General features: G+C 39.7%; 2 protein-coding genes across 2 annotated transcripts in view; both read right to left on the reverse strand.

The window, feature by feature from the left end:
* LOC113835879 (odorant-binding protein-like) overlaps positions 1-15,837 on the reverse strand; it is a 16,822-nt gene extending 985 nt beyond the window's left edge. The window contains exons 1-5 of the mRNA XM_027417043.1: positions 15,781-15,837; positions 15,355-15,494; positions 14,394-14,464; positions 13,059-13,169; positions 1,575-1,750 (exon numbers count right to left, since the gene is read on the reverse strand). Coding sequence (XP_027272844.1) covers positions 1,575-1,750; positions 13,059-13,169; positions 14,394-14,464; positions 15,355-15,494; positions 15,781-15,837 — 555 coding nt within the window. The remainder of the gene's footprint in view (positions 1-1,574; positions 1,751-13,058; positions 13,170-14,393; positions 14,465-15,354; positions 15,495-15,780) is intronic.
* A 1,917-nt stretch (positions 15,838-17,754) lies between these two features.
* On the reverse strand, positions 17,755-100,579 carry LOC118237700 (ribosomal RNA-processing protein 7 homolog A-like). The gene is given in 3 exon segments (XM_035453759.1): positions 17,755-17,790; positions 17,846-18,898; positions 100,232-100,579. Coding segments are annotated over 3 exon segments (1,437 nt in total).
* Between the last annotated feature and the right edge of the window lie 43,600 nt (positions 100,580-144,179).

Consider the following 144,179-nt stretch of genomic DNA (forward strand, 5'->3'; position numbering starts at 1 on the left):
CTATTACCTAAAGAGCCTTAAAGACATGATTGTCAGTATACAAATTAGATGAATTATTTATCAGGATGTGAAAGACCATTGCAACCGCTTGCAATTTGACTATTTGAGCTGAAGCCAGAGCTGTCTGCTCCATCTATTTCTTTTTACCAATAACATATGTAAGCGATTCTCTCATTAGAGCCATAAGTAAAAACTAACATAGCATTTTTATAGTACTATTTATTTTTTTACAATTTTTGGAAATATAAAAGGATGAATTAGTATAAATTGCAACAGTCCATGAGCTAGAAACTGATTAGCAATCAGCTTCCTGAAAACCGAACAAAGGCAATCGCCCATGAATCATTGTTCTGAAGCAACCAATTAAACTGTTGCTTGTTGTAAGGACATGTAACATACTTGGTTCTCTCCTAAAAAACATCCTAGACTTCATATGGCATTTCTCTGCCATGCAGCCTACTGTTTTAAAATAAGGGTTTAGTACTTAGGCTGGCGAGACAGGTAGGTGTTACCACCATAATGTTTCCTTCTGCTATAGAACAGAAGTTGGACTATGCTTTATGGGGAGCACATAAGCTTCCCATTGTTTTGCATAGTCAATATATCTGATGATGCTGCATTGCCTCCTCTAATAATAGAACTTGTCTACCTTCTTAGTTAGGTGTCTGGATAAATTGGGATCACTACCTCCATATGGAAACTTATTTGAAGTATTTAAATCATCATTAGATGCTACCCCAAAAAGGTATTCAACCATTGAATATTTTTAACAACTTCTAACAATAATTGTAAACTATCCTTTCTAATAGTTATCTATTAAGTCTTAATTCCTTTAGAATACAACATATATCCCAAACAATTTTTGACATTTATTCAAAGTTTCTGAGTAGCCTTTTCTAATTTAACCTTCAAAGCTGACAAGCTGATAAGACCTCATTTGCATCTTAGCTGATCTGGTCTAATTTGTATTACAAAGACACATTAAAGCTGTGAATCTAACAGGTTGGCTGTCTCCTGAGGCTTCTTTTTACAAACCCTTTTTAAAATCATATATCAACTTTTACTTTCTAAATTTTCCTTTTTTAACCATAAAAATTAAGGAAGATCTGTATCATTTCCTCTGCCAAATATTTTTGACTATATTAAAGTGATTTTGATAGTATTTTAAAAAATATATTCGAGGCAATGTAAATATCTCTGTAATCTTATCCAAGGCAATTTAGGCATTTCCATTCATCCGCATTCATAAATTCACAATCATGTCACACATCCAGGTGTGGCCACACCGTTCATTCATATCTCGCATACATCTCCAATTTCTCCTTATGTGTAGGTTATGATCAGTTTGTAGAAAAGATAAATCCCTAATTAAAATTTCTCCTGACACAATAGCTATAGTCAATCCTTGAAATATGAGCATCCAAAATTTGAACAGATCTAAGCTTAAATACGTTGATATGTTGCCCTTTCTTTTCTATAAGTCTCAAAACAGTTTCTTTCTGGCTTTATCAATAGCATTATATACATTTGACTAGGCATCAGCCATGAAGGCAGTTCCCAAGACTATAAGTTACCCCAAGGAGCCTCAGGATGTCTGCCACCCTTTCAGCCATTTTGTCCAGCCTGCCGCAGATGCCAACACAAGGTGGCATCGAGCCACTGGATGTGGGCCAGGAGACTGCAGCCACTGCCTGGATTGACATTGGCCTTAGCTCGACCATTGCCCTCCGAGCTGCTGGAAAATCTGTGGCTGTATTTTGGGCACAAGCCTGATACCCTATTTTCTCTTTTGTTGGGACTCTGTCTGACATTGTGCCGTTCCTGAACATGTCTAAAGCAACCTTTAGAAGGCTCTGTGCATTTCTTTCTCCCTTTGCCTTCCTTTTTCTGTAGGAATAACATATTATTAAATGAAGTTCCTGTAAGGCAGCCACCATCACTAATCCCTGAGTGTAAGCTAAGTCCATATCTGAAAAATTCTTAATGAACTTGCCTACATCTGTCCTCCTCCTGTGAGGCCTTAGCTTGGCCTGGCATGCAGTACCAGCATTCTGTTAAGCTAGCTGTTTCACAATCAAAGTTTTAACATCTGTGTCTCTAACCTTTTTGTATAATGTCTACACAGGCTTAGAAACCAATTCTGAACTAACTCCCTAGTTCCTTGCCTGCTCTCTATAACAAATTTCCTTCTCCTGACCTCGGTTACCCACTTTCAATTTCCTTGGGGTGAGGCTTCTACAGCGATATTCCCTATTAGACTCTGTGTAAAAATTACCATTGGTCCATACTGGACATAAGCCAATTTTAGTTCCTTGAGCTGTTTGAATGGTATTGGTGCATGCACCTTTTTTGTATTCCTCTGAGCCTCTCTCTCTCCCTGATCCGAGGAAACCTGTATATTCCTTATCTCCTGTAAGATATCTTGCTAAAACTTTCAAGTCTCTTAGCTCCTGCTGAATTTTACCATTGAGTATTTGCCTTTCTGTATTTCCAGTTAAAATGGAGGAAGGAGGTGAAGACTTCTGCATCTTAGTACTTATTAACTCTCTCTTCCTGTTCATCCCAATCATTTGTCCTGTATTTTCTTTACCATCCAGCTGCTCCTTAGTAGGTGAAGAGGTTTTTGTTCTCCATTGCATTCTTAATATCTCCCGAGGGCATTGGTGAATGCAAGGCCAAACATTTGTCTTCGCAGGTCCCTGCACAACTCAAAACGCTGCGTCACAGCAGTTGTGGCTTTTGCAAGCAGGAATGGTCCTTTTAAAACTCTTAAAACTCTAAAATCTCCTGTACTTGCTTTCACTTTGTTTTAGCTCTCCTGGCTATTAAACTGTACTCAAGTAATTAAAAATATAAATAAAAATATAATCATCTGTCTAACAATTACCTGCCTGATTTCTCTAGCTATATACATTTTACTTTCAAGGATTACTTACTTCTCTTTACCAACTGGCTAATATTCCTGTTTCATATTTGCAATTAACTGGATTTTTCATTCCGGAGTTTAACACACTACATTTTACCATTTTGTCACCTGACTGACATTTCAGTCTCACATCTACTTTGTTCACCTTCTCTTATTTATTTGTGCACATTCTATTTCTTTAAGGGTTAAATAACCCACTTTATCCTTTTTCGTCAGCTGCTAGCTAACATCTTCCTATTTTATATTACAAATATCTGTTTCCTATTTTTACAATTATATACAGTTTTATTCCTTACTTAATGCTGTTCACTCACCACATTTGACTACTTCTTTCTTCTTTTTTCTGTGCGTGCTTCTTCTCCGACTGGTTTGACACTGATGACCATCTCTTCGAATTATCCATACCTCTGCCTGCCCATTGCTTCCTTGGTGTCCTTTTCTTTGTGGTGTCCATGGCTTCTTCTACCATTCTCAGGCCCCACGTTAGGGCACCATTTTGTTGTGGACCTGGCCATCTCAGCCCTAAGCCACTGCAGCTATGAGGTTCTGCCTGAGTGATGGAGCATGGGCATGGAACATCCTAGCAACCCAGTGGCGATAAAGAGACAACACAGGCATCTTGTCATCCTTAGAGAGCTCTCAGTTCCATGCTGTAAAACTAGAGTCTCTTATTTATTTAGCATGTTCTTGGCTGTTCCTTAAGCATGCATCTATGGCTGCGAGGAGGCCATTTCTGTACTTCTGTTGACTCCTCTCTGCTAGCTTACCCTCACTTTCTCTCCTCACTTGTTTCTCACACACCTAGCCCCTCTGCCCAAGTGCAGGCCTATTCAAATGCTTTGTTCTGTAGAGATGCAAACTAGGAGACATTCTTAAACTAAGGCTATGCTGAACAATAGCCGACTTGCTCAAAATTACTAATACAATAGTGGGCTGGAGCTCCGGGTTGCTCCTGTTTAGTGAACCTAGAGGCTGGACCTCAAGACATTCTATCACATAAGTATTTTGGTCCCCCACACTCTCTGACCACATGTAGACTAATTGGTAGCACATGGGCAGCTAATACTTTAAGATAATATTTTACTGAATAAATATGAAGAAATGGCAAGGAAGGAGAAATCCATCAACCCATCAAAAAATTCATAAGACATCCCAAAATCATTCTTGCATATTATAATGTAGGATGCCATATCTAGTATTAGAGCTATCCAAGTTCAAAGAACAAACAATGTGATCACTTGGACAAACTACATACCAACAAAAAATAAGAAGAATTTGATATTAATACAAGTTATATTCCAATAATCAAAAAGTAAAACTACTATTCTCTGGACAGATAACTTTTTTTATGAGAACAGCTAAGACTCAAAATGTAGAGAGAAGTAATCTTTTCAGACATTTGAAATGAAAAAATGTCCTGTGGAGACCTTCAAGCTTGTCCACATGAATCATGGACATTGTTAACACTAGTGGTTTCATACACTGAGTTTTATATAGAAAGAATATATAATGTCTCCTTCCACAGAGGGGGTAGTCTTTCTAGAGATCTCACCAAAAATTTTAAAATGGATCAAGTTGCCTCTGTAGGCTCATGGCATAGGAAATGGAACCTTGTTCTTGAGTTATAAAATGTATTCCCCAAACAAATCTACTAGGAATCTAGAGAAAAGTATCACTGTTGGTGCTTTTACATTGGAATATATGCAAGCATGGGTATCAATTTTGTTATCTATATTTGCTTTTACCTAGTCTGCCTGTTTACCAAGGCATATGTCACTGTACAAACATTGTGAAATTCTTTGAACCTCTATAATGGGTCCATGAAGCCACATGAAGGTGTAATACAGTATTACCATTAGATATTTTACTCTCCCAAAAGATATTTTACTCTCCATTGTATATGCTCAGACACCAGCATGTATTGAGGGTAGTTTTCTGTGATTGAAACCTATGGTGGTTAAAAAACTATGGACCAAAGTGAAGAGTGCAGATTCCAGGGCAGGTGTGACAAAATCCAAAATAGTTTCACAAGAGAAAGCAAAAACACAGCGCCCAGTTCCTTTGGTGGGCAGATTTGGGAGTAAATCAAATTATAACAAGCAAGGATTCTAATGACAAAATATACAAGGGAGGAACTTCTCTCTGTCCCCTTCATACATTCTCCACAGAGTCACATCTAGAGTCCCCTGATGTTTCTGGCCTCTCTATAATCACTCCTACTTGGGATCTACAATGGTCTGGATTATTGTGGCCTATACTCGAAATTGAGGCCACATATTTCTGGTGTGAAAAGTTAGTTTTGTAAAGCCTGGTTGGAGGCAGACTGAGCCATCCAACAACTGCCACCATTCCTATCTTGGACTTGCACCAACTGGAAGAGGTGAGTGTCTGGCCTTTTCTTACCCAACTTTCCCTGTCTAAGTCACCTGTTCTGCAACCCTCAGTCATATCTAACCAAGGAGTCACACAGAGAGCAATCTAGTATTGGAGCCTTGGACCGAACTGCACGCACAAAGATAGAGCTTTAGACCTATAACCTCCAAGAGAGGGAGAGAACCCATCTGTAACTGCTGGAATAAGTGATGGGAAGATGACAGTATAAGCACACATTCAACCATAGAAAGACTATTATGACACCACCAGAGTCTTGGGAATGTACACCAGCAATTTTCTGTCTTGTATTCCTGTCCAGTGGTGATAGTGGGTTGTTCAAGTCTCCCACTATAAGTGTTTGAGGTTTTATGTGAGATTTGAGTTTTAGTAATGCTTCTTTTACAAATGTGGATGCCTCTGTATTTGGTACATAGGGGTTCAAAATAGAGACTTCACCTTGATTGATTTTTCCTGTGATGTATATGAAATGATATTCTTAATCTCTTTTGATTACTTTTAATTAAGACTATTTTTTAGATATTAGGATGGCTACACCAGATTATTTCTTAGGTCCGTTTGGTTGGAAAAAATGTTTTCCAACCATTTACTATGAGGCAATGTCTGTATTTGGAGTTGAGGTGTGTTTCTTGTATGAAGAGGAAGGATGGATTCTGTCTTTGTATCCACTCTGATAGCCTGTCACTTTTTATAGTTGAGTTAAGACCATTGATATTGAAAGATATTAGTGATCATTGATTGCTGATTCTTGTTTGTTTTTTATTTGTGTTTGTTGGTGGAATTGTGTGTGGATTTCCATTTTTTGGCTTTTGGTAATGTGCTATTACATATTGCCTTTGTATTTGGGAGTGTAGCTAACTTCCTTGGGTTGGACTTTTCCTTCCAGTACTTTCTGTTGGGTTGGATATGTTGATGTCTACTGTTTAAATCTAGTTTTGTTATGGAATATCTTGTTTTCCATCAGTAGTGATTGAAGGCTTTGATGGGTATACTAGTCTCAGGTGGCATCAAGGGTCTCTTAATATTTGTGAAATATCTATCCAGGACCTTCTGGCATTCAAAGCATCCATTAACTTGTCAGGTGTAATTCTGATAGGTCTGCCTTACATGTTACTTGGGATTTTACTTTGCTGCTCTTTGTAATCTTTCTGTATTTTAGATGTTTGTTGTTTTGATTTTTACATGGAAGTCAGACTGCTTTTGTACATAATATTTGGTGTTCTATAGGCTTCTTGCACTTTCACAGGCATGCCCTTCTTTTGGTTGGGAAAGTTTCTTTTATGATTTTGTTGAATATGTTTTCTGTACCTATGATCTCGGCTTCTTTACCTTCTTCTATTCCTACTATTATTCTGTTTGGTGTTTTTGTAGTGTCCCATATTTCCTGTATATTTTTAAAGGATATTTTGGACATAGGATTCTCTTTGGTTGATGAACTATTTCCTCTAGTTTATCTTCAGAACCCAAGATCTCTCCTCCTTCTCTTTTATTTCGTTTATTATGCTTGCATCTGTAGTTCCTGTTCATTTACCCAGATTTTTTTTTTATTTCTGGCATTCCTCAGTTTGTGTTTTCTGTATTGTGTCTTTTTCTCTTTTCATGTTTTCAAGTGGTTGAATTCTCCCTAAACTCTTTGTTTATTTATTTGCTTTAGTTGCTTCCTTTAATTGATTTCTTATATTTTTGTTTCATATTTTCTTTGATTTCTTAAATATTTTTCTTTCCTTTCTTTTAGGGATTTTTCTCATTTTCTCTTTTAGTGCCTCTACCTTCTTCATTAAGTTGTTTTTAAGGCCCTTCTATTCTTCTTTATCTAGGTTGGGATGTTCAGGTCTTGCTGGTGTAGAATCTCTAGCCTCTGTTAGTGTTATGCTAGTCTTTTGTGTCTTAAAGTGATCTTACACTGTCATCTTTCCATCCCTTCTTCCAGTGTGTGCATGTGGGGTCTCTCCCTCTCTTGTTGGTCCAAGGCTCTAATGGCAGCAGATGCTAAGTGATTTGATGTGCCTCCAGGTATCACTGTAGTCTCATAAATTCTATGTATTAATATGTGGTATATATACTTATTAATATTTTTTAACAGGGTATTCTCTTAACTCAAGGGCCACTATACTGCTGTATTTTAATGCTGAATGCCTGTCAGATGAGATTTGTCTGACAAAAGCTTTTATATGTCATCTGATTCGGGGTCATCAGTTTGTCCCCACCTAAACTAGAGATACCAGTCATTCCATTTACCACAGTTGACATCCTGACCACTCTACCTTTTTAATGTACCGGGGCTCAGGATTATCAAGTAGAGCACAGAGCTGAATTTCTTTGCATTATGGTGGAAACTGTTGTGGACCTCGTTCTTCAGACATCTGTCTAAACATCTGAATAAACTTAAGGAAGTGATCCATCTTACACTGGAATCTGTGAGATTTTTCTATATTCTATCCAGGCATGAACCATTATTGAATTCTCTAGGAATTCTCATGATATTTCTCTGTGACTTTTGGTTCCCAAGACCTCCCTCACTGAGGGTGAGATATATTGAACCACTACATATGGGAATTCCATTCTGCCTCCTCCAATCAAATAATCATCTTCAGTCTAATTGGCCCCCATATGACAACCTTAGGCCAAGAGTCTTAGACCTTTCTCATAGAATGGTCTCTACCCTCAATCTATATCCAAGTTGACCTCTGTTTTCTTCTCATCAAGGAGATCTCATACCTTTTTCTCAGTCTGCTGTGACCAATGGAGACGGAGACATTCTACTTCTCTTCAATATTAGCATTGTTCTGCTCTGATTTGTGGCACCAGAACCTAATATGACCACCTAGTGTCTGGATCCCAAATCTAAAGCTTTCAATCATGCATGATGACTGACATGCAACTTTGGGCTTTGTTCTCTGCATGTTGCAAACTTCAGGAAAGACTTTTAATATTTGTACAACTTAGGAATATTGGATTGATGATACATTTGTTATGAATAATTTATGTCTTCTCCCAGCAGGACTGCTTCTAAGCTTCCCAAGGAAACTCCAGAGCATGCTACCTCTCCTTCTTTCAGGGAGATATCATTATCTACTTGAAGGTCTTCCTGAAACAATGGAGGTTGTGACACATAAAGATGACAGAGGTTAATTTCTGTCACTCTGTGATATTCTTAAAATATCTGCCCCTGTACTTACCTCAGGAACAAGATAATCATAACAATGTAATCTCAAAAAAGTAAACAATATTTGGTTGGCTAGAAGGGTTGGCCACATGTCAGATTAGAAGTCTCTTCCTCCTATAAACTCAGGAAAATATTTTGCATATGCAGCAACAAAGTTAGATTAGCTGAAGATAAATCTGTCTTATATTGATGGGAAAATAATAGTATGGAAGAATGATAAAAGCAGATGTCAGAATCTCCCTTTCCTAGAAAAGTTAGTGCATACAGAGCCACTGTGGTATCATATGATCAAGGAGCAAAATAATAACAGAAATAGCCATATCAACAAATTCAATAAAGATAAAAATATTATTATCCCAAAATTTAATTAATAATTTCAAAAGCTTTGGTCTGAGGATTTTCTTGGAAACTCTGACCATTAAGAGTTAACAGTACACTGCCTGAGACAGGGTAAACTGCCTTGGCTGTTGAGGAGGGTTTTTTTTTCTGCTTGGCATCATTTAAACACAATAACTGCCAGCCTGAGAGAAAGATGTAATATGCATTTAGAGTATTAAAAAAAATGGATATAGGGTTGATTAGTGAAAATGATTGGAAAAGATTACTCTGTTGACTAAACTTGCATGAAAATGGTTACAAAAGTTAACTTGGTTCTGTCACTATTTATCAATGATGACTAAACTTATGACCCCAGATGTGCAAGAAACATGTCTTTAAGAAACACATGTCGGCAAAAAAATCTTCTATGATTTACGTTTTGGAATGATAGGAATCTATCACTGCTAACTGAATTTTTTATATGTAAAGAAGAATTCTTATTGCTACTTAGTCAATTTGCAGCCAAAACCACGTTCTGGGCCACTCTTTCTCTCACCTGCTCCTTGTCCCCATGTGGAACCTGATAAAAAATCTTCAGTAGCCCTGGGTAGTTAGGTAAGCTTTTATCACTCTAGCTCTATAAGTTATCTTGTACACTAAAATGGCAATAGCTCCACATTTAACTTTAAGCTCAAAATTGCTCTTAGTATCCAGAAATATTGCTGGTAGCACATGAAATTAAGGATTTTTTTCTATTTCGAAAAATAGTATTGTTCTAGATTGCATAGTATCATTAAGTTGCTTATTGTATGGTGTTCATTTCCCAAATATTAATTCTACCAGTATAGGTTTAATGTCTTTCCACTTTGTAGGAATTTTTCTTAAAATTTTCCCCTAAGACTAGAGTTTACTTTCTTCTTGATTATATTTATGCTTAGACATTTTCTCTTTTGTGTTATTCTGATTATATCTTTCTCAGTTGGTTTGTTGTTTGCATATAAAAAGGACGTTGATTTTTATAAGGTGACTTTTGTCATTTTCCTGAAATTGTTGCCTGTACGTCATGTGTTTGGTATAATATGGGGATGTCCTATGTATAATACCATTTCGTCTGAAAATAGGAATTAATTAAATTTGTCTATTCATATTTGCGTGCTTTAAATTTGTTTCACTTCATGTATTAGTGCCATTCCTCTGTTACAACACTGTAAAGGAGTAGGAATAGTGGGTATCTAGGCTTCTTCAAGATTGTCTTAGGTTCTCTTGTAGTTTTTCTACACATAGTATTGCTTCGACCATATTTTTTTGTGAGAGATAGACTTTAGTATTTTGAAGTAATATTCCTCCATTCCTACTTTCTGTGTGAATTTTAACTTGAAGACATGGTGTATTTTTTCACAGGCTTTTTCTTCATCTATTGAGTTTATCATCTGCTTTGTGGGCTTAATTACATGTTATGAATTTTATATTCATATAATAGAGTTTGTTGAACAATTCCTGTACCCCTGACCTAAAGCCACCTTAATCACAATGGTGATTATCTTCAAATGGGCATGCATTCCTTTCATGTTATATTATTAAATATTTGTTGCCTCTAAGATTGTGATGTTCCTTTTGTGAATGCCGTTCTTTAGAACTTCCATGGCATCAGAACACTTAGCAGCTAAGATAGCAAATTTTGATAATAAAATAAGTAGTCCTTTAAGTTTTGCCTCTACAATGGTACCATTTCTAAGTAATTGAAGACTGTGAGCCATCACTAAACATGAATACATGTTAGAAACACTAAAATAATGCAGTTGGGCTTTGTATTTCTCTCTCTATCTCCTCTCACTCAATACACAAAGAAACACATACAGACACAATCACTTACAAATTCCAATAAATCTATGAAGTCATATTTGCAGGGCTTCTTAGATATACAATATCATTTTCATGAATTTATTCTATTCTATTCTTCAAAGTTGAATGACTCTTATGTTTAAAATTTAAAAATATCCTGATTCGTTTGATAATCTCAGATGAACTTTTGCAAACAGATTTCTGCCTGTCTTTTAAATAATATGGAACATGGAGGCAGAATCAAAGAGTTGGTTATTCAGAAGCTATCAGTGTGTTAGAACTATTAACCACAAAAAATGTAAAGAGGAAAGTAAATCTGAAGCACAATCTAAAATTCTTTTCTGTTGTGTACTTATCAATGGATCTCCACTATTCCTAACTTTTTCAGTTATTACATTAAGTTGGTGTTAAAACATAAATCATTTGTTTCAGGAGTGAGTGATATTTCTAATTATCTTAGTGAATATCTGTGTGCTTTTAAATGAGTTCCATTTCAACAGGTCTTTATTGCATCTTGAATCAATTTATTGAATCATTAAAAAGGGAAGTGTGGCTCATAGATAATAAGAAGTGGAAGAAGATGCAAGCCAGAAAATTGAGGTCTAGTACCTTGACATCGCAGGAGTGGGAAAAATTCATTTATACAGAAAGATGGATTACAGGCAATACTGATTCCATGGTCAAGAGGATATGATGCATATTTCTCAAACTGTTGTTAACTGTGCAAACAGGAAAGAGAAAAATTAACACATGTTTGAGCTGACAGGAAAGATTTCACCATTTAGAGTATATGAATAAAAATTAAATCTAGTGATAAATTGTATAGAGAAGTGATTTGCAAAAACTGTTCCTTTCCTAGAAATAACAATTTCTTATACTTTGCATTTTACAAGAAATAATGACATTGTGTGCCCCAACATGAATAATTAGATTGAGATGTCTCAAAGAATACATTGAAAATAACTAAATGCTTATATCGTATTTGTGACAAGCAATGCTCTTCAATCAGAAGAGGTAAAGCAAAAATTTCAAAATATGTGACATATTTTCTTAATAAAATATTTTGCAATATAAAATTAATAGCAATTCTGAGTGACATGAAAGTCCTCCATACTGCATTATAAATGAAAATATTCTATCTTTCATTTTGTCACTGTAAGATTTTCAGCTTTAAAGACAAATAATATTTTTGCTTAAATTTGCCTAATTTTAAGCTCATTAATTCTTTGTCATATAATTGTTTTTATGTAATTTGCACAAATCCAGTCTGATATCAAGATGGAAGGGCATGGCTTCAGTTTGTAGTTACTGACAGTAGTAGGTCATCGGACAAATATCTGTAAAAGAACATGAATGAGATGGCTAAGAAGAGATAGATTTGTTATGAAAATATAAGAACAGGCCTGCAATGTTTATTGCTAGAAATAACTGAAATGTAACATATGAATAGACATAATCTACTCAAGGACCTTATTGTATATCAATTGAGATATAGATATGTAGCTATTATATATATATATATATATATATATTTTTTTTGAGCTATAGCATATATATATATATATATATATATATATATATATATATATATATATATATGCTATAGCTCAAAAATATTGAGGTTACTTGTAGCCACAACTTCTCAAATGTTTTTCTGGAGGAATTTTCTGTTGTTTAGCAAGTTCTTCAAGTTTTATATATTGTTCATTTGTCAATGTGTGACCTTTTCCTACAGTGCATGAATGACAATGGCAGGGACATATTCATTAGAATTTTTCATATTTTATATTGATTCCTTAGTGTCTTACCTTGATACACAATGAAAAATACCAAATTCTCCAAATTCATCTACCCTGGTTGGTCAATACTGTCAATATTTATTTTCCCCAAGATCAATGAACACATTTAATGAAGTCTAAATAGTGGTATGCCATTACTTTCCAGTGTTTCAGGGTGAATCAGAATACAAGAATTCTTTCTAGAGAATTTACTCATCTGGATACTATTCACTTTCATAAACAGAACACTGTATGAATGCTTGTCAATGTAACTTTCCCATTTCTCTTGATTATATGCTCTAGAATTTATGTTTCAGTTTTCTACCTATGTGATCATATGAAATTCAAAATGGTCTGAACATTGAAAAAATTATATTTAATCCTTTATTGCAGTAATGAAACATGACCATGGATATTTTTAATATCCTCTACCATCACTTTCAGTTTTCAAAGTCTGTGCTACTTAATTTACAATGCAATATAAGAGATTCTCTATACAACCAACAACTGGATTGTCAGCGAATGGACAGCAGTGTGTAAATACAATGATACAGTACTTGGAGTTGAATCTAGCCTAATCATCATTTTCAGAGTGATAATTTCATTACTATTTTAGAGAATTCACTATCATACTTACCAAGAGAAAAAAGCAAGTGTGTTTCCATTCCATCTCTATCCACATTCTTAATGCTAAATATGAGGAAATCTTTGGTTATAACCACGGGTTTAAATATATTTTCTCCTTCATCTGTAATAATAAAGGAAATATTTCAAAACTCGGTGTCATTCATATTTCACTTTGTTTAAGAGCTGCTTGCTAAACATTAATATTGTCCCTGCCTTTAGAAGTCTTCTCATTTAAACTATGATATGACATATATGTGCAAAGGTATTCCTGTACACATAAGTTTAACCCTTCAAATATGATTATGAATACTAAGTATAGATATTTTCGCTTTTATCTGAATTCTTTTTGTCAAGACTTGTGGGAGCACTCTGTGGGGCATTCTTCCTCTTTTCAACTAGACCCCAAATTCTAATTGTCATTTCCAAAAAGCCTAAAACTTTCGTATCATACCATGCTGATATTTGGTGTGTAATTGTATACGTGTGCAAAAATATTCCATACTAATTAGTATTATGCATGAACATTATCATCTTGAGATATTCAATATAGAAAAAGAGGTTATGATGAAAATTTCAATTTACAAAACATTCATCATGTGTCTGCGAGTCACTCTTTGTGTATTTCTGTTTATCTCAGTGCGTGTACATATGTGTGTGATTGTGTGTGTGCATTTGTATCATATTTACACTTACTGACATTTATTGAATAATACATTTGGTCACAGCAAATAAACAGATTTTAGGATATGTTCACATTCGATTAGTGGACTTTTTTTAATGTAATGTTAAGCAAGAATAAGAATTACCAGAAGACTGTCCCCACTTCACTTAATATCAAACTAAATGTCAAACTGTATATAATTTAGTTGAATAGTGTGGCAGTTATTCTAGAAATTCTCACAAAATTGAAGTAGTCAATCTCACATTCTTAAACAGATTTTTCCACTTACTGCTTTTCAAAATTGATATTTATCATTCAAAAGTCTAAATATTATGATCTCTAGAAACTATGAGGAAAGGAAACACTGAAATAACACAGCTAATTTGTATTTTCCATGAAACAAGGATGACAGATAATGTCTGTAATATTAGTACTTTATATCCTGAGGCATGAAATTTGCAAATATGATTGAGGCCACTGAGACCTATTAGAAAGTGGCAGTCCTGTCCAGTAACAAACAGACACTATATAAAACATAACTAAATATTAAGTAGAAATAAATTTGCATACAGGAAATTTTTGGAGACTTTTGGTTAGAATTATTCACATCTTTATCTAATAGTGTTCTTTTCTATGTAAACTTCAGAAGACCTGCAATGTACTTTGCCCAGGTCTTGTACTTACATTGGGTCCTGTAGTTGCCATCTTCTTGCTTGTACCCAATAACTGTTGTTTCTGAGCATTGGCCATTTAAACTAAAAATAAGAGACATGATGGTTTATTCTTTATAACACCAAAATTTATATTAAAGATCTCCAAATGTTATAATGAAGTGGAGAGTAATACAGTCAATGAACGGTATAGAGCTAGGGCCTAATTCCTAGGCCTACCTTATTTTTTGTAATTTTTCTTTAGAATATATTATCATGTTCATAATCACAAACAAGACTTTCTTCATTTGTGTTAATTTTTACAAGTGCCATGAATGCTCTAATTCCTTCCTTATTCAAATGCCACTATTAACTGATTATGATTTGCAACATTATAATTCTTATTTTAGTCTAGGGATAATATACACACAGTTTTATATGCATGTGTTTTGTATGCTTTTGTTTGTAAACTTCAGTTTATGATTGTTGCTGTAAGATCAAAATGCTCTAATCACTTTTCTTCATAATGGTGTTATGCCCTATTTCCTTAAACATTTTCATCCCAATGTCAAAGGGAATCTGAGAAAGGAGTTAGCAAACTGCATTTATCTGACCTGTTTGTGGAATCTTTGTGATCACACCACAGATTGAATAATACAACATGTATGGTTTTGACTCAAATGCTCATATATTCCTTCCAGCTTACTAGAAATGATATACGTAGTGTCTCCTGCATCTAATATCAGAGCATAAAATTCAAACATGGGTTTCCAATTACAAAGATTTCTAAGAAACACCCATAGAATTGGAGACAGTGACTAACCTATGTGTGGTGTCTAAAAGTAACCATATCATGAAATAATATAATCACATTCCTAAAGATGAGGCCTTAAAGATTTTGATCAGAAACAGAACATTTTCCTGTAAATTTCTAATGATAAATACTGAGAAATGCAAATATTCTGCTCAGGTTACATGGTTGACAATTTGCTTACTTTACATAAAATGTGATTTCCAATTTATCACATTCCTCATGACAAGTAATTTGACGAGCATAAAGTCTCATAGTTCCCTGCTTCTCTATCTTCTCAACATTGTCAGCAGCTATGGCAATGCTAACCCAGTCTCCTTCAAGCTGTAAAACAACAAAGACAAAGAGAAGATAAGCACAGGCATTGGGATGGGAAATGGTATTTGCTTCTCTGATCCCAGTCCTTGGAAATAAGTAAAATTACTGGAAATATGAATCAATAATATTTTCATTAGTACATGATTATGATTTTAGGTAAGTAGAATAACACAGGGTACTATGATGACTCAATTGACAAAGCATTTTAGACCTGGGACCTTGGGGAATTGCTCATGGTTTGGCCTCATTTGCTATTGAGGAACCTCAGTCATGCTAGACCAAATTTATTTACCTCATTAAGAGCCTGAGCCAGACCAATTGCTAAAGCCAGAAGCAGTATCTTTGCCATGGTGGTGCCTGCCTTGATCTTCTGCAGAAGGTAAAATTAGGTTATTAGTTTTGAAGGAACTGAATTGACACAGTGTTTTATAAAGCTAATTATAGGGAGTGTCATGGAATCAACCAATTGTTTTGCATTACATGAATTGACGTCTTTCCATTATTTTTTATTTGGCCCTGCTGAATGCTGTATGATCTCATACCCTAAACAAATAAGCTTATTCTTAAGGTCAGGTTATTTTGGAACGATGGAATATTCTTTCAGAAGTAAAGGATTTCCCAGAGAGAGATCATTTGTAAGTAATAATTTTGCATCCAGGAGTATACCAGTATGTAAAGGTCACACAATGTATATGCATATGTAATATATGATTCACTAACAAATGTGACATGCATGTTGAAACCAGTTTCAAGTCTCAGCATAATATAAGTGCAGTTAAAGGAATTTAAAACTGTGCAATGAATAATCAGATTCTTGGAAGCTAAGATGTTAAAACTTAAGATTTCCTATAAGGATGTGGATATGTCTTAACATATTTTTAAACCTTTCCTATTATTGACTACATTATTCTTCCAGTACCTTGAATTTACTGTCAGTGTCACAGACATATAAGAGATATCATTAAAAATAACTGTATAAGTAATAGAAAATGATATTAGATGTCCACTGGTAATACATACAGATACCATTGACTAAAAAATCAAATGAAACACCCTATAAAATACTGATGGTCAGAAATACTGTGCACTTGTACAAATGAGATCTATATTCAAGCTGTAAGTAAGCCTTTACTTTTCCTAGAACAAGGACTATCCTTGCCTTGATGACTTCTTCACAAGTAAAACCCAGGTATATGTTGTTTGTAGACATAGGAACTTGTCATAGAATTTTGGGAAGAAACAAGATTCATATCAGGGCTCTGCAGTACTTGTTTATTCTATGGTTCTTTCTTCTTTAACATGTGGAATAACCTACACTTAGCACTGTTGTATTTTTTTTTTGGTTGGCTTATCCTCAGTTTTATTGTCCTCACCTGACTCCTTGCCAGGATTACTTGGGGGTCACCTCTTAGAAGCAGACCTGCACTCGCCTCCACTGATCCTGGAAACAGCAAATTGGCAAGTGTAATGGCTACTGCGCAGGGGGAGCCTGTGCTGGAACGAGGAGCCAGTGTAGGCCCTGGCTCTCTATGGTCATCATCCACCTAAGTCTCCTAGGCCTGTATCCTTTGCACACAACCCAGGCACACTACCAGGAAGGGGGTTCTCCTATTTGGGGTGCTCTGCAGTGGGAGCTGTCCTGAACCATGCCTTTCATGGAGATGACAGTGCTTCATGTCCATCAAAACTGGCAAGGACCCTGACTGTACCTGCCCCAATTTAGCACTGTAGTCTCACAGCTCAAATGCCTATATTCCTGGAACAGCCTCCAAGTCCCCAGGCTGCTGGGAAGAGGGTTGTCTCTGACCCACTTGGAGGCAGTCAGCTCTTGGAGTCTCCTGATTGGAAAGACAATATTTCACCACCTGCACCTTTCTCCAGCGGTTCCAGTATGTGGAAATCCCAGGCAATCACTATGTCTACATGAACATCCACCACTTTGTGGCTGGAATTGTCAGCCCCTTCCTCAAGAGCTAACCCAGGACTTCTTCGAGGCTGTAGCTCTGTCCTTCGAGCTTGTTCACACTTCCTATCCAGCACCCTCAGCCCACTAAATGTGGGGTGGGTCTCACTGGTATCGAACACCAAGAGGGGCAGCAGAGACTTCTGTGGCAGAGCTAGGGGCATGGGGATATGTTTCTGACCTTTAATATCTGACTTCAAGAAGGGGACAGGGGAGCTCATGGAGATGGGGGAGCAGGACTGGGAAAGGGTCTGGAGCTGGTCCTGGTAGCAGGGTGTGGGGCAATAAAATCCTCTACCATCTTCACTGCATTGCAAATGACTCTGTTGAGGGCAGGGGCTTCATAGAGGGCAAAGGGTGGGAGCAGACAGTCAGGTTTCCCAGCTGTCTTTACAGGCTGGAGAAGGAAAAGCCAGCTCTCTGAAGGCCACATCCTCCTGTGGTCTTGCACTTCCAGCCAGTGGGTACAGAGATGGAGCTGGAGACACAGCAGCAGCTTCTTGGCCTGGTGTCTGCTTCCCAAATCACAGTCCCTGAGGGAGCAGTCCTGTTGGTCCTCTGTTTTCAAAGCCTGCTCTCCAGGGACCAGAACAGCTGAGTATGGTCGGAATTTGCGTTGGACACGCATCAGTTCAATCCTCTGCTTGTCCTCCTCAAACTGCTTGTGCAGCTGTGCCAGATGTTCCGTCTTGGTCTCTCGGTGCTGCCAGTCATAGAAGTTGAGCAGCTCCTTGCGTGCACGTTTCCTTTTCTCCCTCCTGAGAACATGCAGGCTGGCTGCTTCTGTTTGAGGGAGCACAGGCCTGTGGCCCCTGCGGGTCACCTTCACCCAGCCCTCATCATCAGGAACAAATTCCTCCTCCTTGTCCTTGGTCTCCTCCTCAGCTATCTTCTTGTCGTAAGCCTCCATGAATGTGTCTACTTCGACCCTCAGGGCCTCTGGGTCAAATACCGACTCTTCATACTCACTGATACACTTATGAATCCTGCTCCTCACAGAGTGGTTCTCTGTAGAAACCAGCAATCGACCCTTCAGATTCAAGGCAGCTGACACTCCACTTGGCTTGTGGAATACCACATAAGCTACCTGAAAGCCCGGAATGAGCTTCGGGTGAAAAAACTCTGGCTTTGCCTCTTTAGCGCTCATAGCATGGTCAGGCTTCTCTTTCATGTCGACTGTCCTGATGGTGCCACAGGAGGACAGGAGTCGGGACAGGCACTCCTTTGTGCAGTACGGGGGCACATTGAGGACAAAAAGGGTCTTATTGGGAGGCCACGTGGACTGAGTGCCTCCTCAATCTCTGTGCTGTCTCACATACAGGTAATGGGAAGCCTGCTGCTGTTTGGTGAACTTGACAGGAATAGCTGAATAACTCTGTAGGCTGGGTGTGCTCCCCTCATAGCCGCAAGCTCCAGCTTTCCTCTTGCGTGTCACCAACTTGTGGACCTAAGGGCAGGCTGTTGTATGTTTTTAAAACCCATGGTTAATAACTGCACCATTATAAAGCATTAGTCTGTCCTTCATGACAATTTTTACAAGTTTTATCTAATTATTGTGTCTACTTTCATATATAACATAATTGCATGATTCCCCACATCTATTTCTTCCCTCTTAACCCTCCAATATGCACCCCCTTCATTTTGTTGAATTTTGTATGTTCATTATGTTTACTGTTGTTAAGTGCATATGAGTTATAAGCTCTCAAGTGAGTCCTAAACTTTCATCTGAATATTCAGAGCTAGGAATAACAGAAGAGATATAACATGTCACATTTGTCTTTTTGATCCTTAAGGGCTTGGTTATAATACTCAGTTGCATCTTCTAATAGTGCCTTTCATTTACCTGCAAATATCATGACTTCATTTTTCTTTGCCATATAATAACATTTTATAGATTTCCTACTATCTTAGTATTCATTAAACAGGCATAGAATATTAATATTGTGCCTTTCCCAGCTTTTGTGAATAGAGTATCAAGGAACATAGAAGACAAACTATGAAATAGTATATTAAATCATTAAGGCATATTCCAAGGAGCTGTTTAGAGTCACAATATACATATATAATTTTCAAAATTAAGAAATCTCAACGGGCTTTTCCAGAATTGCAATAAAATTCAGTGATCCCAGATAAAGATGTCTCTGCATTTCTTGTTCAATCTTCATGTGTCTTTCTCTGTCTCTGGTTTTGTGTCTGCTGCATTCCCTATGTCTCTTTCTCTGCCTCTTTCTCAGTGTGTGTGTGTGTGTGTGTGTGTGTGTGTGTGTGTGTGTGTGTGTTATTTTCAATTGACTCAATTCAGGTACCAGGGCAATTTTGAATCGACTGTGTTTTTCCAATACATTGTGTTTTAAAATCTTAAGTTTTTTTGGATAGTTATTCACAAGTAGCATATATTCTTATGAAGGGACCAGCTTCCCTTTTGGCAGCCATAATGGCCGAACATGTGCTTCTATGGCCTTGTCCTAGAAACGAGAAAGTCAGATGCCTGTCTCGTGACAATGAACCAATCAGAAGTTAGCTGGTGGCGCTATGCTTTATGGCTCTGGGTGTGCTTTATGGACAAGCGCACAGCAATGATGTAGAGAGCATAGCAACCACCCTGGGAGGGCCTATGAGCCATAACAACCAGTTGACCAATCAACACAGGGCAAGCCCTCCAAGCCTGGAGGCACACCAATCATGAGCCTGTGCGAACCCCTAGACACTTCCCTTACGCTGACCTTTAAGATCTTTTGGGAGACCATAGGAGCCGTCTTTTGCTAGCCATCTGCCATGGCGGGTGGGTGAAAGACCCGAGTTAACATGGGGTTAGCTCGTTAAATTACAATAAAGCCTCGTGCAGTTTGCAGCAAACTCTCGAATCTGCCTGGTGATTGGGGTGACTGCGATCGTGGCCTGGGACCCCGGATACTTGAGTTTTCGGGGGTCTAACACTTATACTGGCATAAAGTAACAACTTTGTTTCTGCTGGATGTTACTGAAGAGCATGTGTCTCATGGGATTGTACACTTTATTTATGAACTGGAGGCTACTGATGGGTTAGGGGTAGGAATAAAATAGGTCAGCCCTATTCTTTCTACAGGTGGGTTCAACAGGGCCTAATAATAAGTTGAAAAGCTAAAGGCACATAAATAGGGCCACAAGTAAAAATTAAAATAAATGATGCATGAAAGGAACTTGTTTGTGTGGATGGAGGTTGACAACATTGTGATGAAGAATTTAGTCATCACAGAAGAATTACCCAAATATTTTCTCTATGTGGGAAATTGAATGCTAACATTTTTTTTTTTAAAAGGCATGTTACTGGACCCAATAGTGACAAACTACCTTTTTGAAAAATGAAAAATAAAATTGCAAAGGGCCATGAGCCCAAAAGTATACGGATTAAAGCACACCTTTTGTAAGACTTTTTATGACGTTTAAGTTTGCAGCTTAAAGCCAGCTCTGTGAGCCTCCTGTAACATGTAATTAGATGGTTTGGCCACCCCAATAAACGGAGACCTTGACACTGCACAGATGGACTTTGGTCCTTTTCTTGTGCTGCTTAGTCTTCTTCCCTTCTCTCACCCATGACTCTTTCAGGAACCCTGAAAAACTGGACCCACGGGACGGGTAATAAAATATTTGTGGAGTCTGGAATAAAATTTTAAATACTGAAGCATGCTGTGCATTCAGGGTGACAGAGCTGAGTCCACAAGATACATATATTCTTTCTTCCATGAAATCCCTTCACCCTGTCCCAAGACCCAATCTAGTTCTTTGTGATGTCTGTGTGCTATTACAAATTGTATGATTTTTAAAATAACAGTCTAAGCTACACAAGTTTTTATTCTTCTTTCATGTGATTTTGCTTTCTGTTAACTGTAAGTAACAATGAGTGTAGAATCAACTTTATAATCCAATTACAGATTGATGTTATGCCTCTTTGTTCATTGACCTTTTGGAACAAAGTGGAGTATGCACTGACTTCTGTTTATCAAGAATTAAACTGCTGTATTTTTGGCTTTATGCTCAGGACTAGTATGAACAGAGGCAGGCTTCAGAATCATTTTACAGTTCCCTAACACCTGTGTGAGAATTTAATTGCCTCCACCATTTTGTGAATACTCAGTCATTGAACACAGACAAATTGTAATATATTTGTTATGCTTTTCACTGAGAGTTTTATTTGTATTTTCCAAAGGGATAAAGTGACATGTTACTTCATTAATCCATTACATTATTTTCTATAGACCATTCTTCAAGATTGCCTCTTAAATATAGGGATGTCACATTTTCCTGGATATATCTAACTGTACTGTGGAAAATGATTCAGGGTGTTTTAATTGAACATGTTCATTTTTCTGAAGTGTAAATCATGTAAGTTATGAGTAAATATACTCAAATAATAACAAGAATCCTTCATCATGTAATATCTACCAGAAATATACGGCTTGAGACACGCACAGGCAGGGAGGAGCTCCCTGCGCACCAATCTGCTAGCACCCCATTCTTCCATTCCACCACTGCTGACTGACCTGGAACTAGGTGAGTGAGTTTGTGCCCGCTCCCGACCCCAGGCCAGAAAAACCCGACCACCCCCATCCCCCCACCCCCGCCTGTGCCTGCCGGCATGAGCCAGACACGACCAGGCAGAGAGGAGCTCCCTGCGCCCCAATCTGCTAGCACCCCACTCTTCCATTCCGCCACTGCCGACTGACCTGGAACTAGGTGAGTGAGTTTCTGCCCGCCCACGACCCCAAGCCAGAAAAACCCGACCACATCCATCCCCCCACGCCCACCTGTGCCTGCAGGCTTGGGACAGACAAGACCAGGCAGGAAGGAGCTCCCTGCGCCCCAATCTGCTTGCACCCCATTCTTCCATTCCGCTGAACGACCAAGGAACTAGGAACTAGTGAGGAGACTACCAGGAGAGTCAAGATCATCTAGAGTTGTGGACATTGAATTCCTAGCCCCCACACACCACTGGGCCACAAGAGGAGATAGATAGAACCCACCTGCACCCACTAAAAGAAGATATGGGGAGAAGACAGAATAAGATTTCACCCAACAACAGAAAGCCCAATATGACACCACCAGAATCTAGGGACTCCACTCCAGCAAGAGCTGAAAAGCCCAACACAGAACATGAAGATGAGATGGACCTTAGAAATTATCTCAGCATGTTGATAGAGACCTTTAAAGAGGAAACAAGAAAATCCCTTAAAGAAATAGAAGAAAAAACAAACAAAAAATTAAACGATTTGGAGGAAAAGACAAACCAAAAAATTCAAGAAATAAATAAATCTCTTAAAGAATCTAAAGAAAGCCAAGAAAAAACATCCAAACAAGTGAAGGAAGCTCTTGAAATAGTTCAAGGCATGAAAGCTGAAATACACACAATAAAGAAAACACAGAATGAGACCATGTTGGAAATGGAAAGGTTGGGTAAATCATCAGGAACTAAAGATGTAAGTGTATCCAACAGGATTCAAGAGATGGAAGAGAGAAGCTCAGCTACTGAAGACTCGCTAGAGGATATACATTCATCAACCAAAGAGAACCTCAAGTCCAACAAAACAATAACACAAAATATCCAGGAAATATGGGACACCGTAAAAAGGCCAAACCTAAGAATAATAGGGGTAGAAGAAGGTGAAGAAACAATGCTCAAAGGTACAGAAAACATATTCAACAAAATCATAGAAGAATACTTCCCCAACCTACAGAAGGATATGCCTATGAAAGTACAAGAAGCTTACAGGACACAAAGCAGACTGGACCACAAAAAGAAGTCGCCCCGACACATAATAATCAAAACACCAAATCTACAGTGTAAAGAGAAAATATTAAGAGCAGCAAAGGAAAAAGGCCAAGTAACATATAAAGGCAAACCAATCAGAATCACACCCGACTTCTCAATGGAAACTCTGAAAGCCAGAAGGTCTTGGATAGATACCCTACAAGCACTAAGGGAGCATGGATGTCAACCCAGACTACTGTACCCAGCAAAACTTTCAATCACTATAGATGGAGAAAACAAGATATTCCATGAAAAAAAAACAGATTTAAACAATACATATCAACAAATCCAGCACTACAGAAGTCTCTGGAAGGAAAATTCCAACCCAACGAACATAACTACACTCACAAAAACACTGGCAGTAGTTAATCTAATTTCACCAAACACAAAAAGAAACAGGAGGGCAAAATCCACACGCAATGATACCACCAACAATAAATCCAAAACAAAGAAGAACCAATGAACAATGGACATTAATATCCCTAAATGTCAATGGTCTTAACTTACCCATAAAAAGATATAGGCTAACAGAATGGATACGAAGACAGAATCCATCCTTCTGCTGTTTACAAGAAACATACCTCAACTTAAAAGACAGCCGATACCTCAGAGTAAAAGGATGGGAAAACATTTTCCAATCAAATGGGCTCAAGAAACAAGAGGGGTAGCAATCCTAATATCTAACAAATTAGACTTTAAACTGAAAGCAATCAAAAGAGATAAAGAAGGGCATTTTTTACTCATCACAGGAAAAGTCCATCAGGATGAAGTCTCAATCCTGAACATCTCTGCCCCTAATACGAAAGCACCCACTTTTGTAAAAGAAACATTATTAAAGCTCAAACCACACATAAAACCACACACACTTATAGTAGGAGACTTCAACACCCCCCTTACACCATTGGACAGAACTACTAGACAGAAACTTAACAAAGAAACAAAGGATCTGAAAGAAGTTATGACACAACTGGGTTTAACAGATATCTACAGAACATTCCATCCAAACACAAAAGAATATACATTCTTCTCAGCACCACATGGAACCTTCTCAAAAATTGACCACATATTTGGCAGCAAAGCAAACCTCCACAGGTACAAAAGTATTGAAAATAACCCCCTGTATCTTATCAGACCACCATGCATTAAAGCTAGAATTCAACAGCAATACGAATTGCAGAAAACCTACATTTGCGTGGAAAATGAATAACTCCCAATTCCACCATTCCTGGGATGAGGAAGAAATAAAAAAAATTAAAGACTTCCTAGAATTTAATGAGAATGTAGACACAACATACCCGAACTTATGGGACACCCTGAAGGCAGTGCTAAGAGGGAAGCTCATAGCACTAAGTGTTCACATGAAGAAACTGGAGGAAACTCACATTAGAGAATTGACAGAACAACTGAAAGCTTTAGAGCAAAAAGAAGCAAACACACCAAGGAGGAGTAGACGCCAGGAAATAATCAAGCTGAGAGCCGAAATCAACAAAGTAGAAACTAGGAAAACAGTACAAATAATCAATGAAACTAAGAATTGGTTCTTTGAGAAGATCAATACGATAGACAAACCTCTAGCCAAACTAACCAAAAGGCAGAGAGAGAGCATGCTAATTAACAAAATCAGAAATGAAAAGGGAGATATAACAGCAGACACTGATTAAATCCAGAGAATCTTTACATCATATTTTGAAAACCTGTATTCCACAAAATTGGAAAACCTAAAGGAAATGGACAGCTTTCTGGATAAATATCACTTACCAAAATTAAATCAAGATCAGATAAACAGTTTAAATCGAACTATAACCCCTAATGAGATAGAAGCAGTAATCAAAAGCCTCCCAACCAAAAAAAGCCCAGGGCCAGATGGCTTCACTGCAGAATTCTACCAGAAATTCAAACAAGAGCTAATTCCAGTACTCCTCAAACTGTTCCACACAATAGAAGCAGATGGGATATTGCCAAACTCTTTCTACGAGGCTACAATCAATTTGATACCCAAGCCACACAAAGATATGACTAAGAAAGAGAACAACAGACCGATATCCCTCATGAACATTGATGCTAAAATACTCAATAAAATATTGGCCAACCGAATCCAAGAACATATCAGAAAAATCATCCACCATGATCAAGTAGGCTTCATCCCAGGGAAGCAAGGATGGTTCAACATAAGAAAATCCATCAATGTAATCCACTATATAAACAAACTGAAAAAGAAAAACCACATGATCATCTCACTAGATGCTGAAAAAGCCTTTGACAAAATCCAACATCCCTTCATGATAAAGATCTTGGAGAGAACAGGAATAACAGGAACATATCTAAAAATGATCAAGGCAATATACACCAAACCAATAGCCAACATCAAAGTAAATGGAGAGAAACTCAAAACGTTTCCTCTAAAATCAGGAACAAGACTAGGCTGACCACTCTCTCCATATCTCTTCAATATTGTACTTGAAGTTCTGGCTATAGCAATAAGACAAGAAAAGGGGATCAAAGGGATACAAATTGGAAAGGATGAAGTAAAACTTTCACTATTTGCAGACGACATGATAGTCTACATTAGTGACCCGAAAAACTCTACCAGGGAACTCCTACGGCTGATAAACACCTTCAGCAAGGTAGCAGGATACAAAATTAACTCAAAAAAATCAGTAGCCCTACTATATACAGATGATAAATCCAATGAGAAAGAAATCAGGGAAACATCACCTTTCACAATATCCACAAGCAACATAAAATATCTTGGGGTAACACTAACCAAAAAAGTGAAAGATCTGTACAATAAGAATTTTGAGACTTTAAAGAAAGAAATTAAAGAAGATACCAGAAAATGGAAAGATCTCCCATGCTCTTGGATAGGTAGAATTAACATAGTAAAAATGGCAATCCTGCCAAAAGCAATCTACAGATTCAATGCAATCCCCATCAAAATCCCAACACAGTTTTTCACAGACATTGAAAGAACAATACTCAACTTTATATGGAAAAATAAAAAGCCCAGGACAGCCAAAACAACTCTTTACAATAAAGGATCTTCTGGAGGCATCACCATCCCTGACTTCAAGCTCTACTATAGAGCCATAGTTCTGAAAACAGCTTGGTATTGGCACAAAAATAGACTTATAGACCAATGGAATCGAATTGAAAACCCTGATATCAACTCACACACCTATGGATACCTTATTTTTGACAAAGGTGCTAAATCTATACAATGGAAAAAAGATAGCATCTTCAACAAATGGTGCTGGTACAATTGGATTCGGACATGCAGAAAATTGCAGATAGATCCATACCTGTCACCATGCACAAAACTTAACTGCAAATGGATCAAAGATCTCAGCATAAATCCAGCCACACTGAATCTTCTAGAAGAGAAAGTGGGAACTACCCTTGAATAAATTGGCACAGGAGACCACTTCCTGAACATCACGCCAGAAGCACAGACACTGAGGTCTGAAATTAATAAATGGGACCTCCTGAAACTGAGAAGCTTCTGCAAGGCAAAGGAAACAGTCAGTAGGATAAAACGACCACCCACAGAATGGGAAAAGATCTTCACCGATCCCACATCTGACAAAGGACTGATTTCCAAAATATATAAGGAGCTCAAGAAGCTAGCCACCAAAACACCAAACAATGAAATTAAAAAGTGGGGTGCAGAACTAAATAGGGAATTCTCAACAGAGGAATCTGAAATGGCTGAAAGACACTTAACAAAGTGCTCAAAATCATTGGCCATCAGAGAAATGCAACTCAAAACAACTCTGAGATACCATCTCATGCCTGTCAGAATGGCTAAAATAAAAAATACCAATGACAATCTTTGCTGGAGAGGATGTGGAGAAAAAGGAACACTCCTTCATTGCTGGTGGGAGTGCGAACTTGTAAGACCACTCTGGAAATCAGTATGGCTGTTGCTCAGAAAAATGGTAATCAGTCTACCTCAAGATCCAGCCATTCCCCTCTTGGGTATATACCCAAATAGGGCATGTACTTACAACAAGGACATATGTTCAACCATGTTCATAGCAGCATTGTTTGTAATAGCCAGAACCTGGAGGCAACCTAGATGCCCCTCTACTGAAGAATGGAGAAAATGTGGCACATCTATACAATGGAGTACTACTCAGCAGAAAAAAGCAATGGAATCTTGAAATTCGAAGGCAAATGGATGGAACTAGAGGAAAATATCCTGAGTGTGGTAACCCAGTCACAAAAAGTCAAACATGGTATGTACTCACTGATATATGAATTTTAGAAATAGAGCAAAAGATTACCAGTATATAATGCTCTTCACCAAAGAAACTAGGAAACATGAAGGACTCTAAGTGTTAAATGGTCCCCAGGAATGGAAGTGGCATGAACTCTTGAACTAACTGGGGACATGAGGGTGGGGGGAAAAGGAGCTGCTACAATAAGAGCAAGAGAAGAGGAGAAGAGGAGAGGAAATGGAGGGGCAGAAACATTGAGTTGGGGGAAGAATAGAGGAAAGAGAGCAGGATGAGAGATACAATATCAGATGGAGCCACTATAGGCCCGAGAAGGGATCTGGAACCAGGGAGATCTCCAGAGACCTACAAGGATGACACGATCTGACAATCCAGGCAACGGTGGAGAGGATAACCTAAAAACCCTCCCCCTAAAATGAGATTGATGACTTCTCTTTATGACATCCTAGAGCCCTCATCTAGTGGCTGATGGAAACAGAGACAGATATCCACAGATATACAATGAGCCGAAATCGGGAATTTAGTTGAAGAGAGGGAGGAAAGAAGAACAAAGGGGTCTGTACCAGGTTGGAGAAACCCACAGGAACAGTTGACCTGAACAAGGGAGAGCACATCGACCCTAGATGCTGTCCGGGAGGCCCGTACAAGACTGATCCAGACCCCTCAACATGGATGTCAATAAGGAGGCCACTGCACTCCAGGGAGCCTCTGGTGGTGGATTAGTATTTTTCCCTGGTGCAAGAAGGGACTTTGAGAGCCCATCCCATATGAAGGGTTACACTCTGGCCCTGGACACATGGGGAAGGGCCCAGGACCAGCATAGGAAGACTTGGTGGACTTTGCAGAGCCCCAGTTGAGGGCCCTACCCTGCCTGGGGAGTGGTGGGTGGATGGGGTGGGGGGTAGACTGGGGGTGGGGGAGGAGGGTTGGGGGTGAGGGGAGGGAAAGGGAGAAGGGACTTGAAATAAGCTTGTTCCCTAACTAGAACTAAAAAAAAAAAAAGATGGTGATCCGTATTTTTACAAGCTAGATAAAAGTAGTAAATACTATTTCTTTAAGGAGGAATGGGCATTATCCTTCTCCACAAATATAGTACTGGCAGAATATGAAAATTAATTACTCCCATAGATATTGGGCCCCATCTATAATGTTAAAAAGCCATGGATTCCATTTAGTTGCTATAGGGTATATAGAAGTCAAGACAATGTTGCTTTCTATCCAACCTCTGTCACTTAACAGCACTGAGCTAAGAGTTGTATTCTGAGGCAATATATCGAAGTTTTTTTTTTTTAATGAATACAGTAGGAGAAGCACTTTATTTTCTCAACTCTGGGGTGGTTGAGCAGGATGTGATAATCTTGGGAGACAGTTGGCATTAAACTCATATGGTGGAACTACATTTGCATAATAGAACATATAATGCAGCTGCTGTAAAAAAAATACAACTATGCTTAGTTTTAAGACTCTCTTTTGCCAAGACATAACAAAATACAGAAAATGGGTGTATAGATGAACTTTAAATCTCTTTGTATTTACTTAGTGAGGTAATGTAATACTTGACTTTAATTACTTTTAACTTTGTACGAAATTTTTCCTTTGGGAATTTGTTAAGGGAAGACATTAGTAGTCTTCAAATGTAGTATCTTTGTGAAGTTTATTTTAATGGTATAACTTTTTTTCTCATGATCTTATGTACCCTATGGGATAAAGTAGCCAGCAATGGCTGGGAAATGAAACAAAATGTCAAACTTATTTTTAAACTAGGGTATAAAGTGACTTTGGGAATAATTTTTAAAAAATTATTATTTTATTTCTTCCATTATTTTCTTTTATATTTTAGTCTATATAGTAAAAACCATAAATTTAACACATGTAAATAAGGCACCTTGGCTAAGTATAAGTTCCATTTCAATAAGTCAAATATTGTAATAATTGAGTTTTTATGAAATTTGGTTTGAGTTACTCCTATAAAATTAAACTTGAAATACACTTTTCTCTTCAAAAAAAAAAAAGAGAAATATACGGCTTGACATTTTCAATAATAAGATAGTTTTGTTTTGTTTTTTTTTTCTGTTCCCAAATTTATACCTATGTTTGGAACCTGGCACATAATAAAAGTGCTTGCTTTTTGTTTACTACACATTATGATTTAAATATCACATGAAGAAAGTCACCAAGTTGATTTATAAAGTCAATACACTTTAAGAGTTACATGAGTGGCAAGTCATATCCAAATCCCCAACAGTGCTTTTGGCTTAGGATTTATGTAACATCAAATTGAATTTTCACAAGTCATTCCAGATGATGTTATTTGGAAGAGTTTATTTTATTATTTTCTCTTCCCACACTTGCCTTTTCTGTATGGCTGGAAAATGCACTGGTTATTGGTTATTCCCACTGTCCTTTCAGGGCTAAAACCATATACATTCCTCTTTTATGCTACTTCACTACTTGGTCTCATTTTCCCAAATACATAAAGGTTAACAAAGTTTACCTCTCTTCTCCATTTCTTTGTATATCCCACAATAAATTGTTCATCCATTGATGTTTTCCATAAAGGAATTCCTATGTCCAATGTCCAAGCTGTTAGATTTTAACGTAATATAATTAATTAAAAATAAAATTTAAAAATAAATATAAATATAATCCTTGATTCTTAAGTGATTATTTACTTCCTGAACCAGGGTTCCATTATTGTATTAAATTAGCATCCTCAACCCCACTTGGACCCTTAGCTCTATGATTTTGATTACATCTTCATAACAGCATTATCATGCATTAATCTCCCAATCCTCAGCTCCATACTACACATCTTCTGATATATATGTTCACTGAGTATCATCAACTCAGACCTGAGGAGGAAGTAACTACATATAAGAAATAAAATTGATGCTTTATATCATGGTCTGGATTACCTACTTCATATCATTTACTTGAAAACTTCAAGATTTCATTTTTAATTACATCTGTATTGTGTTGCACAGATGACAGGGAACCCATTATTATTATCGATTCCTGAATTGAAGACGTTTTAGGTGGTTACCATTTCCTAGCTATTGTGAATGGAACATCTATAAATATGACTGAGAAAGTATCCATTGGATAGGAAGTCAAGGCCTTTGGACATATGACATATGTTGGTGTAGTTGTTTCACATGGTAGATTTAATATCATCCTCTTGGCAAATTTCCACATAAGCTTCAAAGTTGTAAAATTTTGCAACCCAACCAGAAGTGATTGGGTGCTACATTTTACCTGAACCCCCTCTGAGGATTATTATTTTTTGTTATTTTGATCATTGTCCTTCTGCTTGGGTAAGCAGAAATCTTGACAGTGCTATGATTTACATTTCCCAAAAGACTAGTGCACATTGACATTTTATGAGATGCTTTTAGGCAATTTCTCTCATAAAATAATACTCTACTCATGGAAAAGGACCATTTTGTGTGGAATATTTATTTTCTGATTCTGGTTTTTAGTGTTTGATGTATTCTCAATGTTAATGCTGTCAGAAGTGGAGCTGACAAATATGCCCTTTAATTCTGTGGGTTTACTCTTCAACCTGATTATTGTTCTTTTACCTATACAATTTTCTTTTTTGTGAAGTGCTACTTGTAAATTGTTTTATTTTAATTCATGTCTTAGATGTGTCCCTGCACCGAGCCTGTACCAGATTTTTTCTATATGTTGGGAGTTCTGGATGAGGAGCAGATTTATGTGATTTTAAAATTTGTTCTATAATGAGAGACATTGCCTTCACTATTGAGCCAATTATTGAAAACCATGAAGTTACACCGTTTTTCAAAGCTATTAGTATTCACATTGATGATACACCTAAAGATGGAGGAAAGAAAATTTAAAAGAAAATATGGATCCCTAAATGGGATATATTGGCTGTGGAATCAGTGATAATGTTTGTATTGAGATGTGAGAAGTGTGAGAGCAAACAGAATCAAATTTGTCAGTTTGTGAGTATGTGTGTCTGTGTGTGGAGGAAATTGTCAAAACAATTTTATTTAATTCAATAAATATTAGCTGGGGATAAACCAGACAAAACTCCTATTTTATTAAATAAGAAATAATTGTTGGTTTCTAAGTGAAATATGAAGCATTGAGACATTATATGATTTGAGATTCATGGAAATGGCACATCACCGACACAGAGTCCATGAAATCCCTCCATCCTGCCTGAAAATCATACTTAGGTTTGTGACACTCTTGCTATCTGTGTCTCTCAAATTGTACAGTTCTTATTGAGTGAATAATAATGAGAAATTCAACTACCAGTTTAACATTAGATTTATATTTGATTGAAGTATTTTTATGTTTATTGACCTTTTCAAAGTCACTGGAAGAATGTATCACTCTTTGTTCTCCAGAACTGTGTGAATGTATTTTTTGGCTTGATAATGTCATAAGAGGGCAGCCTTAATGCAGTAAGTCAATACATTAATTCATCAGTATTTTCCTTTTCTACACTGTATAAATTCTTAGAATCTAATGTTACCAGTTCCACTAAAGATTTTCCAGATTTATTTTTAAATATTCAGGTCTATGACATGCCTCTAGTCTGGGAAGTGCCTTTTCTTACAAGTTTTAATTAATCAGAAAAAAACACCCCTAAAAAACCTGCTTTTGTAAATGTAATGTTTTTGAGCATATACATAGCAAAAATCATTTTTCATAGAAGATCCACTACAACATAATTTCTTAGATTTCCACTAAAGCAAAGTACTTTTATTTTTCACAGATATATATCTATACTTTGAGCACTGTAATATTTTGAGAGAGAAATAAAGTCTGTTTTACAAAAATGAGGATTAAACAAGTCAAGAATGTAAGTACACTTTCACTTCATTTGAGTGACATTTATCACTCATCGTCTCCAAATTTTATCTGTGCCTTTGACTTTGCTTTTACACTGTCCAATGCAAATTGTCTAATCCATTTGATTGAAGTTCAATCAGAACAGACTTATTTGGTCATTCCCTTCATCCTCTTCTTATATCTCCTGAATGACAGAAGCCCATCATGTTTGTGGGCTGCACCAAGGAACTGGACCAGGGATATTTTGAGATATATGACACAGAATGCTGTGTTTAAGGAAATGTTGCATGCTCAGAAACTCATTTTACTATGATGACGGATCTTAAATTAAAACTTGGCTAGATGAAGAAAGCCTAGGCTAGCATATTACAAGGGAAATATGAGTTATATAAAAGAAGAAACTATGCTAATTTCCCTAGTTAGCATGGGTTGAGGTTAGATTTGCACTTTCCATACTTTACTCAAGATGCTTCTCAATATCTACTTCTATTTATGCTTGGCTATGTGTTTCTCTTTTATTTTATTTATTTAAATTAGACACAAGCTTGTTTTACATGTCAAGCCTAATTCCCTCTCCCTACCCTCCTCCTCTGCAATCACTATCACCCTTTCCCATTCGTTTCTGCTCCCCAGGGAGGGTGAGGCATTCCATGGGGTATCTTCAAAGTCTGTCATATCATTTGGGCCCTGGCCTAGGCCTTCCCCAGGGTCATGACTGAAAGAATATCCCTCTATGTGAAAGAGGTTACAAAGTCCATTCTTTTTCTAGTGATAAATACTGATCTACTAACAGAGGCCACATAGACATCCTCGTTGACACCCATGTTAAGGGATTCTGGATCAGTACTATGCTTGTTTCCCAGATATCAGTTTGGGGTACATGATCTCCCACTTTTTCAGTTCACCTGTTTCTGTGTGTCTCTCCAGCTTAGTCTTGACCCCTTTGCTCATCACTCCTCCCGCTCTTAAACTGGATTCCAGGTGTTCAGTTCAGTGTTTTGCTGAGGGTGTCTTCGCTTCCATCAGCTACTAGATGAAAGTTCCAGGGAGGCATACAAGGTAGTCATCAGTCCCATTATCGGGGAAGGGCAGTAAAGGTAGCCTCTCGACTATTGCTTAGATTGTTAGTTGGTGTCATGTTTGTAGACGTCTGAAAATTTCCCTAGTTCCAGATTTTTCTGCAAACCTATATTGGCTTCACCTATGATGGTAACTTTTATATTGCTCTCCTCTATTATTCCCCTGACTCAATCTTCTTGCTCACTCCTGTCCTCTCCCTTCCTCTTCTTCCCTTCTCTTTCTCCTAGCTCGTGCTCCCCTCTTCCCATGCTGTCAATGTGCTCAGGAGACCTTTTTCCTTTTCCCTTCTCTGGGAGAACATGTATGACTCTCTTGTTTCCTAGCTTCTAGAGCAGTTTGGATTGTAGGCTGGTAACACTTTGATGTATGTATAAAATCCATATGTGAGTGTTCACATACCATGTTTGTCTGTTTTAGACTGGGGTACCTCACAAAGGATGATTTCTTCTTGTTCAATTCATTGGGTTGCAAATTTCAAGATACCATTTTTTTCTCACGGAGTAGTACACCATTGAGTTAATATACCTTTGGTTCATAGATACTTCCCATTTTCTCTTCTAAGAGGTTCAGTATGGCTGGATTTATGTTGAGGTCTTGATCCATTTGGACGTAAATTTTATGCAGGTTGATAGATATGGATCTATCTGCAATCTTCTACTCACCACCAACCAGTTGTGCCACCAATATTTTGGAATATGCTTTCTTTATTGCATTGTAAAATTGTTGCTTCTTTGTAAAAAATCAGGTGTTCATAGATGTGTGGGTTAATATCAGAGTTTTCAATTCGATTCCATTGGTCTTCCTGTCTATTTTGTGCCAATATGAAGCTGTTATCAGGAATATAGGTCTATAATAGAGCTTGAAGTCAGGTGTGTTGAAGCCTCCAGAAGTTCCTTTATTGTACAGGGTTGTTTTGGCTATCCTGGGTCTATTGTTTATCCATATAAAGTTGAGAATTGTTCTTCTATTCTTTGTGTAGAATTGTGATGGGAATATGATTGCGAATGCATTCAATCTGTAGAGTGCTTTTGGCAAGAATGCCCTTTTTACTATGTTGATCTTACTTTTCCAAGAGTATGGGAGATCTTTCCATTTTCTGGTATTTTCTTTAATTTCTTTCTTAAAAGACTAAAATTTCTTCTATGCAGGATTTCACTTCTTTGTTTAGCATTACTCCAAGTTATTTTGTTGTTTTTGACTATTATAAAGGGCTATGTTTCTCTGATTTCTTTCTCAGCCCATTTATCATATGTATATAATAGAACTATTAATTTTTTTAGTTAATCTTGTATCCTGCCATTTGTTGAAGGTATGCATCAGCTGTGCGAATTCCCTTGGTAGGGTTTTTTTGTGTGACTTATGTAAACTACAATATCATCTGCAAATAATGAAAGTTTCAATGTCTTCATTTAAAAATTTGTATTCCTTTGATCTCCTGTTGTCTTATTGGTCTAGCTAGAAATTCAAGTACAATATTGGAGAGATATGTGGAGAGTGCACAGCCATATCTTTTTCCTGATTTTAGAGAAATCTTGTTTACTTTCTCTCCATTTAGCTTGATGTTGGAGGTTGGTTTTTTTTGTTTTGTTTTGTTTTGTTTTTCTGTTTGTTTTTTTTTTAAATATTTTCCAACTTTTTTATTTGAATTAGAAACAGGATTGTTTTTCATGACAATCCCAGTTCCCTTCTCCCACATGTCCTCCCCTACTACTCCCCCCCAACTAAAACGCTATCTGTCACATATCCTTTCTGCTCCCCGTGGATGGTGAGGCCTTCCATAGGGTGTCATCAGTGTCTATTGTATCCTTTGGGATAAGGCCTAGGCCCTCCTGTGTGTCTTCTCTCAGGGGGTATTCCTCTATATGAAATGGGCATCCAAAGTCCACACATATGCTAAGGATAAGTACTGGACTTCTACAGGAGGTCACGTAGAATTCTGAGGTTTCCTCACAGAAACCCATGTTCCTGGGGTCTGGATAAGTCCCATGCTCGCATTCCAGCTATCAGTCTGGGAAGCAAGAGTTCCCAGATGTTTAGGTCTGCTGTTTCTGTAGGTTTCACCAGAGTGGTCTGGACCTCTGTGCTCTTCACTGGTCCTTCTCTGCATCTGAGTTCCAATTCAGTTCGGTGATTAGTTATGGATGTATGCTTCATCTTCCACCAGCTGCTGGATGAAGGCTATAGGATGGCATATGTCAGTCATCAATCTCATAATCAGGGGAGGGCATTTAAGGTAGCCTCTCCTCCATTGCTTAGATTGTTAGCAGGTGTCATCTTTGTGGATCTCCAGACATTTCCCTAGTGCCTGATTTCTCTGTAAACCAGAAATGTCTGCCTCTATTATGATATCTCCATTCTTCTTATCTATTCTTCTCAAACTTTCTGCTCCCTCATGTCCTCTGCATCCCTCTTCTTCTCCCATTCTCATTCTCCTGGCTCCCTCCCCCCTCTTCCCATGGTCCCAATTAGATAAGCAGATCTTGACCCTCTCTCTTCTCTAGGAGACCATGTATGTTTCTCTTAGTGTACTCCTTGTTTCTTAGCTTCTTGGGCAGTGTGCATTGTAGGATGGTAATTACTACTTGATGTCTAAAATCCACAAATGAGTGAGTACATACCATGTTTGTCTTTTTGCGATTAGGTCACCTCGCTCAGAATGGTTTCTTATAGATTCATCCATTTTCCAGCAAATTTCAAGATTCCATTGTGTAAATGTAGCACATTTTCTCTATCCATTCTTCAGCTGAGCAGCATCTAGGCTGCTTCCACTTTCTGGCTATTAAAAATAGTGCTGCTATGAACATCGTTGAACTGATGTACTTGTTGTATGAATGTGCTTTTTTGGGGGTATATGCCTAAGAGTGGAATCGCTGGATCTTGTGGTAGACTGATTCCCATTTTTTTGAGGAGTCGCCATACTGATTTCCAAAGTGGCTGTACAAGTTGGCACTCCCACCAGCAGTGGAGAAGTGTTCCCCTTTCACCACATCCTCTCCAACATGAACTGTCATTGGTGTTTTTGATTTTGGCCATTCTGACAGGAGTAAGGTGGTATCTCAGAGTTGTTTTGATTTGAATTTCCCTGATGGCGAAGGATATTGAACACTTTCTTATGTGTCTTTTACCCATTTTAGATTCCTCTAATGAGAACTGTCTATTTAGTTCTGTACCCCACTTTTTAATTGGATTGTTTGGTGTTTTGGAGATCAGCTTCTTCAGTTCGTTGTATATTTTGGAGATGAGCTCTCTGTCAGATGTATTGTTGGTTAATATTTTTTCCAGTATGTGGGCTACCGATTTGTATTGCTGACTGTCTACTTTGCTGTACAGAAGCTTCTCAGTTTCAGGAGGTCCCATTTATCAATTGTTAACCTCAGTGTCTTTGCTACTGGTGTAATGTTCAGGAAGCAGTCTCCTGTACCAATTAATTCAAGGGTATTTCCCACTTTGTCTTCTAATAGTTTTAGTGTAGCTAGATTTATGTTGAGTTTTGTGATTCATTTTGACTTAAGTTTTGTGCTAGGCGATAGGCTTGGGTCTAACTGCAGTCTTCTACATGTCTGCAACCAGTTATGCCAGCACCATTTGTTGAAGATGTTCTCTTTGTTCCATTGTATAAATTTGGATTGTTCATCAAAAATCAGGTGTTCATAGGTGTGTGGATTAATATCAGGGTTTTCAACACTATTCCTTTGGTCTACCTGTCTTTTTTGTGCCAATACGAAGCTGTTTTCAAGACTATAGCTCTGTAATAGAGCTTGAACACCTGGATGGTGATGCCTCCAGAAGTTCCTTTGTTGTTCAAGGATGTTTTGGCTATCCTGGGTCTTTTTTTCTCCATATAATGTTGATAATTGTTCTTTCGTGTTCTGTGAAGAATTGTGTTGGGATTTTGATGGGAATTGCATTGAATCTCTAGATTGCTTTTGGCAAGATTTCCATTTTAACTATGTTGATCCTACCTATATAAGAACATGGGAGCTCTTTCCATTTTCTGTTATCTTCTTCAATTTCTTTCTTTAGAGACTCAAAATTCTTATGGTACAGGTCTTTCATGTTTTTGTTTAGTGTTACCCCAAGTTATTTTATGTTGTTTATGGCAATTGTAAAAGGTGATGTGTCTTTGATTTCTTTCTCCACCAATGTGTCATTGGTATATAATAGGGCTATGGATATTTTTGAGTTAATCATGTATCCTGATACTTTTTATCAGCTGTAGGAGTTCCCTGGTGGAGTTTTTCGGGTAACTAATGGAGACTATCATATCGTCTGCAAATAGTGAGAGTTTGACTTCTTCCTTTCCGATTTCTAGTCCCTTAATCTGTTTTTGTTGTCTTATTGCTCTAGCTAGAACTTCAAGGACAATATTGAACAGGTATGGATATAGTGGTCAGCCTTGTCTTGTTCCTGATTTTAGAGGAATTGCACCGAGTTTCTCTCCTTTTAATGTGATGTTGGCTGTTGGCTTGCTGTATATTGCTTTTATTATGTTGAGGTATGTTCCTGTTATCCCTGATTACTCCAAGACCTTTATCATGAAGGGGTGTTGGATTTTTCAAAGGCTTTTTTGGCATCTAGTGAGATGATCATGTGGTGTTTTTCCTCAGTCTGTTTATATGGTGGATTACATTGATGGATTTTTGTATGTTGAACCATTCTTGCATCCCTGGGATGAAGCCTACTTGATCATGGTGGATGATTTCTCTGATGTGTTCCTGTATTCCATTTGCCAGTATTTTATTGAGAATTTTGGCATCAATGTTCATGAGGGATATTGGTCTGTAGTTCGTGTTATTAGTTGTGTCTCTGTGTGGCTTGGGTATAAAGGTATTTGTAGCCTTGTAAAAAGAGTTTGACATTCTTTTATTATGTTCAGGTATGTTCCTGTTTTCCCTGATTCATCTAGAATGTTTATCATGAAGCAGTGCTGTATTTTGTTAAAGGCATACTCAGCATCTACTCAGATGATCATGTGCTTTTTCCTTCTCAGTTTGTATATATGTTGGTTTACATTAACAAATAATACATTATGTTGAACCATCGCTTCATCCGTTGGATTAAGCCTAGTTGATCATGGTGCCTGATTTCTCTGATTTGTTCTTGCATTCGATTTGCCATTCCATTTTTGAGTATTTTTGCAACAGTGATCATGAAGATTATTGGTCTGTGGTTCCCTTGCTTAGTTGTGTCTTTATGTGGCTTGGTACCCAGGTAATTGTAGCCTCAGAAAAAGAGTTTGTCAATGGCACTTCTAATTCTATTTTTGTGGAACATTTTTGGGAGTACTGGTATTAGCTCTTCTTTGAATTTCTGGTAGAATTCTACACTGAAGAAATCTGACCCTAGGCTTCTTTCTGGTTGGGAGATTTTGTATGAATGCTTTTATTTCATTAGTTGCTATAGGTCTATTTTAATTGCTTATCTGTTATTGATTTAATTTTTATAAGTTATATCTATCCCAGAAATTGTTCATTTCCTTCAAATTTTCGATTCTGTGGAGTGCAGCTTTTCCATGTATGACTTATGATTCTCTGTGTTTGATCAGTGTCCATTTTATGTCCCCATTTTCATTTGTGATTATTTTAATTGGCAGATTCTCTCTGTACCTTTTGGTTAGTTTGGATAAAGGTTTGTCCATCTTATTGATTTTCTCAAAGAACCAACTGTTTGTTACACTGATTCTTTGAATTGTTTTCTTTTTTTCTACTTTACTGATTTTAGGACTCAGTTTGATTATTTACTGGAATCCTGTGTGACTTTGATTCCTTTTGTTCCAGAGATTTCTGCTGTGGTGTTAATTCTCTTGGGTACTATTCTCCTCTTTCTTCATGTGAGCACCTAGTGTTGTGAACTTTCCTCTCAGCATTGCTTTCAAAGTGACCCATATGTTTGGTTATGTTGTATATTCTTTCTCGTTGAATTCTAGGAATTCTTTACTTTTTAAAAATTTTTTCCTTGAACGGTTCAACTGCACATTGTTCTATATCCATGTGTTTGTATGGTTTCTGCAATTAGGGTTTTTGAATTATAACTTTATGCCATGGTGATCCGATTGGATACGGAGAGTTATTCCAATTATTTTCTATCTATGGAGGTTTACTTGTTGTCAAGTATGTGGCCAATTTTAGAGAAAGTTCCATGTGGCGCTGAGATGAAAGCATATTTTTTGTGTTTGGATGGAATGTTTGGTAGATGTCTGTTAATACAAATTGGGTCATAACATCTGTTAATTCTTTGTTATTTGTTAAGTTTCGGTCTGGTGGTCATATCTAGTGGTGAGTGGGGGTTGAAGTCTCCTACCACAAGTGTGTGAGTTTTTATGCTTGATTTGAGATTTAAAATATTTGGGGAATAAATGTTCAGAATTGATACTTCATATTGAAGGACTTTCCCTGTGTTGAATATGAAATTACCTTCTTCATCTCTTTTGATTGATTTTAGGTAGAAATCTAATTTGTTAGACATTAGGATTGCAACACCAGCTTGTTTCTTGTTTCTATTGGATTATCAATTCCTTCTCCCAGCACCTACAATATATGTTCATTCTATGTACTCACATATACTACCTAATCTCAAGTGTTTATCCTCTATTTCTTTGAATATTATTGCCACGAGACACAACACATGGTTGTATGTGTTTCTATAAATATATGTGAAAATATAACAACAAACTGAGAGCACTTTTGCTCTTTATGTGTGTATGGATTCAAGCCTTAACTTTCTGTCTTTGACAACAAATCATTTGCTCATATTAGAGAGAGACTATTTCTTTATTTCCTTGCCCTCTTTAGTTGACTGTTTTATACCTAGGAATGGGAAGCTCAACATTTCCCTTTTCCATGTTAATTTGTCCATTTTTATTGTCATTTTTCAAGTCTTTATTATGAAGCTGTTTCTAGGAGACATTGTTTCATAAACATCATCTTTATTTTCTAGCTCTAAGAAACTTTCTGTACCCCTCTTCTGCTGTGTTCTTTGAAACATTGGTACAGGTGTTGTAGCATAGTTGAATCCAATGAAGCTAGGCAAGGACTGCTAAAGTATCCTCAATGATGAAATGGTGACACTTTTAGTAGTTGATTATGAACAACAATCTTTTGAATTTCTATGTCCCAATTGCCGATAGGAAATATTTTCTGATCATTTATATATAGCCGGCTACCAATGGCTTGAAGAGGGTCATCATGGACATTATTATGATGTCTCCTTTTCTTAAAGCAATAAAAACCATCAGTAATTCCTTAATCAATATTTTAAGGGGAGGTTTGGATAATGGGGTAATTTGGCAGAACTCTCTCAATGGCCTGAATGGACCGAGTATCCATAAGATTGTTTTCAAATTTAATTTTGTCAGCAAAAACATAATATATGACATTTTAATTTATCAGACAATGAGTTTTAGAGAAGCAAAGATAATTGAAATTGTTGTCTCTTCTTTTTCCTATGACCTACACGTTGTTTTTCCGTGTCAATTTTGTGTTTGTGTGGCATAAATTTGCAATTCCTCTAAAATCGGGAACAAAACAAGGTTGTCCATTCTCTACATAACTCTTCATATTGTTCTTGAAGTTATAGCTAGAGAAATAAGACAACAAAAGGAGATCAAGAGAATACAAATCAGAAAGGAAGAAGTCAAACACTATTTGCAGATGATATGATAGTCTACATAAGTGACCAAAAATAAAAATTCTACCAGGGAACACCTATAGAAGATAAACAGCTTCAGCAAAGTGGCTGGATACAAGATTAACTCAAAAAATCTGTAGCTCTACTACAAACTGATGACAAATTGGTGGAAAAATAAATGAGAGAAACATCATCCTTTACAATTGCCAAAAACAATATAAAATACCTTGGGGTAACACTAACTGAAAAACTGAAAGATCTGTACTATAAGAATTTTGAGTATCTAAAGAAAGAAATTAAATAAGATACCAGAAAATGGAAAGATCTCCCATGTTCTTGGATACGTAGGCTCAACATAGTTAAAATGTCAATCTTACCAAAAGCAATCTAGAGATTCAATGCAATCCCCATCAAAATCCCAACATAATTCTTCACAAAAACTTGAAAGAACAATTTTCAACTTTATATGGAGAAACAAAAGACCCAGGATACCCAAAACAACCTTGAACAATAAAGGATCTTGTGGAGGCATCAGCATCCCTGATTTCAACCTCTATTCCAGAGCTACAGTCCAGAAAACAGCTTGGTATTGGCACAAAAATAGAAAGGTAGACCAATGGAATCAAATTGAAAACCCTGATATTAACTCACACAAGTACGAACACAAGATTTTTGATAAATAATCCAAATGTATACGATGGAACAAAGAGAACATCTTCAACAAATGGTGCTGGCATAACTGGATGCAGAAATGTAGAAGACTGCAAACAGAGCCAAGCCTATCACCATATACAAAACTTAAGTCAAAATGGATCAAAGACCTCAACATAAACCCAGCCACACTGAACCTATTAGAAGACAAAGTGGGAAATACCCTTGAATTAATTGGTACAGGAGACCTCTTACTGAACATCACAACAGTAGCAAAGACACCGAGGTCAACAATTAATAAATGGGACCTCCTGAAACTGAGAAGCTTCTGTAAGGCAAAGGAGATGGTCAGAAAGACAAAATGGCAGCCCACAGACTGGGAAAAAATACTCACCAACCCCACATCTGACAGAGGGCTTATCTCCAAAATATACAAAGAAGTCAAGAGGCTAGTCTCCATAACACCAAACAATCCAATTAAAATGTGGGGTACAAAACTAAATAGACAATTCTCAATAGAGGAATCTGAAATGGCTGAAAGACACATAAGAAAATCTTCATCATCCTTAGCCATTAGGGAAATGCAAATCAAAACAACTCTGAGATACAAACTTATTCTTTTCAGAATGGCCAAATAGAAAACACCAATGACAGTTTATGCTGGAGAGGATGTGGAGAAAGACGAACACTTCTCCACTGCTGGTGGGAGTGCCAACTCGTACAGCCACTTTGGAAATCAGTATGGCGACTCCTCAAAAAATAGCAATCAGTCTACCACAAGATCCAGCAATTCCACTCTTAGGCATATNCTCGTACAGCCACTTTGGAAATCAGTATGGCGACTCCTCAAAAAATAGCAATCAGTCTACCACAAGATCCAGCAATTCCACTCTTAGGCATATTTCCAAAAGAAGCACATTCATACAAGTACATCTCTTCAACAATGTTCATAGCAGCACTATTTGTAATAGCCAAAACCTGGAAGCAACCTAGATGCCACTCAACTGAAAACTGGATAGAGAAAATGTGGTACATTTGCACACTGGAGAACTATTCAGTGGGACAAACAATGGGATCTTGAAATTTGCCAAAAAATTGTTGGAACTAGAAGAAACATTTCTGAGCAAGGTAACCCAATCGCAAAAAGAGAAACATGGTATGTACTCACTCATATGCAGGTTTTAGACATAGAGTAAAGGACTCCCAGCTTAGAAACCACACTGCCAGAGAAGCTAGTAAACAAGGAGGACTCTAAGAGAGACATACATGCTAGCCCGGAGAAGGGAAAAGCATTACTACCCACTGAGCAAATTGGGAGCATATAAGGAGGAGGAAGGAGCTAGGAGAATGAAAATGGGAGAAGAGGAAGCATGCAGAGGACATGAGGGAGCTGAAAGTTTGTGTCAGGTCAAGAATAGAAGATAACAAGAATGGAGATACCATAATAGAGGGAGACATTTTAGGTTTAAATAGAAACCAGGCATTAAGGAAATGTCTGGAGATCTACAAAGATGACACCAGCTAACAATCTAAGCAACAGAGGAGAGGCTACCTTAAATGTCCTCCCCTGATAATGAGATTCATGACTGAATTTCATGCCACCCAATAGCCCACATACAGCAGCTGGTGGAAGTAGAAGCAGACACCCACAACTAATCACTGAACTGAACTATAATCCTGATGCAGAGAAGGATGAGTGAAGAGCAAATGAGTCCAGAGCAGACTGGTGAAACCCACAGAAATAGCTGACATCAACATTGGGGAACTCTTGCTCCCTAGATTGATAGCTAGGATATCAGCATTCGACTGATCTAGAACCTAGGACTATTAGTGAGGAAACCTCATAAATCTACTACCTCCTGTAGTAGTCCACCCTAGCATAGGTGTGGACTTTGGGAGTCCATTCCACCTACAGGAATGCTCCCTGAGCCAAGATACATGGGGCTGGGCCTAGCCCCTGTCCTTAAAAATATTGTGGACTCTGGTGACACACTGTGGATGGCCTCACCCTCCCTGGGGAGCAGAAAGGATATGTGATATATAGGCTTTTTAGTTGGGGGTGGTAGGGGAGGACTGGAGGGAGAAGGGAACTGGGATTGTCATGTAAAACAAACTTGTTTCTAATTCAAGTTATAAAAAGTCTGAGAAAAAAGAAAGAGGAATAACATTACGTCTGTTGAAAATCCATGGGGTAATATATGGTTTTATAGGCCTACTTTAAGATACATAGAATATGTGTGTTTAAAAATAAACTTAACTCTCTGATGTTGGCCACAAAAGAAAAACACACACAACTTTAGGGTCTCCACATCTTCTTTTCTCATCTCTATTTCTCTTCTTACCTCTGTCCAGAAATATCCCTTCTGTACTTCTCTTGTTGTTTTCCTTCCAGCTTTCATTCTACATTTTCCTAGTGTTTTCCTTCTCCGGTATCTTTATTTTTTCCTAATATTTTATATATACCAGGAAATTATTTCAAGCAATATAAAAATTACAATGTGGTTATATCCTATTTTAAGTCCATACAAGTAAAATAAATGTTTTCTATTTCCCTCACATGATTAAATATTGTACATATTATAGGTGAAAACCCAATCATTCCCATTTTACCGAGAGGGATATTCTTTCAGCCTAGATACGTGGGCGAGGGCCTAGGCCATATCCCAAATGATATGACAGACTTTGAAGATCCCCCATGGAATTCCTCCCCTCCTTGGGGAGCAGAAGGGATGGATAGGGTTTCGGTGTGGGGCACTGGAGGAAGGGAGGGATAGGGAACTAGGATTGACATGCAAAGCAAGCTTCTTTCTAATTTAAATAAACAAAGAAAAAACACGTCATCCGAAGAACCTACATACTTTTATATCACGTCCAAGCAACTTGTTATAAATTAACTGAGTATAAGCAAATAAAGTATTTTTCCCATTTGGGTATTTTTTATCTGGCAGGTTGCATTTTTCGCTTAAAGCAAGGATCACTTTATTTTTTATCTCAAAGGGGTAATCTAAAAATTCTTAAAAGAATCACATTCTAAACATGTATATATGAAAACCAATCAGTCAGCTCTTATTTCAATCTTCAGGGTTCATAGACATACATCGACAGTTTGTTTTTCAGAAAGCTGAAGGCAGACAAGGGTACAAGGAATTAATAATCACCCTTAAGCATCAATCCATCCTAGAAGGAAGGTACATCAGCCAGCAATTAGCCAGGCCATCATTGTTCCTGTTACTTAACCTCAATGGGTCCCTTGATAAACAAATTCTCTACAAATTTTACATGGTTTCCCAATATCTTCTACTTCAAAGGCATTAATAAAAACACTTTAGCTAACATTAAGTTATTATTTAAAGCTATTAACTAGCTACGATGAACACCGACACATATGAAAACAATTTTCAATGTTAGGATTAAAAAACTTGAGACATCTTCGCTCCTAGAACTCAATTATTCTTCTTAATCGTTTTTCTTAATCAAACCTAAGCCACAGTCTACAGGGTTCCTTAATAGAAACTAATATGCACTAACTGTGTGACACTTTCTTATTCTTAATTTCTATCATCTTCAAGCCAGGGTCATAGGCAACACCCTATCCTATTTTTACTCATGTTTATTTTCCCACTAAACTAACCTCTATCATAATCTCATAGTGTAACTATTAATAACCCTCATTTATCAAAATTCTACTAAAGCTAACAATATTTTTGTACAAATTTATTGTTTTGGTTGAACAGTAAACCTAAAGATAATATCATATTCCTAATTATTCACAGGTAAAAATGCCTAGTAGTACAGGTTATTTCCACGAAATAATCAAGTTACATTAAAAGCATTGGGGATCACTCATCCAGTAACACCATGCAAGATACTAGAGAAAAATGGCAAACACAAGCTTTCTTAGTATTCAAGCACCTATACTGACCTGTCTTTGGTGTTGGGACAGAACACGTCATCAGTTGCAGCCCCTAAGAGCATCATCTCCGCATATTCACTGTGGTCCCTTTTAAATGGTCCTGCCAACCTCTCATCCTCCTTTTGCTCTCTGTCTGTTTGTTTCCCGCCTCCCTGTTTCCTTTCTCCTATTGCTCCTGTGTATGGAGGCTCATCTCCCCCCTTTCCTGTCTCATTTTCATGAGACCTTTCCATAACAAAATATTCTCTGCTTGAATTCTATCACCTGTCAATGATTTTCTTAACTTACAATAAACATGCAAAGACATAGCATTATTAAGGGAGCCAATTCCTTTGGTCCTTATTTAACTGAGACTCATCCATCAGTTCCCAGGCTGGTGAGCTGAGTTTTAGAAGTCAATTTTCAACTGATACTCCTCTAATATGGCCACCTGACACAAGCGACCTGCTTAGCAGACCAGTTCGGCCGCGGGTTCCAAACTCTGAACACCCAGAGGCAGCCCAGCCCCCATCTGCTGGTCCAGGTAGTCCAGGAACTGTTACCGGTTCCAGTTTGTTGTCACTACTCACATTCACCTGACGAAAGTGACAAGCATACCTGACAAGTTCGGCGGGTTCCGAACTCCTAACACCCAGGGGCAGCCCAACCCATCTGCCTGCCCAAGACCTTGCACGCCCAAACCCTGCCAACACCCGGGGAACAGTGACAGCTCCATTCATGAGAAGAGGACTGACATCAGAGTATTGGATCTGTTTGCATCTACCAGAAGAGAACCTTGGTCCCACACCCACCAGGAGAACAAGAAACTCTTGCTATACCCACCAGAAGAAAGGATGAGAGGGAAAAATGTAAAAACACATCCAACAAAAGAAAACCGGAGACTAGGAACCATACACCAGTAAGACCTGAAAATCACAATGTAGATGAAACAGAAGAGAATGACCTTAAAAACATCTTCAGGAAAATGATAAATGATCTCAAAGAGGACATGAGAAAATCCCTTAAAGAAATGGAAGAAAAAACTAACCAAAAAATACAAGGTATCAACCTTAAAGTCAATCAATATCAATCTCTCAAGGAAACATTTCAAGACCTAAAATCTGAAATAGAGACAATAAAGAAAGCACAGTCTGAGGGAATGCTGGAAATAGAAAAGCTGGGTAAACAATCAGGAACTACAGATGTAAGCATAACCAAGAGAATACAAGAGATGGAAGAGAGAAACTCAGGGGTTGAAGACACACTAGTGGAAATAGATTCATCAACCAAAGAAAGTCTTAAGTCCAACAAATCCCTATCACAAAATATCCAGGAAATATGGGATACTGTGAAAAGACCAAACCTAAGAATAATAGGTATAGTAGAAGGTGAAGAAATCCAACTCAAAGGCAGAGAAAACATATTCAACAAAATCATACAAGAAAACTTTCACAACCTAAAGAAAGACATACCAATGGAAATGCAAGAAGCCTACAGAACAACAAATAGACTGAACCAAAAAAAAGGTCACCTTGCCACATAATAATCAAAACACCAAACATACACAGCAAAAAGAAAATATTAAGAGCAGCAAAGGGAAAAGGTCAAGTAACATATAAAGGCAAACCTATCAGAATCACACCTGATTTTTCCTTTGAAACTCTGAAAGCCAGAAGATCCTGGATAGATATTCTACCTAAACCAAGAGACCATGGAAGCCAGTCCAGACTACAATATCCAGTAAAGCTTTCAATCATTATAGATGGAGAAAAGAAGATATTCCATGAAAAAATAAGATTCAAAAAATACATATCCACCAATCCAGCCCTACAGAAAATATTTGAAAGAAAACTCCAACCCAGGGAAGTTGACTACAACCAGAAAAACATAGGCAATAGATAATCCCAAGTTACCAACAACAAAAAGGAATAAGGGACAGAATCCCACACATAATCTCACCACCATCACCAAATCAAAACAAACAAGAATGAACAATAATCAGTGGTCATTAGTATCCGTCAACATTACTGGTCTCAATTCCCCTATAAAAAGACACAGATTAGCAGAATGGATAAGAAGACAGAATCCTTCCTTCTGCTGAATACAAGAAACTCACCTCAACCACAAAGACAGATTGGACCTACGAATTAAAGGTTGGGGAAAGATCTTCCAATCAAATGGACCCAAGAAATAAGCAGGAGTAGCAATCCTAATATCCAATAAATTGGACTTTAAATTAAATCAGTCAAAAGAGATGAAGAAGGTCACTTCCTACTCATCACAGGAGAAATCCATCAGGATGAAGTCTCAATTCTGAACATTTATGCCCCAAACACAAAGGCATCCACATTTGTAAAAGAAATATTACTAAAATTCAAATCACACATAAAACCTGCACACAATTTTCGTGGGAAAAACACCACACTCTAGACAGAAACTTATCAACGAAACAAATGATCTAGTAGAAGTAATGCACAATTAGACTTAACAGATATCTATAGAATATTCCACTCAAATACTAAACAATTTACCTTCTTCTCAGCACGACATGGAACCTTTTCTAAAACCCACCACAATCTTGGCAACATACCAAATCTCAATAGGGACAAAAAATTGAAATAAAGCCCTGTGTCTTATCAGACCACCATGATTTAAAATTAGAATTAAAAAAACAACACGAACTACAGAAAACCTACGAACTCATGGAAATTAAGTAACACCCAATTGCACAATTCATGGGTCCAGGAAGAAATAAAAAAAAATAAAGTTTTCCTAGAATTCAATGAGAACGCAGATACAACATACCCAAACGTATTGGATACTTTGAAGGCAGTGCTAAGAGGAAAGTTCAATGTGCTAAATGCCCACATGAAGAAGCAGGAGAATAATCACACTAGAGACTTAACAGCACAGCTGAAATCTTTAGAAAACAAAGAAGACAATCCACCCTGGAGGAGCTGATGCCAGGAAATAATCAAATTGAGGGCTGACATCAATAAAATGGAAACTAGGAGAAGAATACAAAGAATCAACATAACAAAAAGTTGGTTCTTCAAGAAAATCAACAAGATAGACAAACCTTTATCCAAACTTACCAAACAACAAAGAGTGAACATGCAAATTAATAAAATCAGGAATGAAAAGGGGGACATAACAACAGACACAGAGGAAATCCAGAGAAACATCAGTTCATAGTTTAAAATCCTATATTCCTAAAATTTGAAAATCTAAAGGAAATGCACAATTTTCAGTAGAGATTTCACTTACCAAAATTAAATCAAGAACAGATAAGCAACTTAAATAGGCTTATAAACTCTAAAGAAATTGAAGCAGTCATTAGAAGTCTCCCAAACAAAAAAAGCCCAGGGCCAGATGGCTTCAGTGCAGAACTCTACCAGAAATTCAAAGTACAGCTAACACCAATTCCCCTCAAATAATATACACAATAGAAGCAGAAGAGCCATTATCATGAGGCCACAATAATCTTGATGCCCAAGCCACACAAAGTCACAACTAAGAAAGAGAACTACAGACCAATATCCCTCATGAACACTGATGCAAAAATTCTCAGTAAAATATTGGCAAATCGAATCCAAGAACACATCAGAGAAATCATCAATCCCGATCAAGTAGGCTTCGTCCCAGGGATGCAAGGATGGTTCAACATACAAAATCCATCAATGTAAATCACCATATAAACATACTGAGGAAAAAATCACATGATCATCTCACTAGGTGCTGAAAAAGACTTTGACAAAATCCAACACCCCGTCATGATAAAGGTCCTGGAAAAACCAGGGATAGCAAGAACATAACTCAACGTAATAAAAGCAATATAGAGCAAGCCAATAGCCAACATCAAATTAAGTGTTGAGAAACTCAATGCAATTCCTCTAAAATCAGGAACAGGGCAAGGCTGTCCATTCTCTCCATACCTCTTCAATATTGTCCTTGAAGTTCTAGCTAGAGCAACAAGACAACAAAAGGAGATTAAGAGAACACAAATCAGAAAGGAAGAAGTCAAACTCTCACTATTTGCAGATGATATGATAGTCTATATAAGTGACCCTAAAAACTCAACAATGGAACTCCTACAGCTGATAAACACCTTCAGCAAAGTGCCAGGATACAAAATTAACTGAAAAAAATCTGTAGCCCTACTATATACAGATGACACATTGGTGGAGAAAGAAATCAGAGAGACATCACCCTTTACAATTGCCACAAACATAAAATACCTTGTAGTAACACTAACCAAAAAAGTGAAAGACTTGTACCGTAAGAATTTTGAGTCACTAAAGAAAGAAATTAAAGAAAATACCCGAAAATGGAAAGATCTACCATGCTCTTGAATAGGCACAATCAACATAGTAAAATTAGCAATCTTACCAAAAGCAATCTACAGATTCAATACAATCCCCATCAAAATCCCAAGACAATTCTTCGCAAAAAACTTAAAATAACAATTTTCAACTTCATATGGAGAAACAAAAAACCCAGGATAGCCAAAACAACCCTGTACAATAGAGGAACTCCTGGAGGCATCACCATCCCTAACTTTAAGCTCTATTACAGAGCTATAGTCCTGAAAACAGCTTGGTATTGCCACAAAAATAGACAGGTAGACCAATGGAATAGAATTGCAAACCTTGATATTAACCCACACACCTTTGAATACCTGATTTTGACAAACAATCCAAATGTATACGCTGGAACAAAGAGAACATCTTCAACAAATGGTGCTGGCATAACTGGATGCAAACATGTAGAAGACTACAGATAGACCCAAGCTTTTCACCCTGCACAAAACTTAAGTCAAAATGGATCAAAGACCTCAACATAAACCCAGCCACACTAAACCTAGTAGAAGATAAAGTGGGAAATACCCTTGAATTAATCGGTACAGGAGACTGCTTCCTGAACATAACACCAGTAGCACAGACACTGAGATCAACAATTAATAAATGGGACCTCCTGAAACTGTGTAGCTTCTGTAAGTCAAAGGACGTAGTTATCAAGACAAAACAACAGCCCACAGACTGGGAAAATTTATTCACCAACCCCACATCTGACAGAGGGCTGATCTCCAAAATATTCAAAGAAATCATGAAACTATTCTCCAAAACTCCAAACAATCCATTTAAAAAATGGGGTACAGAACTAAATAGACAATTCTCAATAGAGGAATCTAAAATGGCTGAAAGACACATGAGAAAGTGTTAGTCCGCAGGGAAATGGAAATCAAAACAACTTTGAGATACCATCTTATTCCTGTCAGAAGGCTAAAATCAAAAATACCAAAGAGAGTTTATGCTGGATAGGATATGGAGAAAGAGTAACACTCCTCCACAGCTGGTGGGAGTGCCAACTTGTACAGCCACTGTGGAAATCACTATGGTGACTCCTCAAGAAAATGGGAATGAGTCTACCACAAAATCCAGCAATTCCACTACTAGGCATATACCCAAAAGAATCACATTCATATAACAAGGACATATGTTCAATCATGTTCATAGCAGCATTATTTGTAATAACCAGAAACTGGAAGCAGCCTAGATGTCCCTCACCCGAAGAATGGATAGAGAAATTGTGGTACATTTATACAATGGAGTACTCCTCAGCAGAAAAAAGAATGGATTCTTGAAATTTGCAGGAAAATGGATAGAATTCGAAGAAACCATTCTGAGCAAGGTATATATATGCTAATTGAAACTCAAATATGCGATGAATCCAAGGTGTTTCAGTGAGTGCTCACCTGTGCATGCAAATTTGATTTCATCTTTAGTAAGTAGTAAAGTCATAGGCTTGCCAAAAAGAAAATAATAAGTGACACACAGGAAGACAAATGTCACACAATTTCAATTTCATGTGTAACCTAGAAATGATGAACTTATGGAAACAGAGAGCAGAATTGTGGCTAGTAGGCTTCAATGTGGGTCTTTTAACTATGGGGAAATGATTGGTTTAATGTTATAAAACTGCATTTAGACAAGAGGCATGGACTCTGTGATGTCTTGTGGTGTACTGAGAGCATGATAATATGGTTGATAAAATTACGCTATATTTTAAATGTTGTGAGATAGTATATTTTAAGTGTTCCCAAAAAAAACATGATGAATGTGTGATATAACATGTTAATTGGTTTAATTTAGCCATGCCATTGTGAACATACTGTATTATGTATCATAATTGTGCGTGACTTTATTTATGAGCTAAAAATGAACGGAGAAATAAAAAAAAGATTACTTTATTTTTGTAAATTTTATTTTAAATACAATCAATCTTATTTTACATATCCATCCCTGTTCCCATGCCCTACTATACTCCCATGCATCCCACTGAACCCCCTATCCCAGCACCCATTCACTCCCTAGGGAGGTTGTGTCCTTCCATGAGGGGTCATCAAATCTCTCAAGTCGTTTGGGCCTAGGCCTAGGTACTCCCGGGTATATCTAAGCTAAGAGAGTATCCCTGTTTGGGAAATGGGCTTCTGAAGTCTGTTTGAGTGCTCCGGATACTTCCTGGTACCACTACAAGAGGCCTGACAGACTCCCTAGTCCTCCTAACTAACACCCACATTCAGGGATCTTTGTTTGGACCTATGCTGGTTCCCCAGATGTCTGACTGGGATTCATGTGCTTTCACTTGCTCAGGTCAGCTGTTTCTGTGGGGTTGCCCATCATGGACTTGACCGCTTTGCTCATCACTCCTCCCTCTCTACAACTGGATACTAGGAGTCTGGCTCAGTGTTTAGCTGTGGTTCTCAAGAGGACTCAAGAGGACGTTTCCCTTTCTTCTTCTCTTTGGGAACCATATATGTCTCTCTTAGCATCCTCCTTGTTTTCTAGGTTTTCTGGTGGTGTGGACTGTAGTCTGGTTAACATTTGCTCTATGTCTAACAGCCGTTTATGAGAGAGTACATACCATTTTTGTCTTTCAGTGTCTTGGTTATCACACTAGATGACATCTTTAGTTCCATCCACTTGGCTGCAGATTTCATGATGTCTTCTTTTGATGGAGTTTATCCTTCTATATATTATTTATCTTAGGGTTAATGCATAAAACACTCTATGGTCAATGAGGCAGGAAGATAGGAAGTTCTAGAAGACATGGAAAATTCTGAGAAAGGTAGGCAGATGGAGCCCATTATACAACTGACATGTAAAGACCTGGAAGAAAGGACAAATCAGTCATTCTCTGGTAAGATAAGACCATGTTGAAATGCTTAGATTAGTAGAAATAGATTAATAATTGAGACAGAGGTAACAGTTTTGACATAATTATAGCATCTGAGTGTGTGTTTGGGGGGCTGAGAAGGGCAACAGGACCTAGGTGGTACAAGAAAATTCAGTAACAATCATTTTTCCCCACAGAGTAGTACTACATTGTGAAAATGTGACACATTTTCTTTATTCTTTAATCAGTTGGGTGGCATCTGTGTTGGTTCCAAGTTCTGGTAATTACAAATAATGTTGCTATGACCATAGCTGAACCAATAGCTTTGTGGTAGAAATGTGTATATTTTGGATATATGCCTAAGAGTGGAATTGATGGATATTGAGAGTTAATGATTCCCATTTTTTTGAGAAAATGCCATACTGGTTTCCAAAGTGTCTGTACAAGTTTGCACTGCCACCATCAATGGAGGGATGCTCCCTGTTTACACATCCTCTGCAGCATAAACTTCCATTGGTGTATTTGATTTTAGTCATTCTGACATGTGCAAGATGATATCTCAGAGTTGTTTTGACCACATTTCCCTGATGGCTAAGGTCGTTGAACACTTTCTTAACTGTCTTTTAACCATTTTTAGATTCCTGTATTGAGAATTCTCTATTTAGTTCTGTACCCCACTTGGTTATTTTGTGTTTTGATGACTAGCTTCTTGAGTACTTTGTTTATTTTGGAAATCAGCCCTCTGTAAGACGTGGGGTCGTTGAATATATTTTCCTGTTCTGTGGTCTGCCATTTTGTCATGTTGACTATGTCTTTTGCCTTATAGAAGCTTCTCATTTTCAGGAGGTACCATTTATTAATTGTCAATTTCAGTGTCTGTGATCCTGGTGTTATGTTTATGAATCACTCTCCCGTATCAATTTATTCAAGGGTACCTACCACTTTATTTTGTAATAGAGTGGTTGATTTTATGCTGATGTTTTTGATACATTCAGACTTAAGTCCAATATTCTACATGTCCATATCCAGTTATAACAGCACCATTTGTTGAAGACGTTTTCGTTTTTCCATTGAAAACTTTAGCTTCTTTGTCTAAAATGTTCATGGGTATGTGGGCTAATATCAGGGCTTCAATTCAATTCCATTGGTCTACCTGTCTATTTCCGTTCCAATAACAACCATTTTCTTTACCATAGCTCTATAATTAAGCTTGAAGTCAGGGATGGTGATGCCGCCAGAAGTTCCTTTATTGTAAAGGGTTGTTTTGCCTATCCTGGGTCTTTTGTTTTTCCATATAAATTTGATTATTTTCTTTCAAAGTTTGTGAAGAATTGTACTGTGATATTGTTGAGCAGTGCGTGGAATATGTAGACTGCTTTTGTCAAGGTTAGCCATGGGCTATTTTTTAGATGGGAAATTTTTGATGAGTGCTTCCTTTCCGTTAAAGTTTATAGGTCTATTAATATTGCTTCTCTGTTGCTGATTTAAATTTTCTAGGTGATACCTATCAAGAAAATTGTCCATTTCCCATAATTTTCCAATTTTGTGGATTACAGACTTTTAAACTATGACCTCATAATTCTCTGGGTTTTCAAATTGTTAACTGGATATATTTTCAAATAGATTTTATTTGGTTTATATTTTGAGGCAGGATAAATCTCTGTAGCCCTGACTCTCCTGGGGCTCATTCTGTAGTTCAGGCTGGCTCCCATGTCAAAAAGATCAGCTTGCTTCTGACTGCAAAATAGTGGGAATAATGGCTTGTTCCAAAATATCCCAAGAAAGACAGATTTTTATATAAAGCATAAAATTGTTGTTCCTCCTCCCTGATCCTCATCATTTTCCAACCAAACAACTCCACATACTTCATTCCTTTCATTATGAGAATTCCTTTTGAGCAATCAAGTAAAATGATTTTTTGTCATTTATATCTCAGCCCTTCATATTGAAGTGACTTGCTCCTCAGATTGTCCTTGAAGAAGATGTCTTCACATATGCACTCTAAACCAAGTTCCAGCTAATTGCAGATAACATAAAGTGGTTTACCAATTTTATATGATTACTTTCTTGTGATTTTTCTAACCTTCAATTTCTTAAAATCCCAAAATTTTACCTGTCCTCTTACTATCTATGTATGCATATCCATTACTACTCTCAATTTGCTACATTTGGGTGATTTTATCATTCTTTAATCTTTGTGTAATTACCACTATGGTACAATTTTTGAAGACATGAGAATGATCCCTGAAGTCCCAAAGTGTGTCCCAATGTTAATCAATCACATAATGAGCAGTTAAGAGGATAAGAAACTCTGTCTTTAATGGAATACATGCTTAAAATATAGTTTTTGTTTTGTGTGTTCTATTTTACGATGAATCCTAAATAGGAGAACAGTCACAAATGATTTGCAAGGGGTAAGAATCTAAGGGCATTTGGAAGAAGAAAAAGAAAACAATTAAAATATATTGTGTGAAAACAAGAAAAATACAAAGTGCAAATTTCAAAAGTTTGCATTATTAAACATAATTTTATAAAATACACTTTTGCCAAGTCTTGAAGTTGTGAAGAGGCTCACGAATGTTGAATTTGGCTTCTTTCTATGTTTTCCGTTATAAGTCAGGATTGACATTTATCTTAGCATATTTCCTTGTGAGTGACCTAGATATGCTTGTTTATGGCCTTTAACACTGAAAAACTTATTGACTTAGCATTTTGTTTGCCTGTCAAGTCACTATGATCTCCCATTGCTGAACATGCTCATAAAAATAGATGAGCCTCTTATGGAATCTACAAAGCCACTAATTTACCAGATGATCTTAAAAATTTCTTGTCATTTAATGTTTTTTAGTTAATTCTCCTGAAAACACAGTTCATCAAATGAAAAGTATGCTAATCATTAATTGTTGCTTGACTTACTTCTATTTGTATTAGTGACAAGTGTTGATCCTATATTATCTTTTAGGCCATGATAAGTATGGAAGACACATATGACTACAAAGAAGTGTCATTTTTGATTCTCATGGCTTAGGCCATATCTGTCAACTAATGATAAACTGGCTACCATGTTTTGCCTTTGAGGATTTCAAATTTATGTCAGTAAAAACTGGTTCCATTGCTGAGTGTATTATTTTCATAGCATTGAGCGAGAACATACCACATGTCACTTCTCATATTTTAACAGTGAGCATTCATTTAAAAAAATCTTCTTAAATTCATTCGTGTCCAAGGCCACATTCTCTAATTAGATGGGTTATGTTTCTACAAGGTATTAAGACCCCATGAAGTTCCACAAAATATCGGGATTTTACCTTGCTTTATTATTATTTTTTAAATTATTTTATTAGTTCAAGTTAGGGAATATGCTTGTTTCACATGTAAGTCCCTTTTCTCTCTCCCTCCCCTCATCCCCTACCCTCCTTCCCCACCCAAACCTAGCACGAACCCCATTCAATTACCACTCCCCAGGCAGGGTAGGGCCCTCAAAGGGGGCTCTGCAAAGTCCACCAAATGTTCCTGTGCTGGGCCTGGGCCCTTTCCCATTTGTCCAGGGCCAGAGTGTATCCCTTCACGTGGGATGGGCTCTCAAAGTCCCTTCTTTCATCCGGGAAAAATACTAATCCACTACCAGAGGCTTCCTGGAGTGCAGAGGCCTCCTTATTGACATCCATGTTCAGGGGTCTGGATGAGTCATGTACTGGCCTCCCATACAGCATCTGGGGTCGATGTGCTCTCCCTTCTTCAGGGCAACTGTTTCTGTGAGTTTCTCCTACCTGGTACAGACCCCTTAGATCTTCATTCCTCAATCTCTTCAACTAAATTCCAGAGTTAAGTTCAGTGCATATCTGTGGATGAATACCTTTGCTTCCATCAGCCACTGGATGAGGGCTCTAGGATGACATAAAGAGTAGTCATCAATCTCATTTTAGGGAGTGGGCTTCTAGGTTATAATCTCCATCATTACCTGGATTGTCAGATCGTGTCATCATTGTAGGTCTCTGGAGATCACCCTAGTTCCAGATCTCTTATAGGACCTATAGTGGCTCCATCTAATATGGTATCTCTCATACTCTTCTCTCTCCTCTATTCTTCCCCCAACTCAATATTTCTGCTCCTCCATTTCCTCTCCTCTACTCCTCTTCTCCTGCTCCTATTGTGGCAGCTCCTTCTTCCCTACCCTCATACTACCAATTAGCTCAGCAGTTCATGCCACTTCCCATTCCTGGGGACCATTTATCCCTTAGAGTCCTTCATGTTTCCTAGTTTCTTTAGTGAACAGGATTATAGGCTGGTAATCCTTTGCTCTATGTCTAAAATTCATATAAGAGTGAGTACATAACATGTTTGTCTTTTTGTGACTGGGTTACCACACTCAGGATTTTTTCTTCTAGTTTCATCCGTTTGCCTGCGAATTTCACGATTCCATTGCTTTTTTTCTGCTGAGTAGTACTCCATTGTATAAATGTACCACATTTTCTCTATCCATTCTTCAGTTGAGGGGCATCTAGGTTGCTTCCAGGTTCTGATTATAACAAACAATGCTGCTATGAACATGGTTGAACATATGTCCTTGTTGTATGAGCATGCATTTTTGGGTATATAACCAAGAGAGGAATGGATGGATCTTGAGGTAGACTGATTCCCATTTTTCTGAGCAACCACCCTTTATTGTAAAGAGTTGTTTTAGCTATCCTGTGTTTTTTCTTTTTCTATAAAAAGTTGAGTATTGTTTTTTCAATGTCTGTGAAATCCTTTGTTGGGATTTTGATGGGGATTGTGTTGAATGTGTAGATTGCTTTTGGCAGGATTGCTATTTTTCTATGTTGATTCTACCTATCCAAGAGCATGGGAGATCTTTCCATTTTAGGGTATCTTCTTTAATTTATTTCTTTAAAGTCTCAAAGTTCTTATTGTAAAAGTCTTTCACTTTTTTGTTTAGTGTGACCCCAAGATATTTTATGTTGCTTGTGGATATTGTGAAAGGTGATGTTTCCCTGATTTCTTTCTCATTGGATTTATCATCTTTATATGGTAGGGCTACTGACTTTTTGAGTTAGTTTTGTAACCTGCTACATTGCTGAAAGTGTTTATTAGCTGTAGGAGTTCTCCGGTAGAGTTTTTCGGGTCACTAATGTAGACTATCATGCCATCTGTAAACAGTGAAAGTTTGACTTCTTCCTTTCCAATTTGTATCCCTATGATCCCCTTTTCTTGTCGTATTGCTCTAGCTAGAACTTCAAGTACAATATTGGGGAGATATGGAGAGAGTGGACAGCGTTGTCTTGTTCCTAATTTTAGAGAAAATGCTTTGAGTTACTCCCCATTTAGTTTTATGTTGGCTATTGGTTTGGTGTATATTGTGCTCATTATGTTTAGATATGTTCATATTATTCCTGTTCTCTCCAAGATCTTTATAATGAAGGGATGTTGGATTTTCTTCAAAGGCTTTTGAAAGCATTACCATCAAGTGAGATGATCATGTGGTTTTGCTTTTTCAGTTTGTTTATATGGTGGATTCTATTGATGGATTTTCATATGGTGAACCATCCTTGCATCACTGGGATGAAGCCTGCTTTATCATGGTGGATGATTTTTCTGATATGTTCTTGGATTCAGTTTGCCAGTATTTTATTGAGTATTTTAGCATCAATGTGCATGAGAGATATCGGTCTGTAGTTCTCTTTCTTAGTCATATCTTTGTGTGGATTGGGTATCAACGTGATTTTATCCTGGTAGAAATAGTTCGACAATATCCCATCTGCTTCTATTGTCCTGTCTAGTGGTATAAGTGTGTGTTGAAATCTCCTACTATAAGTATGTGTGTGTGTGTGTTTATGTGTGGTTTGAGCTTTAGTAATGTTTCTTTCACAAATGTGGGTGCCTTAATATTTGGGGCACTGATGTTCAGGATTGAGAGTACATCTTGATGAACTTTTCCTGTGGTCAGTATGAAATGCCCTTCTTCATCTCTTTTGATTGACTTTAGTTTGAAGTTTAATTTGTTAGATTTTAGGATTGCTACACCAGCTTGTTTCTTGGGCACATCTGATTTGAAAAACTTTTCCCATCCTTTTACTCTGGGGTAACACCTGTCTTTGAAGTTGAGGTGTGTTTCTTGTAAACAACAGAAGGATAGATTCTGTCTTTGTATCCTTTCTGTTAGCCTATATCTTTTTATAGGTAAGTTATGACCATTGACATTTAAGGATATTAATGTCCATTGTTGGTTCTTGTTTGTTTTGGATTTATTTTTGGGGGTGTCATTGTGCAGATTTTGCCCTCCTGTTTCTTTTTGTGTTTGGTAAAATTAGATTATCCATTGCGTGTGTTTTTGTGAGTGTAGTTAGGTTCGTTGGGTTGGATTTTTCCTTCCAGAACCTAATATAGTGCTGGATTTGTGGATAGGTATTGTTTACATCTGTTTTTCTCATGGAATATCTTGTTTTCTCCATCTATAGTGATTGAAAGTTTTGCTGGGTACAGTAGTCTGGGTTGACATCCATGCTCCCTTAGTGCTTGTGAATCACACACGACTTCTTAATAGAAACTCTGAAAGCCAGAAAGTCTTGGGTAGGCTTGTAGGGTATCTACCCAAGACCTACCTTTCAGAGTTTCCATTGAGAAGTCGTGTGTGATTCTGATTGGTTTGCCTTTATATGTTACTTGGACTTTTTCCTTTGCTGCTCTTAATATATTCTCTTTATTCTTTAGATTTGGTGTTTGATTATTATTTGTCAGGGGGACTTCTTTTTGTGGTCCAGTCTGTTTGGTGTTCTGTAAGCTTCTTGTACTTTCATAAGCATATCCTTCTGTAGGTTGGGGAAGTATTCTTCTATGATTTTGTTGAATATGTTTTTGGTACCTTTGAGCAGTGTTTCTTCACCTTCTTCTATACCTATTATTCTTAGGTTTGGACTTTTCATGGTGTCCCATATTTCCTAGATATTTTGTGTTAGGGGTATGTTGGACTTGAGGTTTTCTTTGTTTGATGAATGTATATCCTCTAGCGAGTCTTCAACATCTGAGATTCTCTCTTCCATCTCTTGAATTCTTTTAGTTATATTCACATCTTTAGTTCCTGATCATTTATCCAGCCTTTCCATTTCCAGCATTGCCTCATTCTGTGTTTTCTTTATTGTGTCTATTTCAGCTTTCATGCTTTGAACTGTTTCAAGAGCTTCCTTCACTTGTTTGCTTCTTTTTTCTTGGGTTTCTTTAGATTCTTTAAGAGATTTGTTTATTTCTTGAATTTTTTTGGTTTGTCTTTTCCTCCATTTCGTGTAATTTTTTGCTTGCTTTTTCTTCTATTTCTTTAAGGGATTTTCTTGTTTCCTCTTTAAAGGTCTCTATCATCTTGCTGAGATAATTTTTGAGGTCCATATCTTCTTCATGCTCTGTGTTGCGATTTTCAGATTTTGCTGGTGTGTAGTCACTAGATTCTGGTGGTGTCATATTGGTCTTTCTGTTGTTGAGTGCGTTCTTATTCTGTCTTCTTCCCATATCTTCTTCCAGTGGTTGCAGATGGGTTCTCTTTATCTCCTCTTGTGACCCAGTGGTGTGCGTGGGCCAGGGATTCAATGTCCACAGCTCTGGATGGTCTTGCCTCTCCTGGTAGTCTCCTCACTCTGAAGGAGTTAGGCCTCCTCAGGGGTCAGGTCAGTGGAATGGGAAATCAGAGTAGGGTGTTTCCAGACACAGGGAGTTCCTCCCTGCCTGGGCAGGTCTAGTCCAAGTGGGTGCAGGACCAGAGAGATTGGGGTGAATGGGGCTTTGGATGGGAGGTGGGTAAGAGTAGAGGGTCAGTCACATCTCTCTGGATCAGGTCATCAGAAAAGGAAGGAAGAGTAGGGTGTTTCAGATTCAGGGAGCTCCTCCCTGCCTGGGTGTGTCTACCCCAAGCAGGTGCAGACCCGCGGTGATTGGGGTGAATGGGGCTTTGGACAGGAGTTGGGTAAGAGTAGAGGGTCACTCACCACGTTATGGACCAGGTCGGTGGAAAGGGCTTTCTTTATTATTATTAAGTGTTTGCACCCCAACTTTACCTTCTGTGAGTTTTGCTTCACACATTCTTTCCCATTTAAATTCTTTCTATAAAATCAAAGATAAGCATGGAGGAAATCTACTCTAGCAACTCTTTTTTCTTTATTATATCCTTACTTGGATGTGTTTTCCTTGAATGGGAAAATTGCATATGGAATCCTTGTGTTGATAAATGCATTGTTCATTATCAAACAGTTCTGCATTTACATATTTTATTCTACATATAAGTGAAAAGGAAAAATAGCAGAGTATATTTGTGGAATAAAAAATGTCTTTCATTTTCCAAAATTTAAAAATTATTTCATGAAATTTTGCTGCAGTTTACATTATAAAATCAGTGATGCAATTTGACAGGACATTAACACCAGCATTTTCATTCCCTTTATGAAACAATAGAATTATCACAAATATGCCTTCAATTCCAGTTGTTGGCAACAAACTCAGGACTTTGAATTTCTGAATAAGAGGCTAGCAATCAATGACAAGTTTATGATTCTTTTGTTTTCTTTTTATTTGAATTAGAAACAAGATTGTCTTACATGTGGATCCCAGTTCCCTCTCCCTCACCTCCTCCCCTACCACCCCCTAACGAAAACCCTAACTATCACATATCCTTTCTGCTCTCCATGGAAAGTGAGTCGTTCCATCAGGGGTAATCAGAGTCTATCATATCCTTTGGGATAGGGCCTAGGCCCATCTCCATGTGTCTTGGCTGAGGGAGTATTGCTCTATGAGGAATGGGCTCCAAAATCCACACCTATGCTAGTGATAAGTACTTATCTACTATAGGAGGTCCAGTAGATTTCTGAGGTCTCTTCATTCAAACCCACGTTCCTGGGGTCTGGAATAGTCCCATGCTGTAATTCCAGCTATCATTGTGGGTAGCAAGAGCTCCCTCTTGTTCAGGTCAGCTGTTTCTGTAGGTTTCACCAGCCTGGTCCAGACCCCTTTTTCATTACTCGTCCTTCTCTGCAAGGATTCCAGTTCAGTGCTGTGATTAGCTGTGGGTGTCTGCTTCTACTTCCACTAGCTGCTGGATGAAGGCTATAAAATGGCATAAAATTCAGTCATCAATCTCATTATCAGGGGAAGGCATTTAAGGTAGCCTCTCCTCTGTTGCTTAGATTGTTAGCTGCTGTCATCTTTGTAGATCTCCAGACATTTCCCTACTGCCTGATTTTTCTGTAAACCTAAAATGTCTCCCTCTATTATGGTATCTCCTTTCTTGTTTTCTTCTATTCTTTCCCTGACTCAAACTTTCTGCTCCCTCATGTCCTCCTCTCCCCTTCTTTTATCCCCTTCTTTTTCTCCTAGCTCCCTCCCTGTCCTCCTGTTCTCCCAGTTTGCTCAGGAGATCTTATCTCTGTCCCCTTCTCCAGGCAACCATGTGTCACCTTACGGTTATCCTTGTGTACTAGTTTCTCTGGCAGTGTGGATTGTAGGGTGGTAATCCTTTAGTCTATGTATAAAGTCTGCATTTCAATGAATACATACCGTGTTTGTTGTTTGCTGATTGAGTTACCTCTCTCAGAATTGTTTCTTCTAGTTTCATCCATTTTCCTACAAATTTCAAGATTCCATTGTTTTTTTTTTTTTTTTCTGGTGAGTGGTACTCCATTGTGTAAATGTACTATATTTTATCTATCCTTTCTTCAGTTGAGGGTATCTAAGTTGCTTTTATAAGTACTATAGCTCTATAATATAGCATGAAATCAGGTATGAAGATGCCTCCTGAAGTTCTTTTATTGAACAGGGTTGTTTGGGCTAACCTGGGTCTTTTGTTTTTCCATATAAAGTTGAAAATTATTTTTTCAAGGTCTCTGAAGAATTGTGTTGGGATTTTGATGGGGATTGCAATGAATCTGTAGATCACCATTTTTAATATGTTGATCCTACCTATCCAAGAACATGGGAGATCCTTCCATTTTATGGTATCTTCTTTAATTTCTTTCTTTAAAGACTCAAAATTCTTATGATAAACATCTTTCAGTTTTTTGGTTAGCATTACACCAAGGTGTTTTATATTGTTTATGGCAATTATAAAAGGTGATGTTTCTTTGATTTCTTTCTTAGCAGATTTATCATTGATATATAGTAGGGCTACTGATTTTTTATTATTATTTACTCAAAATCAAGCCTATTTGCAACACCTGTGTTATTGAAATAGAATTTCATTCTCATTTTAGTTTAATTTTTTCTGTGAAATCCAGAAAACTCTTTGAGCCTCATCAGCCAACACTCTCCCCTTGCCTGGGGGTTTGGTGGATTTTTCTATGGTTAAGAGAAATAAAAATTAAACACTTGATTTCTCTAGAGATTGATAATAAGCCCCTAGCCCTGAAGACATTATTATTCAAACCTAGGCATAAAACCCTTGAGCTGTAACTGACCTGAATGCTTCATCTTTGGGATCTGGTTTTCGTGGTAGCAGAAGTTTGCATGCAAGATTTCAAAGGAAGGAGACAATCAACAATCAATCATACCAGGCATTGATGACTAAGAACCACTTTAATGACCAAGATGGCATGAAAATCCTCATGGTCCTACACTTGCATGCACACCCTGGTGGAAAGCAACAGTGTGTTTTTCTTTTGCTTTTTGTCACATTTATTCATTTATTTTATATTAAATTATTTTTCTTTCAATGAAAATAGATGTTTTTCACTCAATATATCTGATTAAACTTTTCTCCACCTATTTTTTCCTAATCCCTTTCCAGCTCTGTTCACATCCAGATGGATACACACACAATTTGTCTTATTAGAAAATAAACAAGCCTCCATTCTGCCTATTTAGGGAAACAACACATGGGAATGGTACAGATTGGTGATAGAAGTAGGTGAGTAAATGACTCAGGTACATACCCAGATACATACACACGCACACACACACACACACACACACACACACACACACACACACACACACACGCACGCATATGACCACACACATGCATACACATGCTCTATGAACAATGTTCTGAAACACCAATACTAAAAGAGTTTCCATGCCACTGGTTACTGTGGCAGTCAGTCTTCTCATCATTCCTAGTAAATTGTCCATTTAGCAAGGGAAATGGTTTTCTTATTATTAGGCATGATTTTTTATTTTAAAACAATATATCCTCACTTTATGTACCAATTCCAGTTCCTCCTCCTGCTCACCCTACTTTCTTCACAACAAAGCATATCCTCAGAGACTAATGAAGTCTGGCACATCTCTTTAAGGCAGGACCATTGCCCGCCCTCTATATAGGGTAAGCAAGGTATCCCTCCAAAGAGATGGACTACCAAAAAACCAATACAAACACTATGGATAAATCGTGGTCCAACTGTCAGTGACCTTACAGACTGACAAAGGCACACAACTGCCAACCACATTCACAGAACCCAGTTCAATCCAATGCAGGCTCCCTAGATGTCATTCAGGAGTCAATGAGATCCCACTAGTTCAGGTCAGATGTCTCTGTGTGTATCCCCCAAATAGTCTTGACCCCTTTGTTGATATTATTGATCATCCCTCTCTTTGACTGGACTCTGGGAGATCAGCCCAGTTCTTAGCTGTGGATCTCTGTACCTGCTTCCATCAATTGCAATAATTGATAAGTATAAAACATTACACCCAATGGCTATGGACTACCCACTCTTCTTAACATCTCATAGAATTTTCTCAAAACTTAATTGTTTATGAGAACACACAAAAATGTCCATAGATACAGTAAAATTAAATTCACATCCTGCATTTTACCTGACTACAGCTCAGTAAATGTTTATATTCAGGGGATATTAATAAAGTCATGTCATTTAGACATCATGCTGCTATATGAAACAACTTGGAGAATTCCTGTCACTCCTATAAAACAAATCAGTAGCTAAATCAGAAAGGGCTTATCTCTGGGGAAAATACATAGGGCACAGGATAAACAGATTTATGTATGCATTTGCTGGAACAGATTAATTTATTTCTCCTCTACTTCAAAATCTTTTTTTCTTTAACTTCTTCGTTAAGTTGTTGTTCTGATCTTAAGACACTTTGGTTGCTTCATAGCACTGAATTTAACTTCTAAAAATTTGTCTCCACAGGAATATTCCAGCTTGAAACTAACCTTAACATTTTGAATTTGAGTGGTGGACATAGTGCCTTTTACAACTTTTTATCCCTGTGGTGAACTCATGAGTTCTTTCTCCCTTGAATAACCTGTTTTAGAAGTCAGGTTTAATTACTCTGAAACACCAGTCCTTTGCTTTGCTTCAAAGAACAAACATATGATGCTCATCAAAGTCACTATTTACACACATAAATTCACACAATAAAATTCATCCAACATAAAAAATGTGAATACTCAACCATAAGATTTGTTTTTGTGACCACATTATAATGTAGGAGGGGATGTTATCTGTGGTGTGTGTCTTGTCAGTGAGAGTAGAAAATCCAAAATGATGCATCATTGGTATCCTTAAGAGGCCCATATGTAAATGTGTGACCTTCATTGTATACATACTATCACCTTCTACTTACTAAATTTTTCTGCTCTGGGAAATTTTCTAAATCATTGCTGAATTTACCCACATGGCAAAATTAAGTGTCAGTTCTATTTATCCAGGTTAGTATCATACATTTTTGCTTAGGGCCTAATAATTGACTATGACCCACTAGAGAACACACATTAACAATTTAAAAATAAAATTTGAAACTCATTCTATATTACACAGCATAGGACATAAGGGGACAGCCTCAAAACCATCTTAAAAGTTATATATGTTTTATCATGCACATGCCAACAATTCATAATGTTAACAATTACTGAATATAAAGCTCCTCGGTAAAATTCAACAAAGTCAATGTAAGTTCTGAATGGTCTGCCAAACAGATTGTAGGACAAAAGAGCAATAAAATTTCCAGAACCTAAAAACTTGGTATTGTATTTGGTCTACTAAGAGGAATCCAGGAAATCCTCTGTAACAACCAAACTACTGATAGTTTCTCAAGAGTGCTGAAACAAGCAAGTAGCAATATGAAGATTCTGTTCCTAACTGTGGTCATCAGCTTTGTTGGCACTGAAGTGGTACCACATTCTGAAGTAGAACAGGATGAGGTATAGTCTGCTTGTGTGTTTGCATTTGGGTCCCTGTGACATAATTGCATAGTGTTTGCATGTGGGTCCCTGTGATATAATTCCAATGTAATGAGAATATTAACTCACATTAGCATACATATTATATACTCTTTCACATATGTTGGTATGTATGGGTATGTAAGTGTGAATATTTTAATGTATGTATGGCTGGGTGGATGGTCTTAAGAGTATTAATAGTTTATGTGCACACAGAAATGAGATGGCATGGCCTATAGCTTTCAGCTGCAAATAAAAAAGGAACATTTTGATATTTCAGACATTACCATGAAACTCTCTGTACCACCTCCTTCCCTGGTGCTGAAATTCCACATACATACTGGCATGCCTGGTTTGTACACATCAGTTTTGTGAAAGAAACTCAAGTACCTATCCTTTCATTAACATGGATATTCTGACCAAATATATATGGTATATGAAAAATATATATTTCAATTATTTATATTGGTTAAATTATATATTTCATGATTTAATGTTGCTTGCATTATTTTAACCAATCGTACTAAAATCATTATCAATCCATCCACATCTGTAGTCAGTATATTCATAGGAATCTCTTCTATCTGAGGAATCATTATTTTTATCTATGTTTGACATAGATAATCATGACACGTTCAAGATTAAGTATAAAAAGATATCTTGTAAAATTCTACTTTTCTACATGGAAGACTCATTGATAGTATATTTTATATGTTTTCTAAATTGAGCCAGTAGATATATATTGCCTTATTGAAATAAATATTCATTGGATTAATCCAGAAAAGAATGACTCTTTAATTTGTACCAGTGGCTGTCTGTAGTAATGACATAAGTTGTATTGACTGAAATCATTAACATAAATTGCAAAGACAAATCACGTTGTGAAGGACAAGAATGTTAATTAGGGGAGGTATAAACCTCCTATGTAGGAGCCATATTTTATGTCTGAAAATGCTGTTAATAAAAGTTAATATCTGGAGAAATGCTAGTAATAAGAAATATGATTGGGTTGTTTTGTATCTATCATTTGCTATGATGGTGGCAATCTCTTTTGTTAAAGACAGTTTTCAGTGATCCCACCACGTTCATAGGTGAAATCATTTTAGTCCTATCCTTCTGTGAACCAAACACTACTGAATGGATGCTTTCAATTACAGAATAATCATTATCTAGTTTTTACTTGTTTATTGCTTTGCTTACAGTGTAGACAAATGAGCATACTTTTAGAGTTCATCGTCCCTATATTTATGGTGCTTTGCTTTTTTCAGGGAAAGAACATATTTATCCTTGTTGTTGGATTTTGGTGGTAGGAAGAACAACTTCAAAGCTTTAACTTGGATGTTTGGAAGAACAAGTCAATAGAGTATGGTGCCCACGGAGATGGCATAAATGAGTTTTACATTAAAAGTTGTACTACTTCATTAAAAAATGCAAAAAAATTCTGAGATGATTATGTGATTTCAATTGTGATCTAAAAATTTTCAACATATAGTGATTATGCTTATGATAGCATGTCCATATTTATAATTATCATGGTTTGTAATGGATAACTATATGAATATTGGTATCACACAAAAGTCAATTATCAAGAACTATATATTTAAATAAATTTATATTGATCTTAGAAAAAGACAATAGTTCAGTTAAAAAATTATGTCATTCAAATCAATGAACAGTAAAAGTAGGAACTATGTTGCAATTTTTTGAATGATAATTACTATATTCTCCACAGAATTGAATGAAGCACAATGTCCAACATACTGTGACATATGGAAAATTGTATAGAATTCTGTATAAAAATATATGTCTCATGATGCCTATGAATATGCAAACAATTTTCGTATTCAAAAACCACTAAAAATTGTGATAAATATGAGTGTGGCATATTTGATAAGAAGGTACTCTGTCCTTATCAAAATGAATGTTCTCCAATGTTATGTATACTACCAGCAACGAGGATATTAATTTACTTACACTTCTTAATTTTTCAATTATCTTGATTTTATAAATATTACTTTTAGGTTTTTGTAAATTTTCTTTAAGAACATAATAATTTTAAATGTGAATATTTGCAATCACCTATAATATCAGAAAAGTTCACTTTGTTGTTTTACTTTTAATGTTGTATCTTAAGAAAGAAAGCAAATCTGCAGAAATACATTTTGCGTATAGAAAATATGTTCTATTCCTTTATCCTCATCAGAGTTTCTCCTGCAGCTAATCCTCTCAATTCTTCTGCATCTCTCTTTCCCTTTTGAATCCACTACTCTTCTGACGCTAATTAAAATAGAACAGTCTCCTAAGAAATAACAAGCAGACATGACAAAAATAAAATGTAATAAGGTAAAGAAAACGTTTTTTATTTTTTTAAAATCAAAGTTGCAAAATGAGAAGCTAACAGGAGGTAAAGAGTTCCAAAAGCACTTCACGTGGGTTTTTCTTCAGATAGTTTACATCTTTTGCCACTAATTTTTTTCTTTTCCATTCATTTATATAGCTCATAAATAAAGTCATGCACAATTATGATACATAATACAGTATGTTCACAATGGCATGGTTAAATTAAACCAATTAACATGTTATAACACACATATTCATCATTTTTATTATGAGAACACTTAAAGTATACTATCTCACAATTTTTAATACATAGCATATTGTTATCAACCATATTTACCATGCTCTCAGTAGACCTCAAGACATCACAGAATACATGCCTCTTATCTAACTGCAGGTTTTGTCCTTTAACCAATCATTTCCCCATAGTTAAAAGACCCACATTAAAGCCTAATAGCCATGATTCTGCTCTCTGTTCCCATAAGTTCATCAATTCTAGCTTACACATAAAATTGAAATTGTGTGACATTTGTCTTCCAGTGTGTCACTTTATATTTGGCAAGCATATAACATTACTACTTACTAAAGATGAAATCAAATTTGCATGCACATGTGAGCACTCACTGAAATACCTTGGATTCATCAGATAATTGAGATTCAATTAGCATATATATATATATATATATATATATATATATATATATATATGATCAATAATGGCAATAAGTTAGAATCAATAGCAGTAACATCTTTTCCAGGTTCTGCAGTCATTTGAACAGAATTGTAGAGACATCCAGCACAATCCATTTAAAAAAAACCAAAACCAAACAACAAACAAACAACAACAAAGTAAAAAACAAAATTCAAGAAAACAGCACAGTTCTGTTAACTCTTATGGTACTTGGCACCATTTTTTTTAAATTAGCTTCTCAATCATCATCTGGGAGGAAAACATTCTGAGCAACATCATTAAAAACAGCTCTGATAAAACATGGTCACTACTATGTATCATGAAGCAGGTCCACATATGAGTGACATATCATGTTTGTCTTTTTGTGATTGGGTTGCCTCGCTCAGAATGGTTTCTTCAAGTTCCATCCATTTTCCTGCAAATTTCAAGTTTCCATTGTTTTTTTTTTCTGCTGAGGAGTATTCCATTGTGTAAATGTACCACAATTTCTCTATCCATTCTTCGGTTGAGGGGCGTCTAGGCTGCTTCCAGGTTCTGGCTATTACAAATAATGCTGCTTTGAACATGGTTGAACATATGTCCTTGTTATATGAATGTGATTCTTTGGGGTATATGCCTAGGAGTGGAATTGCTGGATCTTGTGGTGGACTCATTCCCATTTTCTTGAGGAGTTGCCATACTGATTTTCACAGTGGCTGTACAAGTTGGCACTCCCACCAGCAGTGGAGGAGTGTTCCTCTTTCTCCACATCCTCTCCAGCATAAACTGTCATTGGTATATTTGATTTTAGCCATTCTGACAGGAGTAAGGTGGTATCTCAGAGTTGTTTTGATTTGCATTTCCCTGACGCCTAAGGACGTTGAACACTTTCTCATGTGTCTTTCAGCCATTTTAAAATCCTCTATTAAGAATTGTCTATATAGTTTGTACCCCATTTTTTATTTGGATTGTTTGGTGTTTTCGAGTCTAGCTTCTTGAGTTCTTTGAATAATTTGGAGATCAACCCTCTGTCAGATGTGGGGTTGGTGAATAAATTTTCCCAGTCTGTGGGCTGTCGTTTTGTCTTGCAGACTATGTCCTTTGCCTTACAGAAGCTTCTCAGTTTCAGGAGGTCCCATTTATTAATTGTTGATCTCAGTGTCTGTGCTACTGGTGTTATGTTCAGGAAGCGGTCTCATGTACCAATTATTTCAAGGGTATTTCCCACTTTATCTTCTAGTAGGTTCAGTGTGGCTGGGGTTATGTTGAGGTCTTTGATCCATTTTGACTTAAGTTTTGTGTAGGGCAAATGTCTTGGGGCTATCTGTAGTCTTCTACATGTTTGCATCCAATTATGCCAGCACCATTTGTTGAAGATGTTCTCTTTGTTCCATCGTATATGTTTGGATTTTTTGTCAAAAATCAGGTGTTCATAAGTTTGTGGGTTAATAACAGTGTTTTCAATTCTATTCCATTGGTCTACCTGTCTATTTTTGTGCCAATACCAAGCTGTTTCCAGGACTATAGCTCTGTAATAGAGCTTAAATTTAGGGATGGAGATGCCTCCAGGAGTTCCTCTATTGCACAGGGTTGTTTTGGCTATCCTGTGTCTTTGGTTTCTCCATATAAAGTTGAGAATAGTTTTTTCAAGATCAGTGAAGAATTTTTTGGGATTTTGATGTGGATTGCATTGAATCATTAGATTGCTTTTGGTAAGACTGCCATTTTAATTGTGTTGATCCTGCCTACACACAAGCATGGTAGATCTTTCCATTTTCTGTTATCTTCTTTAATTTCTTTCTTTAGAGTCTAAAAATTCTTATGGTGCAGGTCTTTCACTTTTTTGGTTGGTGTTACTCCAAGTTATTTTACGTAGTTTGTGGCAATATTAAAGGATGATGCTTCTCTGATTTCTTTCTCCACCAATGTGTCATCTGTGTATAGTAGGTTTACAGATTTTTTGAGTTAATCTTGTATCCTGCCACTTTGCTGAAAGTGTTGATCAGCTGTAGGAGTACCCTGGTTGAGTTTTTCGGGTCACTATGTAGTCTATCTTATCATCTGCAAATAGTGAGGGTTTGACTTCTTCCTTTTTGATTTGTATTCCCTTGATCTCCTTTTGATGTCTTATTGCTCTAGCTAGAACTTCAAGGACAATATTGAAGAGGTATGGAGAGAGTGGACAGCCTTGACTTGTACCTGATTTTAGAGGAATTATCATGAAGGGTTGATGGATTTTGTCAAAGGCATTTTCGGCATCTACTGATATGATCATGTGATTTTTTTCCTCAATCTGTTGATATTGTGGATTACAATGATGGATTTTCATATGTTATACCATACTTTCATCGCTGGGATGGAAACCTACTTGATGGGGACGGATGATTTCTCTGATGTGTTCTTGGATTCGATTTGCCAATATTTTATTGTGAAATTTTGTATCAATATTCATGAGGGATATTGGTCTGTACTTCCCTTTTTTTATTTGTGTCTTTGTGTGGCTTGGGTATCAAGGTAATTGTGGCCTCATAAAAAGATTTTGGTATTGTCCCTTCTGCTTCTAATGGGAGGAGAATTGCTATTAGTTGTACTTTGAATTTCTGGTAGAATTCTGTACTGAAGCCACCTGTCCCTGGGCTTTTATTCATTGGGAGATTTCTAATGACTGCGTAATTTTCATTAGAGTTTATAGGTCTATTTAAGTTGCTTATCTGTTCTTGATTTAATTTTGGAAAGTGCAATCTCTACTGAAAATTTTGCATTTCCTTTAGATTTTCAAATTTTGAGGAATATACGATTTCAAAATATGACATGATGATTTTCTGGATTTCCCCTGTATCTGTTATGATCCCATTTTCATTCCTGATTTTATTAATTTGCATGTTCACTCTTTGTTATTTGGTAAGTTTGGATAAAGTTTTGTCTATCTTGTTGAATTTCTCAAAGAACCAACTTTTTGTTATATTGATTCCTTGTATTGTTCTCCTAGTTTCCATATTATTGATTTCAGCCCTCAATCTGTTTATTTCCTGGTGTCTGTTTCTCTGGTGTGTATTAGCTTCTTTGTTTTCTAAATCTTTCAGTTGTGCTGTTAAATCTCTACTGTGATTATTCTCCTGTTTCATCATGTGGGCATTTAGAGCTATGAACTTTCCTCTTAGCACTGCTTTCAGAGTATCCCAAAGATTTGGTTGTGTCTGCATTCTCATTGAATTCTAGGAAATCTTTAATTTCTGTTTTATTTCTTCGTGGACCCATGAATTGTGCAATTGGGTGTTACTTAATTTCCGTGAGTTTGTAGGGTTTTTGTAGTTCTTGTTGTTGTTGAATTCTAATTTTAAAACATGGTGGTCTGATAAGAAATAGGGGGTTATTTCAATTTTTTGTACTTGTTGAGGTTTGCTATGTTGCCAAGTATGTGGTCATTTTTAGAGAATGTTTCATGTGGTGCTCAGGAGAAGGTAAATTGTTTCGTATTTGGGTGGGATGTTCTATAGATATTTGTTAAGTCCAATTGTGCCATAACTTGGATAAGTTCTTTTGATTCTTTGTTTAGTTTCTGTCTGGTGTTCCTGTCGAGTAGTGAGAGTGGGGTGTTGAATTCACCCACTATAAGTGTTTGCGTTTATATGTGTGTTTTGAGTTTTAATCAAGTTTCTTTTACAAACATGAATGCCTTTTATTTGGGGCATAAATATTCAGAATTAAAATTGCATCCTGATGGATTTCTCCTGTGATGAGTACGAAATTACCTTCTTCATTTCTTTTGACTGATTTTAGTTTAAAGTCCAATTTATTGGATATTAAGATAGCTTCCCTTGCTTGTTTCTTGGGTCCATTTTATTGGAAGATCTTTCCCCAACATTTAATTCTTAGGTAACATCTGTGTTTGAGGTTAGGTGAGTTTCTTGTATGCAGCAGAAGGAAGGAATGTCTTCATATCCATTCTGCTAATCTGAGTCTTTTTATAGGGTAGTTAAGACCATCAATGTTGATGGATATTAATGACCATTGATTGCTGTTAATTCTTGTTTGTTTTTTATTTGGTAATGGTAGAAAGGTTATGTGTGGGATTCTATCCCTTTTTTCTTTTGACTGTTGGTAAGTTGGGATTATTTATTGCCTATATATTTCTGGTTGTAGTTAACTTCCCTGGGTTGCAGTTTACCTTCCAGTAATTTCCGTAGGGCTGGATTGGTGGATATGTATTTTTTGAATCTGGTTTTAGCATGGAATATCTTATTTTCTCCATCTATAATGATTGTAAGCTTTGCTGGATATAGTAGTCTGGGCTGGCATCCATGGTCTTTTAAAGTAGGTAGAATATCTATCCAGGATCTTCTGGCTTTCAGAGTTTCAAAGGAAAAGTCAGGTGGGATTCTGATAGGTTTGCCTTTATAGGTTACTTGACCTTTTTCCTTTGCTGCTCTTAATATTTTCTCTTTGTTGTGTATGCTTGGTGTTTTGATTAATATGTGGCAAGGTGACATTTTTTTGTTCAGTCTATTTGGTGTTCGGTAGGCTTCTTGTATTTTCATTGGTATGTCTTTCTTTAGGTTGGGAAAATTTTCTTCTTTGATTTTGTGGAATATCTTTTCTGTGCCTTTGAGTTGGAATTCTTCACCTTCTTCTAGACCTATCATTCTTGGGTTTGGTCTTTTCACGGTATCCCATATTTCCTCGATATTTTGTGTTAGGGATTTGTTGGACTTAAGATTTTCTTTGGATGTTGAATCTATTCCCAGTAGGGTGTCTTCAACTCCTGAGATTCTCTCTTCCATCTCTTGTATTCTGTTGGTTATGCTTACATCTGTAGTTCCTAATCCTTTACCCAGTTTTTCTATTTCCAGCATTTCCTCAGAATGTGCTTTCTTTATTGTCTCTATTTCAGTTTTTGGTCTTGAACTATTTCCTTGAGAGATTTGTTGATATCTTGTATTTTTTGCTTTATTTTGTCTTCAATTTCTTTATGGGATTTTCTCATGTCCTCTTTGAGGTCCTCTTTGAGGTGCTCTATGATTTTCCTGAAGAGGATATTCTCTTCTGGTTCATCTGCATCGTGATATTGAGGTCTTACTGTTTTATGGTTCCTAGTCTCCTGTGGTGTCATATTGGGTTTTCTGTTGTTGGATGTCCTTTTACCTTCTACTCTTCTCATCCTTTCTTCTGTTGGGTGCAGCAAGTGTTCCTTGTTCTCCTGGTGGGTGTGGGACCAATGTTCCCTTCTGGTAGATGGAAACAGATCCAATACACTGATGTTGGTCCACTTCTCGTGGATGATGGTGCCACTGTTTCCTGGGTGTCAGCAGAGTACTGGCCTGCCGGGTCCTCCCTAAATACCTTTTTCTAAACTTAACTTCATCTCCTAAATTGCTGACAGCTGCCGAGCATTAGGATGTCCCAGACAGTGTCATACATTCTGAAAATCCGTAGAGCAACCAGGTAATCCAGGATGTAGCAGTACCCCACTATTCCCAAACACCCCCCCAAAGATGATCAATGCCACTTCATCAGTAAGAAGCAGTCTTGAGAACTTGACATCCTTATTCCATAATTGCAAATACAAGATCCCAAATTTCAATTATCAGTGATGTTCTGAATGAAAGGTTATGGTATTGGGCTAACTCCCCATGTCACCTGAAAGGGTGCACTCACTCAGCCACTTTTGTGTTCAGTGCAGGGTTCTATGGGTACTAAGTCTGCAGGCAGGGATATAGATCCCCTTTAATAGACAGATCCCTAAAAAGTTCTGATGGCTTTTTCTCTGTCACCTTCCAATTCCTCTCTGTTATCTTCTATCTGGTATCTTCCTCGAACACTCTTCATCTCTTCTTATGTCTCCCCCACTCACTGTCTTCAACAATGTCAGAAAATCCAAAGTTCATGGACATTCTAAGATTCATCTTCCATTGCTCAAGGTTCTGGCTCCATAGTTAGCTTTCCCTTCCACATAAACAAATGACCAATTTAGGAGCTGTGAAAGCCATGGACGCTATTACTCTGTGAACTCTCTCCGTAACCAGGCTCGGTTGAGCAGGACATCACAGAGATCTTTTTCTGGGACTGACCAAACGTTAAAACACCACTTCAGGTCGGTGTGTTTCCCAAGGATGAGGTCCACCACCACATTCGCCGAATCACCTGTTGGTTTCATATTTATGCCTTTGGGAGATTCTCCCCCTCCACGGTTCAGACCATTGTGTCATCTCAATTCTTCAGGCATTTTTTATTCCACAATTGTCGGTGGATTTAGCCTGACTCCATATTCTGAGATGTTTGGTACCGAGCCTCCTTAAGCTACCTCCATTTTAATTGCATCTTATGTTTAATGAAATCTAACAATTACTGTTACCGTGGAAAAACCATTTAATACATTTTTGGGGAGGAATGTCAAATACCTTAAGAAGTACATCAATGGAATAAGAAAATAAAAGTAATCATATTTCTTTAAAAAAGGTGAGTTTTCCATTGTTAATTTCTTCCAGGAATGCTTAAATTCCATTACTTAGATTAGATTGAAAAATCATTGGAATTCAGAAACTTGGGTGCATGAGATGATGTCGGCAGCAGATCCGAGTTCATTAGACAGAGACAACATCGACCTTGAATATGTTCAGAGCCTGCTCTGCATGTGATATGCATTTATCCTAGCCTACACTAAGCCTTGGCCTGTATGTGTTTCAGTCTGTCTCTCATTTCATTTTCTAACTCTCTCTATCACATCCTGTCTCTGTCTCTGTGTATCTCTATTTCTCACTTCTGTGTCTCTACACACTGGGTGGGAGTCTATAATTCTACCTGCTTTACAATGAATTTGCCAGCTACACTAAGCCAAAGTCTCTTTCTCTCACACACAACATTCTCTCTCTCTCTCTCTCTCTCTCTCTCTCTCTCTCTCTTTCTCTCTCTCTCTCTGTCTTTCTGTCTCTCTGTTCTAGTACTGAACAGCATGCCAAAACTCTCTACAATGGCAAAATTAAGGTGCTTTTGTATTGGACAAAATATAACCTTCACATTCCAAAATGAGAATTCTTTCAGCCAAATAGCTTCTATCATAAAGAGGCACCTGATGTGTCTCCATTTTATGATTTTGGTAACACCAAAATATTCCTGTAAGTTCCAGGGAGCTGAATGGGACCCATGCAAAGAGTTCCAAAAATGAGCCTCTCCTGATAATTAGTATTCAGACTATCAATGATCCAAGAGTCATTTCCTGCTCATCTGGGATCTCTCAATGGGAGATCCTGTCCATGACACCTGGAAGCATCCACTCACTCAGCCACTACTCTGTTCAGTCCAGGGTTCCATGGGTAATAAACATGCAGGCAGGTTTATAGGACCCCCTATAACATACAGATCCCTACAAATCCCTGATGTTTTATTCTCTCTGTCCCCTTCCAATTCCAATCTGCTATCTGCTATGTGCTCTCTGGTATCTTCCTCTGACACTCTTCATCTCGTCTACTGTCTCACTGACTCACTCTCTCCAACCATGTCTGAAAATCTAAAGTCATGAACATTCTAAGATTTGTGTTCCATTGCTCAGGATTCTGTCTCCATTGTAAGCTTGCCCTTCCACTTAAATCAGTAACCAACTCTGAAGCTGTGAACGCCATGGAGGCGCTCTCTCTGTGTAAAATCACTTTCTATACACAGGCTTCGTTGAGCTGCACATCACAGAGATCTTTTTTGGGGATTGACGAAATGGTGTAACACCCATCAGATCGGTGTGTTTTCCAAGGATGAGGCCCATCCCCACAGTTGCTGAATCACCTGTGAGTTTCAGATTTATGCCTTTGGGAATATCGCCCCCTACACTGTTCTGACCCCCTTGTAGACTCAACTCTTCGGGAACGTTTTGTTCCACAATTGTCTATGAGTTAAGCCTGAATCCACATTCTGAGATGTTGGGTACCCAGCCTCATTCAGCCACATCCATTGGAATTACATCTTATCTTTAAGGGAATCTAGCTGTTACTGTTACTGTGGAAAAACTGTTTAATGTATTTTTTGTGGTAGAATGTCAAATACCCTAATAAGTACATCAATGGAATGAGAAAAAGAAAGGATATGTGATATGCACTTATCCTAGCCTACACTAAGCCTTGGCCTGTCGTTGTATCTTTCTGTCTCTCATTTCACTCTCTAACTCTATCACTCACTGCCTCTGTTTCTGTCTGTTTTTCTCTGTCTCTCACTGTCTGTGTCTCTATTTATATGTGTCTACACCCTACACCCTTGGTGGGAGTCTATAATTCTAACTGGTTTGTGATATGTTTGCCTGCTACACTAAGCCAAAGTCTCTGTCTCTCTCTCTCTCTGTCTGGTCCTCTGTGTTTGCCTCTGCACCTTGGGTGAATGAATACCTGCAGCTATACTTGTTCTGGACTGGTGTCCACCAAAACTGATCTTTAATCTGTCCATTTTTATATGACCCTCTCTCTCTGCCTCTCTCTGTCTCTCTGTCTCTCTCTGTCTCTCTGTCTCTGTCTCTCTCTCTCTCTCTCTCTCTCTCTCTCTCTCCCTCTCTCTCGATCTGTCTGTCTTTGTTTGTGTGTGTGTGTGTGTGTGTTGGTCTGTCTGTCTCTCTCTCCGAGTACTGAAGAGCATGCTAACCCTCTCTACAGTGGCAAAATTAAGGTGCTTTTGTATTATCTGAAAGATACTTTAACCAATCCAAAATGAGAATGCTATCAGCCAAGTCGCATCTATCATGAAGAGGCAGCTGATCTGTCTCCAATTTATGTTTTGGTACATACAAAATATTCCTGTAAATCCCTGGGAGCTAAATGGGACCTAGGCAAACAGGTCCAAAGATGCACTCCTGATAAATAGTATTCAGTCTATCATGATCCCAGATTCCTTTCCTCCTCTGGGACCCCACTCTCCAGAAACACTCCCTCATCTGACCACCCATCCTTCTGATATCAGGACATCAGAAACATCTCTTTTCTAACCTTAACTTCATCTCCTACACTGCTCACATCTGGCAACGTCGAGGAGGCCAGTGTATGTGCTACATGTCCTGTACAAGGAAGGAGCAAGCAGATATTTTAGGATGTGGTAGGACCACAACATTCAATAACCCCCAATGAGGGTTATTGCCCCTACTTCAGCAGGATGAAGTCTTGAGTCCTTGAAATCCTTATTCCCTAAATTGCCAAGTCTACTACCCCAACATTCCATATTCAGGGAACGAGGGAATGAAAAGTCCAGGCATCAGGCTGGCATGTCCAAGGCACCTGGCAAGATGCAGTCACTCAGGCAGTACTCTGTTCAGTGCAGCCTTCCATGGTTACTAAGTCTGCAGGCAGGTATAAAGGACCCATTTAAAAGAAAGATCCAGACGCACTTATGCTCTCTTATTCTCTCTCTCTCTCTCTCTCTCTCTCTCTCTCTCTCTCTTTCTCTCTCTCTCTCTCTTATAGTTGGAAATTAGCAATACGGAGCAAAGTGGAAATATAAGGGTATTTAATAGGGAAAGGCCTTACTTACAGAACAACCTAGCCAGCTGGTGTGGCAGCGGTCTGTATGCAAGCCCAAAGTGAAACCGAAAGAGAGACACAGTCCCCTTCAAGTCTCTGCTTTACATCACACTGACCACGCCCTCACAAGAGTGGTCAGGCACACCTGTAGCCAGCCCCTAAGTAGTCATGGCTACAGCTTCGCCTACATTTCCCCTTTTAGTCTAAAAGAGGATTAAAACTTAACAGTGTAAATTATCCAAAATTAACAATCATAAAGATAAATATAAGAAGATACAACAATCTGCTTATGTCACATCCTAACTATCCATGTTAACTAAACGCTAAAGTCATCTATGAGAAGTATCCAAGCCTGAACACCTCCTTCCAATCACAACCATAAACAATAGGAAGCTATCCCTAACTAGGTATATACACTATCCTAAGTGACAACAATGGGGGGAGGGGGCGTATCATCCTCCAAGTTACTTCCTGCTGAAAAATTCTTTTTTATTCTGTATTACATCAATTGGCTTCTTGATACAATACAGAAACACTAAAGTTTAGTTAAATAACATGCTTGGATTTTAGAGGAGGAAAGCCAAATCCTCCTCTAAATCCAGCATTGGTTTAATTGAATAGGGACTAGGAAATGAAGAGAAATTGAGTTTTCTGAGAGTTAATCGTATGGCACATTCCTTTTATTTGATGGTTATAGCTACCTTTTCTTTTTAAGCATCTACCCATGTAGTGTTCTTTGCCTTCTGGAGATAACCTTTTCCTGTGAAGATAAAAGCAAAACACTTCCCTTTCCTTTGGGGTGTTTCTACTTAGTTTATGAGATATACATTACTAGAATACCTGTCATTTGTCCTCGTTGAGAACTTTTTCCTTTTCTACTCGAGTCTTGATCAACTTTGGTGTATCCAAAGATTTTCTTCTCCTGTGGAAACCAATGCAAACCCCGACTTCAATATAACACATGTCCTGGTTTCCATTCAGAAGTTAGTACATCTTTGAAGTATACCAGTTGATTGAGTTCAGCAGTTTTTTCCGTAGTCCAGTGTCGTTCTGCAGCTGTTTGTCCTTTTTCACTGGCACTAAGAAAGTTTAGTGTTAATAAAGCATTATGGAACCTATTTTTGGGGGTTTTAGTCTTCCAAGCTTGTTTTTTGAGCATATCCTTTAGTGTTCTATTAGATCTCTTAACCACTGCTTGGTCTGTAGGATTGTGTGGTATACCAGTAACATGTTTATGTTATAATATTTGAAAAATTGTTCCAATTTTGTAGAGATATATGGTGGAGCATTGTCAGCTTTTATTTGTGCAGGTATAGCCATAACTGCCATCACCTGTAGCAGGTGTATAACAACAGAATCAGCTTTTTCAGAGTTAAGAGCAGTAGCCCATTGGAACCCTGAGAATGTGTCTATAGTATGATGCACATATTTCAAATTTCCAAACTCTGCAAAGTGAAAGACATCCATCTGCCAAACCTCATTTCTCCAAATACCCTTAGGATTACAACATGCTGGCAATAGAGTATGTTTAGAAAAGGAACAAGTAGGACAGTTTCTCACTATTTCCTTGGCTTGTTGCCAAGTGATGGAGAAGTCCTTTTTCAAACCTTTGCTATTTACATGATGTTTCTTATGAAATTCTGAGGCTTCTATCACACTTCCAATTAACAAATGATCAATCTCATCATTGCCTTATGCTAGTGGGCGTTGCAGACCCGTATGGGATCTGATAAGTAATATATATATAATTATATTATATATATATATATATATATATATATATATAGGATTACTTCTGTTTCTGATAGATTCCTGTAATTGTAAAAGCAGAGAATTTAATTCTGTATTATCAGGAACGAATTCTGCAGTTTCAATGTGTAACACGACTCTCTCTGCATATTGGGAATCAGTAACTATATTAAGAAGTTCTGTAAAATCCATTAATACCATGAGAATTGCATATAATTCTGCCTTCTGTACAGATGTATATGATCTTTGAATTACTTTACTTACCTCACCTGCATTATAACCTGTGTTACCTGATTTGTTGGCATCAATGTAAGACCTCCAGAAATGGAAGTTTGTCTTACAATACGTGGAAGAATCCATAGTGTCTTTTTTATGAATTTAATTCTGTCAGTTTGGGGATAGTTGTTGCTAATTGTTCCAAAAAAGTCAGTAAGAGCTATTTGCCAATATTCATTATCCTTCTGCAAGGAGGAAATTTCTTCATTAGTTAAAGGTACTATAATTTCTGCTGGATTTTTTCCAGTCAGCAGACAAAGTCTTAATTTACCCTTTAAAATCAAATCAGAAATCTTTGCTATATATGTCTTTAACTGTTTATTCTGTTTATGTGGCACAAATATCCATTCCAATATAGTGTCTTCCCTTTGCATCAGAATTCAAGAAGGGTATTCTCTGGACGGCAAGATAACCAGAATTCAGTCTAAATCAAGGTTCATCCGATCTATGTGTGCATCCAATATTCTGTTTTCTTCCCATTGTACCTCTTTTTCTGCCTCAGCAGATAATATTCTTGGACTAATTAGGTCCTTATCACCTTTAAGGGTCATTTTAAAATGCTCTAGGTCATGTCCTTCTACACCAATAATCGTCTGTAATAGACAAATTTTCCCTAATAATTTCTGAAGAGAATTAATAGTTTGATACTGATCTCTCCTAATTTGTACCTTTTGAGGTCTGATTCTTTGTAAGTCTATCTTGTAAACTAAATAGTTAATAGAATCTCCTCTTTGTATCTTTTCTGGGGCAATCTGTAACCCCCAATGAGGCAGAACTTTCTTCACCATTTCAAACATACATTCCAAGGTTTCCTTATTAGAATCTGATAAAAGAATGTCATCCATGTAATGATAAACAAGAGATTGTGAAAATTTCTTATGAATTATTTCCAATGGTTGCTGTACAAAGTGCTGATACAAAGTAAGACCATTTAGCATTCCTTGTGGCAAAACTCTCCCCTGATATCTCCTAACTGCCTGTGAATTATTAAGAGGTGGTACAGTAAATGCAAATTTTTCTCTATCATTTTCCTGTAACAGTATTGTGAAGAAACAGTCTTTTAGATCAATGACTATGATAGGTCATCCTTTAGGGATTAAGGAAGGTAATGGCATTCCAGGTTGCAGAGAGCCCATTGCTTGAATTACCTTATTTATGGCTCTCATGTCTGTCAGCATTCTCCACTTACCTGATTACTTTTTGATAACAAATACAGGAGAATTCCAAGGACTGGTAGATTCCTCTATTTGTCCAGCATCTAGCTGTTCCTGTATTAACTTTTCTAAAGCCTCTATCTTCTCAGAGGTCATAGGCCATTGTTGTACCCAAACGGGATCATCTGAAAGTCACTTCAATGGCAGGGCCTTTGGCTCCTCTGAAGGTCCATCATTTGTACCTAGTTTCTGTACAGCATGGATGGTTGGTAACTGTTCTCCATAGCATCTTACCAGATCTTTTCTACTATCTAAATATTGTACATAATTTGTATCTGACACTGGAGGAATCTAAGTATTCCATTGCTGTAAGAGACCACGACCCCAGATATTTATAGCTATATCTGCCACATATGGTTTCAGTGTCCCTTTCTGTCATTCTGGTCCAATGCAGGCCACTGAGTCGAAGACACTCTGTCGAAGTCTAGACAGAGTTCCAATTCCTAAAATTTGTATATTTGCCCCTCTAAGAGGCCATTTCTGAGGCCAGGAATTTTGAGTAATAATAGTTACATCTGTTCCAGTGTCTACTAAGCCAGAAATAACTTTATTATTAATTTTCACTTTCAACGGATGCCTTTTATCATTAATAGAAGCTTGCCAAAATATGCGTTTCTCATTTTGTCCATTCACACTTGATTCTTCATCACTATTCAAACTACCATCAAGAGCAGTATCATTTTTCAAAATAAGCAAAGAACTATCTATTGGTCCTGGGAGAGAATGTCTTCCACTGCTACTGGGAATGACCCGACCTTTCTCGTTGTGGGGGCCTTCTTGAGTGCCCCCTCAGAATTTCCCCGACCTTAATGGGTTTCCTTGTAAGTCCCTGGTCGATCTACATTCATTGGTCTAGTGTCTGCCCTTACCACATCTTCTCCACAATCCAAAAGGCAGTGGCCTTCCATATGAGGCATTTTTAGAATTCGTTTGTCTACAATTTCTCTTAGTATGTCCCATTTTACCACAGTTGAAACATCTAGGTTCCTGTTCCCTTCGTTTTCTCCAGGGGAAGGCTCTTCCTACCCAAGGTTCTGGTTGATAGTAGTAGTAACGTCTAGCCTCTTGGTACCTATGTTGACCTCTGTAAGGTGCTTCTCCTTGCCAAGCCCTTACATCCTCACCTCTAGAACTTTTAATTTCTTGTTGCCTTTTTAAACCTTTTGAAATGGCTTCTCCTACACAAGCTCCAGTATCTTGTACATTATAATCAATGTTGACTGCATACAAACCCATTCTTCCAGTGGAGCTGATCTGATCTTTAAAGGCAAAAGTATTCTTTTGCATATTGGGTTTGCATTTTTACAAACTATTGTATATATAATTGATGTCTTGTTTCTGGATCTGTTACCTGTAATTCTACTGCCCTGGTTAACCTTTGTAAGAAGTCCTGGAACTGTTCTGTAGGTCCCTGTTCTTTTCTGGTATATGCTTCTAGGCGTTCTCCTGGTTCACGAACCTTATCCCAAGCATTTAATGCTGCTTTCCTGCATAGAGACAGTATATCGTCATCATATTCAGCCTAAATCTGTGGGTCAGTATAAATACCCTGACCAAGAAGCTTATCTAGAGGGCCTTCAAAACCTTCCTTTATGCCCTGATGCTCAAGGAGCTTGGCCTCTTCCCTTACTAATGCCTTCTACTGGATTTGGCATGAATTCTCAAGTACAGCTGCTACCAATCGTTCCCAATCTGTGGGTGTCCCCCTGTTAACGGTTGTCCATGAATGTAATAGCTGTTTTACATATGGGCTATGGAGACCATATGAGACAACTGATTCTTTAATATTCTTAAGATCCTTCAGCTGTATAGGTTGCCATTCATAAGCCATCCATTCATGAGGGTGTTTCTTAGAAGCCTGCTTTTCTACCATGGTAGCTGGGTACACTAATGGTGTACAAGTAACAACCTTAGAAGAATAGTCACGATACCTGGGTGGAGTATGTGCCTGGGATTGGAGTGATTCTGCTTCTGAGGCATCCCAATGATATTTAAGCCTAGTAATGATATCCTTTTGAAAAGTTTCCATCTCCTTAATCATAAAAGATCCCAAGCATATTAGTGAATCTGTAAATTGCTCTAACTGCTCATTTACATGTTTTTCTAGGTCTTTAATATGATCATCCTTAGGCAGCATCTGGATGGCATGGAAACTGCCTTCTAGGTATTGGAGTCTATATTCAAGGTCATGATTTGCTGATTTTGGGTCCTCAGCAATCGACCGTATGGACCTATGTAATCTGTCAGCCCTGTACTTTAAATAATCTTCCAAATATTCAAATCTAGACTCAGATTTCTGATCTGCTACTTTGGATGCTTCAATAACTGATTGAATGGCACTGTCCAATTCTACAACCCTATCCTGGGTATTTTGCACCGTTGCATCTAGTTGCTGGGCAACATTGCCTATTTGAGTTTCTAGCTGGCTATAGATATTACTTAGCTCAACATGGTCTTCTGACAGCCTAGCTTCTAAAGCCTCAGACATGGAGGTTCTCTCTGTATTTATCTTATCATAAATACACTGCATCTCATCAGATACCTCTGTCTTTAGCATATTAGACACAGAGCCAAGCTTATCATCAAATGTCTGTTCCACTTGCTGCACAATTGTGGTCTGACCTAATCTATTCTCCAAAACCTCATTGCATAAAGCTGTTATTTCCTGTAAGTAGCTGGTGAGGTTATCCTTATCCTTATTCCTGAGTCCTCTGGCTAGTAATACTATTTGTACCAGAAAGCTAACTGCCATTATGGCATATAGGCCAGTAATTGGCTACTAACATCCTCCTCAAACAGTGAATTCATGTAGTAAGCAAAAATATTACCAATTTTAGCAAATGATAAATATTCTGCCATAATTTTACCTGATTTCTACTACAGATGCAGTGAATATATTTGACCTGCAGGTAGCACAGGCATTCAGTTAGTCTGCGGCATTTGGCAGCAGTCTGTCGGCAGTGGAGAGAGGTCACAAAAGCGACTGTGCTTATCTTAGAGAGTATACGTCCTTACACCTGCAACCACTGAAACAGATGTGGCTTTACCACAGCAGCGGCCAGGGGAAGCCTCTGCTGAAAGCCGAGGCTTACGTGACTCTAGGCAGCTAGAAACTGTCTTCAGATCTGGGTGGATGGTCCTGAGCAGCTCAGCTGCAGAGGGTCAGCTGCTAGCCAGGAGCACCTGCGGAGAGAGGGCACTTTCCGGGCTTAGGCCGCAGGCCCTGTGGATCCCACAGCCTATCCCAATTTCCAATATCCTGCTCCTGACAACCAGATATAGTTGGAAATTACCAATACAGAGCCAAGTGGAAATATAAGGGTATTTAATAGGGAAAAAGCCTACTTACATAGCAACCTACCCAGTCGGTGTGGTAGCGGTCTGTATGCAAGCCCAAAAGCAAAACCAAAGGAGAGATGCAGTCCCCTTGCAAGCGTGGTCAGGCACACCTGTAGCCAGCCCCTAAGTAGATGTGGCTACAGCTTCCCCTACACTCTCTCTCTTTCTCTGTCTCGCCCTCCTTCTTTCTCTCTCTCCCTCGACCTGCCACTTCCTCACTGCTATCTGCTCTTTTTATTCTTCTGAGCATTGTATTCTCTTGTCCTCTCTCCCACAAACACCCTCTCCCACCCTGTTTGAAATCCTCGGTTCATGGGCTTTCAAAGTTAGGTGTTCCATTGCTCAGTGTTCAGTTTTCATTTCAGACTTTCCACTTCCATGTTAACAAAAGATCAACACTATTGCTGTGAAAGCCAGAGAGGGTCTGTCTCTGTAACCTATTTCCATGCCCATGCTTGGGTTTGAGGGAAACCACAGAGATCATTTTCTCCAACTGCCCTAACAGTGAAACACCCCTTCATTTCTGTGTATCCCATGGATGAGGTCCAATACCACATTCGCTGAATCATTTGTGTTTTCAGCATTATGCCATAGGCAGGTTCTTCTCTCCTCTTTTAGGAATTCTGTCTCGACATGAATTTTAATGCATTTTGTTCTGCCCTGGTCCAAGAGTTCAAGCTGTCTCTGAGTTCTGAGAGTGAGATTACCAACCCTTCTTCAGCCTCACCCATGAGAAATGCATTTTATGGTTAAGGGATACTTCCAGTTACTGTTACCATGAAAAAACAGTTCATTGACTTTATAGAGGAATGTCATATTCCCCAGGTTGTGAATTAATGGACTAAGAAAATGAAAAGACACACATTACTGAATGAAATTTGAGTTTTGCATGGTAGCTTCTGCCAGGAAGGATTAAATTCCATATCTTAGATTAGATTGAAGGATCACTGGACTGAAGGTACTTGGGTGAACCAAATGATATCAGTAGTAGGACTGAATTCATTAGGCAGAGACAGCATCATCCTTGAGTATGAGAGGACCCACCTGTGGACCTGCTATTCACATATCTCAGCCTATATTAAGCCATGTTTTGTCTGTGTGTCTCTCTGTTTGTCTGAATTTTCATGTCTAATTCTCTATCACTCACTGTCACTGTCTCTCTGTGTATGTCCCTTCACCCTGGTGAGCTGCTATATCTCCTTGAATTTCAATGGACCTGCCTGGTAACTAAGCCTCTCTCTGTCTGTCTGTCTGTCTGTCTGTCTGTCTTTCTCTCTCTCCCAGTCTCTCACTGTCTCTCTGGCCTTCGGTCTCTACAACCTGGATGAATACCAACAGCGCTGGACATGCTCAGGACTGATCTCTACCAAATCTGATCTTTGGTCTTTTTTCTGTATGTATCTCCCTTGACTTGTGTATTTCTGTCTCTCTGTCAGAGTACTGAGGAGAATGCTAAACCACTCTAAAATGGCAAAATTAAGGTTCTTTTTATTGTCTTATAGATACCATTTTTACAAACATGTGAATGCTATTAGCAAAGTTGCTTTTATCAAAAAGTGGCAGCTGATGTGTCTCCAATTTATGTTTTTGGCAAAACCAAAGTTTTCCTGTAAGTTTCAGTGAGCTGAATGGGACCCATGAAAACATGTTCCAAGATTCACTTAAGATAAATAGTATTCTCTCCGTCAATGATCCCAGATTCCTCTCCTCCTCGTCTGGTACCTTTCCCTGAGAAAACACTCCCTCATCTGACCATGCAACACTTTGTCACCTGGACTTAAGAAATATTTTGATCTCTAAACTTAACCTCATCTCCTACACTGTTGACATCTGCTGAGGCTAAGGATGCCCAAGACAGTGCCACACATTCTGGAAATCCATTGAGCAACCAGGTCCTCCAGTACCTGGAAGTATCCCACTATTTTAAGGGACCCCAATGTTGGTCAATGCCCTTTCAGCAAAAAGAAGCAGTCTTGAAAACTCGATATCATTATTCCCAAAGTTGCCACCAAATTTCCATAATAAATGCAGGTGGGAATGAAGGTCCTGGCATCTGGAGACCTGACCATGACACGTGGAAGGGTGTACTCACTCAGCTAGTACTCTGTTCAGTCCTGGGTTCCATGGGTAATAAGTCTACAGGCAGGGTTATAGGACCCTTTAAAATACAAATCCATACCCACAACTGATCTACTATTCTCTGTCACCTTACAACTCATCTCTTCTATCTTCTCTCTGTTATCTTTCTCTGACCCCCTTCATCTTTTCTCCTATCTCCCCCACTTACCCACTCGAAACCTGTCAGAAAAACTAAAGTTCATGGACATTCTAAGATTCCTGTTCCATTGCTCAAGGTTCTGACTCCATAGCAAGCTTTCCACTTCCAAATAAACAAATAACCAACTCTGGTGCTGGGAAAGCCATGGAGGCTCTCTCTCTGTGAACTCTCTCCATACACAGGCTTGGTTGATTGGGAAATTCCAGAGATGTGTTTGTGGGACTGACCAAACAGTGAATCACCCCATGAGGTCTGTGTGTTCCCCAAGAAAGAGATCCAACACCACATTGCTGAATCACCTGTGGGTTTCAGATTTAGGAGTTTGGGGATTTCTTCCCTCAACTGTACGGACACCTGCATCATATCAACTAATCATGCATTATTTTGTTCCACAATTGTCGATCAGTAAGGCTGACTCCATCTTTTGCAATGTTGGCTACCAAGCCTCCTTCAGACACATCCATTGGAATCACATCTTATGTTTAATAGAATCTAGCTGCTACTGTTATCGTGGAAAAACTGTTCAATGTGAATTTGTGGAGCAATATGAAATACCCTAAGAAATATATCACTGGACTAAGAGCACAAAAGGTATCACATTTTGCATTACTGTAAAAAAGGTGAGTTTTCCATGGATAGCATCTTCAGGAAGATTTAAATTCCATTTCTTAGATTCTATTGAAAGATCGTGTGACTGCATCTACTTGAGTGCAAGAGATGATGTCAGATGCAGGACTGAGTTCATTAGGCAGAGACAGCTTCCTCTACAAGTATGTTGGTAGACAGCCTCTGCTTGTATAAACCACTTAACCTAGCCTACATTAAGCCTTGGACTATTTGTGTGTCTGTCTGTCATTTCATTGTCTAACTCTCTCTCTAGCAATCACTCTCTCAGTCTCTGTCTCTGTGTATCTCTGTCTCTCACTGTATATGTTACTCTGTATATGACTCTACACCCTGGGTGATAGACTATAATTCTAACTGCTTTGCAATATGTTTGTCTGCTACACTAATCCAAAGTCTCTGTCTCTCACTCTGTCTAGTCCTCTGTTTTTGCCTCTGCACACTGGGTGAATACCTGAAGGTATACTTGTCCTGGACTGGTCTCCACCTAAACTGACCTTTTATCTGTCCATTTGTATGTGTCCCTTTGCTCTCTCTCTCTCTCTCTCTCTCTCTCTCTCTCTCTCTCTCTCTCTCCCTTTTTCCCTCTCTGTCTGTTCCTCTGCTTTTACCTCTGCACCCTGGGTGAATACCTGGAGCTATACTTGTTCTGGACTGGTCTCCACCTAAACTGAGCTTTTATCTGTCAGTTTGTATGTGTCCCTGTCTCTACAACCATCTCTCTCTCTGTCTCTCTATGCCTCTCTCTCTGTCTTTCTTTCTGTTGGTTCTAGTATTGAAGAGCATGCTAAACCTCTCTACACTGGCAAAATTAGCTTTTTTATTTTAGGAAATATACCCTTCCCATTCCAAAATGAGAATGCTTTCAGCCAAGTTGCATCTATTATAAAGAGGCACCTGATGTGTCTTCAATTTATGCTTTTGGCAAACACAAAATATTCCTGGAATTTTCAGGGTGCTGAATGGGACCCATGCAAAAAGGTCCAAAGATTCACTCCAGATATATATTGTTCAGACTCTCAGTGATTCTAAATTGCTTTCCTCCTTCTCTGAGAACTTTCCCTGGGAATAACCTCCCTCATCTGACCATACTACCCTCTGAAACCAGAACTTCTGAAATAATTTTTATTAGTTGAAATTAGGTATACGATTTGTTCAGATGTCACTCCCTTCTCCCTCTTCATCGCCTCACCCTCAAGATGTTGCCTGCACCTAGCCATCCCCTCCACTCCCCAGGCAGGGTAAGGCCCTCAAAACGTGCTCCCCAAAGTCTACCACATCATCCTGGGCCTGGTTTTGCCCCTTCTTCATGTGTCCAGGTCAGGAGAGCTTCCCATCAAATGGGATGGGCTTTCAAAATCCCTTTTTTAAGACCTTACATATTTAACACAGTGTGTTACCCCTGTACAAATGGAAAAGAATTAACTTCAACATTTCTAGACCAATATGGCTGTTAATTTTTGTACAATGCCAACTGAACACGGTAAACAGGGATTTTTTTCCAACGTTGACTGCACAGATAAACCAATAATGACAGTATGTTATGCATTAATAGCAGCAACAGCTTTTCCAGATTCTACAGTCATTTGAACAAAATTGTAGAGAATCCAGCATTCTCCATTTTAAAAAAATGTAAAAACCAAAATCCCAGAAAAACAGCACAGTTCTGTTACTCTTGTGGTACCTTGCACCAAAAAAAAAAAAAAAAAAAAAAAAAAAAAAAAAAAAAACTTAGCTTCACAATCAGCATCTGGAAGGAGACCATTCTGAGCATCATCATTAAAAAGAGCTCTGACAAAGCAAAGCACAGTCACTATTATGTATCATAAAGCAGGTCCACATATGAGTGAGTACATATCATGTTTGTCTTTTTGTGATTGGGTTACCTCGCTCAGAATGGTTTCTTTGAGTTCCATCCATTTTCCTGCAAATTTCAAGATTCCATTGTTTTTTTCTGCTGATTAGTACTCCATTGTGAAAATGTACCACATTTTCTGTATCCATTCTTCAGCTGAGGGGCATCTAGGCTGCTTCCAGTTTCTGGCTATTACAAATAATGCTGCTATGAACATGGTTGAACAGATATCCTTGTTATATGAATGTGCTTATTTTGTATTTATGCCTAGGAGCAGAATTGCTGGATCTTGTTGTAGACTCATTCCCATTTCCTTGAGGAGTTGCCATACTGAGTTCCAAAGTGGCTGTACAAGTTGGCACTCCCACCAGCAGTGGAGAGTTCCTGTTTCTCCACATCCTCTCCAGCATAAACTGTGATTGGTATTTTTGATTTTAGCCATTCTGAAAGAGTAAGATGGTTTCACAGAGTTGTTTTCATTTGCATTTCCCTGATGGTTAAGGATGTTGGAACATATTCTTATGTGTCTTTCAGCCATTTTAGATTACTCTATTGAGAATTGTCTATATAGTTCTGTACCCCATATTTTATTTGGATTGTTTGGTGTTTTTGAGAATAGCTTCTTGTGTTCTTTGTATATTTTGGAGATCAGCCCTCTATCAGATGTGGGGTTGGTGATTAAATTTTCCCAGTCTGTGGGCTGTCGTTTTGTCTTGCAGACTATGTCCTTTTCCTTACAGAAGCTTCTCGGTTTCAGGAGGTCCCATTTATGAATTGTTGTTCTCAGTGTCTGTGCTACTGGTGTTATGTTCAGGAAGCGGTCTCCTGTACCGATTAATTCAAGGGTATTTCCCACTTTATCTTCTAGTAGGTTCAGTGTGGCTGGGGTTAAGTTGAGGTCTTTCTTCCATTTTGAGTTAAGTTTGTGCAGGGCGAATGGCTTGGGTCTATCTACATGTTTGCATCCAGTTATGCCAGCACCATTTGTTGAAGATGTTCTCTTTGTTCCAGCATATTTATTTGGATTGTTTGTCAAAAATTTGCTGTTAATAAGTGTGTGGTTTAATATCAGGGTTTTCAACTCTATTGCCTTGTCCTACTTGTCAACTTTTATGCCAATCCCAAGCTGTTTTCAGGACTATAGCTCTGTAATAGAGCTCAAAGTTAGGGATGGTAATGCCTCCAGAAGTTCCTCTATTGTACATGGTTGTTTTGGCTATCCTGTGTCTTTGGTTTCTCCATATAAAGTTGAGAATTGTTCTTTCAGCTGGGCATTGTTGGGGCAAACCTTTACTCCCAGCACTCGGGAGGCAGAGGCTGGTGGATCTTTGTGAGTTCGTGGCTAGCCTGGTCTACAATGCGAGTGTCAGGATAGACTCCAAAGCTACACAAAGAAAACCTATCTCTAAATGCCCCAAAAAAAGAATAAAGAAAAAAAGTATATTTTTCTTTCAATGTCAGTGAAGAAATGTGTTGCGATTTTGATGGGGATTGCATTGAATCTATAGATTACTTTTGGCAAGTATGCCATTTTTACTATGTTGATCCTGCCTATCCAAGAGCATGGGAGATCGTTCCATTTTCAGGTATCTTTTTCAATTTCCTTCTTTCAAGACTCAAAATTCTTATGGTACAGTTTTTTCACTTTTTGGTTAGTGTTACTCCAAGGTATTTTATGTTGTTTCTGGCAATTTTACAAGGGTGATGATGCTCTGATTTCTTTCTCCACCAATGTGTCACCTGTATCTAGTAGGGCTACAGATTTTTTTGAGTTAATTTTGTATCCTGCCACTTTGCTGAAGGTGTTTATCAGCTGTAGGTGTTCCCTGGTTGAGTTTTTCGGGTCACTTATCTAGACTATCATCATCTGTAAATAGTGAGAGTTTGACTTCTTCCTTTTCTAATTGTATTCCCTTGATCTCCTCTTGTTCTCTTATTGCTCTAGCTAGAACTTCAAGGACAATATTGAAGAGGTATGGAGAGAGCAGTCAGCCTTGTCTTGTATCTGATTTTAGAGGAATTGCTTTGAGTTTCTCTCCATTTAATTTGATGTTGGCTGTTGGCTTGCTGTATATTGCTTTTATTATGTTGAGTTATGTTCTTGTTATCCCTGATTTTTCCTGGACCTTTATTATGAAGGGATGTTGGACTTTGTGAAAGGATTTTTCAGCATGTATTAAGATGATCATGTGATATTTTCTCCTCAGTCTATTTATATGGTGTATTTTATTGATGGATTTTCGTATGCTGAACCATCCTTGCATTCCTAGGAGGAAGCCTACTTGATCGGGATGGATGATTTCTCTGATGTGTTCTTGGATTCGATTTGCCAATATTATATTGAGAATTTTTGCATCAATGTTCATGAGGGATATTGGTCTGTAGTTCTCTTCCTTAGTTTTATCTATTTGTGGCTTGGGTATGAAGGTTATTGTGTACTCATACCCTTCTGCTTCTATTGTGTGGAATAATTTGAGGAGATTTGATATTAGCTGTACGTTGAATTTCTGGCAGAAATCTGCACTGAAGCCATCTGGCCCTGGGCTTTTCTTGGTTGGGAGACTTCTAATGACTGCTTCAATTGCATTAGAGGTTATAGGTCTATTTATGTTGCTTATCTACACTTGATTTAATTTTGGAAAGTGAAATCTGTCCAGAAAATTGTCCATTTCCTTTAGATTTTCAAATTTTGGGGAATATAAGTTTTCACAGTATGATCTGATGATTCTCTGCATTTCCTCTGTGTCTGTTGTTATGACACACTTTTTATTCCTGATTTTATTAATTTGCCTGTTCACTCTTTGTTGTTTGGTAAGTTTGGATAAAGTTTTGTCTATCTTGTTGATTTTCTCGAAGAACCAACTTTTTGTTATATTGATTCTTTGTATTGTTCTCCTAGTTTCCATATTATTGATTTCGGCCCTCAATTTGATTATTTCATGACGTCTGATCCTCCAGGGTTTATTGTCTTCTTTGTTTTCTTAAGCTTTCAGTTATGCTGAAATCTCTAGTGTGATTATTCTCCTGTTTCTTCATGTGGGCATTTAGCGCTATGAACTCTCCTCTTAGCACTGCTTTCAAAGTATCGCATGGGTTTGGGTATGTTGTGTCCGCATTCTCATTGACTTCTAGGAAATCTTTAATTTCATTTTATTTCTTCCTGGACCCATTAATTGTGTAATATTGTGTTACTTAATTGCCATGAGTTTGTAGTTTTTCTGTAGTTTTTGTTGTTGATTTCTAATTTTAAAGCATGGTTGTCTGATAAGACACAGGGGGTCATTTTAATTTTTTTGTACTTGTTGAGCTTTGCTGTGTTGTCAAGTATGTGATCGATTTTATAGAATATACCATGTGGCGCTGAGAAGAAGGTAAATTGCTTTGTATTTGGGTGGAATGTTCTATACATATCTGTTAAGTCCAATTGTGCCATAACTTCTATTATTTCTTTTGCTTCTTTACAAAGTTTCTGTCTGCTGTTCCTGACCAGTGGTGAGAGTGGGGTATTGAAATCTCCCACTAAAAGTGTGTGTGTTTATTTGTGTGGTTTGAGTTGTAGTAAATTTTCTTTTACAAACGTGGATGCCTTTGTATTTGGGTCATATATGTTCAGTATTAAGATTTCATCCTAATGTATTTCTCCTGCTATGAGTAGGAAATGACCTTCTTCATCTCTTGACTGATTTTAGTTTAAAGTCCAATTTATTGGATATTAGGATTGCTACCTCGACTTATTTCTTGGGTCAATTAGATTGGAAGATCTTTCCGCAACATTTAATTCTTAGGTACTGTCTGTCTTTGAGGTTGAAGTGTGTTTCTTGTATGCAGCAGAAGGAAGGATTCTTATCCATTCTGCTAATCTGTGTCTTTTTTATAGGGGAGATAAGACCATTAATGTTGATGGATATTAATGAACATTGATTATTGTTTATACTTGTTTGTTTTTGAATTGTTGATGGTGGAAAGATTATGTGTGGGATTCTATCCCTTTTTTCTTTTGACAGTTGGCAAGTTGGGATTATTATTGCCTATGATTTTCTGGTTGTAGTTAACTTTCCTGGATTGCAGTTTACCTTCCAGTAATTTCTGTAGGGCTGGATTGGTGGATATGTATTGTTTGAATCTGGTTTTTCATGGAATATCTTCTTATCTCTGTCTATAAAGATTGAAAGCTTTACTGGGTATAGTATTCTGGGCTGGCATCCATGGTCTCTTAGTGTAGGTAGAATATCTATGCAGGACCTTCTGGCTTTCAGAGTTTCCAAGGAAAAGTAAGGTGTGATTCTGATAGGTTTGCCTTTATATGTTACTGCACTTTTTCCTTTGCTGCTATTAATATTTTCTCTTTCTTGTTTATGCTTGCTGTGTTGATTATTATTTGGTGAGGTGTCCTTTTTTAGTTCAGTCTATATGATGTTCTGTAGGCTTCTTGTATTTTCATTGGCATGCGTTTTTTTTTTTTTGGTTGGGATAATTTTCTTCTATGATTTTGTTGAGTATGTTTTTTGAGCCTTTGAGTTGGAATTCTTCACCTTCTTCTATACCTATTATTCTTAGGTTTTGTCTTTTCACGGTATCCCAAATTTCCTCGATCTTTTTTGTTAGGTATTTGTTGGACTTAAGATTGTCTTTGGATGATGAATCTATTTCCACTAGTGTGTCTTCAACTCCTGAGTTTCTCTCTTCCATCTCTTGTATTCTGTTGGCTATGATTACATCTGTATTTCCTGATCTTTTACCCAGCTTCTCTATTTTCAGCATTCTCTCAGATTGTGCTTTCTTTATTTTCTCTATTTCAGTTTTTGATCTTGAACTGTTTTCTTGATTCAATTGTTGATATCTTTTATTTTTGGTTTATTTTTTCTTCCATTTCTTTAAGGGATTTTCTCATGTCCTCTTTGAGGTCCTCTTTGAGGTGCTCTATGATTTTTCTGAAGATGTTTTTAGGTCATTCTCTTCTGGTTCATCTGCATTATGATGTTGAGGTCTTACTTGTGTATGGTTCCTAGTCTCTGGTGGTGTCAAATTGGGTTTTCTGTTGTTGGATGTGCTTTTACCTTGTCCTCTTCTCATCATTTCTTCTGGTGGGTGTAGCAAGTTTTCCTTGTTCTCCTGGTGGGTGTGGGACCAAAGTTCCCTTCTGGTAGATGGAAACAGATCCAATATCCTCATGTCAGTCCACTACTTGTGGATGGTTGTGTCACTGTTACCCTGGTGTCCGCAGAGTACCGGCATGCCGGGTCCCACCTAAATACTTTTTTCTGAACTTAACTTCATCTACTACACTGCTGACAGCTGCCGAGGCTTAGGATGCCCCAGACAGTGTCATACATTCTGAAATTCCATGGAGCAATCAGGTAATCCAAGATGTAGTATTATCACACTATTCCCAACCCCCCCCCGAGATGATCAATGTCACATCATCAATAAGAAGCAGTTTTGGGAACTTGAGATCCTTATTCCTAAAGATGCAAATATAACATGCCAAATTTCCATAATCAGTGACTTTGGGAGTGAAAGTTCATGGTATCAGGCTAATTCCCCATGTCATCTGGAAGGGTGCACTCACTCAGCCACTATTGTGTTCAGTCCAGGGTTCCATGGGTACTAAGTGAGCAGACAGGGCTATAGAACCCCTTTAATAGACAGATGCCTACTCAGTTCTGATGGCCTTTTCTCTGTGACCTTCCAATTCCTCTCTGCTAGCTGCTATCTGGTATCTTCCTCGGACCCACTTCATCTCTTCTTCTGTCTCCCCCACTCACCATCTTCAATATTGTCAGAAAAACTAAAGTTCATGGACATTCTAAGATTCATGTTCCATTGCTCAGGATTCTGTCTCCATAGCGAGGATTCCCTTCCACTTAAACAAATGACCAACTCTGGAGCTGTCAAAGCCATGGAGCCTATTTCTCCGTGAACTCTCTCCATAACCAGGCTCGGTTTAGCTGGACATCGAAGAGATATTTTCTGGGACTGACCAAACGTTGAAACACCACATCAGGACAGTGTGTTTCCCAAGGATGAGGTCCACCACTACATTCGCTGAATCACTTGTGGGTTTCAGATTTAGGTCTTTGGGAGTTTCTCCCCCTCCACTGTTCAGACCATTGTGTCGTCTCAACTCCTCCGGCATTTTTTGTTCCCCAATTGTCGATGAATTAAGCCTGATTCCATATTCTGAGATGTTGGATACCGAGTCTCCTTCAGCCACATACATTGTAATTATATCTTATCTTTAATGGAATCTAGTAGTTACTGTTACTGCAGAAAAACCGATTAATGCCCTTTTTGTTGAGGAATATCAAATATCCTAAGAAGTACATCAATGGAATAAGAAAAAGAAAAGAATCATATTTCTTTAAAATAGGTGAGTTTTTCATTGTTAATTTCTTCCAGGAATGCTTAAATTCCATTACTTAGATTAGATTGAAAAATCATTGGACTTCAGAAATATGGGTGCATGAGATGATGTCAGCAGCAGATCTGAGTTCATTAGGCAGAGACAGCATCATCCTTGAGTATGTTCGGAGCCTTCTCTGTATGTGATATGCACTTATCCTTGCCGACAATAGGCCTTGGCCTGTCTCTGTTTCTCTGTCTCTCATTTCATTCTCCAACTCTCTCTATCACACCCTGTCTCTGTCTCAGTCTCTGTGTATCTCTGTATCTCACTTCTCTGTCTCTATGTATATGTCTCTACACACTGGGTGGTAGTCTATAATTATACCTGCTTTGCAATGTAAATGCCGGCTACATAAACCAAAGTCTCTTTCTATCTCTCTTTCCCTCTCTCTCTCTCTCTCTCTCTCTCTCTCTTTCCTGTCTGTCTGTCTCACTCTCAGTCTGGTCCTCTAGATTTACATCTGCACCCTGGAGAATACTTGGAGCTATACTTGTCTGGACTGGTCTGCCCCTAAAGTGAGCTTTGTTATGTCCTTTGTATGTCTCTCTCTCTCTCTCTTCTCTCTTTCTGCCTATCTCTCTCTGTCTTTCTGTCTCTCTGTTCTAGTACTGAAGAGCATGCTAAACCTCTCTAAAATAGAAAAATTAAGTTGCTTTTTATTGGATGAAATATACCCTTCACATTACAAAATGAGAATTCTTTCAGCCAAGTAGCTTCTATCATAAAGAGGCAACTTATGTCTCCAATTTATGTTTTCGGTAAACCCAAAATATCCCTGTAAGTACCAGGGAGCTGAATGGGACCCATGTAAACAGGTCCAAAGATGCACTCCAGACAAATAGTATTCATCCTCACTATGATCCCATATTCCTTTATTCATCATCTGGGATCTCTCTTTTGTGAATCACTCCATCATCTGTCCATTCTCCGCTCTGATACAGGACTTCAGAAACCCTTTTGTTTCTAAAGTTTACTTCATCTCCTACACTGCTGACATTTGTTGAGTTCTAGGAGACCTGAGTGAGTGCTACCTGGCCTGTCCAAGGAAGGAACAACAGATACTCCAGGATGTGTTAGTACCACAACATTCTCTGGTTCCCAATGATGGTCAATGCCCTACTTCAGCAGGATGCAATCTAGAGAACTCGGTATCCTTAATCCCAAAATTGCGATTTATAACACCCACCATTCTGTATTTAGCGAAAGTAGTAATGATAGTTGCTGGCAACAGGCTGACCTGTCCAAGGCACCTGGCATGTTTCACTCACTCAGGCAGTACTCTGTACAGTCTAGCTTTCAGGGTTACTAAGTCTTCAGGTATCGTTAAAGGACCCCATTAAAAGACAGATCCCACCCACTTGTGCTCTCCTATTCTCTCTCTCTCTGTCTCTCTCTCTCTCTGTCTCACCCTTTCCACTTCATATGTGCTATCTGTTCTTTGCTAATTTTCTGAGCCTCTTCGTCTCTTCTCCTGTCTCCCCAACACATCCTCTCCCACCCTGTCTGAAATCCTCGCTTCACGGAATTTATATGGTAGCTGTTCCATTGCTCTGTGTTCAGTTTCCATGTACTAATTTCCCCTTCAACATAAACAAAAGGCCAACACTATTGCTGAGTAAACCAGCGAGGTTCTATCTCTGTGACCACTCTCTCTGCTCATGCTTGGATCCTGGGAATCCGCAGAGATCATTTTCTCAGACTGACCAAATGTTGAGACACCCCTTCAAGTGGGTGTATATCCCAAAGATGAGGTTCACCAAGACATTCACTGAATCATTTGTGTTTTCAGAATTATGCCTTTGCCAGTATCTTCCCTCAAATTTTTGGTATTCTATGTCGACGTGAATGTTCAGGCATATGGTTCTGGCCTTGCCCATGATTTCAAGCTGATTCTGAGTTCTGAGATCGGGAGTACCAAGCCTTCTTGATCCTGGCCCATGGGAAATACATCTTATGATTAAGGCAACTGTTACCTTGGAAAAACTGTTCAAATGTTTTTATGGAGTAAGGTCATATTCCCCTGGTTGTGCCTTAATGGAATACGAAAATGAAAAGACACACACTACTGAATGAAATTTGAGTTTTGCATGGTAGCTTCTTCCAAGAAGGTATAAATTCCATATCTTAGATTACATTGAAGGATCATTGGAATACAGGTACTTGGGTGCAGCAAATGATGTCAGAAGCAAGACAACTTCATGATTCAGAGAGAACATCATTCCTGAGTATGAGAGGACCCACTATTGGACCTGGCACTCAAATATCACAGCCTACACTAAAGCATGGTTTGTCTGTGTGTCTCTCTGTATGTCTGAATTTTCATCACTAATTCTCTTTCACTCACTGTCACTGTTTCTCTGTGTATGTCTGTATGTGTCTCGCTTGCTGTGTATGTTCCTCTCTCTCTCTGTCAGACTAAACCACTCTAAAATGGCAAAATTAAGGTGCTTTTATATTGTCCTGGAGATACCCTTCTTTTTCAAATATGTGAATGCTTTCAGTCAAGTTGCTTGTATCAAAAAAGGCAGATGAAATGTATCCAATTTATGTTTTCGGCAAACCCAAAGTTTTCTTGTATGTTCCAATGCAAAAATGCAAAAATGTCCAAAAATTCACTCAATGTTTGCATATTCCTCTCCTCCTCATCTAGTACTTTTCCCTGGGAAAACCCTCCCTCATCTGACCATGTAGCCCTCTGTCACCTGGAATTAAGAAATATTTTCTTCTATGAACTTAACCTCATCTCATATACTGCTGATATCTGCTGAGGCTTAGGATGCCCAAGACAGAGCCACAAATTCAGGAAATCCGTAGGGCAACCAGGTACTCCAGTGTGTGGTAGAACCTCAGTATTCTACGGCCCCCAAAGTTGGTCAATGCCCTTTCATCAAAAAGAAGCTGTCTTGAGAATTCGACATTGTTATTCCCAATGTTGCCAAGTCTAGGACCCCAAATTTCTATAATAAATGCAGGTGAGAATGAAGGTCCTGGCATCTGGCTACCTACCCATGACACCTGGAAGGGTGCACTCACTCAGCCAGTACTCTGTTCAGTCCTGGGTTCCATGGATCACTGTAGGCAGATTTAAAGGACCCTTTAAAAGACAGATCACTTCCCACACCTGATCTATTATTCTATCTGTCACCTTAAGATTCCTCTCTGCTGTCTTCTCTCTGGTATCTTCCTCTGACCCACTTCATCTCTTCTACTGTCTCCCCCTTCACCTGCTCAAACCATGTCAGAAAATCTAAAGTTCATGGACATTCTAAGAGTTGCGTTCCATTGCTCAGGTTTCCAATTCCATAGCGAGTTCCCCTTTCTCTTACACAAATGACTAACTCTGGAGTTGTAAAAGCCATGGAGGGTCTCTCTCTGTGAACTCTCTCCATACCCAGGCTTGGTTGAGTGGGACATCGCAGAGATATTTTTCTGGGACTGACCAAATGGTGAAACAATGCAAAAAGTCAGTGTGTTTACCAAGGAAGATGTCCACCACCACATTGCCTGAATCACCTGTGGGTTTCAGAATTATGCATTTAGGCGTTTTTTTTCTTCCACTTTTCGGACCCCTGCATTGTATCAACGGTTCGGGCATTTTTTGTTCCACAATTGTCGATGAGTTAAGGCTGACTCTGTCTTCTGAGATGTTGAGACCTGAGCACCCTTCAGCCACCATCATTGGAATTATATCGTATGTTTAAGGGAATCTAGATCCTACTGTTACCGTGGAAAAACCGTTCAATGCTGTTCGGCAACGGGGTCTGAAATGCCAAGGCACAGTGTCAGTTCTGTGTCCATCCACTGGCCAAGGTAACCCAGGGGCTGTTTCTGGTTCCATTCATTGACACTGCTTAGAGTCATCTGACACCAGTGATCTGTGTTCCTGATTGGAGTTCTGCAGGGGGCTCTGACACTCCAAATCCCAGTGGCAGTTCTACATCCATCTATCTGCTCAGGATCCAAGTTCTGTGTTGGGCTCCAAAACGACAAATCTCAGTGGCATTTCTGCATCAAACTGCTGGCCCAGAATCCAAGTTCAGAGGCAGGCTCTGAAACTACGATCCCCAATGTCAGTTCTGCATCCATCTGTCATCCCAGGATCCGAGTTCTATGTTGGTATCTGACCTGCCAAATCCTAGTGGGGGTTTTACATCCAACTGTTGGCTCAGGATCCAAGTTCTGTGGCGGGTTCCGACACGCCAAACCCCAGTAGCAGTTCTTCATCCATATGCTGGCCCTGGTTCCGAGTTCGGCGGCAGCATATGGCACACTGAGGCCCAGTGGCAGTTCTGTATCCATCCGCCGTGCCAGGTAAATCAGGTTATTTTTCCAGTTCCATTCGTCTTCACTGATTCGAGTCATCTGACACCAGTTATCTCTGCGGTGGATCTGAGTTCCTTGGCAAGCTCCTACACGCAGAGTCACAATGGCAGTTATTATTCCATCTGCCGGCCCAGGATCCAAAATCTGCATTGGGTTCCCACACTACAAAGCCCAGTGGCAGTTTTGTGTCCATCTGCAGGCCCATGGAAGTCAGGGGATGTTTCTGGTTCCATTCATCATCACTGTTTATAGTCATCTGACACCAGTGATCTGTGTACCAGATCCAAATTTGGCGATGTCTCCATCAGGCCGAGGCCCAGTGGCAGTTCTGTGTCCATCTGCTGGCCTTGGAGGTCAGGGGCTGTTTCTGCTTCCATTCATCGTCATTGTTTAGAGTCATCTAACACCAGTGATCTGTGCACCAGATACAGGTTTGGCAGGGAGATCCTACACACAGAGGCCAATTTGCATTTCTGTACCCATCTGCCGGCCCATGGAGTTCAGGGGTTGTTTCTGGTTCCATTCGCAGTAACTACGTAGAGTCATCTGACATCAGTGATCTGTGCTCCAGAACCGAGTTCGAAGGGGTTCTCCTACACACCTATGCCCAGTAGCAGTTCTGTGTCCATCTGCTAGCCCATGGAGGTCAGGGGCTGTTTCTGATTCCATTCATCCTCACGGCATTCTCAGACACGCCAAAGCCCAGTGGCATTCTATGTCCATCTGCCAACCCAGGATCCGAGTTCAGCAACAGGCTCCGAAAACCCGAGGCCCACTGCAAGTTCTGTGTCCATCTGCGGGGCCAGGGAGTCTAGGTGCTGTTTCTGCTTCCTTTTGTTGTCACTGCTTATAGTCATCTGACACCAGTGATCTGTGCACTGGATCCTAGTTCAGCAATGAGCTCAAGCCACGCCTAGACCCACTGGCAGCTCTGTGTCTATCTGCCAGCACAGGATGAGTTTGGCAACGAGTTCTGAAATGCTGAGGCACAGTTCTGTGTCCATCCGCTGGCTCAAGTAGGCCAGGGGCTATTTCTGGTGCCATTCATCGTCACTGCTTAGAGTCATCTGACACCAGTGATCTATGTGCCTTATCTGAGTTCCACGGCATTTTCCTACATGCCAAGGCCTAGTGGCAGTTCTGTGTTTATCTGCCAGCCCAGGATCTGAGTTTAGGCAACGGGTTCTGAATTGCCAAGCCAATAGTGGCAGTACTGTGTCCATCTGCTGGCCCAGGTAGGCCAGTAGCTGTTTCTTGTTCCATTTACCGTCACTTCTAAGTCATCTGACATCAGTGATATGTGCTCCTGAACCGAGTTCGAAGGGGTTCTCCTACACACCTAGGCCCAGTAGCAGTTCTGTGTCCATCTGCTAGCCCATGGAGGTCAGGGGCTGTTTCTGATTCGATTCATCCTCACTGGTAAGAGTCATGTGACACCAGTGATCTATGTGCCTGATCCGAGTTCAACAGCTTTCTCAGACATGCCAAAGCCCAGTGGCAGTTCTATGTCTATCTGCCAACCCAGGATCCGAGTTCAGCAACAGGATGTGTCCATCTGCCGGACCAAGGAGTCCAGGCACTGTTTCTGCTTCCTTTAGTCGTCACTGCTTATAGTCATCTGACACCAGTGATCTGTGCACTGGATTCGAGTTCAGCAATGACCTCAAGACACGCCGAGACCCACTGGCGGCTATGTGTCTATCTGCCAGCACAGGATCTGAGTTTGGCAATGGGTTCTGAAATGCTGAGGCATACTGTCAGTTCTTTGTCCATTCGCTGGCCCAAGGAGGCCAGGGGCTATTACTAGTTCCATTCATCGTCACTACTTAGAGTCATCTGACCCCAGTGATCTATGCGCCTATTCCGAATTCGACAGCATTCTCTGCAATGCCAGGCCCAGGGGCAGTTCTGTGTCATCTGCCAGCCCAGGATCCGAGTTCAGAGGCTAGCACTGACAGGCCCAGTCTCTGAGACAGTTCAGTGTCCATCATGCTGTCCTAGGATTCCCTTTCGGAGGCAGGCTCATGTGGGTGACTCGGGACCTATAGGAGGGTCCCCCCTCTCTGTCCCAGCTTGCATCCTGTCTCTTGGCCCGTGCTCTCTGTATTTGTCTCTTTACCCTGGTGGGCCTCTACAAATCTACCTGCTTTGCGCTGGGGCTGCCTGCTAACTGAGAATCTTTCTCTCTATTTTTCTCTCTCACCCTCACTTTCCACTTCCTGGCATTTATCTGCTCTCTGCTATTCCTCTGACCCACTTTGTCTCTTCTCCTGTCTCCCCAACTCACCCTCTCCCCCCTGTCTCAAATCCTCGGTTCATGAAATATCTAAGGTAGGCTTTCCATTGCTCAGTGTTCTGTTTCCATTTCTTACTTTCCCCTTCAATGTAAAATAAGAACAACATTAAAGCTGAGAAAGCCAGTGAGGTTCTCTCTCTGTGACCTCTCTCCATGCCCATGCTTGGGTGTGCAGGAAACAGAAGAGATCATTTTCTCAGACTGACCAAACAGGGAGACATCCCGTCAGATTGGTGTGTATTCCAAGGATGAGGTCCAACACCACATTCCCTGAATCATTTGTGTTTTCAGCATTATGCCTTTGACAGTTTCTTCCCTCCTCTTTTAGGAATTTTGTATCAACTTGAATGTTCAGGCGTTTTGCTCTGCCCTTGCCCATGAGGTCAAGCTGACTCTTAGTTCTGAGATCTGGAGTACCAAGCCTTCTTTGGGCTCTCCCATGGGAAATACATCTTATGATTAAGGCATCCTTCCAGTTACTGTTACCTTGGAAAAACTGTTCAAATGCTTTTATGGAGGAATGTCATATTCCCCAAGATGTACATCAATGAACCAAGAAAATGACAAGACACACATTACTGAAACAAATTTGTGTTTTGCCTGGTAGCTTCTTAGAGGAAGTTTAAAATCCCTATCTTAAATGAGATTAAAGGACATGGGACTACAGGTATTTGGGTGCACCAAGTTATGTCCGCAGCAGGACAGAGTTCATGAGGCAGAAAGAGAATCCTCCATATTCATTTATCTCAGCCTACACTAAGCCTTGGTATGTCTCTGTGACTCTCTGCTGTTTGTCTGACATATAATCTCTAACTCTCTATCACTCCCTGTCTCTGTTTCTGTGTATCCCTGTCTCTCACTGTCTCTGTCTCTCTGTACATGTCCCTTCACCCTGATGGGCCTCTACAACTCTCCTTGCTTTGTACTGGGCCTGCAAGCTTACTCAACCTCTCTTAATCTCTCTCTCCTCCCTCTCCCCCTCCCCCTCTCTCTCCCTCTCCCTCTCCCTCTCCCGATCCCTCTCCCTCTCCCTCTCACAGTCTCTCACTCTCTATCTAGCCTTCTCTCTTTGCCTCGGCAACCTGGATAAATACCAGCATCTCTGGACTTGCTGAGGTCTGTTCTGTACCAAATCTGATCCGTTTGTCTGTCTGTATGTGTCTCTCTCATTGTGTGTGTGTATTGCTCTCCGTCAGAGTACTGTGGATCATGTTAAACTAGTCTAAAATGACAAAATTTTATTGTCCTATAGATAACCTTCTTTTTCAAACCTGTGAGTGCTTTCTGCCAAGTAGCTTCTATCAAAAAAAGGCAGCTGCTGTGTCTAATATTTACGTTTTTGCCAAAACCAAAGTATTCCCCTAAGGTCCTGGTAGCTGAATGAGACCCATGAAAAAAGGTCCAAAGATTCACTCCAGATAAATAGTATTCAACCTCTCAATGTTCCCAGATTCCTCTCTTCCTCGTCTGGTACTTCCCTGGGAAAACACTCCCTCATCTTACCATGCAACCCTCTGTCACCAGGACATAAGAAATATTTTGTTTTCTAAACTTAAGCTCATCTCCTACACTGCTGACATCCCACAACAGTGCCACACATTCTGGAAATTCTTGGAGCAACCAGGGACTCCAGGATGTGGTAGTACCCCACTATTCTCAGGGCCTTCAAAATCTGTCAATGCCCTTTCATTAAAAAGAAGCAGTCTTGAGAACTTTACATCGTTAGTCCTAATGTTGCCAAGTCTAAGACCCCAAATTTTCATAATAAATGAAGGTGGCAGGTCCTGGCATCTGTCTTCCTGCTCATGACACCTGGAAGTGTGCACTCACTCAGCAAGAACACTGTTCAGTCCAGGTTTACATGGGTAATAAGTCTGTAGACAGGATAATAGGACCCTTTAAAAGACAGATCCCATCCCACAACTGATTTATTATTCCCACTGTAACCTTCCAATACTTCTCTGCTATTTCTCTCTGTCATCTTTCTCTGACACTCTTCATTCCTTCTCCTGTCTCCCCCTTCACCCTTTCCAACCATTTCAGAAAATCTAAAGTTCATGGACATTCTAAGATTCGTGTTCCATTACTCTGGGTTCCATCTCCATAGAGAGCTTTCCCCTTCCACATAAACAAATGACCAACTCTGGAGATGTGAAAGCCATGGAGGCTCTCTCTCTGTGAACTCTCTCGATACCCAGGATCTGTTGAGGGAAACATTGCAGAGACCTTTTTCTGGGATTGATCAAACATTGAAACACCCCATGATGTCAGTGTGTATCCAAAGGAAGAGATCCACCACCACATTTGCTGAATCACATGTGTGTATCAGACTTACGACATTGGGAGTTCCTTAGCTCCACTTTTAGAACTGCTGCATCTTCTCAACTGTTTGGGGGACTATTTGTTCAACAATTGTTGATGAGTTAAGGTTGACTCCATATTATGAAATGTTGGGTACCGAGCATCCTTCAACCACTTACATTGGAATTACTTATTATGTTTAAGGAAATCTAGCTGCTACTGTTAACGTGGAAAAACCGATCAATACTGTTCGGCAATGGGCTCTGAAATGCCGAAGCCAACTAGCATTATTACACCCATATGGTGGCCCAGTATCCGAGTTCTTCAGCAGCCTCCAAAACGCTGAGGCCCATTGGCAGTTCTGGGTCAATCGGCAGGCCCATGGAGGTCAGGGGCTGTTTCTGTTTCCATTCATTATCATTGTTTAGAGTCATCTAACACCAATGATCTGTGCACTGGATCCAGTTTTGGCAGTGAGATCTTACACAACACCCCCAGTGGCAGTTCTTTGTTCATCCACTAGCCCAGGTAAACCACATTCTGTTTCCAGTTCCATTAGTCATCACTGCATACAGTTATCTGCCACCATTGATCTTTGTTCTTGATAGGAGTTCGGTGGAAGCCTTGGACACGCCAAGGACCAATGGCAGTTCTGTGTCCATCTGCCAGCCCAGGTAAGCCAGGTTGTGTTTCCAGTTCCATTTGTCATCTCTGCTTAGAATCATCTGACATCATTGATCTTTACTCTTGTTCCGAGTTCAGCTGTGGACTCGAAAACGCCAAGGCCCAGTGGCAGCTCTGTGTTTTCTGTCAGCACAGGATCTGAGTTCAGCAACGTGTACTAAAACACTGAGGCACAGTGTCAATTGTGTGTCCATCTGCTGGCGCAGGTGGGCCAGGGGAAGTTTCTGGTTACATCGTTGTCACTGCTTAGAGTCATTTGACACCAATGATCTGTTTATCTGATATAGGTTTGACGGCATTCTCCAACACGCCAAGGCCGAGTGGAAGTTCTGTGTCCATCTGCCAGCCCAGGATCCGAGTTCAGCAACAGGCTACAACACGCCAAGGCCCATTGGCATTTCTGTGTTGATCTGCCGGACCTGGGAGTCCAGGGGCTGTTTCTGCTTCCTGTTGTCATCACTGGTTAGAGTCATCTGACACCAGTGATCTGTGCACTGGATCCATGTTTGGCAGTGAGATCCTACACAGCAAGGCCAAGTGGCAATTCTGTGTCCTTCGCTGGCCCAGGTGGCCAGGCGATGTTTCTAGTTCCATATGTTGTCACTGCTTAGAGTTATCTGACACCAGTGATCTGTGCCCATGATCCGAGTTCAACTTCAATGGCATTCTACGACACGCCAAACACCAATGGCAGTTCTGTGTCCATCTGCCAACCCAGGATCCGAATTCACCAACAGGCTCCGAAACGCCAAGGCCTGGTGGCAATTCTGTGTCCATCTGCTGGACCTGGTCGTTCAGGGGCTGTTTCTCCTTCTATTTGTCCTCACTTCTTAGAGTCATCTGACACCAGTGATCTATGCACTGGAGTCGAGTTCGTCAATGAGCTCTGACATGCTGAGGCACAGTGGCAGCTCTGTGGTTATCTGACAGCCCAGGTTCTGAGTTTGGCAGAGGGTTCTGAAATGCCGAGGCACAGTGGCAATTCTTACCCATCCACTGGCCCAGGTAGGCCAGGGGCTGTTTCTGCTTCCATTTGTTGTCAGTGCTTAGAGTCATCTGACACCAGTGGTCTGTGGTCTGGATGTGAGTTTGGGGGCAAGCTCCTACACGTCGAAGCCCAGTGGCAGTAATGCATCTGTCGGCCTGCACAGGGTGTCCAGGGAATGTTTCTGGTTCCATTTGTCGTCACTGCTTAGAGTCATCTGACACCAGTGATCTGTGTGCCAGATCCAAGTTCTGCGATGACTCCCTCAAGCCGAGGCCCAGTGCCAGTTCTGTGTCCATCTGCTGGCCCAGGTAAGCCAAGTTCTGTTTCCAGTTCCATATGTCGTCACTGATTAGAGTCATCTGACAACAGTGATCTGTGCTCTGGATCCGAATTCCAGGGCAAGCTCCTACACACAGAATCCCAGTGGCAGTTATAGTTTCATCTGCAGTCCCAGCATCCGAGGTCGGCGATGGGCTTTGACATCACAAGGACCAGTCTCAGTTCTGCATGCATCTGCCATCCCTGGATCAGAGTTCTGCATTGGGCTCTGACATGCCAAAGCCCAGTGGCAATTCTGCCTCCACATTCTGGCCCAGGATACAAGTTCAGTGCTGGTATATGACACGCCGATGCACAGTGACAGTTCTGTGTCCATCTGCAGGACCATGGAGGTCACGGGCTGTTTCTGGTTCCACTGGTCGTCACTGTTTAGAGTCATCTGACACCAGTGATCATCTGCTCTGGATCCAAGTTCAGCGGCAGGCTCCAACATGCCAAGGCCAAGTGGTAGTTCTGCTCCACCTGTCAGCTAAGGATCAGATTTCCTCATCGAGCTCCAGACTGACAAGTCCCAGTGGCATTTCTGTATTCATCGGCTGGCCCAGGAAGACCAGGGGCTGTTACCGGTTCCATTCATCGTCACTGATTAGAGTCATCTGGTACCAGTGATCTGAGTGCATGATCCCAGTTCAGCAGCAGGCTCTGACACGCCGAAGCCCAGGGGTGGTTCCACATCCATATGCTGGCCCAGGATCCAAGTTTGGTGGTGGTATATGAAACATTGAGGCACAGTGGCAGCTCAGAATCCATCAGCTCTCCCTGGATCCGAGTTATATGCTGGGCTCTGATATGCCAAAGCACAGTTGCATGTCTGCATCAATCTGCCGGCCCAGGATCCAAGTTCGGCCCCAGGATCGGACACTAAGAGGCCCACTGGCAGTTCTGCATCCTTCTGCCTTTAGTGGACCTGAGTTATGTGGTGGGCTCTGACACGCCAAAGCCCAGTTGCATTTCTGCATCAATCTGCTGGTCCAAGCTCCAAGTTCACAGGCGTTTCCGACACGACGAGGCCTAGTGGCAATTCTGCATCTATCTGCCTTCTCTGGATCTGAGTTCAGGGACAGGCTCCAGCAAGCCAAAGTCCAGTGGTAGTTCTGCCTCCAGATGCCCACCCAGGATCAGATTTCGGTGGAGGGATCTGACAAGCCGAGGTCCAGTGGGAATTCTGTGTCCATCAATTGGCCCAGGTAGGCCAGGGGATGTTTCTAGTTCCATTCGTCATCACTGGTTAGAGTCATCTGATACCAGTGATCTTTGCTCCTGATCCGAGTTTGGCGGCCTTCTTTGATGCGTCAAGGCCCAGTGTCAGTTTTGCATCCAACTGCTGGCCCAGGATCCAAGTTCGGAGGCAGGCTCTGACATGCTGAATCCCAGTGGCAGTTCTGCCTACATCTGCCAGCCCTGGATCTGAGTTCAGAGGCGCGCTCTGACAGGCCCAGGCTCCATGGCAGTTCAGTTTCCACGGGAGGGTCCCCCTCCCTCTGCCACCACTCCTGTCCTGTCTTTTGGCCCCTGCTCTCTGTATATGTCCCCTCACCTTGGTGGGCCTCCACAAATCTACCTGATTTGCACTGGGACTGCCTGCTAACTGAGAATATCTCTCTATTTTTCTTTCTCACCCTCACTTTCCACGTCCTGTCATTTATCTGCTCTCTGCTATTCCTCTGACCCCCTTCATATCTTCTCCTGTCTCCTCAACTCATCCTCTCCCTCCTGTCTGAAATTCTCGGTTCATGAAATATCTAAGGTAGGTGTTCCATTGCTCAGTGTTCAGTTTCCATTTCGCACTTTCCCCTTCAATGAAAAAAAGAACAACACTTTGCTGAGAAAGCCAGGGAGGGTCTTTCTCTGTGACCTTTCTCCATGCCCATGCCTGGTGAGCAGGAAACTGCAGAGATCATTTTCTCGGACTGACCAAACGGTGAGACACCCTTTCAGGTTGGTGTGTATTCCAAGGATGAAGTCCGACACCACATTCCCTGAATCATTTGTGTTTTCTGCAATTATGCCTTTGGCAGTTTCTTCCCTCCTCTTTCAGGAATTCTGTCTTGAATTGAATGTTCAGGCATTTTGTTCTGTCCTTGTGCATGAGTTCAAGCTGATTCGGAGTTCTTAGATTGGTGTACCAAGCCTTCTTTGGGCTCTCCCATGGGAAATACATCTTATTATTACGGGATCCTTCCTGTTACTGTTACCATGGAAAAACTGTTCAAATGCTTTTATGGAGGAATGTCATATTCCCCAAGATGTGCATCAATGGAACAAGAAAATCAAAAGACACACATTAATGAACCAAATTTATGTTTTGCATGCTATTTTTTACAGGAAGTTTAAATTCCATATCTTAGATTAGATTGAAGGATCATGGAACTGCAAGTACTTGGGTGCACCAAATTATGTCAGCAGCAGGACAGAGTTCATGAGGCAGATAGAGAATCCTCTGTATTCCCTTATTTCAGCCAACACTAAGCCATGGTATGTCTGTGTGTCTCTCTTCTGTTTGTCTGACATAGCATATATAACTCTCTATCACTCCCTGTCGCTGTCTCTGTGTATCTTGGTCTCTCACTGTCTCTATATATGTCGCTTCACCCTGATGGACCTCTACAATTCTACCTGCTTTGCACTGGGCCTGCTAGCTTACTGAACTTTTATTCTCTCTCTCTCTCTCTCTCTCTCTCTCTCTCTCTCTCTCTCTCTCTCTCATTCTTGCTGTCTCCAAATCTCTCACACTCTCTCTTGCCTTCTGTCTTTCCCTCTGCAAACTTGATGAAAATCAGCAGGTCTGGACTTGCTCAGGACTGTTATCTACCATATCTGATCATTCGTGTCTCTGTCTATATGTGTCTCCCTTGCTGTGTGTGTTTCTCTGCGTCTGTTAGAGTACTGAAGAGCATGCTAAACCATTCTAAGATGGGAAAATTAATGTGTTTTTATTGTCCTATAGATACCCTTATTTTTGAAACATGTGAATGCTTTCTGCCAAGTAGCTTCTATCAAAAAAGGCAGCTGATGTGTCTACTATTTACATTTTTGCCAAAACCAAAGTATTCCCCTAAGGTCCTGCTAGCTGAAAGCAACCCACCAAAAAAGGTTCAAATATTCACTCAAGATAAAGAGTATTCAGTCCCTCAATGATACCAGATTCCTTTCCTCCTCATCTTGTACCTTTCCTGGGGAAATCCATCCCTCACCTTACCATGCAACCCACTGTCACCAGGACTTCTGAAACATATTTTTTCTAAAGTAAATCTCATCTCCTACACTGCTGGCATCTGCCGAGGCTTTCGATGCCCAAGAGAGTTCCACACATTCTGGAAATCCGTGCATCAACCAAGTACTCCAGGATGTGGTAGTACTTCTCTATGCTCAGGGCCACCAAAGATGATCAATGCCCCTTCATCAAGAAGAAGCAGTCTTTGGAACTCAATATCATTATACACTAAGTTACCAATTCTAAAAACCCTAATTTCCGTAATCAGTGAAGGTGGGAATAAAAGGTCGTGGCACCATGCTACCTGACCATGACCCCTGGAAATGTGCACTCATTCACCCAGCATTTGTTCAATCCATGGTTCCATGGCTACTAAGTCTGCAGGCAGGTTATAGGACCCTTTAAAACACAGATCCCCACCCACTCCTGATGTCTTATTCTCTCTGTCACCTTCCAATTCCTCTCTGCTATCTGATATCTGGTATCTTCCTATGAACCTCTTCATCTCTTCTGTCTCCCCACTCAGCCTCTCCAACCATGTGAGAAAATTTCTATTTCATGGACATTATAAGATTCGTGTTTCATTGCTCTCTCTCTCGGTGAACACTCTCCATAGCTAGGTTTGCTTGAGTTGGACATCTCAGAGATCTTGTTCTGAGACTGACTAAACAGTGAAACTCCCCATTAGGTCAGTGTGTTTCGCAAGGGGAGGCCCTCACCAAGATTGCTGAATCACCTGTGGGTTTCAGATTTACACCTTTGGGAGTTTCTTCCCTCCACTGTTCTGACTGCTGTAGCCTCACCACTGTCCGGGCATTTTTTTCCACAATTTTCCATGAGTTATGGCTGACACCATCTTATGAGACATTGGGTATCGAGCCTCCTTCAGGCACTTCCTTTGGAATTACATCTTATTTTTTAGGGATTCTAGCAGTTACTGTTACTGTGGTATAAACGTTCAGTGCCTTTTTGTGGAGGAATGAAAAATTCAGTAAGAAGTACATTACTGGAATAAGAAAATGAAAGGAATCACATTACTGTAAAAAACATGAGTCTTCCATGGTTAGCTTCTTCCAGGAAGGTTTAAATTCCATTTCTTATATTAGATTGAAATATCATTACACTGTAGATACTTGGGTGCATGAGATGATGTCAGCAGGAGGACAGAGTTCATTAGGGAAAGACAGCATCCTCCATGAGTATGTTGGGAGCCTACCTCTGGAAGTGATATTCACTAATCCTAAACTACACTAAGCCTTGGATTGTCTGAGTGTCTGTTTGTGTGTCTGTCTGTCCTTTCATTCTCTAACTCTCTATCACTCACAATATCTGTCTCTGTGTATCTCTGTCTCTCACTGTTTGTGTCTCTATGTATATGTCTCTACACCCTAGGTTGCAGTCAATAATTCTTTCTTCTTGCAGTATGCCTGCATCATATTGTAATGCAAAGTCCCCCTCCCCCTCTCTCTATCTCTCTCTGACTCTCTCTCTTTCTCTCTGGTCCTCTTTATTTGGATCTGTACCATGGTTGTATATCTGCGGCTATACTTGTTCTGGTTTGGTGTCCACCTAAACTGAGCAATTACCTGTATGTTTCTCTCTCTCTCTCTCTCTCTCTCTCTCTCTCTCTCTCTCTCTCTCCCTCTCGTGTGTGTGTGTGTGTGTTTGTGTGTGTGTGTGTGTGTGTGTGTGTGTGTGTGTGTGTGTGTGTGTGTGTCTGACTCTCTGTTCATGTACTGAAGAGCAAGTTATACCTCTCTACATTGCAAAATAAAGGTGCTTTTTTTTAATCATCTGAAAGATACTCTTCCCATTCCAAAATGAGAATGCTTTCAGCCAAGTAGCTTCTATCATAAAGAGGCAGTTGATGTGTCTCCAATTTACGTTTTTGGTAAACACAAAATATTCGTATAATTTCCAGGGAGTTGAATTGGACACATGCAAACAGGTCCATATAGAAGCACCACAGATGAATAATATTCAGCCTCTCAATGATCCCAGACTCCTTTCCTCCTCATCTTGGATCTCTCTCTCTGGAACCACTCCATCATCTGACCACTCACCCCAGTGATACCAGGAATTCGGAAGCATTTTCTTTTCTAAACTTAACCTCATCTCCTATACTACTGACATATGTCAAGGTCTATGAGGGATGAATGCTACCTTGCCTGTCCAAGGAAGGAACACACAGATACTCTAGGATGTGGTAGTAACAAAAACCTTCTCAACTCCACAATGATGGTCAATGTCCTACTTCAGCAATATGCAGTCTTTATAACTCGATATCCTTATTCCCTAAATTGCCATTTCTAACACCCCATCATTCACTATTTACAGAAATGGGAATGAATTGTGCAGGCATCAGGCTGGTCTGTCCAAGGCACTTGGCATGATACAATCACTCAGGCAGTACTCTGTTCAGTCCAGGTTTCCATGGTTAGTAAGTCTGCAAGCAGGTTTATAAGACCCTTTTAAAAGACAGATCCCAAACCACCTATGCTGTCTTATTCTCTCTCTCTCTCTCTCACACACTCTCTCTCTCTCTCATCACAACTTCCACTTCCTCTCTGCTCTCTGCTCTTTGCTATTCTTCTGACCCACTTCGTCTCTTCTCCTGTCTCCCCCAATCATCATCTCCAAGCCTGTCTGAAATCCTCGGTTCTTGGACTTTCTAAGGTAGGTGTTCCTTTGCTTAGTGTTCAGTTTATATTTCATACTTTCCCCTTCAATGCAAACAAAAGACGAACACTATGTCTGTTAAAGCCACGGAGGGTCCCTCTTTGTGATCTCTCTCCATGCCCAAGCTTGGATCATTTTCTCAAACTGACATAATGGGGAGACACCACTTTAGGTCGTTTTGTATCTTAAGGATGAGGTCCAACACCATATTCGCTAAATCATTTGTATTTTCTGCTTTATGTTTTGGCAGTTTCTTCCCTCCTCTTTTAGGAATTGTGTTGCGACTTGAATGTTCAGGCATTTTGTTCTGCCCTTGTCCATGAGTTCAAGCTTACTCTGAGTTCTGAGATCCGGAGTACCAAGCCTTCTTTGGCCTCGCCCACAGGAAATACAATTTATGACTAAGGGATTCTTCGGGTTACTGTTACCATGGAAAATCTGTTCAAATACTTCTATGGAGGGATGCCATATTCTCCAAGAGGTGCATCAACGCACTAAGAAAATAAAAACATACACATTGCTGAACATAAGTTGAGTTTTGCATGGTAGCTTCTTTCCGGAAGGTTTAAATTCCATCTCTTAGATTAGAATGAAGTTCTTCAGCTTAGATACCTTCAGCAATCACCATTGGTAGTACATCTTATGTTTAAGGGAATCTAGCAATTACTGTTACCGTGGAAAAACCAGTCAATGCCTATTTGTGTATGAATGTCATATATCCTAAGAAATATATCGTATGACAATAGACTAAGAAAATGAATCACATTAATGTAAAAGAGCTGAGTTTTCCACTTTTAGCTTCTTCCAGGAAGGTTTTAATTCCATTTCTTAGATTAGATTGAAAGATCATTGGAATGCAGATACTTTGGTTAATGAGATGCTGTCAGCATCAGGGAAAAGTTCGTTAAGCAGACACATGATCCTCGATTAATATATTTGGGGCCTGCCTCTAGACCTGGTATGTTAATACCTCAGCCTACACTAAGCTTGGCTTGTCTGTGTGTCAGTCTGTCTGTCATTTTATTCTGTACCTCTAAATTTATAACTCACTCTCTCTGTGTCTTTGTGTCTCTGTCTCTCACTGTCTGAGTCCCTCTAAATATAACTCTACAAAAATGGGTGGTAGTTTATAATACTTCATGCTTAGTAATGTGCCTGCCTGCAAGTAAGCCAAAGTCTCTCTCTCTCTCTCTCTCTCTCTCTCTCTCTCTCTCTCTCTCTCTCTCTTTCTCTCTTTCTCTCTCACTCTCTCTCTCTCTCTCTGGTCCTCTGCATTTGCCTCTGTACCACCCTGCATGAATACATGCAGCTATAATTGATCTGGACTGGTCTCTACCTTGACTGTGTTTTTATCTGTCTGTTTGCATGTCACTCTGTGTGTGTATGTGTGTGTGTGTGTGTGTGTGTGTGTGTGTGTGTGTGTCTGTCTGTCTGTCTGTCTGTCTGTACAATTACTGAAGAGCATGATAAATCGCACTACAGTGGCAAAATTAAGGTGCTTTTTTATTGTCCTAATGATTCCCTTCCCATGCCAAAATGAGAATGCTTTCAGCCTAGTCACTTCTATAATAAAGAGGTAGCTGATGTGAGTTCAAATTATGTTTTTGGCAAACACAAAGGAGTCATGTAATTTCTGGGCAGCTGAATGGGACCCACGCAAACAGGTACAAAGATGCACTCCATTTAAATAGTATTCAGCCTCTCAATGATCACAGATTACTTTCCTCTATTTCTGTGATCTCTCCAGATCAACTCCCTTATCTGACCATTCGCCCCTCCAATACCAGGATTTCAGAAACATTTTCTTTTCTAAACTTAACCCCATCTCCTACACTGCTGACATCTGGAAAGTTCTTGGAGGCCCGAGTGAATGCTACATGCCCTGCAAAAGAAAGGTGCATCCACAGGATGTGATAGTTCCACAACATTCTCTGGTCACCCAATTATGTTCAATACCACAACTTCAGCAGAATGCAGTCTTGAGAACTCCATATCCTTATTCCCTAATTTGCCAAGTCTAACACCACAATATTCAGTATTCAAGGAAAGTAAGAATGAAAGTTCCAGGCATCAGACTGGCCTGGCCAGGGCACCTGGCATAATGCACTCACTCAGGCAGTACTCTGTTCATTGCAGTGTATCATGGGTAATAAGTATATAGGCAGGAATAAAGTAACCCTTAAAAAGACAGATCCTGATCCATTCATGCTCTCTTATTCTCTCTCTGTCTCCCTGTCACACTCTGTCTTCTCTCTCCCCCTGTTACTTTCCACTTCCTCTCTGCTATCTACTCACTGCTCTTCATCTGACCTTCTTCGTGTCATCTCCTGTCTCCCCTAATACAACTATCCAACCTTGTCAGAAATCCTTGGTTCCTGGACTTTCTAACGTTGGTGTTTGATTGTTCATTGTTCTGTCTCCATAATGGTCTTTCCCCTTCCACGTAAACAAAACACCAACACTGGTGATGTAAAAACCAGAGAGCGTCTCTCTCTGTGACCTCTCTACGTGGCCATGCTTGGATGAGTGGGAAACTCAGAGATCATTATCTTGGACTGATCAAACGGTAAGACACACCCTCATGTTGGTGTGTATCCCAAGGATGAGGTCCAACACCACATTCGCAAAATCATTTTTATTTACAGCATTATGTATTCGGCAGTTTCTTATCTCCAATTTCAGTTATTCTGTATTGACTTGAATGTTCAGGTATTTTGTTTTGCCCTTGCCCATGAGTTCAAGCTTACTCTGAGTTCTGATATTGGGAGTACCAAGCCTTCTTAGGCCTCGCCCATGGGAATTACATCTTATGAGTAAGGCATCCTTCCAGTTATTGTCACCTTGGAAAAATGTTCAAATGCTTTTATGGAGGAATGTCATATTAACCAGGTTGTACATCAATGGACTAAGAAAATAAAAACACACATATAACTGAACCAAAATTGATTAATGCATGGTAGCTTCTTCCAGGAAGGTTTAAATTTGATATCTTAGATTAGATTGAAAGATCATTGGACTGCAAGTACTTGTTTGCACCAAATAATGTTAGAATCAGAACAGAGTGCATGAGGCAGAGACAGCCTCATCCTTGAGAATGATAGGACTTCCCTGAGGACCTGGTATTCACTCATCTCAGTGTACTCAAAGCCATGATTTTTCTGTATGACTCTCTGTCTGTCTGAATTTTCATCTCTAACTCTCTATCACTCACTCACTGTCGCTTTCTCTCTGTGTATATCCCTTCACCCTGGTGCCCTTAATTGAGCCTCTCTCTCTCTCTCTCTCTCTCTCTCTCTCTCTCTCTCTCTCTCTCTCTCTCGTGTTGTGTGTGTGTGTGTGTGTGTGTGTGTGTGTGTGTGTTGTGTGTGTGTGTCTGTCCCAGTCTCTCACTATGTCTCTGGCCTTCTGTCTTTGCCTCTGCAACCTGGATCAATACCAGCAACTCTGGACTTGCTCAGGACTGTTCGATGTCAAATCTGATCCTTTTGTCTGTGTGTTTGCATGTGTCTTGCTTCTTCTGTGTGTTTCTGTCTCTGTCAGTATATTGAGGAGCATGCTAAACCACTCTAAAATGGCAAGATTAAGATGCTTTTTATCGTCCTATAGATACCCTACTTTTTCAAACAATGAATGCTTTCTGTCAAGTTGCTTGTATCAAAAAAAGGCAGCCGATATGTATCCAATTTATGTTTTTGGCAAACACAAAATTTTCCTTTAAGTTCCAGTGAGCTGAATGGGATGCAGGCAAAAAGGTACAAAGATTCACTGCAGATCAATACTAATCAGCCTCTCAATGTTCCCAGATTCCTCTCCTCCTCATCTGGTAGGTTCCCTGGGAAAACCCTCCCTCATCTGACCACACAAACCTCTGTAACCAGGACTTAAGCAATGTTTTGTTTTCTTTACTTAAACTCATCCCCTACACTGCTGACATCTGCCGAGGATCAGGATGCCCAAGACAGTGCCACATATTCTGGAAATCCGTCGACAAACAGGTACTCCAGGATGTGGTAGTACCCCACTGTTCTCAGGGCCTCCAAAGTTTGTCAATGCCCTTTCATCAAAAACAAGCAGTCTTGAGAATATGACATCGTTATCCCCAAACTTGCAAAGTCTAAGAACCCAAATTCCCGAATAAATGAAGGTAGGAATGAATGGTCCTGGCATCTGGCTACCTGCTCAACACACACAGAAGGTGGCACTCACTCAGCCAGTACTCTTTTCAGTACAGGGTTCCATGGGTAATAATTCTGCCTGCAGAATTTTAGGAACCTTTAAAAGACAGATCCCTACTCAATCCTGATGTATTATTCTCTCTGTCACCTTCCAATTCCTCTCTGCTATCTTCTTTCTGGTATCTTCCACTGACCCTCTTCATATCATTTTTGTCTCCCCCACTGATGCTCTACAACCATGTCAGAAAATCTAAAGGTCAAGGACATTCAAAGATTGGTGTTCCATTGCTCATGGTTCCATCTTCATAGCGAGATTTCCCCTTCGTCGTAAACAAATGATCAAAATGGAGGAGTGAAAGCCATAGAGGCTCTCTCTCTGTGAACTCTCTCCATACCCAGGCTCAGTTGAACAGTCCATCACAGAGATCTTTTTCTGGGACTGAACAAATGGTGAAACACCCCATGAGGTCAGTGTGTTTCCAAAGGAAGAGGTCCACCACCACATTGTCTGAATCACCTCTGGGTTTAAGATATATGGCTTTTGGAGCTTCTTCCTTCCACTGTTCAGGCCCCTGCATCATCCCAATGGTTTGGGCATTTTTTGTTCCACAATTGTCGATGAGTTAAGGCAGATTCCCTCTTCTGAGATGTTGGGTACCGAGCCTCCTTCAGCCATCTCCATAGGAATCATATCTTATGTTTAGGGGAATCTAGTGGTTACTGTTACTATGGAATAACCATTCAATGCCTTTTTGTGGAGGAATGTCAAATACCCAAAGAAGTATGTCAATGGACTAAGAAAATTAAAGGAATCACTTTACTGTAAAAAAAGGTGAGTTTTCCATGGTTAGCTTCTTCCAGGATGATTAAAACTCCATTTCTTAGGTTAGATTGAAAGATCATTTCACTACAGATACTTGCGTGCATGCAATGATGTCAGCAGCACGACAGTTCATTAGGCAGTGACAGCATCCTCCATAAGTAAGTTGGGAGACAGCCTCTGGATGTATAATACACTTATCCTAGCCAACACTAAGCCTTCTACTGTCTGTCTGTCTGTCTGTCTGTCTGTCTGTCTGTCTGTCTGTGTGTCTGTGTATCTGTGTGTCTGTCATTTCATTTCCTAACTCTTTCTCCATCATTCACTGTCTCTGTCTCTGTGTATGTCAGTCTCTAAATGTCTGTGTCGCTATGTATATGTCTCAACACCCTTGGAGGGAGTCTACAATTCTAAATGCTTTACAATGTTTTTGCTTGCTACACTAAGCCAAAGTCTCTGTCTCTGTCTCTCTCTGTCTGGTCCTCTGTTTTATAAATTTATTTATTAGTTCCAGTTAGGGAACAAGTTTGTTTCACATGTAAGTCCCTTCTCCCTCTCCCTCCCCCACCCCTCTCCTTCCCCCACCCTCAGCCTACCCCCACCCCATCCACCCACCACTCCCCAGGCAGGGCAGGGCCCTCAACGGGACCTCTGCAAAGTCCACCAAATCCTCATGTGATGGTCCTCCCTTCCCCATGTGTCCAGGGCAAGAGTGTAACCCTTCACATGGGATGGGCTCTCAATGTCCCTTCTTGCACCAGGGAAAGATACTAATCCACAACCAGAGGCTCCCTGGAGTGCAGAGGCCTCCTTATTGACATCCATGTTCAGTGTTCTGGAACAGTCTTGTACTGGCCTCCCTGACAGCATCTGGGTTCGATGTGCTCTCCCTTGTTCAGGCCAACTGTTCCTGTGGGTTTCTGCAACATGGTACAGACCCCTTCGCTCTTGATTCCTCCCTCTCTTCAATTAAATTCCCTATTTCAGCTCAGCGTATATCTGTGGATGTCTGTGTCTGCTTCCATCAGCCACTGGATGAGGGCTCTAGGATGGCATAAAGAGAAGTCATCAATCTCATTTTAGGGGGAGGGTTTTTAGGTTATCCTCTCCACCATTGCCTGGATTGTCAGATCCTGTCATCCTTGTAGGTCTCTGGAGATCTCTCTGGTTCCAAATCTCTTCTCGGACCTATAGTGGCTCCCTCTGATAAGGTATCTCTCATCCTGTTCTCTCTCCTCCATTCTTCCCCCAACTCAATATTTCTGCCCCTCCATTTCCTCTCCTCTACTCCTCTTTTATTGCTCTTATTGTAGCAGCTCACTCCCCCCTACCGTCATGCTTCCAATTAGTTCAGGAGTTCATGCCACATCTATTCCTTGGGACAATTTATCCCTTAGAGTACTTCATGTTTCCTAGTTTCTTTGGTGAAGAGGATTATAGGCTGGTAATCCCTTGCTCTATATCTAAAATTCATATAAGAGTGAGTACACACCATGTTTGTCTTTTTGTGACTGGGTTACCTCACTCAGGATGGTTTCTTCTAATTCCATCCGTTTGCCTGCTAATTTCAAGATTCCATTACTTTTTTCTGCTGAGTAGTACTCCATTGCATGAATGTACCACATTTTCTCAATCGATTCTTCAGTTGAGGGGCATGTAGGTTGCTTCCAGGTTCTGGCTATTACAAAAAATGCTGCTAAGAACGTGGTTGAACATATGTCCTTGTTGTATGAGCATGCATTTTTGGGTATATAACCAAGAGAGGAATGGCTGGATCTTGAGGTAGACTGATTCCCATTATTCTGAGCAACTGCCATACTGATTTCCAGAGTGGTCTTACAAGTTTGCACTCACACCAGCAATGGAGGAGTGTTCCTTTTTCTTGACATCCTCTCCAGCATTGATTGTCATTGGTATTTTTGATTTTAGCCATTCTGACTGGTGTGAGGTGGTATTTCAGGGTTGTTTTGAGTTGCATTTCTCTGATGGCCAATGATTTTGAACACTTTCTTAAGTGTCTTTCATCCATTTCAGATTCCTCTGTTGAGAATTCTCTATTTAGTTCTGCACCCCAGTTTTTAATTTCATTGTTTGGTTCTTTGGTGGCTAGCTTCTTGATTACCTTATATATTTTGGAAATCAATCCTCTGTCAGATGTGGAATCGGTGAAGATCTTTTCCCATTCTTTGGGTCGTCTTTTTGTCTTACTGACTGTTTCCTTTGCCTTGCAGAAGCTTCTCAGTTTCAGGAGGTCCCATTTATTAATTGCAGACTTCAATGTCTGTGCTACTGGCGTAAAATTCAGGAAGCAGTCTCCTGTGCCAATGTGTTCAAGGGTAATTCCCACTTTCTCTTCTAGAAGTTTCAGTGTGGCTGGATTTATGCTGAGATAGTTGATCCATTTGCACTTAAGTTTTGTGCATGGTGACAGGTATGGATCTATCTGCATTTTTCTGCATGTCTGAATCCAATGAACTTCCCTCTTAGCACTGCTTTCAGAGTGTCCCATAAGTTTGGGTATGTTGTGTCTACATTCTCATTAAATTCTAAGAAGTCTTTAATTTCTTTCCCAACCCAGGAATGACGCAATTGGGTGTTACTGATTTTCCATGCGAATGTAGGTTTTCTGCAATTCGTATTGCTATTGAATTCTAGCTTTAATGCATGGTGGTCTGATAAGATACAGGGGGTTATTTCAATTCTTTTGTAACTGTGGAGGTTTGCTTTGCTGCCAACTATGTGGTCAATTTTTGAGAAGGTTCCATGTGGCGCTGAGAAGAAGGTATATTCTTTGTGTTTGGATGGAATGTTCTATAGATATCTGTTAAACCCAGTTGGGTCATAACTTCTGTCAGATCCTTTGTTTCTTTGTTAAGTTTCTGTCTGGTGGTCCTGTCTAGTGGTATATGGGGGGTGTTGAAATCTCGTACTATACGTGTGTGTGGTTTTATGTGTGGTTTGAGCTTTAGTAATGTTTCTATTACAAATGTGTGTGCTTTCGTATTTAGGGTATAGATGTTCAGGATTGAGACTTCATCTTGATGGACTTTTCCTGTGATGAGTAGGTAATACCCTTCTTCATCTCTTTTGATTGATTTTAGTTTGAAGTCTAATTTGCTAGATATTAGGATTGCTACACCAGCTTCTTTCTTGAGCCCATTTGATTGAAAAAATTTTTCCCATCTTTTTACTCTGAGATATCACCTGTCTTTGAAATTGAGTTGTGTTTCTTGCAAACAGCAGAAGGATGGATTCTGTCTTCGTATCCATTCTGTTAGGCTACATCTTTTTATGGGTAAGTTAAGACCATTGGCTTTTAGGGATATTAATGTCCATTGTTTGTTGGTTCTTGTGTGTTTTGGATTTATTGTTGGTGGTGTCATTGCGTGTGGATTTTGCCCTCCTATTGCTTTTTGTGTTTGGTAAAATTAGATTATATATTGCCAGTGTTTTTGTGATTGTGGTTATGTTCACTGGGTTGGAGTTTTCCTTCCACATCCTTCTGTAGTGCTAGATTTGTGGATATGTATTGTTTAAATCTGTTTTTTTTTCATGGAATATCTTGTTTTCTCCATCTATAGTGATTGAAAGTTTTGCTGGGTACAGTAGTCTGGGTTGACATCCATGCTCCCTTAGTGCTTGTAGGGTATCTATCCAAGACCTTCTGGCTTTCAGAGTTTCCATTGAAAAGTCGGGTGTGATTCTGATTGGTTTGCCTTTATGTGTTACTTGTCCTTCTACCTTTGCTGCTCTTAAAATTTTCTCTTTATTCTGTAGATTTGGTGTTTTGATTATTATGTGTTGGGGCCTTCTTTTTGTGGTCCAGTCTGTTTGGTGTCCTGTAAGCTTCTTGTATTTTCAGAGGCATATCCTTCTGTAGGTTGGGGACGTATTCTTCTATGATTTTGTTGAATATGTTTTCTGTACCTATGAGCAGTGTTTCTTCACCTTCTTCTACACCTATTATTCTTAGGTTTGGTCTTTTTACGGCGTCCCACATTTCCTGGATATTTTGTGTTAGGAATTTGTTGGACTTGAGGTTTTCTTTGGTTGATGAATGTATATTCTCTAGCGAGTCTTCAATAGCAGAGTTTCTCTCTTCCATCTCTTGAAGTCTATTGGTTATACTCCCTCTTTAGTTCCTGATCGTTTATCCAGCCTTTCCATTTCCAACATCGCCTCATCCTGTGTTTTCTTAATTGTGTCTCTTTCAGCTTTCATGCTTTGAACTGTTTCAAGAACTTCCTTCACTTGTTTGGATGGTTTTTCTTGGGTTTCTTTAGATTATTTAAGAGATTTGTTTATTTCTTGAATTTTTTGGTTTGACTTTTCCTCCTTTTATATAATTTTTGTTTGTTTTTTCTTCTATTTCTTTAAGGGATTTCCTTGTTTCCTCTTTAAAGGTCTCTAGCATCTTGCTGAGATAATTTTTGAGGTCCATCTCATCTTCATGCTCTGTGTTAGTCTTTTCGGATCTTGCTGGAGAGGGGTCCCTAGATTCTGGTGGTGCCATATTGTTCTTTCTGTTGTTGAGTGAAATCTTATTCTGTCTTCTTCTCATATCTTCTTTTAGTGGGTGCAGGTGGGGTCTCTCTATCTCCTCTTGTGACCCAGTGGTGTGTGGGGGCCAGGAATTCAATGTCCACAACTCTGGATGGTCTTGCATCTCCTGGTAGTCTCCGCACTCGTTGTGGATCGGTTGGCCGAAAGACATGGAAGAGTGGGGTGTTTCCAGATTCAAGGAGGTCCTCCTTGTCTTTGCGTGTCTACCCCAAGCAGATGGGCGCAGGTCTGGGGTGGTCGGTGTGAGTGATGGTTTGGGTGGGGGTTGGGTAAGGGCATAGGTTCACTCACCTCGTTCCTGGGTCGGTCAGCAGAAAGGGATGGAAGAGTGGGGTGCTACCAGATTCAGGGTGTAGGGAGGTCCTCCCTGCCTGGCCGTGTCTACTCCAAGCCAACAGGCACAGACCTGGGGTGGGTAGGGGGGGCGGGTGGTCAGGGTGAGTGATGTTTTGGGCTGGAGTTTGGTAATGGCAGAGATTCACTCACCTAATTCCTGGGTCAGGCGGCAGAATGGAAGAGTGGGGTACTACCAGATTCAGGGAGCAAGTAGCTCCTCCATTCCTGAGTGTGTCTACTCCAAGCCAGCAGGCACAGGCAGGGGGGGACGGGTGGTTGGGGTGAGTGATGTTTTGGGCGGGAGTTGGGTAAGGGCAGAGACTCCCTCACCTAGTTCCTGGGTCGGTCAGCAGAATGGAAGGGTGGGATGCTACCAGATTCAGGGAGCCGGGAGCTCCTCCCTCAGCCCTCTGTTTTTGACTCTGCTCCCTGGGTGATTACCTGAAGCTTTACTTGTTCTGGACTGGTCTCCACCCAAACTGTGCTTTTGTCTATCCAATTGTATCTCTCTCTCTCTCTCTCTCTCTCTCTCTCTCTCTCTCTCTCTCCCTCTCTCCCAGTTTCTCACACTCTCTCTGGCCTTCTGTCTTTGCCTCTGCAACCTGGATGAATACCAGCAGCTCTGGACTTGCTCAGTTCTGTTTTCTACCAAATCTGATCATTTTGTCTCTCTGTTTGCATGTGTCTCCCATGCTATGTGTTTCTGTCTCTGTCACAGTATTGAAGAGAATGCTAAACAAGTCTAAAATGGCAAAATTAAGGTGCTATTTTATTGTCCTACAGATACACTTCTTTTTCACACATGTGGATGCTTTCAGTCAAGTTGCTTGTATTAAAAAAAAGCAGCTGATGTGTATCCAATTCATGTTTTTGGCGAACCCAAAGTTTTCCTGTCATTTCCATGGAGCTGAATGCTTCCCATGCAAAAAGGTCCAAAGATTAGCTCCAGATAAATAGTATTTAGCCTCTCAATGTTCCCAGATTCCTCTCCTCCTCATCTGGTACCTCTCCCTGGGAAAACTCTCCCACATCTGACCATGCAAGCCTATGTCACCAGGACATAAGAAATATTTTGTTTTCTAAATGTAACCTCATCTCCTACACTGCCGACATCTGCTGAGGCTTAAGATGCCCAAGACACTGCCACACATTCTGGATATCTGTGGAGCAACCAGGTACTCCAGGAAGTGTTAGTACCCCACTATTCTCAGGGCCCCCAAAGTTTGTCAATGTCTTTTTATCAAAAAGAAGCGGTCTTGAGAAATCGACATCGTTATTCCCAATGTTGCCAAGTTTGAGACCCCAAATTTCCATCATAAATGAAGGTGGGAATGAAGGTCCTGTCATCTGGCTACCTGCCCATGACACCTGGAGGGGTGCACTCACTCATCAAGTACTCTGTTAAGTCCAGGGTTCCATAGGTAATAAGGCTACAGGCGGGGTAATAGGACCCTTTAAAAGACAGAAACCTACCCACACCTGATGTAACATTCTTTCTGTCATCTTCCAATTCCTCTCTGGTGTCATCTCTGTTATCTTCCGCTGACACACTTCATCTCTTGTCCTGTCTCCCCCACTCACCATCTCCAACCTTGTCAGAAAATCTAAAGTTCATGGACATTCTAAGATTCATGTTCCATTGCTTAGGGTTCCATCTATATAAGGAGCTGAATGGGACCCATGCAAACAGGTCCAAAGATGCACTCCAGAAAAATAGTATTCAGCCTCTATATGATCCCAAATTCCTTTCTTAATCATCTGGGATCTCTCTTTCACGAATCACTCCATCATCTGTCCATTCACCACTCTGATACAGGAATTCAGAAGCACTTTTGTTTCTAAACTTAACTTCATCTCCTACACTGCTGACGTCATGTGAAGTCCTGGAGGCTGAAGTGAGTGCTATGTGGCAGGAACCTGGACAGTGTTCCTGTCCAAGGAAGGAACAAACAGTTACTCCAGGTTGTGGTAGTACCACAACATACAAAGTTCCCCAATGATGGTCAATGCCCTACTTCTGCAGTACACAATCTTGAGAACTCGATATCCTTATTATCTCAATTGCCATTTCTAACACCCCACTTTCAGTATTCAGGGAAAGTAGGAATCAAAGGTCCAGGCATCAGGCTGGCCTGTCCAAGGCACCTGGCATGATGCACTCCCTCAGGCAGTACTCTGTTCAGTCCAGCTTTCAAAGTTAGTAAGCATGCAGGCAGCTTTCAAGGACCCCGTTAAAAGTCAGATCCCGACCGACTTATGCTCTCTTATTCTCTCTCTGTCGCTGTCTGTGTGTCTGTGTGTCTGTGTGTCTGTGTGTCTGTCTGTCTCTCTCTCTCTCTCTTTCTCTCTCTGCCTCTCCCTCTCCTTGTCACCTTCCACTTCCAATCTGCTATCTTCTCTTTGCTATTTCTCTGACCCCCTTTGCCTCTTCTCCTCTCTTCCCAACTCACCCTCTCCCACTTTGTATGAAACCCTCCGTTCATGGAATTTCAAACTTACATATTCCATGCTCAGTGTTCAGTTTCCATTTCGTACTTTCCCCTTCAATGTACACAAGAGACCAACACTATTGCTGAGAATGCCATGGAGGGTCACTCTCTGTGATGTCTCACCATGCCCATGCTTGGATGATCAGGAATCCTCAGAGATCATTTTCTCAGACTGACCAAATGGTGAGACACCCCTTTAGTTTGGTGTGTATGCCAAGGATGAGGTCCAACACCACATTCGCTGAATCATTTGTGTTTTCAGCATTATGTCTTAAGTAGTTTCTTCCCTCCAACTATATGTATTCTGTGTCTACTTGAACGTTCAGGCATTTTGTTCTGCCTATGCCCATGAGTTCATGCTGGCTCTGAGTTCTGAGTTTGGGAGTACAAAGACTTCTTGGTCCAGGCCAATGGGAAATACATCTAATGTTTAAGGCATCCTTCCGGTTACTGTAACCTTAGAAAAACTGTTCAAATGCTTTTGTGGAGGAATGTCATATACCCCAGGTTGTTCATTAATGGACTAAGAAAATGAAAAGGCTCACATTACTGAATGAAATTTGAGTTTTGCATGGTAGCGTATTCCAGGAAGATTTAAATTCAGTATCTTAGATTAGATTGAAGAATCATTGGACTGCAGGTGCTTGGTGCACCAAATGATGTCAGAAGCAAGGGGGTGTTCATGAGGCAGAGACAGCATCATCCTTGAATACATTAGGACCCATCCATGTACCTGGAATACACATATCTCAGCCCTCATTTAGTTTTGGTGATTCTGTGTGTCTCTCAGTCTGTTTGTTTGAATTTTCATCTTTCACTCTCTATCACTTTCACTCTCTCTCTCTCTGCGTATGTCCTTCAACCTGGTGGTCTGCTATAAATGAACCTGAATTGACTGGACCTGGCTGCTAACTGACCTCTCTCTGTCTCTCTTTCTCTGTCTCTCTCTCTGTCTCTCTCTCTGTCTCTCCAGGCTCTCACTCTCTCTCTCTGGTCTTCTGTCTTTGCCTCTGCAACCTGGATGAATACCAGCAGCTCTGGAATTGCTCAGGAATGTACTGTACCAAATCTGATCCTTTTGTCTCTCTATATGTGTCTCCCTTGCTGTGTGTGTTTCTCTCTCTGTGTCATAGTATTGAAGAGCATACTAAACCACTCTTGAATGGGAAAATAAAGGTGCTTTTTATTGTCCTATAGATACCCTTCTTTTTCAAACATGTGAATGCTTTCAGCCAAGGTGCTTGTATCAAAAAAGGTAGCTGATGTGTCTCCAGTTTATGTTTTTGGCAAACCCAAAGTTTTTCTGTAAGTCCAGGGAGCTGAATGGGACCCATGCAAAAAGGTCCAAAGATTCACTCCAGATAAATACTCTTCAGCCTCTCAATCATCTGTGATTGCTCTCCTAAACATCTGGTATCTTTCCCTGGGAAAACACTCCTCCATATGACCATGCAACCCTCTGTCACAAGGACATAAGAAATATTTTGCTTTCTAAACTTAACCTCATCTCCTACACTGCTGACATCTGCTGAGGCTTAGGATGCCCAAGTCAGAGCCACACATTCCAGATACCCCTGGGGCAACCAGGTACTCCAGGATATGATAGTACCCCACTATTCTCAGGTCCCCCAAAAAAGAAGCCGTCTTGAGAACTCGACATTGTTATTCCCAAAGTTGCCAAGTTTATGACCCCAAATTTCCTTAATAAATGAAAGTCGGAATGAAATTTTCTGGCATCTGGCAACCTGCCCATGACACCTGGAACAGTGCACTCACTCAGCCAGTACACTGTTCAACCCTGGGTTCCTGGGGTAATAAGTCTGCAGGCAGGATTATAGGACCCTATAACAGACAGATCACTTCCCACAACTGATGTATTATTCTTTCTGTCATTTTCAATTCCTCTCTGCTATTTTTTTATGGTATCTTCCTCTGACCTTCTTCATCTCTCATGGACGCCGTTAAAAGACAGCTCCAGACCCAATTATGCTCTCTTATTCTCTGTCTCTATCTCTCTCTCTGTCTCTCTCTCTTCCTCTCCCTGTCACCTTCCTTTTCCTATCTGCTATCTGCTCTTTGCTATTTCTCTACCATCTTCGCCTCTTCTCCTCTCTTACCAACTCACCCTTCTCCCAACCTGTTAGAAATCCTCAGTTCATGGAATTTCAAACTTATGTATTCCATTAATCAGTGTTCAGTTTCATTTCGTACTTTCCCCTTCAACGTAAAGAAAACACGAACACTATAGCTGAGAAGGCCATGGAGGGTCTCCCTCTGTAACTTCTCTACATGCCCATGCCTGGATAGTGGGAATCCACAAAGATCATTTTCCTGGACTGACCAAATTGTGAGACACGCCGTCAGGTCAGTGTTTATCACAAGGATGAGGTCCAACAACACATTGGCTGATTGCTTTGTGTTTTAAGAATTATGTCTTCGGCCGTTTCTTCCCTTCAATTTTAGGTATTCTGTGTCGACTTGAATGTTCAGGCATTTTGTTCTGACCTTGTCCATGAGTTCAAGCAGACTCTGAGTTCTGAGATCGGGAGTACCAAGCCTTCTTTGTCCTGGCCCATGGGAAGTACATCTTATGATTAAGGCATCCTTCCGGGTACTGTTACCTTGGGAAGTGTTCATATGATTTTATGGAGGAATGTCATATTCCCCAGGTTGTGCATTAATGGACTAAGAAAATGAAAAGACACACATTAATGAATGAAATTTGAATTTTACGTCGTAGCTTTAAATTCTATATCTTAGATTACATTGAAGGATCATTGGACTGCAGGTACTTGGTGCACCAAATGATGTCAGCAGTAGGAAAGAGTTCATGAGGGAGAGACAACATCATCCTGGAGCATGAAACGACCCACCCATGGATCTGGTATTCACTTGTATCAGCTTATAGTAAGCCTGGGTTTGTCTGTGTGTCTCTCTGTCTGTTTGTCTGAATTTTCATCTCTAAGTCTCTGTTACTGTCTCTCTATGTATGTCGCCTCTCCCTGGTGAGCCGCTATAACTCTATCTGCATTGCAATGGACTTGCATGCTAACTGAGCCCCCACATCTCTCCAAGGCTCTCACTGTTTCTCTGGACTTCTTTCTTTGTCTCTGCAACCTGGGTGAATACCAGCAGCTCTGGACTTGCTCAGGACTGTTCTCTATCAAATGTGATCCTTTTTTCTGTGTGTCTGCATGTGTCTTGCTTGCTGTGTGTGTTCCTGTCTCTCTGCCAGAGTATTGAAGAGCATGATAAACCACTCTAAAATGGCAAACTTAAGGTGCTTTTTTCTTGTCCTATAGATACCCTTCTTTTTCAAATATGTGAATGCTTTCAGTCAAGTTGCAGATGAAATGTATCCAACTTATGTTTTTGGCAAAACTAAAGTTTTCCTGTAAATTCCAGTTACCTGAATGGGACCCAAGCAAAAAGGTCCAAAGATTCACTCAAGATAATTAGTATTCATTCCCTCAATGGACCCAGATTCCTCTCCTCCTCATCTGTTACCTTGTCCTGGGAAAACCATCCCTCATGTGACCATGAAACTCTTTGTCACCTGGACTTGAGAAATATTTTGTTTTCTAAACGTACCATCGTCTCCTACACTGCTGATATCTGCCGATGCTTAGGATGCCCAAGACAGAGCCACACATTCTGGAAATCCATGGAGCAATCAGGTACTACAGTATGTGGTAGTACCCCACTATTCTCGGTGCCCCCAAGTTGGTCAATGCCCTTTCATCACAAATAAGCTGTCTTGAGAACTCAACATCGTTATTCCCAAGGTTGCCAAGTCTAGGACCCCAAATTTCCATAATAAATGAGGTGGGAATGAAGGTCCTGGCATATGGGTACCTTCCCATGACACCTGGAAGGGAGCACTCACTCAGCCAGTACTCTGTTCATTCCAGGGTTCCATGGGTACTAAGTCTGCAGGCAGGGTTATAGGACCCCTTTAAAAGACAGATACCTACACACTCCTGATATCTTATTCTCTTTGTCACCATCCAATTCTAATCTGCTATCTGTCAACTGCTATCTGGTATCTTCCTCTGACCCTCTTCATCTCTTCTCCTGTCTTCCCCACTCACCACCTCCAACCAAGTCAGAAAATCCAAAGTTCATGGACATTCTAATATTCGTGTTCCATTGCTCAGGATTCCATCTCCATAGCAAGGTTTCCCCTTTCACATAAACAAATGACCAACTCTGGACCAACTCTGAAAGACATTTGGGCACTCTCTCTGTGAACTCACTCCATACCCAGGCTCTTTTGAGTGGCACATCCCAGAGACCATTTTGGGATTGACCAAATTGTGAAATACTTCATCACATCGATGTGTTTCCAAAGAATGAGGCATAAAACCACATTTGCGGAATCACCCTTGGCTTTCAGATTTATGCCTTTGGGAGTTTCTTCCCTCAAGTCTTTGGACCCCTGTGCTGTCTCAACTCTTTGGGTATATTCTGTTTCACATTTCTTGATGAGTTAAGGCTGATTCCATCTTTTGAGATGTTATGTACCAAGCCTAATTCAGCCACCTTCATTGGAATTACATCTTATGTTTAAGGGAATATAGTGGTAACTGTTACCGTGGATAAAACATTCAATGCCTTTTTGTGGAAAATGCAACACACCCTAAGAAGTACATCAATGCCCTAAGAAAATATCACATTATATTACTGTAAAAAAGGTGAGTTTTCCATTGTTAACCTTTTCCAGGAATGTTTAATTTCCATTTCTTAGATTAGATTGAAACATCATTAGACTACAGGTACTTGGGTGCACAAAGTGATGTCAGCAGCAGGATAGAGTTCATAAGGCATAGACAGCATCATCCATGAGTATGTGGGGAGACAGCACTCTACTTGGTATTCACTTATCTCAGCCTAAACTAAGCCTTTTTATGTCTGTGTGTCTGTCTGTCTGCTTGTCTGAAATTTCAGTCCATACCTCTCTATCACTCATTGTCTCTGTCTCTCTGTATCTCTGTCTCTCACTTTGTCTGCCTCTGTATATGTCTCTTGAAACTGGTGGGGCTCTACAACTCTACCTACTTTGCACGGGACCTGCCAGCTACACTGAGCCTCTCTCTCTCTCTCTCTCTCTCTCTCTCTCTCTCTCTCTCTCTGTCACTCTCTGGGTTTCTGTGTTTGGCTGTGCAACTTGGGTGAATATCAAAAGCTCTGGACTTGCTCAGGAATGTTCCCCTTCAAAACTGAACCATTGTCTGTATGTATGTGTCTTTCTTGCTTTGTGTTTGTTTCTCTCTCTGTCAGAGTACAGAAGAGATTGCCAAACCACTCTGAAATGGGAAAAGTAAGTGAATTTTTATTGTCCTAAAGATACCCTACTCTATCCAAAATGTGAATGCTTTCAGCCAAGTTGATTCTATCAAAAACAGACAGGAGAGAGGTCTCCAATTTATGTTTTTGGCAAAAGCAAAATTATTCCTGTAATTTCCAGGGAGCTGATTGGGACCCATGCAAAAAGGTCAAAAGATTCAATCCAGATAAATAGTGTTCAGCATCTCAGTGATTCCACATTGCTTTTCTCCCTCTCTGAGAACTTTCCCTGGGAAAACTTTGGCTTCTCTGATCATACTACTCTCTGACTCCAGAACTCCAGAAATATTTTTTTTAAACTTAACATCACCTCCTACACTGCTGACAGCTGCCAAGTCTTACAATGCCACAGAGAGTGTCACACAATCTGAAAATATGTGGAGAAATCAGGCAATACAGGATGTGGAAGTACAACCATATTATCAAACCACCAAAGATGGTAAGTGCCACTTCTTCAAAAAGAAGAAGTCTTGAGAACTTGACATCCTTATTCCCTAAGTTGCAAATCGAGGACCCCAAATTTCCATAATCAGTGAAGTTGGGAATGCAAGGTTCTTGCATCAGGGTAATTGCCCACATCACCTGGAAGGGTGCACTCACTCAGCTAGTATTCTGTTCAGTCCAGGGTTCTATGGATACTAATCTGACAGCAGGGTTATAAGACCCATTTAATAGACAGATCCCTACCCACATTTGATATCTTATACTCTGTCCCCTTCCAAATCTTCTTTGATCTGTGCTATCTGGTATCTTCTTCTGACCCTCTTAATCTCTTCTTCTGTCTCTCCCACTCATGCTCTTAAACAATGTCAGAAAATCTAAAGTTCATGGACATTCTAAGATTCATGTTCCATTGTTCAGGGTTCCATCTCCATAGCGAGCTTTTCCCTTCCACATAAACAAATGAACAACTCTGTAGCTGTGAAAGGCATGGACACTCTCTCTCTGTGTGAACTCTCTCCATATCCAGGCTCAGTTGAGCAGGACATCGCAGAGATCTTTTTCTGGGACTGACCCAACATAGAAACACCCCATCAGGTAGGTGTGTTTGCCAATGATGAGATCTACCACCACATGCATTGAATCACCTGTGGGTTTCAGATTTATGCCTTTGGGAGTTTCTCCTTCTCCATTGTTCGGACCCCTGTGTCGTCTCAACACTTCGGGCATTTTTTTCCCCACAATTGTCAAGGAGATAAGCCTGACTCTGTATTGTGAGATGTTGGGCACCCAGCCTCCCTCAGCCTCCTCCATTGGAATCACATCTTATATTTAAGGGAAACTAGCGATTACTGTTATGGTGGAAAAAACATTTAATGCCTTTTTTGTGTGTAGGAATTTCAAATACCCTAAGAAGTACATGAATGGAATAAGAAAATGAAAGGAATCACATTATTGTAAAAAAGTTGAGTTTTCCATGCTTAATTTCTTCCAGGAATGTTTACATTCCATTTCTTAGATTAGATTGAAAAATCTTGGACTGCCCATACTTGGGTGCATGAAATGATGTCAGAAGCAGGACAGAGTACAATATTCAGAGACAGCATCCTCCATGAGTACATTGGGACCCTGCCTCTGGATGTGATATGCACTTATCCTAGACTACACTAAGCATTGGCCTGTCTCTGTGTTGGTCTGTCTCTCAATTCATTTTGGAACTCTGTCTACCACTCACTGTCTCTGTCTCTGTGTAACTCTGTCTCTCAATGTCTTTGTCTCTATGTGTATGTCTCTACACCCTGGGAGGGAGACTATAATTCTACCTGCTTTGCAATGTATTGCCAGCCACACTAAGCCAAAGTCTCTTTCTGTTTCTCTCTCTCTTTCTATCTCTCTCTCTCTCTCTTTCTGATTGTCTGTCTTCGTCTCTGTATTGTCTTCTCTTTTTAGTACTACACCCTGGGTGAATAACTGGAAGTACACTTGTTCTGGACTCCTCTCCACCTAATCTAAGCATTTATCTGTTCATTTATATGTCTCTCTCTCTCTGTCTCTCTCTTGCTAGATTGCTCTGTCACTCTCTGGACTTCTATCATTGCCTCTGCAATTTGTTGAATACCAGCAGCTCTAGACTAGCTGAGGAATGATCTTCACCAAAAATGAACCTTTTTTTGTCTGTATGTATGTGTCTTTCTGTCTCTCTCTCTCTCTCTCTCTCTCTCTCTCTCTCTCTCTCTCTCTGTCAGTGTACAGAAGGGATTGCTAAACCACTCTAAATTGGCAAAACTAAAGTGCCTTTTTATTGTCCTAAAGATATCCTTCTCTTTTCAAAATATGAATTTTTTCAGCCAAGTTGCTTCTATCAAAAAAAAGGGAGCTAATGTGTCTCCAACTTAGGTTTATGGCAAATGCAAAGTATTCCTGTAAGTTCCAGGGAGCTGAATGGGACCCATTCAAAAAGATCAAACTATTCATGCCAGATAAATAGTGTTTAGCCTCTCAGTGTTTCCAGATGGCTTTCCTCACCCTCTGAGAACTTTCCCTGGGTAAATCCTCCCTCATCTAACCATACACACCTCTGTCACCAGAACTTCAGAAATACTTTTGTTCTAAACTTAACTTCTTCTCATACACTGCTGTGAGCTGCCGAGGTTTAGGGTGCCCCAGTCAGTGTCACACAATCTGAAATTCATGGAGCAACCAGGATATCCAGGATGTTTTGGTACCCCAATATTCTCAAATGCCTCCCAAGATGGTCAATGCCACTTCATCAAAAAGAAGCAGTCTTGAGAACTTATCATCCTTATTCCCTAAGTTGCTAATCTAAGACCCCAAATTTCCATATTCAGTGAAGTTGGGGATGAAAGGTACTGGAATCGAACTAACTGCCCATGTCACCTGGAAGGGTGCACTCACTCAGCAAGTAATCTGCTCAGTCCATGGTTCCATGGGTACTAAGTCTGCAGGCAGGGTTATAGGACCCCTTTTAAAGACAGATCCCCACCCACTCCTGATGACTTATTCTCTGTCACCTTCCAATTCCTCTCTGCTATCTGCTATCTGCTATCTGGTATCTTCCTCTGACCCTCTTCATCTGTTCTTCAGTCTCCCACAATCACTGTCTTCAACAATGTCAGAAAATCTAAAGTTCATGTACATTCTAAGATACGTGTTCCATTGCTCCAGGTTCCTTCTCCATAGCAAGTTTTCCACTTCCACATAAACAAATGACCAACCCTGAATATGTGAAAAACATGGACGCTCTCTGTCTGAGAACTCTCTCCATACCCAGGCTCTGTTCACCGGGATATTGCAAAGATATTATTCTGGGACAGACCAATTGTTGAAACACCCCATAAGGTAAGTGAGTTTCCCGATGATGAGGTCCACCACCACATTCGTTGAATCAACTGTGGGTTTCAGATTTATGCCTTTGGGAGTTTCTCCACCTCAACTGTTTGGACCCCTGTGATGTCCCAACTCTTCGGACATTTTTTGCTCCCCATTTGTCGATGAGTTAAGCCTGACTTTGTATTCTGAGATGTTGAGTACTCAGTCTCTTTCAGCCACCTCCATTGGAATTATATCTTATGTTTAAGGGAATCTAGCTGTTACTGTTACCGTGGAAAATCCCTTTAAAGCATTTTTGTGGAGGAATGCCAAATACCCTAAGAAGTACATCAATGGAATAAGAAAATGAAAGGAATGACATTTCTGTAAAAAAAAAAAAGGTAAGTTTTCCATGGTTAATTTCTTCTGGAAGATTTAAATTCCTTTTCTTAGATTAGATTGAAAAAATCACTGGACGGCAGATATTTGAGTGAATTAGATTATGTCAGCAGCAGGACAGAGTAAATTAGGCAGAGACAGCATCCTCTATGAGTATGTCGGGAGCATGCCTCTGCATTTGATATGCACTTATCCTAGCCTAAACTCAGCCTTGACCTGTCACTGTGTCTGACATTCTCTCATTTCATTCTCTAACTCTCTCTATCATTCACTGTCTCTGTCTCTGTTTCTGTGCATCTCTCTCTCTCTCACTGTCTGTGTCTCTATGTATGTGTCTCTACACCCTCGGAAGGAGTATATAATTGTACCTGCTTTGCAATGTGTTTGCCGGCTACAATAATCCATAGTCTCTTTCTCTTTCTCACTATCATTCTGTCTCTCTCTCTCTCTCTCTCTCTCTCTCTCTCTCTCTCTCTCTCTCTCTCCCTCTGTCACTCTGTTCTGTTACTGAAGAGAATGCTATACATCTCTACAATTGCAAAATTAAGATGCTTTTTATTGGACAAAATATATCCTTACCATTCCAAAATGAGAATGCTTTCAGCCATGTCGACCCTATCATAAAGAGGCACCTGATTTGTCTCCAATTTATGTTTTCGGTATCCCCAAAATATTCCTGTAAGTTCCAGGGAGCTGAATGTGGAAGAATGTAAAATACCCTAAAAAGTACATCAACGGACTAAGAAAATGAAAGGAATCATATTACTGGAAAAAAAGTGAGTTTTACATGGTTATTTTCTTCCAGGAATGTTTCAATTCCATTTCTTAGATTAGATTGAAAAATCATTGGGCTTCAGAAACTCGGGTTCATGAGATAATGTTAGCAGCAGGACAGAGTTCATTAGGCAGAGACAGCATCTTCTGTGGGTTTGTTGGGAGCCTGCCTCTGGTTGTGATATGCACTTATCCTAGCCTACACTAAGCCTTGGCCTGTCTGTGTGTCTTTCTGTCTCTCATTTCATTCTCTAACTCTCTCTATCACTCACTGGCTCTGTTTCTGTCTGTTTTTCTCTGTCTCTCATGGTCTGTGTCTCTATGTATATGTCTCTACACACTTGGTGGGAATCTGTAATTCTACCTGCTCTTCAATATATTTGCCTGGTACTCTAAGCCAAAGTCTTTGTCTATCTCTCTGTCTGGTCCTCTGTTTTTGCTTCTGCACCCTGGGTGAATACCTGCAGCTGTACTTGTTCTGGACTGGTTTCTACCAACACTGATCTTTTATCTGTCCATTTTTATGTGTCCCTCTCCCTCTCTCTCTCTCTCTCTCTCTCTCTCTCTCTCTCTCTCTTTTATGTGTGTGTGTAAGTCTGTCTGTCTGTCTGTCTGTCTGTCTGACTCCGTACTGGAGAGCATGCTAAACCTCTCTACAATTGCAAAATTAAGGTGCCTTTTTACTGCCTGATGCATACCTTTCCCATTCCAAAATTAGAATGCTTTCAGCCAAGTCGCATTTATCATGAAGAGGCAGCTATTGTGTCTCAAATTTATGTTTTTGTTACACCCAAAATATCCCTGTAAATCCCAGGGAGCTGAATGGTACCCATATAAACAGGTCCAAAGATGCACTCCAGATAAATATTATTCAGACTCTCAATGATCCCAGATTCCTTGCCTCCTCATCTGGGATCCCTCTCTCAGGAATCACTCCCTGATCTGACCAGTCATCCCTCTGATACAAGGACTTCAGAAATATTTCTTTTCTAACCTTACCTTCATCTCCTACACTGCTCACATCTGGAAAGGTCTAGGAGGCCATTGTGTGTGCTACATGGCCTGTACAAGGAAGGAACAAAGAGATACTTTGGTATGTCATAGTACCACAGCTTTCTCAGGTCCCCCAATGATGTTTAATGCCCCTACTTCCACAGGATGAAGTCTTGAGACCTTGATATCCTTATTCCCTAAATTGCCAAGTCTTCCACCCCAACATTCAGTATTCAGGGAAAGTGGGAATGAAAGGTCCAGGCATCAGGCTGGCATGTCCAAGGCACCTGCCATGATGCACTCACTCAGGTAGTACTCTGTTCACTCCAGCCTTCCATAGTTACTAAGTCTGCAGGCAGGTATAAAGGAATCTTGTAAAAGCCAATTCCAGACGCTCTTATGCTCTATTATTCTCTCTCTCTCTCTCTCTCTCTCTCTCTCTCTCTCCATCTCTCACTCACTCTCATCTGCCTCTTCTTCTCTGCTATCTGCTCTTTGCTATTTCTCTGAGCTTCTTAGTCTCTTCTCCTGTCTCCCACACTCACCATCTCCCACCCTGTTTGAAATACTTGGTTCGTGTACTTTCGTACTTTCCACTTCCATGTTAACAAAAGACAAACACTATTGCTGTGAAAGCAAACGAGGGTTTCTCTCTCTTTCCATGCCCATGCTTGGGTGAGTGAGTATCCGCAGAGATCATGTTCTTGTACTGACCAAAGGGTGAAACACCCCTTCAGATTGGTGTGTATCCCAAGGAGGAGGTCCATCTCCATATTCGCTGAATCATTTGTGTTTTCAGCATTATACCTACATAAGTTTCTTCCCTCCTCTTTTAGGAATTCTGTCTCAACTTGAATGTTCACGCATTTTGTTCTGCCCTTGTCCAGGAGTTCAAGCTGTCTCTGAGTTCTGAGAGTTGGATTACCAAGCCTTCTTCAGCCTCGCCCATGGCAAATGCATTTTATGTTTAAGGGTTCCTTACAGTTACTGTTTCCTTGGAAAAAGTGTTCATTGCCTTTATGGAGGCATGTTCCTCAAGATGTGCATCAAGGACTAAGAAAATCAAAAGACACACATTACTGAAAAAAAGTTGAGATTTGCATGGTAGCTTCTTCCTGGAAGGTTTAAATTCCATATCTTAGGTTAGATTGAAGGATCATTGCACTGCAGGTATTTCAGTGCAGCAATGATCTCAGCAGCAAGACAGAGTTCATGAGTCAGAGACAGAATCCTACATAAGTACATTAGGACTCTAAATGTGGACCTGGTATTCACTAATCTCAGTCTACATTAAGTTTTGATTTTCCTTTGTATCTCTCTGTCTGTTAGTGTGAAATTTCATCTCTAAGTCAGCAGGCACAGTTTTTGACACCTTAAAAGACAGAACCATGCCCACACCTGGTCTATTATTCTCTCTGTCACCTTACAATTCCTCTCTGCTATCTTCTCTCTGTTATCTTTCTCTGACCCTCTTCATCTCTTCTCCTGTCTCCCCCACTCACCCTCTCCAACAATGTCAGAAAAACTGAAGTTCATGTACATTCTAAGTTTCCTGTACCATTGCTCAGGGTTTCATCTCCATAGCGAGCTTTCCCCTTCCACGTAAACAAATGGCCAAATCTGGAGGTGGGAAAGCCATGGAGGCTCTATCTCTGTGATCTCTCTCCATAACCAGGCTCAGTTGAGCGGGACTTACCAGAGTTCTTTTTCTGGGACTGACCAAAAAATGAAACAACCCATGAGGTGAGTGTGTTTCCCAAGGAAGAGATCCAACAACACATTGCTGAATCAAATGTGGGTTTCAGATTTAAGACTTTGGGAGTCTTTTCCCTCAACTGTTTGGAACACTGCATCCTATCAACGATTCAGGCATTTTTTCTTCCACAATTGTCGATGAGTTAAGGCTTACTCCGTGTTCTGAGATGTTGGGAAACTAGCCTCCTATAGCCTCCTCCATTGGAATTACATCTTATGTTTAAGAGAATCTATCTGCTACTGTTATCGTGGAAAAACTGTTCAATGCCATTTTCTGGAGCAATATCAAATACCCTAAGAAGTACATCAATGAACTAAGTGAACCAAAGGAATCACATTACTGTAAAAAAAAGGTGTGTTTTCCATGGTTAGCTTCTTCAGGAAGGTTTAAATACCATTTCTTAGATTAGATTGAAAGATCATGTGTCTGCAGATACTTTGGTGCAAGAGATGATGTCAGCAGCAGGACTGAGTTCATTAGGCAGAGACAGCTTCCTCCATGAGTATGTTGGTAGCCAACCTCTGGATGTATAAAGCACTTATCCTAGCCTACACTAAGCGTTGGACTGTCTGTGTGTCTATCTGTCATTTCAGTCTCTAACTCTCTCGCTAGCACTCACTATCTCTGTGTCTGTCTCTGTGTATCAATGTCTCTCACTGTCTGTGTTTCATTGTATATGTCTCTACACCTTGGGTCGGAGTCTATAATTCTAACTGCTTTGCAAGGTGTTTGCCTGCTACACTAAACCATAGTCTCTGTCTCTCTCTTTGCCTAGTCCTCTGTTTTTGCCTCTGCACACTGGGTGAATGCCTGAATCTACTTGTTCTGGACTGGTCTCCACCTAAACTGAGCTTTTAAGTGTCCATTTGTATATGTCCCTTTCGCTGTCTGTCCCTCTGTCTCTCTGTCTCTCTGTCTCTGTCTCTGTCTCTCTCTCTCTCTCTCTCTCTCTCTCTCTCTCTCTCTCTCTGTGTGTGTGTGTGTGTGTGTGTGTGTGTGTGTGTGTGTGTGTATTGTCTCTCTGGCTGAGTATGGAAGAGAATGCTAAACATCTCAACAATGGCAAAATTAAGGTGCTTTCTTATTGTCCAAAAGATACCATTCCCATTCCAAAATGAGAATGTTTTCAGCCAAGATGTTTCTATCATAAAGAGGCAACTGATGTTTTTGGTAAACACAAAATATCCCTGTAATTCCCAGGGAGCTGAATGGGACCCATGTAAATGGGTCCAAAGATGCACTCCAGACAAATAGTATTCATCCTCTCTGTGATCCCAGATTCGTTTCTTCATCATCTGGCTTCTCTATTTCGTGGTTGTATGTCTGTGTGTCTGTCTGTCTGCTTGTTTGACATTTCAGTCCCTATTTCTCTATTACTCATTGTCTCTGTCCCTGTGTATCTGTCTCTCACTGTCTCTGTCTCTCTGTATATGTCTCTTCACATTGGGGGGCCTCTACAACTCTACCTACATTACAATGGACCTACCGGCTACACTGAGCCTCACTCTCTCTTCTCTGTCTGTCTGTCTGTCTGTCTGTCTGTCTGTCTGTCTGTCTTTCCCTCTCTCTCTCTCTCTCGCTTTCTTGCTAGCTCTCTTGCTCTGTCACTTTCTGGCCTTCTGTGTTTGTCTTGAAAGTTGGGTGAATATCAACAGCTCTGGACTTGCTCTGGAATGTTCCCCTTCAAAACTGACCCTTTTGTCCGTCTGTATGTATCGTTCTCGCTGTGTGTTTGTCTCTCTCTCTCTCTCTCTCTCTCTCTCTCTCTCTCTCTCTCTCTCTCTCTGTCAGAGTACAGAAGAGATTGCTAAACCACTCTAAAATGGCAAAACTAAAGTGCTTTTTTATTGTCCTAAAGATTCTATTCTCTTTCCAAAATGGGAATGCTTTCAGCCAAGTTGCTTCTATCAAAAACAGGTAGCTGATGTTACTCCAACTTATGTTGTTGGCAAATACAAAGTATTCCTGTACTTTCCAGGGTGCTGAGTGGGACCCATGAAAAAGGTTCAATGATTCACTCCAGATAAAACATGTTCCGACTCTCAGTGTTTCCACAATGATTTCGTTCTCCTCTGAGAACTTTCCATGGGAAAAACTTTCTTCATCAGACCATACTCCCCTTTGACATCAGAACTTCAGAAATACTTTTTTCTAAACTTAACTTCTTCTCCTACATTGCTGACAGCTGCCAAGACTTAGGATCCCAGAAAGTGTCACACAATCTAGAAATCTGTGGATTACCAGGTAATCCAGGATGTGGTAGTACCCCACTATTCTCAAACCCCCCAAAGATGGTCAATGCTACTTCATCAAAAAGAAGCAGTCTTGAGAACTTAACATCCTTATCCCCTATGTTGCAAATCTAAGACCCCAAATTCCCATAATCAGTGAAGTTGGGAGTGAAAGGGCCTGGCATCGGGCTAACTGCCCATGTCACCTGAAAGTGTACACTCACGCAGCCAGTACCCGGTTCAGTCCAGGGTTCCATGGGTACTAAGTCTGCAGGCATGGTTACAGGACCCCTTTAAAAGACAGATCGCTACCAACTACTGATGCCTTATAATCTGTCACCTTCCAATTCTTCTCTGCTATCTGCTATCTGTTATCTTCCTCTGACCCTCTTCATCTCTTCTTCTGTCTCCCCCATCACCCTCTTAAACAATGTCAGAAAATCTAAAGTGCCCTGTCCCGCGGGGCTCCAGTAATTCGTGATTTCGAGGTGGATCAGGCCTGCAAATAATGGGCGAGAAAGAAAGAGCGGGACCAAGCAGATTCCATTGTCAAAGCCCACTTTATTGAAACCAAGGGAATTTATAAAGAGAAAGGAGAAAGCAGAGAAAACGGAGGTGGGTGGAGGGATGAGTTAATTGTTCTCAGGCAGGAATCTGGAATCTCCTGTGTTTATCTCAAGCACTAAGGAAATGGGGGAAGGGATAGGTGTTAGTTGCTTCTCAGGCAGGAATCTGGAATCTCCTGTGATAAGGGAGTGGGATACCAGACTATCTGGCGGCTATCTAGGCATGGGGGGTCGCCAAGGCTGGCCTTTGACATCTCCCCCTACTTAGTATAATAAAATGGAGCGTCTGGCTTTGGCTATGTGATGGGCACCTGCATCCAGGACTCTAAGTTTTATGATATTATCATTTATATGACAGTGAGGGGTAGTGCCTCTGTCTTAGGTTATGTGAGATGCATCTGTCCCCAGCACTCTGATGACCCTTCATAAGGCTAGCAGCTCGGGAGTGCTTTGGAGTGGGCATCTGGGGGTCAGTCTCACGCTAAACCCGTCATGGAGGACGCGACAGCCTTTGGGAAGGGTTGGCATCTGTCTTGTGGCACCACGATATTCCCGTCACAGACGGCTCCAAGGAGGTTCGATGTTCAAGGCCTGAAAAATCCAGTCCTTTAGGACTGGGGGGAGGGTTATTATCATCAGGCAGCTCAGAATCTAATGCCTCCAGGAGATGGTAGTGGACCTGAGACTTAATGAATCTGGTTAGATTTGAATAGGTAGAGGTGACAGTTTAAGTAGTCAATCCAGTAGAACAGGCAAGGTAGGAATTAAATGCCTGTAATTCCCTCAGAAAAGGGAGGGGTGGAAGAATAGTAGACCCAAGAGTCCTCTGTAAGGGAGTGGTTGGCTTGATGAAGGGCCTGAACAGTAGGGTTAATTAAGAATAGAATAAGGTCAGTGGAAGAGGGAGCTCCTGGTGGGAAAAATGGTCAGGGGTTCCCTAGTCTGGAGAGTCCCCTAAAGCTAAAGCACATAAGTCAACTATCGGGGGGGGAGGAGGGGGTGGTCGCAATAGTTGTGGAGGCATTGGCAGCATCAGTTGGCAGCATCACTGGCTGGGTTGACGATCATCCAGGTGTAGCTGTAGATCTGATAAGGGCTTCCAGCAGCAATGGCAATTGAAGGTGATAAACTTGTAAGTAGCCAGAAAGACAGCATCTTTTATCTAAAATTAAGCAGAATTAGAAGGCTTCTCAGGGACTTCCCCTGGGTGGATTAAAAAATGCATTTACGCAACCATCAAGCATTATTGACCTGAGTATTAAAATTTATGCATGTCCTTTTCCCCAAATGAGGACCGGATCTGGTCCATGCCATTTATAAGTTAGGGGATCTTTCCATAAGGCTTGAGCATAATTTTGAGCCGTTCATAGATGCCAGAGGCGATCCGTGGCTGATTTTTCTGTAGCATCATACATGAGGAAATTTAGCACAGACAATGTATGGTATAGAACTCCTCCTCCTTAGGCAACCTGGTGGCCGCCCGCTCTCTGGAGGTCATCATATTGATGTCAAATTTAGTGCAGACATAGCGCTTTACAGCCTAGAATTCCTGGACTCAAGTGATCTCCTGTCTCAGCCTCCCGAGTGCTGGGATTAATGGCGTGCAATCGGGCCTGGCCCGTGTGTCCCTGCTGGCTCAGGAGCCACTGCTGCCTGGGCTGTGGGCTCATCTCATGTCTACAGAAGTGTGGAGTTACAGAAGTGCAGAGGCAGGCGTTTCACTCCCCCAAGTCAGTGGCATGCTGCGTCCCCAAGGGCCCAGCTGTCCCTGCTGCTAGGCCGGGTTCGGCAGGCAGGTCCTTGCGCATTGGACGGGACTAGGCCATATGGGCTGTTCCAGTAGACCAGTCTGGGGAATTAAGCACAAAATTGCTGGAAAGCTTTGCTAGTATATCCAGACCCATTATCTGTTTTTATAACTTTTGGCACTCCCATGTAAGCAAAACATCTTAAACAGTGACTTATAACATGCCTGGTGGCTTCTCCTGCTTGTGGAATGGCACATTTTTAACTCCCAAACTCTGTAATGTGAGGCACATCCATTCGCCATAAATGGTTGGGGAGCAGGCCTTGAGGATTCATCCTTAAATTAGCCATAGCCATATTGTGGACATATATTTCATTGTTTGATGATTTGACCAGTAGTCTGTCTGGTTAAGCCAAATTTCTTTCTTAGACTTTTGCTATTATGATGAAGAAAGTTAGAAGCCTGTGGAGCTTTTTCTATTTAAGGCAAATCAACCAATTTTGCTAATTAGATAATTCTTTCCATTTGGCTAGTAATCAGGGAAAGGCCTATTTAATAGGTTCCCATTGTGACCCATAAACATGATAATTCTTAGGTGAATAACATTTTGAATTTGTTTAAATAATATTCTGACTTGACTATTACTAGACCCTGTGTATGGGACTGTTTCTGTTACATTATAAGCCTTAAAAATATAGCGACTGTCAGTATACAAAGTAAATGAATTATTTACCAGGATCTATAAGACTATTACAACAGCTTGTAGTTTGATTATTTGAGCTGAAGCCAGAGCTGTCTGTTTTATCTATTTCTTTCTATAAAAACCTATGTAAGTAACTGTCCCAATAGACTATTGGTAAAAATTAACATAGCATTTTTTTAAAGGACTTCTTTTTACAATTTTGGAAATACAAAAGAATTCGTAGTGTAAATTGTAACAGTCCATGAGGTAGAAATTATCAATTCTTCCTGAAAATTGAGCAAAGGCAATCGCCTATGACTCATTGTTCTGAAACTACCAATTAAAGTGTTGCTTAGAGTAGGAGACATGTATCATACTTGGTTTTTTCCTAAATTACTTTCTAAAATCTATATGGCATTTCTGTATCATGTAGGTTAATGCTTTAAAATAAGGGTTTAAAATATTTAGGCTGGTAAGACGGGTAGGCATAAACATAGTAATGGTTCCTTCTGCCATAAACCAGAAGTCGGACTATGCTTCGTAGGGAGTACATAAGTTTCCCATGGTTTTTCATAGTCAATATATCTGATGATGCTGAATCGCTTTCTCAAATTATAGAACTTGTCTACCTTCTTAGTTAGCTGTTTGGGTATATCAGGATAATTATCTCCTTATAGAATCTTACTTAAAGGATTTAAATCATCATTAGATGTCCCAAAAAAGGTACTTAACCAATGAATATTTTATAACAATTTCTAAAAAAATTTATTTAAAGATTTTAAACTATCATTTCCAATTGTTATCTATTAAGCCTTAATTTCTTTAGAATATAACATATGAATTTTAATAATTTTCCAGGTTTATTTAAAGTTTCTGAGTAGCCTATTCTAATCTAACCTTTGAAGCTGACAAGCTGATAAGACCTCATTTGCATCTTGGCTGACCTGGCTTAATGTAAAGACACATTTGAGCTGTGAATCTAACAGGTTGACTCTTTCCTTAGGATTTTTATAAACCCCTGTTTTTAAAAGCATGTATCAACTTTAGTTTTTGGGATTTCCTTTTTTAACCATAAAATTTTGGTAAGACCTATATCCTCTCA

This window comes from Cricetulus griseus, unplaced genomic scaffold (genome assembly GCF_003668045.3).
Source record: "Cricetulus griseus strain 17A/GY unplaced genomic scaffold, alternate assembly CriGri-PICRH-1.0 unplaced_scaffold_2, whole genome shotgun sequence".
NCBI lineage: Eukaryota > Metazoa > Chordata > Mammalia > Rodentia > Cricetidae > Cricetulus > Cricetulus griseus.